The 144,179-nt window shown below is 40.0% G+C and overlaps 2 protein-coding genes across 2 annotated transcripts; both read left to right on the forward strand.

Annotated features, from left to right (window-relative positions):
* The first annotated feature begins 16,483 nt into the window (after positions 1–16,483).
* GPR78 (G protein-coupled receptor 78) lies at positions 16,484–28,884 on the forward strand. Its single transcript, XM_043969664.1, has 3 exons — positions 16,484–17,540; positions 18,869–18,982; positions 25,495–28,884. Exons 1-3 carry the CDS (start codon positions 16,873–16,875, stop codon positions 25,730–25,732), a joined length of 1,020 nt encoding a protein of 339 aa, XP_043825599.1. The 5' UTR covers positions 16,484–16,872; the 3' UTR covers positions 25,733–28,884.
* An 18,393-nt stretch (positions 28,885–47,277) lies between these two features.
* Positions 47,278–106,751, forward strand: CPZ (carboxypeptidase Z). The gene is made up of 11 exons (XM_043971943.1): positions 47,278–47,392; positions 57,580–57,612; positions 62,114–62,488; positions 63,138–63,350; positions 70,719–70,915; positions 76,543–76,710; positions 83,325–83,483; positions 97,981–98,116; positions 100,486–100,625; positions 104,101–104,200; positions 106,260–106,751. Exons 1-11 carry the CDS (start codon positions 47,296–47,298, stop codon positions 106,619–106,621), a joined length of 1,980 nt encoding a protein of 659 aa, XP_043827878.1. The 5' UTR covers positions 47,278–47,295; the 3' UTR covers positions 106,622–106,751.
* Positions 106,752–144,179: the final 37,428 nt, after the last annotated feature.

The following is a 144,179-nucleotide window of genomic DNA, read 5'->3' on the forward strand; positions in this document are numbered from 1 at the left end:
GGGAGTATTCCAATGAAGCCTGGATGATTACTCCTCAGGGATGTTGTAGATAGAGGGAATTCCTGATCAGGTGGGAGATCAGTGGAATTCAACTTATATTAAACGACTACTGTATGCAAGATCCTATCCTAAGAACTGGGAACACAGTAACAGAAATAGTCCCTGTTCTTGAGCAACTTTCCTTTACTTGAATGGGGGTGGGGATAAAATACGTGCACCAAGAAGAAAATAAAAAGAATGCGAAATAATTTTAAGAAGAGATAAAATCAACGACCAGACATAGGCTGGAACAAAGAATCAGGAAAAGCTCTGTATAGGTAGGAGGTGGCACCTTACATAGGCTTTGAAAGAAGCAAGGGAGTTGAAGAAGTGGAGGTGAGGAAGATCTATATTTCAGTCACTGACCATGACCTTTTACAGAAAAATGAAGGCAAAATATGGAATGTCCAATATGGGGAACAGCTACTTGGACAGTTTCACAGGGAAGAGGAGAGCATGTAGGAGAATACGATGAAACAAGACTGGAAAGTGGGATGTGAACCATATTGTAGAAGGATTTAAATGTTAACTTGAATATTTTAAATTTTATTTTAGAGAAGATGAGAGCCACTGAAGATGTTTGAGGAGGAAAGTAACATGGTAATATTAATGTTTTAGAAACATCTGTTTGGCAGCTGTGTGGAGGATGAATTGGGAAGGGAAAAGACAGGAACCATAAGGCTAATTAAGTAGTTATTTCAGGAGTCTAAGTGAAAGGTGAACCTATTGGGTTGGGTTCCCATTAAAGACCTTAACCAGTTCTGAGATTCTATTAATTAATAATATTAAGTATTAATCATCAAATTTTATAAATTGGATGTTCCCATTGGTTGTAAGAGAAAAGACATTTTCCTCAGACTCTATGCCCCACTACTTCTACTTCTTTTTCCTTGCAGACACATGACTGAAGTTTGTGTCGGACACCCTTATAATACATTATGCATATGCATACACATATAGTACACGTGTGGTATACATATGAGCATGCATACACACAATTGCACGCACATGCATTATGTAAAAATAATAACTATATCTATCTGAAAAAATGATGTGTGGGCCATATGAAAAATTATATCTTTAGAAAAATTATAATTGGGCCATAAGTCCCATCTGGGTCACCATTCAAATATGGAAATATTTTAACTGATTTGGCTAATTTGGGGGGAATAATCTGTCTGCAGGGGCTAACGTGGGGACTTTTGACTGGCTGTAACTATCTGACTGCTATTAATTTAATATGGGCCGTTGCCGCCTCTTGCCTTAGGGTATGCTCCAGCTTTCTCCAACTTTCACTCCTTCGCTCCAACTCCACTTTCACTGCTCTCTGCTCCTTTCTTCTAACTGCAAGCCCCTTTCACTTTGTCGACCCTCCTGACAAAGCCCCTTAGCGTCCTCACCTCTGTTGCCAACCCCTGGTGTCTCTGTATCGTAGCCCTTTCTCGCTTTCTTCCTCTCTCGATTTCTCCAACTTCTTTGTACCGTTTCCTCCCTCACTGTCTCGCTAGCTCTCCCTCCGTCTCTGTCAGCCCCCTTTTTATTGACCTGCTCTCAGGTGAAATTCGGGGCTGGCCGCCCCGGGTTGTGCAAGCCAGCAGCTGGGGCTGGCAAACCCTGGCGACCCTGAGGGTTTTCATGCGCCTCTCCACAGTCTGCAGGGACTTGCCTGGGGCCTGAGGTTTTTAGGTTTTTCGTCAACACAGCTTAGCCCAGCTCAGAGGTGCCACCCCCCCCCCCCCCCCCCGCCCCCAAGCGGAGGGGGAGGGGAAGCTCCACTTGTGGAGCCTGAGGCTAATTTCAACGCCTACAATATACATACACACATGCATCATATGTGCATATACAATATATATATATACATGTGTATATTTACTAAATTGTGTACATAATATATATGTATATGTATATGTATATGTATATGTATATGTATATGTGTATGTGTATGTGTATGTGTATGTGTATGTGTATATGTATGTGTATGTATATGTATATGTATATGTATATGTATATGTATATGTATATGTATATGTATATGTATATGTATATGTGTGTATGGGGCTAATTAACTTGCCTTAGGGTCTCACAGTTAGTAAGTAAGTGTAAGTGTTTGAGGCAAGATTTGAATTCAGGTCCTTCTGACTCCAGGGCTAGCAGTCTATCCGTTGTGCCACCTAGCTGCTCCAGGAGCCCTGTATTTCTAATCTTAGTTTGCTGTGTGACATTAAGCAGCTATTTCCCCTCCTTGACTTTCAGTTTCTTCATCTGTCAAATGGAGAGCCTAATCATTTTCCTGCCTTTTTCATAGATTTATAAGAAGTGTTAATGCCAAGTGAGTGGTATGGGGGGGGGGGAACCTACTGCATCTGGAGATAGAGAAAGGTTCAGGGTCCTACTTTGATCAATACTTACTGTGTGACCTGAGGCACACAGTACCTCTGGGTCTCAGTTTTCTCATTTGTAAAATGAGCGATTAGATTAGACAATCTCTACAGTCACTTCCAACTTTTAAGTCCAATGAAGGTGTGTGTGTGTGTGTGTGTGTGTGTGTGTGTGTGATTTGGAAAATTAAAAGTGTTATAGGAAGGTTTAGAGTCACATTGTTCTCTGGGCAATTTATTTCCCCCCTTGGGAAAAAAATCTGTTTGGCTTCTTTCTTCATTGGCCTAACACTTACCATATGGCCAGAAAGAGTAAGATCAAGCAACTCAAATGCCCTCTTCTTCAGGAAGTCTTCCCTCATCCCTCTGAGGCCTTGAATGACCTCTTCCTCCCCTGAACTCAATTGTACTTGGTCTGTCTCCTGCTTGGAAAGAGTTTAGTGTAGAAGAGTAAGATGTGAATGAGCCAATGGGAACCCGCACAGTACTGCGGGCCCTGTCATTGCCAAAGGGGAGTCAGCCAATACAGACTGGCCTGGCTGCAAAGAAGAGGTAAGGATCCAGGGAATTTTTTTTCTGCTTTATTTTCCCAAATGCAGCATTGTATGGCTATTAGCAGGAAAATGTTAGGAGCAAGCTTTGCAATGAATATAGTCTCAGAGGATTTGGACTTAAATTCAAGCTCCATCATATGCTAACTGTGCAGCTGAATGATTGTTGACAAGAAGCTTCTGTTTCCCATCCTGTTAAAATAGCTATCATCCTACTTGAACCTTTGTGCGATAGTGGTGGGGAAGGAACTTTGTAATTCAGGGAGTTCTCCAGATAGGTGCACCATTACTATTGTTGAAAACAACAAAAAATGATATCAATAATTTTATTTGCTGATGCAAAAATCTTTGTGCCTCTCCTTCTTGGGCAGCTGAAAAGCTGAGTGTAGGTCATATTTCTATAGCATTTAGAAGCTTGTAATACATCTTTCCCCCAATAACCCTGTGTGGTAGCTATTAAACTTAAAACTGAACCAAGACTTTTAGCACACCTTGTATGATGATCCCCATTTTACAGATGAGGAAACTGAGGGCCATAAAGAATAAAACTAGCTCAGGGTCAGAACACCAATAAAGGGGAGAAATCTGTGATATTATAATAGTATGAATATATCATCTTATAGTTTGCAAAGTGCTGTACATATATTATTTCATTTGATCTTCACAACAACCTTGTGAGGTAAGTTATGTTTATTTCCTTTTTACAGATGAGGAAACTGATGCAGACAGCGATTAAGTGACTTGCCCAGGGTCTCTCACCTAATCCAAGTCAGGATTCAAACTCATGTATTCCTGAATCAAATATAATAACTTTATATTCACCATATTCAAGTTTCCTCAGAGTGTTGGACTTGGAGTCAGAAGACCTGAGCTGAGCTAAATCCTGGCTCTGGCATTTATCATCTTTGGCCTCAGGACAAGAAATAATAGGACATAGAGCTGGATGGGATTTTAGTGGTCAACTAGTCCAATGCCCTTATTTTACAAATGAAATTGAGACCCAGAGGAGGGAAATGCCTTGCCCAATATCACACAGATAGTAAGTGGCAAAGCCTGGTTATTAACCTAAATTCTCGGACTTCAAATGCTGCTTCCATTTAACCTGTTGGACCCTCAGTTTTCTCATCTGTAAAATGGAAATCATAGAATCTCACATCTAGAAGGGATATCCATACCATATTTTAAGAAAAATCCCTTTTAAACATATCTAATAAGTTGCTATCCACCCTTTGTTTGAAGGTCACTGGCATGGGTCACCTTCTGAGGCAGCTCATTCAAATGCTTGATAGTTGTCATAGGTTTGTCTCACCACAAGGCTAAATCTACCTCTCTGCAATTCCCACATATCATTCCCAGTTGTTCCCTCTAGGTCCCAGCAGAGCAAATCTAATCCCTCCTCCATATGACATTCTTCCCAAGTGCTTGCAGGTAACTAGCATGTTGCTCCTAAATCTTTTTTTCCACATTTCTCAGCATCTGCATTTCCTTCAACCAGTATTCACATGACAGACTCGCCATCCTGGTTCCATTCCTCTGGATGCTCTGAAACTTATTGATATTCTTCCCAAAATGGAGTGTCCAGAACTAAGCACAATATTTCAGATGTGGTTTGACCAACACAGAATATATATGAACAATCAGTTTCCTAGTCCTAGATGATCTGCCTCTCTTAATGCAAGCTAAGACTTCATAGCTTCTTGGGCTATGATATAGAAAAGTAGAAACTTATCTGTGTACTACTGACCAATGAAGTAGGATTTCTGTATGGTTACAAATGGGAAAGTGTATCTAAAGGTCTTCAAAAATTGTAAAGCACTATTGAAGTACCAGCTATCATTACTGAAGTCAAGAAGACCTGAGTTCAAATCCACTCCACTTTCTTTCTGCTGCCCTCCATGTTTTCAACTCCACCCAACAAGATGCCCCTTCCAAGAAAAACTTATCACTTCTAAACTAACAACCATATTGCTAATTCAAGCCTTGATTGACACCATCACCCTCGGCCTCCTCTCTTGTCAGATTGAAGGACTGTAGGGTAGAGTACCAAACTCCTCCTGATGCCTTATTTTATGGAAGTCAGAATCTGGACTCTCAGCTCATTCCACTTTGTACCTGCTGCTCTGCTTGGTTTCAACTCCACAGAAAAAGAAGCCCCCTCTTTTAGTACCCCCACATATCCCTTTCCAACCACCTTTCCTACCTCCTTTACATTATAAGCTCCCTGAGGGCAATGACTGTCTTTCTTTTTATTAATTGTATCCCCTGTGCTTAGCACAATACCTGGCACGTAGTCAGCACTTAATAATTGTTTATTGGAGTTTTCAGACAGAGAAAGCAAAGCTATCTATAATCATATGAAAAAATGTTCTAGATCATTATTGATCAGAGAAATGCAAATTAAAACAACTCTGAGGTATCACCTCATACCTATCAGAGTGGCAAAAAAAAAATGGAAAATATTGCATGCTGAAGGGGATGTGGGAAAGCAGCGATGCTAATCCACTGTTGGTAGAGTTGTGAAATGATCCAACAATTCTGAAGAGCAATTGGAACTATGCCCAAAGGGCTATAGAACTGTGCATACCTTTTGATCCAGCAATAGTACTAATAGGTTTATATCCCAAAGACAGTCCCCAAAAGAGAAAAAATACCTATTTATACAAAAAATATTTATAGCAGCTCTTTTTGTGGTGGCTAAGAATCGGAAATCAAAGGAATACCCATCAATCGGAGAATGGCTAAACAAACTGTGGTATATGATGGTGATAGAATATTATTGTGCTATTAGAAATGACAAGCAGGATGACTTCAGAAAGGCCTGGAAAGACATATATGAAATGATGTATTGTGAAGTGAGCAGAACCAGGAGAACATTGTACACAGAGACAGAAATAATGTTTGATGAAGACTGCAAATGACTTGACTATTCTCAACAATACAACGATCCAAGACAATCCCAAAGTACAATTGATGAAACATACTCTCCACCTCCAAAGAAAGAACTGATATTGATGGAACAGACTGAAGTGTTCTCTTTTTCACTTTCTTTCATTTTTTTCTTTTAATCAGTCAAGTTTTCTTGTACAAAATGACAAATATGGTCATGTTTTACATAATCATACGTGTATAACCCATATCTGATTGTTTACCCAGGGAGGGAAAAGGAGAGGGGAGGGAAAGAGGGATAAAAATTGGAACCCCAAACTATAAATAAAAATGTTTGTCATTAAAAATAAATAAACATACATACATAAGCAAATGAATGAATGAAAAATAAACACATACATACATAAGTAGGTAAGTAAATAAATGTTTGTTGGATATTGGAAATCCTGTCTCAAATGCTTATCTGGGCGATTCTGGGCAAGTCACTTAACCACTGCCTGCCTCAGTTTCCTCATTTGCAAAATGGGAATAATAATAGCATCTACCTCTCAGGGTTATTGTGAGTAGAAATGGAAATATTTATAAAGCACTCTGCAAAATCTTACAGTGTCACACACACACAAATATATCCTAGATTACTGTTGTTACTGCTTTTACTGTTGTTGTCAGAGTCGACTTGATCTCAGGTCTTCTAGCTCCAAATCTGGTTCTCTTTCTTCTTCACCATGGTTTTTCAGGGTCATAAGAGTCCTGAAGAGTTGATTGGTTGTACTGAGCATATGACGTTAGAATCAGAGGGGTTTTATAAGGCTCTGCCTGAATAAATATTTTATTCATTCCTCCAGCAGCCTGCTCAGGCCTGCTTGGTGCCTGAAATTCTACCCTTAATTATTTCTTCAAGGCAGTGTGTACCATATCATATAGAGATCTGGCCTCCAATACAGGAAGACCTGGGTTCAAGTCCCATCTCTGACATATTCTGGTGTTATTTATGCTTAAAGTGCTTTGCAACTCTTTGAGACTTTAAATTGCAGAGAAAGTGCCAATCTGCATACATGCCAAGGAGAGTTCCCTGTACTATTCTCTTTTTTCCTATTTCTTTATTTCTTTATTTTTGTGGGGCAATGAGGTTTAAGTGACTTGCCCAGGGTCACACAGCTAGTAAGTGTCAAGTGTCTGAGGCTAGATTTGAACTTGGGTCCTCCTGAATCCAGGACTGGTGCTTTATCCACTGCGCCATCTAGCTGCCCCCAAGTTCCCTGTCCTATTGAATTCCCAGGTCAGATCCCTATTCCTTTCCTGGTTACTTCTCTGGGTAAAGGCAAAGCAAGTTGTTTGTTCAAATTTATGCTGATAACTCCCTCAAATACTTCGAGTGGCTCCAGATCCCACAACTCATTCTTCCATTCCTCCTCAGCTATTCAAATAAATGTTCAGACCTTAAATTTCACCATTACCCTCAAGCATTTAATTTCCTTGTTCAAAAACTCTGACATTCTTCTGTCTGAGCAGAACATCCTATCCTATATGCCTCACTGCTCTTCAAACCATATATTTTTTGACCTCCAAGTCCTCCACCTTTTAGGATTTTCCAGGTCATTATTCTGGTTCGGAGTCTTTTATCTTCTTTCCTAATCTTGACCCTACAGCAGGGGTTCTGTATATGAAGTCACTGAATTTATGAAAAGGAATTGGAAAGCTGAATGTTATTATAATTGGCTTCCTTTGTAATTCTATACATTTTGTGTAGATTTGGAGGAGTTTATTGGCCTCAACAAACTGCCATGGAGCTTAATACAAAACAATGTTAGGGATCCCAATCTAAACCACAAGGGTAGTCTTGAATAAGGAGAATATGCTCCTAACATAAAGATGAGCTAGAATCAGCAGCAAGGTGGCCTAGAACATCATTGTCCCGCATTGTAGAAATCTGTTCTACCACTGCATTACTCCACACTGCAAGTCTACCACCACTAGAAATCACCATCCCCTATCTTTCCATCTAAGGGTCAGATTATTTCTCTCTTAGGGTCTTCCAGTCTACCTGATGAGCAAAACAAAACCCCTCATGCTCATAAACACTGTTACTTCTTTATTGCATCAGGGGACGTGGCTATGATATTTATTATAGAGCTCATGAGTCATCTATCTCTGAGTTACAGAGCTCACTTAATTTGACTCATTCATTTAAGTCCTAGGCTTTAAATAATCCTCTCATTTTCTATCTGTCTTGCTGTTCACAGGTCACCTAAGGCAATTCCCATTAAATCCCCTTTCTTGAGGAGTGATCCTTTTTGGCATTCCAGAAGAAATGATCAGAACTGTTCCTTCATCAATTTGATTTTGAAAGAACAATGGAAGGATCAACTGAGACTGATGATAATGAAATATGGGACAGTCAATGTCCATATAAAAATATAAGGAAATCAGAGTAATTCTATCGGCATTCCTACTCGATACAATTAACCAAATGAATGGCAATTCATCCACATTTTGTGCACTTTACAGTTTACCATTTATTTCTTCAATACTACTTATTCATAAAGACCTTTGGGTTTCATTGCTAAGTTTTAGTGGGATTTCATAGCGGGACCAGAAGAGTCTGAGAGCAGTAGGTCCTTTTATTTGTCAAGTTTAAAGGAAATCTATACAGTTTGACTAAAGGTACCACTGGAGGGGAGGTAAAAGCAATAAGAGAAGGGCATTAAATCAGCATCTACCCCCTCCATTAAAGTGGGGCAGCCTATAAAACCTACACACTAGGGATAGGACCAACACCTCCAAAAGAAAGAAGATATTCATCCAGAGACATTGTCAGAGAACCATGAGTATGATGGACTTCATGAGAAAAAATTAGTTGATGGTCTTAAGAGAGTCTTCTCCCAAAAATTGATGAATCATTAAACCAAACTTTCACTCAGTTTTCTGGGTCCATCTTCAGCTGATGCATAAGGGCAACTCGGGCATTAAGGCAGCTCAGCTCTTTTATAGGAAGGAATAGGGTTTTACTCAGAAAGGTCTTATTGGTTCCCAGCTATGAGGTCACAGGTAAGAAGATATTAATCATCTAGGAAACTTGAGAGATTCTGAAGTATGAAAAATTCCAGAAATGGGAGTGGGGAAAATGGATGGTTCCAGAGAAGACATTATTTCTTGTCTAGACTTGATGTCTTCTCTAGCAGTAAGCACTGTATTCTGCACACGGTTGGATCAAGGATTTTAGACCTAGAGTTGGAAGGGCCATCAGAGTTCATCTGGTCCATGGTTCTTATTTTCTAAATGAGGAAACTGAAGTTCAAGGATCTTACATAACTTTCATAAGATCACACAACTACTAAGTGATAGAAACAGTATTTGGACCCAGTTCTTTTGATTCCAAACCATCCCCCTTTCCAGTATAATATTGCTACTGGACCCTAAACAAAACCTCAGTATTAACTAAACCATGAACCAAAGTTTTTCTAGGGAAAACAAAAAAGGAGAATCTATCAAAATGAAGTGGTAAGGCCATTAACAATCACAGGACATTTTCCCAAGGACTAAAACAGAGAAAAACAAGGATGTTCCAATATTCTCTGAATCTCTCTGAAATTATAGGACATGCAATTCCATCCCATGGTTTTCATACAATCTTGTATCCATTTATTGAAATCTGCTCAGCTACAATAGCTGAGGCTATAGAGAGCTGTTTGGGGGTGTTTTATAATGTCCTGACCTTTGCAGAAGCAATTACATCTTGAATTTGTTTCCTTTGCAGCATGAGGTGACTCACATATGCAGCTCTCTGGTTAAGCTTGAGGAAGCAGAAAAGTCAACACATTTATACCTTTTCAGCTCCTTTTCCATATCTAGTGGACACTGTGGTTCTTATGGGGATGCTTAGTAGAGAGTTAGCAGGGGGTACTGAGAAGAACAATGGGCTAAGAAAAGAATTGGGTGACCTAGGTTGACAGCCCAGTTCTGTCTAATCTCACATTATTCATTTTAGCAGAATCTGCTTTGGACTCAAATTCAACTGTTAGCTATTCCCTGAACTCAGTATTCTATACCTCACCTCTGCACATTTGTATGAGCTACCCCTCCAGCCCTATGCCTTAAATGCATTACCTCCTCATCTCTGCCTCATATAATCCTGACTTTATTTCAAGGTCCAGCCCAGATGCCAAATCCACTATGAAACTTTCCCTAATCTCTCTAGTTGTTAGTACTGATCAGTTAACTAATTCAATTTGACCAACCTTTACTGTGAACTTACAGTATTCAAGGCACTGAATTGGAAGAAGGAAATAGAAGGATAAAAGCTCCAGTCTCCCCCATCCCCTTAAAGAGCTTACATTCTTTTGAGGGATACAAACATATAAAAATGAGATAATTTCTAAAGCCCCTGCCAACTTTAATATTCCACACTCTGTTTCCTTCCTATTCTCACATTCTATGTTCCTTTTAATTCTAACATCCTGATCCTATTTAACAGGAAAAACAACAACACAACACATCAAAAAACTCAAATTTTCCACTAAATGGAATGCAAGGTCAGGTCTATGTATTTTCCAATCTTTGAGCACACAACACTCTCATCTCATATTATTATCCGAAGCAGGAAGGAATACTTAAAATATTAAGATACTTTTATCCAAGATTTAAATAGGTGTTCTTTTTGTAAATTTTTTTTAGTGAGGCAGTTGGGGTTAAGTGACTTGCCCAGGGTCACACAGCTAGTAACTGTTAAGTGTCTGAGGCCAGATTTGAACTCAGGTACTCCTGACTCCAGGGCTGGTGCTCTATCCACTGCGCCATCCAGCTGCCCCTTAAATAGGTTTTCATCAATTTTTCTAAAAGCACTCAATAATTCTACCATTGGAGCCCTGAAAAAGAAACCCGTGTCAATAGTATGGCCATGGTACAAATAAACATAATTGGTATACCGTGTTCTTGGGGGTGAATGTCAGAGAATGATGCAGGCCCCGGCTGGGTGACTTGCAAATGAAAGTAATTTATGATGATAGTACCCTGGAAAGTTGTCTTTAAATATGATCTATGCATTTCTAGTTAATCTCAACACTTAGCACAGTGATTTGCCCATAACTAGGTGGCACAGTGGTTAAAGTGCTGAGCCTGAAGTCAGGAAGATTCATATTCCTGAGTTCAAATCTGGCCTCAGACACTTCCTAGCTGTGTGAGCCTGGGCAAGTCACTTAACAATGTTTATCTATTTCCTCATCTGGAGAAGGAAATGGCAAACTACTTCAGTATTTTTGCCAAGAAAACCACAAATGGTGTCACAGAGAGTTGGACACAACTGGAACGACTGGACAACAATAATAAAGTACTTGACAAATGAATTTTCATTCACTCAATCATTTTTCATTCTTTTAGTAAAAAACTCTGTGGAGGTGGGGAGCAGCTAGATGGAACAATGGATAAAGCACCAGTTCTGGATTCAGGAGGATCTGAATTCAAATCCAGCCTTAGACACTTGACACTTACTAGCTATGTGACCCTTGGCAAGTCACTTAACCCCCATTGCCCCACAAAAAAGTACTTAAAATGTAATTGGGAACTATTTAACAAAATAATTAAAAATACAATAGATCACTGACAATATTAACTTGTTTATCTAAGTCAATTTGCAGCCTGTAGGAATCCTCATGTCTGGTTTAGTGGCCCCTATTTCTATTTGAGTTTGACATCACCATTTTATAATACTTTTCTCAGAATGTTTCATTGATAATATCTTGTTGCAAGCTCATACCTACTACCTACCCTTTGCCCTAGAGATGACCCTAAACTTGACTTCTTTAGACCTTAGGTCTTCCTATGAAGGAAGCTGCATACTCCATACCCTGCTTTCTCTAGGGTTGAGTCACCTCCATCTCCAAGATTCTATTCATTTTTATAATACACAGAGGCTTCCAGAGTGGAATTGCTATGATGGGCTAGGATGAAACCATAAATGCTCTCCTTAAAGACCGCTTGGAAGTTACTGCCAATTTAGAAGATGTCAGCTAGCTATGAGTCACAGGATGCACATCACACACTCTACTATTGAATTGGCTAACAACTTGTTCACAGGCTATTAACTATATGGAGAAAAGATTGGCTAATCTAGTTACAAAGAATGGTATGTTTTATAAGTGGACTTTATTTGGAGTAAGAATTCTGAATCCTGCCTCTGTCACTAAGAGCTGTTTAATTTTTTGTTATTTCATAGAATCAAAGTTTTATAGCTGGAAGTGACCATCCAGTTCAGCCCACTCATTTGATTTATGAAAAACTGAAGCCCGAAGGGGTTAACCAACCTTTCAAAGGTTACAAAGGTAATAAGTATCAGAGCCAGGATTTGAAGAAAATTACTCTGAATTCAAAGTCAGCATGTTTTTCTGTTCTATTATGATAGCTTCAGCAAACTGAGCCTTGGGTACATCATACGTCTATGATCCTAATCTTTAATAAGATATTTATTTTATTTTCTCTTTTTAAAAAAATTAGGGGGGCAGCTAGATGGCACGGTGGATAGAGCACTGGCCCTGGATTCAGGAGTACCTGAGTTCAAATCCGACTACAGACACTTAATACTTACTAGCTGTGTGGCCCTGGGCAAGTTACTTAACCCCAATTGCCTCACTTAAAAAAAAAAGAGCTGTTATAAATTAAAAAAAATTAGGAATATATACATATAATATAAAAATAATATGTCTCAAAAAGATATGCAATATATATACACATCTGTAATATATGTGTGACATTTACACACACATATACTCTCGATATATGTAATGTGTACCTCCATTGTATCTATATAATATAAATATAAAATAAATGTGTATCTATGTATATATTGCATATATTTTGCACGTGTAGCCTGTGGATTAGGAGTGGAAGAATGTTTATTGGATGATGACCAATTGGACTGAGTTTATTACAGCAGTCAAAAAAGATGTGATCACAAGCTGTGTTTAGAGTGATATGGTTTCCAGGAACATGGAAGTGATGGTACTGTTGTACTTTACCTGGTCACGCCTCATTCAGAAAATTTTATTCAGTTTACATTTTACAATGAAAATTGATAAATAGGCATGTCCAGAGAAGGACAGACAGGATGGTGAAGGGCTTTGAGTCCATGCCAAATGTGAACTGGTTTGAGAAATCGGGGGTATTTAGCTCAGAGAAAAGGGGTACATTATAGCTTCCTTTCATTTTTCCTAAAATCTGAGGATAACTGAATCTAAGTAAGATGAGCATTTCCATATACAAAACAAATGAGAAAAAAAGAGTAACGTGAAACTGAAAGTCTGTATCTTTGAACAGTTTGCCTTTGTTTTAAAGTATAAATTAATTTCAACATGTTACTGTTAATTGAATTTTGTTCAGTTCGGGATTCTTTCCCTTCCTCCCCCAGTCCTCTCCCACCCAGTGAGAAGGGAAAAAATACACCATTACAAATGTAAAGTAATGCAAAACAAATTTTCCACTGGGCATATTCTGGGGCAGGGGGACTAGAAAAAGGGGCAGGGAACTATGCTTCAATCTGCAATCTGAGTCCATCAGTTATATATTATGAGATTTGGGGATTATAGTAGGTCACTGTGTTAAACAGAGCTACTAAATCTTTCACAGTCGATTATCTTTACAATATTGCAATTACTTTGTATATTTTCTCCTGGTTCTAATAATTTCATTTGGCACCAGTTTATATGTCTAATCAGGTTTTTCTATAACCATCCCCTTAATAATTTCTTACAGCATGATATTCATATACCATAACTTGTTTAGCTATTCCCCAATTGATGGGCATCTCCTCAGTTTCCAATTCTTTGCCACCACAAAAAAGAGTTGCTATAAATATTTTGAACATATGAGTCCTTTTCCTTTTCCTTTGATTTCTTTTGGGGTGTAGACCTAGTAGCAATAATGCTGGGTTGAAGGGTACCCATAATCTAATAGCTTTCGGGGCATATTTCCAAATTGGTTTCCAGAATGTTGGGACTCATTCACAGCTCCAACAACAGTGCCCTGGTGTACCTTTCCCCCATATCCTTTGTTTGTTTGTTTCTTTTCTTTTCTTTTTCTTTTTTTTTGTGGGGCAATGAGAGTTAAGTAACTTGCCAAAGGCCACACAGATAGTAAGTGTAAAGTGTCTGGGGTCGGATTTGAACTCAGGTCCTACTGAATCCAGGGCCAGTGCTTTATCCACTAATCCACCTAGTTTCCACCTTCCCCCATATCCTTTCTAGAAGTTGTCATTTTCATTTTCTCTCATTTTAGTCAATCTGAGATGTATGAGGTGGTACTTCAGAATTGTTTAATTTCCAGTTCTCTAATCATGAGTGATTTAGAGTATTTTTATATGAATATTGATAGCTTTGATTTCTTCCTCCGAAAATTGTCTATTCATATACTTTGATCACTTGTCAATTAGGGAATAGCTCTTATTCTTATGAATTTTGATCAGTTCTCTATATATTAATATGCTAATTTCAAAACTGTCCTGCCTATCTGTGTTTCCTATTGACCCTTGTTCTGTTTTCTTCTAGGTATTTAAAATATGCTCCAATGAGCCTCTTTTCTTACTTATGTTTTAAGGTGGTAACCTCATTGCTAGCCCCCCAAAATGGAAAAAAGAAAACTTTTTATAAATCAAATATCTATTGTCAAACAAAACAAAGCCCTTCACCATCCTGCTTGTCCTTCTCTGGAAATAAAACTGTTTTTCTCATTCTATACATTGATTTCATCACCTTTTTGCCAGTGGGTAAATAATATGTTATTACCAATCCTTTGGAATTATGGTTGGTCATTGCAGCCATGTCTTTCTTTTTCCTTTACAATGTTGTTTTTATTGTATTCATTGTTCTTTAGATTCCGCTTGCTTCACTTTTCTGTCTTTGAGTATTTGAAAGGTAATAACTTGAAAGGATTAAATGTTCCCTCTTTAGCCTCAGCTTGCAATTAGTGGAATTTTCACAAAGGCACATTTAGGTTTGGTAAAAGGATAAAAATCAACTTTATAATAAAGATTCCTTAAAATGGGATATATTGTCTCCAAGGGGAGTGGAATCCTTTTCTTTGCATGTCTTCAAGCAAAGATTGGATGATCAATGGTTAGCTATGTTGCAATGGGAATGATTTTTCAGGTTGGAATAGATGACCACTGAGTTCCCTTCCAACTCTGAAATTCTCTCTCTCTCTCTCTCTCTCTCTCTCTCTCTCTCTCTCTCCCTGCTTCTTGTCCTTCCTCCTTTCCCCCACTTTCCTTCTCTTTATCCTTCTGCCCCTCCCTCTCCCTGTCCTAGACGCAACCATAAAAATCATAGAGTTTAATGTTTTGATTTTACAGAGGAGTAAGTGAATTGAATTAGAAGCAGAGCCCATGCTAGATTCAGGTCTTGTGCTTCCAGAAAAGTGCTCTTTCCAATATCCCACAATATGTGTCTTCCCTATATCTATACAGAACAATGTGTTTGGTGGAGAGTGGTATTAATGACTAAGATTTAACTGAGCTGTTAAAGACACAGACCTTGCCTTCAAAGAACTTGCAGTCTGGCTTCCATAAAAAGGCAGGATCACAAATAATTTTTAGTCAGAATGTGCTACATACCCTAAGAGAGGTATGAACAAATAACTATAGAGGTTCAGAAGTGGGAAAAGCCACTTTGGGGGGCATGCTGTGGGCTAGAGCTGGAGGGAAGAAGGCATAGATGACACTCTTGTTTATTTTATCTATTTTTGTCCAATTAAAACATGTAAATAAAATATTTTCCCAGAAAGACAAGTTTAATCCTTTGACAATTTTCTTTTGGTTTGTCTTGCAAACTGGAAGTTTGAAAGATTTAATACTTTTAGCCAAACAGGAGAAAGACCAAATTTTGTGTGCATTCAATAGGTATTCCCTCCTCCATTTTTAAATCCCTTAACAGATAGCTGATATCTTTGTTTCTCTGTTTCTTCTACCTATCTGAGGAATGTAGTGGTAGTACTGTTTATATAAAAGAAACAAAATATGAAGGAAAAATACTATAAACCCAAAGGAAATCATTATAGTAAAGTCCCGTTTTAACTAATTTGAAAGAACCCACCAATGCACTGTTTCATCTTGTATAGCGTTTGAGTTGGTAGTGCCCTACCCCACCCTCCTTTTTCTCTCCTCAGTCTTTCTTTCTGAATTAGACAAATAGAGAATTTTAGATATGTAAGAGACTTTAGAGATCAACTCTTTTTTTCACCATTTCTCTCTATTTCTCTCTCCCTCATTCTTTTCTTCTCTCTTTTTTCTCCCTCTCTTCAATTCATTATTTCTCTTTCATGTCTTATCATTCCCTTCTCCTTTCTTGCTCTCTCCCTATCTCCTTTTTCTCTATCTTCCACTTTCTTTACCTGTCTTTCTGTTTGTCTTTTTCTGTCTCTAGCTCTGTCTCTGTCCCTGTTTGTCTGTTGGCGTCTACCTTCCTGTATCCTTCCTCGCCTGTATTCTCCTTCCCATCCTCCTCCTCCTTCCTTGCCCTCCTCCCCCTCCCTCTTTTTCTTCTTGAATGTTGCCCCAACTGGGGAAGTGGGTTCTTTGCTATGCTTGGACTAGATTTCTCTCCCAATCTCTTCTGCGCATGAGTCACCGCTGACCGCCTCAGTGAAGGTGTGACAATTTCTGGAGACCCAACTGGCTGAGAAAGATGCGCTCAGCACCCTCAGGCGAGTGAGCAGAGGTACGACTCCCTATTTCAGTTGTTCCCTGAGACGTAGAGAGAAGAAAAGGGGATTCGGCTTCAGAGACTAGGAGGTGATTTGGATACGTGGAGGCAGTCGGAGTTTGAGTGGGTTCTGCTGAAGAAGATGTTTTGGCTAGTGGGCTCCAGTACCCAGCTGTAGAAAGGCACCTTTCAGCACCCTGGACAGCGTGCGCATTGCCTCCTCTCCTTGCTCTTAGAGCCTAAAGCGAGCTTGAGCTCTGCTCGCTCAGACTCAAACAGCTTGCAGCCATATCTCCTTCCTGGCCATGGGGCCCAGGGTAAATTCGTAGAGCAATGGACTTGGCTGAAGCCCTCCTGGCGCTCCTTCTCGGCTCAGTCCTAATCGTCTCGCTTCTGTCCAACCTGCTGGTGCTATTATGTTTCCTCTCCAGCTCCGAGCTCCGCCAGCAAGTGCCTGGACTCTTCCTGGTCAACCTGTCTCTGTGCAACCTTCTGCTGACCCTCCTGAACATGCCCTTTACCCTTCTGGGTCTCCTGTGGCGCCAGCAGCCCGTGGGGGACTGCGCGTGCCAGGCGGCGGGCTTCTTGGAAACTTTGCTGGCGTCCAACGCCATGCTGAGCATGGCCGCGCTCAGCCTGGACAAGTGGGTGGCCGTGGTGTTCCCGCTGAGCTATGCGAGCAAGGTGCGTGGCCGGGATGCTGCGCTGCTGCTGGCCTACGCGTGGCTGCACTCGCTCGCCTTCCCGCTGGCCGCTCTCGCCTGTTCTTGGCTCGGCTACAGTGGTACCTACGCCTCCTGCACGCTGCACCTGCGGGCCGAGGCGGAGAGGAGGCGCTTTGCCGCCTTCACGGTGGCTTTCCACGCCGCCAGCTTCGCGCTCTCGCTCGTGGTCCTCTGCTTCACCTACCTGAAGGTGCTGCGCGTGGCCCGCTTCCACTGCCGGAGGATAGACGTCATCACCATGCAGACCCTCGTTCTGCTAGTCGATATTCATCCTAGGTAACCGGCGGGCCTGAGGGGAGGAAGGGGGACACTACACCACCCGTGAGTCGCCTTGCTCAAATCACTTCCCTTCACCGGACCTCGACATTGTCTTTTGGAAAATGAGAGGACGGAACAAATTTGGGATCTCTAAGATCTCGTGTGTGTCTGACACTTCTATATTAAGGTCATTCACTCAGACAGGAATGCTGTCTGTGGTCAGCAGCCGATGATGAGAAAGATCTCAGGGTCTAGAGTCAGAGGCACTAGGTTTGTACAGACACCTGATCTTTTATACGGGACAGTGACCTCTGAGCAAGTTATTTCCATTGTATAGTTCTCAGTTTTCTCATTTGTAAAATAGAGATAATAATCCCTGCCTACTCTAACTCCTAGGGGTGGGAAATGACTTAAACTCTACTTTCTTTTGTCTTTGTAAATTTTTCCTGGAGAGAGCAAGAAGGAGGACTTCCAGTGGGTGTTCTGGAAGGGCCAGATTCAACGTTGTTACTTACAGCCTTGTTGCATTCACACACATGCACGCACAGTCCAATACTCCCCTTTCAGCTCACATTTTTGTGAACAGAGAAATGGTTGCCAGAAAATAAGTGGGTACTAGCCCAAGCTCATGGGTTTGTATAGTGGTGGGGTGTGTGAGTGCGTGAATGTGTTTCTGATAGTGAATTTGTGGGTTTGAATATGTACGGTGCATTTATGGGTAAATGTGAATTGTATCTGTGTGCTTTTTTCGGCGTTTCTGCATTTCCAAGAATCTGTATATCTTCGTGTATGAGTGTATCTGTGTTCATAAGTGTGTGAGCGAGACTTTTTGTACATAAGAGAGCGTTTGTGTATGCTTGGGCATGAGTTTTTGTCTTTGCGTATGTAAATGTGTGTATTTGGGCAGCAGTGGTCTATGCTGGAAGGGACCAATACGAGGAGTGTCCTCTCTATCTAGTCCCTCCTCTCTGGTTTCTATGATTTCAGCACTTTGGGGCAGGTTGCAAGCGCCACCCTTAGGGACCTGGTTGACTCAGTTGGTAATGCCAGGACCCCTAGCGTGGGGCTCACTGGGGACCCCAGAGCTTGACTTTGGGGCGGATAACCTGGGCTTATCTCTCCCGCAGTCACATCCCCCTTCCCTTGCCTTTATCCCTAGAGGGCTCCAGGAGAGTGATTGAATGAAGTTAGTGGAGAGCAAAGAAGAGGAGAGAATTCCAAGTTTTGCTCTGGCTTACTTCCTGCCTTTTTACTCTCAGGCCAAGTCCGACTGTCCCCGGCTCTCTACATCCCCGGCCCCCACCCCGCTTTCTGAACTTAAAGGTATTTTTGCCCTTTGCTTGCAGTGTGAGACAGCGCTGCCTTAACGAGCAGAAGAGGCGGCGGCAGAGGGCCACTAAGAAGATTAGCATCTTTATAGGCTCCTTCGTTCTCTGCTTCGCTCCTTACGTCATTACCAGGTAAGGTTTTCATTTCTGCTTGCTGGACTGGGAGTATGGACTAGGGCAGCTCCCCTCCTGAGTTATGAAACCTGGACGTAGTCCTGTCAGGAATGGCTGCCAGTCACACAATGTTACAGCTTCCTCTGAGTGAACAAACTTGTAAGATAGCAGGCACTGATTCCCAGAATGGGAGAAATGGAAGGGAACTAAGAACACAGAATGTTAGTCTGGGAGGCACTTCAGGACACAGAGCATAGAATCTCAGCTTTAACGGGCTTCCATTGCTTCTCCAACATTTATTATTTAGAAGAGATTTTTGAATAAAGATTATTAGAGGCTAGAGGTCATTTAGTCTAATCCTCTCATTAGCTAGTTGAGAAGACTACCTTCCAGAGAGGAGAAGTATATTGTCTATGATCAATGTCCCCTTTTTAGAAAGGGGGAAATTAAGGCTCAAAGATGATTTGTGATGACAGTGAATGAAATGATTGAGTGTGGTCAACTTAGAACTGATAGGCTTAATCAAACCTGAGTAAGAATCACCTCAATATTATCTTCATTGAAGGCTTGTCCATCTTCTGCTTGAAGACCAGAGATAGAGTATGTAACATTCATTCCACTTTGGGATAGCTCTAATTGTTTAGACAATTTCCCCAATATCAAATGGAGAGCTGTCAATACAATTTCCATCCATCATTTCTAGTTATAGAACAGGGATTCTTACCCAGAGATTGTTGGAGAGATTTCAGGGAGTCCATTAATTTGGCTGGAAAAATATATCTTTATTTCAATATATCTGATTCCTTTGTGATCCCATATATTTTTAATGTATTTAAAACATCAGTCAGAGAATGGATCTACAGACTTCAACAAAAAGGGTCTGTGACACAAAATAATGAAGAATTCCTTGTTATGGAGCAAATATAATTTGTATTCTACTTGACAGCTATCCTTCAAATATTTGAAAAGCAGGAATCATTACCCCTCCCTTAGTTTTTTTTTTTCTTCTCCAGATTTATTCAACACCTTTAGTTGGGTCAATACATCCTTCAATGACAGTTTTCCAAATGCCCTCACTATCCTTTGGATACTTTCTGCTTTATCAAAGTCCTTCTTAAAATGTGGCACTTAGAGCTAAACAAAATCCCCCAGCTGTGGTCTGACCAGAGCAGAGGATGTAAGGACTAGAACCTTTATCATTGATTTCTTGTACTCTGCCTTGTGCTTTATTCCCTTGGAGACTGCAGGGAAATGAAATAGGGGGAAAGTTTTCATAATTTCCTTATTGAGTAAGTGAGTCCATTCCCCTTCCTCTTCTAAAGTAAGTTCTTATATGAGGATGCATAAAATCAAACTGTTAACTAATCAATATTCTGCACATGAAGGGCCTGTGAGTCACTTTGGGGCATCTGTTAATTACCATATGCCACCAAGATACAGATCTGTGTTTCCCCTCATAGTGTGAGTCTGTAGCCTTTTTCACATGCATCAGGAATACAAAAAATAAAATCCTCCCTTTTTGACTAATAGGAACAAAGCAAACTCTAATGTCCTTTTGTTATGGATACTTGGACTGAATCATATTATCTCTGTGTTCTGGACATAATGGAAATAATAAATAAATAATTAATGAGGCTTCTTATTGTTTTAATCTTTATGTTAAGTCCTTTTACAGTATGCTTATATTCAAATATAGGAAAATATGATGAATATATAAAACATACATATATGGTGTGACTATGATATTGTTTAAAAACACACTCCTAATGACTGTTATCCCCTTCAAAGTAGTCATCTCAAAACTTTTTGTACTTAATTCCAGCATTGCCGTCACTGCTCAAAAGAACAATAATAATAATTCACACATGCATAGCACCTTTCCAGCTTATAAAACACTTAATTCGAGCAAATAGTTTATTAACTTCAAAATCCATTAAATAAGTGGTACAATGATTATCATATACCCCCCTTCCCAAAATGAAAGCCCTAGAGGGGTGATATTATTTGCCCCATTTAGCTGAGCAAGGCTTCAAATCTAGGGCTTCCATGAGTTCAATTCATGTCTCAAGTTAGAAGAAAATGATTAATTTTTTATTTTACTTTTCTTTGTAGGAATAAATGGACTTATATATAGTCTCCTTATAGTCTTCTGTGCATATACCCCCTTCTGCTTCAACACACACCCACAATGAGATTGTTCAATGACCAGAAAAGATTTGTCCAAAAAAACATCCTGCAAGGTTAGCATAGTGCCAGCTGGGAGGGAATTTAGGGAAGCTGCTCAGTGTTGCTTTAAATTGAGTGATTTATTTTTCTTTGGGGATTTCTCTATATTTGAGGAATGCTACTTTGCGCATTAAAATTTCAACAGCAACATCAGCTAATATGATGTAGTGAGAAAAACACTGGTTATGAAGTCAGAGTACCTAGCTATGCTACTTAGAAGCTGAGTGACCTTGGACCAGTCATTTCCTGTTTCTCAGGCTCAGTTTCCTTATCTGTTATAATATTAATAATTTGACATTTATATAGAAACTTAGGGTGTGAAAAGTGCTTTATATGCCTTAGAGGGTCAGCTATGTGGTGTAGTGGATAGAGTGCTGGACCTGGAGTCAGGAAAACCCAAATTAAAATCCATCTTCAGATACCTCTCAGCTATGTGATCCTGGGCAAGTCACTTAACACCTATTTGTCTCAGTTCCTCATCTGTAAAATGGAGACACACTAGAGAAGGAAATAGCAAACCACTCTGGTATCTTTGCCAAGAAAACCATTTGGACGAGTCTATGGGATCACAAAGTCACATGGGGACAATACATACATTAACTCATTTAGTCTTCACAACTCTGTGATGTAGACAGAAGGAGAATTATTTCTTGCTTCAATTTACAAGTGAGGAATTTGAACCTTAGAGAAGTTAAGTTTCTTCTGATTACAGGCCTAGGTTTCTTCCTAATATTGTACACTTAGATAGACTAAATGATTTCTAAGATCCCTTACAGATTTATAACTTTCAACTATGACATCATCATTGCCTTCATAATAGTAATAATAATGACTAGCATTTATACAGCATTTTTTGGGCAGGGCGATGAGAATTAAGTGACTTGCCCAGGGTCACACAGCTAGTAAGCGTCAAGTGTCTGAGGCCAGATATGAACTCAGGTCCTCCTGACTCCAGGGCCACTGCTTTATCCACTGCACCACCTAGCTGTCTCCTATATAGCACTTTAAGGTTGGCAAAGCATTTTACAAATATTATCTGATGTGATGCTCACAGCCATCCTGGGATGCTATGATTGTCTCTGTTTTGCTGATGAGCAAACTAAAGCAGATGGAGGTTAAGTGACTTGTCCAATTTCACATAGCTATTAAGTGTCTCAGGCAGGATTTGAACTCAGATCTTCTTGATTCCACTGTCTAATCTAAGAATACACAAATATTTCTTCTTTTTTCCTGGGTTAACAAACCATTCAGAGAGAAACAGAGTAGTAGAAAGAACATTGACTAGAAGTCAGAAGTGGCTCCATGATTAGAGCACTGAGCCTCGGGTCAGGAAGACCTGAGATCAAATCCAGCCTCAGATACCTCTTAGTTGAGTGACCAGAGGCAAGTGACATAACTCTTATTTGCCTCAGTTTCATCATCATTTGCAAAATAGGGATAATAGTAGCACCTACTCCTCAGGGTTGTGGTGAGGATCAAATTAAATACTATTTGTAATCTGCTTAGCAAAGAGCCTGGCACATGTAAATATTAGCTATTTCTGCGCCCTCCAAGTTCTGCCACATACTAGCCTTGGGATTTTGGACGACTCACTTCCTCTCTCTGGCCTTCACTTTTCCTATCTCTAAAATATAGGTAATTGCCGAACATCTTTTATAGCTTTAAAATTCTGTATTTTATGTTTGGAGTTCTCTTCCATGCCTAATAACCTGTGTTCTGTATCCTTAAATTCAATGTTCTTTTTTAAATTTATTTTTTAATTCAATGTTCTAAGGTCCCTTCCTGCAAGAGCATTCCATGTTCTATATGCTAATCTTCTATGTCCTAAGTATCTACTCTTCTTTCTATAAAATTCTGGTGGAATCATTCTAGGCATTTTCTTTTTCTTTTGTTTTGTTTTTTTTGCAGGGCAATGAGGGCTAAGTGACTTGCCCAGGGTCATACAGCTAGTGTCAAGTGTCTGAGGCTAGATTTGAACTCATGTCCTCCTGAATCCAAGGCCAGTGCTTATCCACTGCACCACCTAGCTGCCCCTAGGCATTTTCTGTTGATTAAATGAGTGAAATGTACATTTTCAGTGTTATTTAATCTTCTTTCTTTAATGAGACTTTGATTTTCATTAAAATCCTATCCCTTGATGCCCTCTCCATTCCCTACGACAAGCCATAGTTCAACAAAATATCCTTATCAGCTCAAACTTATCAGTGCTCAACATTTTGAAAATGTCATGGATTTACAAATAATTATGCCCTTAAGACTTAAAAGGAGGACTTGGCAGTATTAAGTTATGGAAATTGCCAGTTGGTTTCTCTGCGTGTAAAATGAGGATAATGATACTTGCTTCCTACCTTTGCAAGGGGATGTTGTGTCTGCAAGGGCTTCATTAAGCTCCTTGGAGGGATGAATTTTTACCACAATTATTATCATGCCTGATTTCTCTTTGCTTCAAGCTGAGGAAGTCTTTTAGAAGTCAATTCCCATAGCTGTCTGTGTACGTAGAACACAGAATGTCAGAGCTGGGAGGGATCTTAGTGATGACTAAATTCAACCCCTTCATTTTACAGATGAAGAAACTGAGGCACAGTGAGAGGAAGACATCTCTTCAGAGTCATACAGTGCTTTAGTAAGGTGATTGGGACTATAAGCTTGGTCTTCCAATTCTAATACTTATGAACATATGTAACCTTTACTTTTGTACTCTTCAGATACTTACTAGCTGTGTGACCCTGGGCAAGTCTCTTAACCCCAATTACCTTAAACATCTGGTGCCGTATCCTATCATCCTGATATATGTCTTGCCAGATGGCTCTGGAGGAGAGAATGAGGTTGACCAGCCTTCCTACATTTAAATCCAATTTACTGCAAGTCTCTTTGAGACCTGAAGGACAAACAGCAACTTTGGTGCTCTACTGAATTATGCCTATCTTGAGCAATTACCATTCCTCTAAAATGCCACCTATTTCAGCAAAACTCCCATTTCCTCAGCTCCCTGAGCAAAGAATCTTGATGGAGGAAAGAAATGTGATAAACCAGTCGATGCCAAGAAATGATTTGGGCATATTTTGGATCAAGGAGATCTGGCTGACCCTGTAGCTCAAGTGAGGCTGGCCTGTCTCTTCTCAGAATCTTAGTTACCAGTAATTTCTTAATATTTAAAATTCCCAACCACCCCGGTGGAAAACTATGGGTATTGGGTCCTAAAACCTTAATTTTTTAGGGGGATGTGATAAAATTTTGATGAGATCATAAATGGAACCTATTTAGAAATAATGCTTGGGACGGGAGAAGGAGAGGGCAGGGGAGGGGACAGTGGTGAAGCACTAGGTGAAAATATGAGGTAACATAAAGAGGAGTAGACAGCTAGACAGAGTCACAAGGGCAGAAGATGGAGGTTTGAGTCTTGGCTCTGCTATTTTCTGCCTCTGTGACCTTGCCTAAATCTCTAATGCCACCTCAGAGCTTCATTAACCTCAGCTATAAAATAGGGGTAATAATTCCTGCCTACTTTACAGGGTCATGGTGGGGAATCAAACAGGATGAGTGTTTTGGAAGCTATGAAACCCTCTATCTATGTAGGGGATTTTTAGTGTTATTATGGTTTGTACATTAATTATACACCCACACTCCACATGCTTCCACTGACACAACTCTGTTCACTCTCATACCCAAAGCATTGACCCTATTGAGAAGGGATTGGTGAGAGTTGGGGGAGAGCATGGTGGGGAGGAAGAAATCAAAAGGTGGGAAGGGAGTGGGTTACATCATCTCCTGGGAACAATGATGAATTACTGAATAGTCTCATGATAAATTTAGGACCCCAAGAAGGATGACAGGAACCTTGTATTTTAATGAGAAGAGCAGTGTGGGATAAGCTTCACTTCTGCCACTGTATGACCTTGTGGGGGGGGGATCATTTCACCTCCTCAAAATTCAGTTTCCTTATCTATAAAATGGATGCTTAGGAGATACTAATGCATAGACCGCCTACCTCATTGGATTTGTTCTGAGAAGCAAATGAGATCATGGATGTGAAAGCACTTTAATAACAAAAGCTCACATTAAAATTAATAACCTGCTTTCACTACAACCCTGCAAGGCAGACAGAGAATTGTATCCATTTTACAGATGAGTAAACCAAGGCTCTGACTTGTCTTCTATCACACAAATACTAAGTGGCAGATCCAAAGTTTGAATGGAGTTCTCCCAGTGACTCAAGGTTTACTACCCTTGATCTAAGATTTTTGGAGAGTGAGCACATTCAATGAGTTTTATTATCACATTAAACTTCAATTTCTTTACAACAGGCTGGTGGAACTCTTTCCATTCATTACAATCAACATCTACTGGGGAGTAATAAGCAAGTGCCTCACCTACAGTAAGGCTGCCTTGGACCCTTTTGTGTATTCACTGCTGCGTCAACAATACAAGAAAGCTGTGATCAACATTGTCAACCGGCTGCTGAGACGAGATCTATACCCATCATCTGGCTACAATAGCTCTCTGGACACAGAGAATGATTACTGCCTCCATCGACCAAACTGAACTCTACTACTAAGGCTTGGGGACTGAGAATGGGCAGGTTTTTAAGCACCCCAGCAGATTTTCCACAAGCTCCCTATATGTTGGGTTGAAAGCTGTGATGGGATCCTGGGTCACCTCAGAGTCAGAGAGAAGATCCCACTCTCTTTGGGGGCAGCATTGGGCTCAGTAGCAGGACTTCAATCAAACCCAAGAGAGGGGGAAGAGCAAAAAGGGGTGGAGTTATTTTCCCATTTTCCCTTGCTGCTAAACTGGAATTTGGGGGGTTCTCACCAAGCTCTAAGGGGTCAGGACTGACTTTTCTTATGTGCTGTATTGAGGCATCTTAGAGGAGCTAGAAAAGCATTGGTTTTGGAGTCAGGAGACATAAAGCAGAACCACTGCTCTGCTACGCTCTGATACATGTAGCCTGTGTGAGCTTGCGCTTCACTCCTTTGGGCTTCAACTTTTTCATCTGTAAATGGAGAGAATTAGACTAGATGATTTCTGTGATGCCTTCTAGCTCCAGATCTTATAAAGAATTAAAGGAAGGCTGGGGCTTTGGGAAAGAAAGCCTGGGAGGAAGACATGGAAAACCTTCAGAATCCTTGTGTGTCCCTTCTCTAGGGCTGCCTCTGCCCTTTCATCATCTGAAGAATTCCAAAGCATTGTCATACTTAAGAGGCCCCATTATGAAGCAGGAAAAGACTTGGATTTGTAGTCAAAGTCTAGTTACAAATCCCACCTCTGCTGCTTACCACCTATGTGACCTTGGGCAACTCACTTTCCCTCTCTTTGTCTCAGTTTCCTCATCTGTAAAATGAGAGGGGTTGGACTTTATGACCTCTAAGTTCCTTTTAGTTCTATATATGTGATTCAACTCAATATTCCTTCTTATCTCCATCCCACCCCCCACCCCCAAAGAGTTTGACTTGCTCTGTTGGTAAATTAATAAATTTTAGATTTGTCTATTTACTTTTACTTTGATATCATGCCAGTCCAACAATTCCATTTGAAAGGTTAGCCTAGAATGGTCAAGGAAACCAGCAACTCTATTGCTTAAATCTTCGTCATGTTTTACTTATGGATGGGATGCATTAATGAATGATTCCATTTAGGACAGGGGAAAGCTTTTCACTGCATATCATGAGAGCTAAGAGTCTAGTGTGTGCAGTAAGACGAAATGATAATAGGAGCAGCCAGGTGGTGCAGTGGATAAATCACCATCTCTGGATTCAGGAGGACCTGAGTTCAAATCCGGCCTCAGACACTTGACACTTACTAGCTGTGTGACCCTGGGCAAGTCACTTAGCCATCACTGCCCCACAAAAAAAATTAAAATTAAATTAAAAGTGATTATTAACTAGAATTTAGCTACTTTCCCCCATGTCATGAATAGGGCATTTTAATTTTACTTAGGCAAGCTTTGCACTAATGTCTCAGTGCCTGATACTTGAATTTCCACTATCAACCCACTCCCTCCACAATACCCCATTTGCCAAAGTATCAATAGATTGAGAGTCTGATTTGTCTTCAAACTTCTAACATACAATAGGGGAAGAAGACTTGGAGTGCCATGTTTGCAGAATCAGATAACATTCAGGTGTTGAAAGATTATCTATAGCTCAATACAAAGATTACTAGGCAAGTTTAAGATGTTCTGGGGATGCTTCCATCTTCTCTCCTCTGTAAATTACATGTCTAAAACAAGGACTGGAAAATCCAAGTCCGGATTTTTGCTTATTCCCAAAGACTTGGCTCTTCAAAAGAGCTCAAAGATAATGCCCATCACTACATACCAACTCAACTCTATGAAATTTGAGTTGCTAACAGATGACTCCCTGCTGATCACCTAATTCACCATCATTTGATTGAATTTACCATGATTTGTTTTCATATCCACTTGCATGTGTGGGTCCATCTCCAAGTCAGTCAAATATCTGGTTGGTAGCAGTATGATGGTATGGATAAAGAAATGCCCTAAGAGTCAGAAAAACTGGATTCTGGGTCCAGCTCTGTTTCTGGTTAACTGTGTAACCTTGAGCAAGTCTCTTTACCCAAATGAGCTTCAGTTTCCTGGTTTGTCATAACAAAGGTGTTGAACTAGACTCTAAAATTCATCCTAGTTCTGACATTTTGTGGCACAGGATAACACTCAATAAATGACACTGATTTTGATTGTTATTATAAATCCAAAATATGTAGATTGTGTTCCTACTGGATGTAAAAACAAAAATCCCCCCTCAAAAAGCCCAAGCTTCAAACTAAATGTATGAAGCTAAATGGACCACATTTGCAAAATGGATTTTCACAAAAGAAATTACAAGAACACAAGTTAGTGAATAAAATGTGACTGTTAGAGAAGACCTTTGATATATATTTTTTTTCATTTTACAGATATGGAAACTGAGGTCATTGAAAGGGAAGTGATTCATTCTAGGCCACTAGCAGAGTGAGGGTTCCTGCCCAGGTCTCATCATTCCAGTTTCAGTGTCTTTCTACCACATAATGATGCCTCCTTCGTGAATGAAACCAGAACTCAGTCTGGGGCTTAGAGTAGAATTTAATTTCCTCAGTGATCCTTCCCCAACCCCTAATGGTTAAAACTTCTCTAAAAAGCCCTCCTACTGTTTTAGCATGTGAGTCATGTAGGCCTCAAAGCAGTAAAAATAATTCTGCTTATGTTAAATTGGAATGTGCTTTCCTGTTTTGTTCCTCCAGTAAGGTGTTTGTCCCTTGTACATCTGTGTAAATACAATATTTGGGGGGGGAAGGGATTTGTGAAAAAAAGATGTTGCCTATTTGTCACAGATTTCCCACCTATTCCACTGATACCTTAGGAGAAAAGTTTCCCGAGGAAGTCTGTCACCCCTGTGAAACAGTCAGGAATCTTTCCTTGTGGAGGAATCCAAAAGATTTGTATTTGTTTCAGGTGAAATTGTTTTTGGTTTTTTAACAATAAGAACTTTGTTATAGACTAGATTTTCTCATGGTCACTGGATGTCCAACTGAGTGGACAGAATGCTTGTGCTGAATGTACTGTCTCTTTAGCCTTTCTTGGCCTTGATTTTGTGCTTTTAGTACTGTGGATAACAAGGCAAATACTTTACATGTCCTTCTGTGTATCATGAAGCTGTGTGGTTTCCCAAGTGATTTCTAAGACAATAAAAGTTTCATTTGAGTGTTTGCCATTTCTTTGGTTGAAAATTAATCTACCCATCCATTGTGTCTGGAGAGACAGTTATTGACCCAACAGAGAGCAAGCATGTATGTTGAACATCTTTGGATAAAGAGAATGACAGCTCCCATCTCTGTAGGGTTTTATAGCTTGGAAAGTAAGTTTCCTCACAATGGTCAGTTGAGATAGATACTACTAGGTCCTGATTAGTGCAAATAATAAATCCTGAGACATATTTGCATTATTTGAATTTGCACTGCATGTTTCCATTGGGTTAAGTCGTATAAGTTTTCCATTTGTCTAAGACTACTCGGTTAATAATTGGCAGAGATTTTAGATCACACCTTTCATGTCTAGCTACCAAGTCAAATGTCCTTTTTGATATTCCATATGCCTTGGAATGGACAAGAACTTGAACTAAGTCATCAACCAAGGTCTTTCCATTTGCAAAGTCATACAGACTATGTCACTAATCCCAACTAATAAATTTTCAAACACATCAGTGACAACCATCAAAGTGCCTGTCATATAGTAAATCCCTTCCCTTCCCTTCCCTTCCCTGTCCTACCTGACATATTTTAATTTATTGGACTGCATAGCACTAATTCATCAGGTAGTTCTTCAAATTTCTGATTTACCCAAATGGATATAGTTTACAACAACAACATACTTTGTGTTTATGCAAATAAACAGGTTCTAGATCGTGTCTTCATGGACTTATGGGAAATGTAGTTCTGACTTGGAGCTAAAAAATTGCAATACCCAAACAGGAAAACACTGAGCTGAAGCGGCTAAGCACCAAGTTCATTTTAGTTTGAGAAAGGTGCAAGCTGATATTTTTTAATAGAGAATGACACTACTGGGAAGGGGGAAAGGTCATCGATATTGATAAAGCCCTGCTTACCAATCAATCCAGTCAAAATTCAGAGAATGGGTTCGAGAGGATGAAATGGATCAAGGCTGCTGGCTGTTATTACTTGAGATCAGCAAAAAGATAGTAAGAAAGGTTGAACACTTCTCTCCCTACCCTTTCCTCTATTTTTTTGTTTTGTTTTGTTTTGTGGGGCAATGAGGGTTAAGTGACTTGCCCAGGGTCACACAGCCAGTGTCAAGTGTCTGAGGCTGGATTTGAACTCAGGTCCTCCTGAATCCAAGGCCAGTGCTTTATCCACTGCGCCACCTAGCTGCCCCTTCCTCTATGTTTTCAGTTAGCATTCCTTTCTTTTTGTTTGTTTGTTTTTAAATTTATTTCAATTAAAAAAATTTGTTTTATCTTCCTCTCATTCCCTTCTGGAAAAAAGATCTTAAAATAGATAGTGTTTCATTTAGGATTTGGGAGTTCTGAGAAGTATATGAAATTTTTATGAGCTTCATCTTTTAACTCTTATACATTTATTAATTTTATTCACTCTTATTCATTCTTTTAAAATAACTTATAACCTTCAAAATAACAGAAATACGTGAACCACATGATATGGAACCGATTACCCCTAGGATATTGAGTAGTAAGTATCAATTTGCATGGAGTGGTAGACATCTCAGGGAAGCTTTTGACTGTCCATATAGAATAAAGGCATGGATCAAGACATGGACACCCCTGGGCCACCTAGTGAATTAATAAAGCTGTGATTTGGTAGAAGTGGCTAAACCCAGGGGGCAGCTAGGTGGTGCAGTGGATAAAGCACCAGCCCTGGATTCAGGAGGACCTGAGTTCAAATCCGGCTTCAGATACTTGACATTTACTAGCCGTGTGACCCTGGGCAAGTCCCTTAACCCTCATTGCCCCGTGTTAAAAAAAAAAGTGGCTAAACCCCAAATATCAAAGTGAGAGTTATACTTTTATCTATATAGCTAATCTTACCTGTCAGTACCACCTGCTGGTTTCATGTATTTTAGTTATATAATATTATGATGGTTATATAACATAGCTATGTAATATCTGTATGGATTCCAATGAGTCAATAGACATTTATTAATCAGTTACTGTACAGAATTAATTGTTATTTGAGGTTTTTATGCCTCAGCGCTGCACTGGCCTGGGGCTCCGCAAACCACACGGTGCTCCACCCACTGGTTGGAGCCATTGCCAGGGCTCTGGCACCTCACGTCATCAACACTCACCAACGCCTACATGGGCCTGGCAAAATTATAATGATTGGAAGCCTAGTGAGGGCAGTCATGTGACTGTAAGAGTGGCCATCCCATTGACTGGGACTGTGTGCGGTGTTTCTAGGTTTGGGGGAGGAGAATTGGGCATTCTAGGTGGAAGCTGGAAAGTGACAGGCATTCTGCTGTGTATTTTCAGCTGATTCCTGGGTGGTGGTATTTTTTCAGGTATTATAATTTCCCTTTCCCCATTTTATTGCCTTTCCCTTGATCCTACTGATCCTGTTTGTTTGTTTTTTTTTAAGTTCGTTCTTGCTAAAATAAATCTTGTTCTGTTTTGAGGGAGGCTGCCGGTCTCCTTCCTTGCCCCAATATTGTGGTGAGCCGCTTAGCTAGCATTCCCCAATTAAAAATTGGTCCCCACATTACTATATGCCAGGTATCATGCTAACTGTGGAAAGATACAAATAAGGAAAAGATATTTCCTGCCCTCTAACAGGGGAAGAAAATGCACAAAGGAAGCTGAAAAGGAAGGAGTGGTGGGGAAGCATGTACCTCACAAGGGGGCATGATAGGGTTTGGTCAAAGAAATGCAACTGATGGTAAATGAAGAGTTGGCTGGTCTGGGAGCCCACATTAAATGTAGGCTTCGGGAGTTCTTTGATTGCCTCTCCAATCAGAGTGGGTACTGAGGGTACTGAGAGTACTAATGAGGTATGAGTACCAAAATTTATACTGTCTCATAGGATGATGAGTTTTCCGGGGATGAGTTTTTCTGGTGGCATGATCATGGTGGAGCCCAGTTCCAGGAATGCAGCTCAAGCATTGCAGGGCCAGGATGTCTTTTCTCTTCTCATTGTGCACTTATGTTGCTCTTCCTGGGTGTAGTGGCTATGCTGGGCAGGTTGATCAGCCTATCTAGTAAGTTCTTTTTTTTTTTTTTTTAGTGAGGCAATTGGGGTTAAGTGACTTGCCCAGGGTCACACAGCTAGTAAGTGTTAAGTGTCCGAGGCCAGATTTGAACTCAGGTACTCCTGACTCCAGGGCCGGTGCTCTATCCACTGCGCCACCTAGTTGCCCCAGTAAGTTCTTAATAGATGCTTTATCTATCCCATCCCATCCATCCATCCATCCATCCATCCATCTATTTATCTATCCATCCATCCTTCCATCCATCCGTCTGTCTGTCTATCTATTAATGAGAGATATAGTTTGTATTGGTACATGGGTATAATATGTTCTAGATTGTTTAGAGCAAGCCTAAGTCTCAGTCCTAATTCTGCCATTAACTAGCTGTCATCTCTGGTTCTCAGTTTTCTTATCTGTCAAACAAAAATAGTGTCCATTACTCTTCTATATATCTTATGACTTCAAAGAGAAGATGAAGGTAGAGGTTATGCAATCACTTGGAAAATTATAATGGCCTAGAAGCTGGATGTTATTAGAAGAGTGCTGGTCTAGGAGTTAGGAAATCTGAGTCCTGGTCCTGTTCTTTCTTATTTCTAAAATTATAGAATCTCAGACTCAGAAGGATTTTCTACTTCAACTCACAGTTCAACAACAATGACCCCTGACAACATCCAGGACAAATAGGCTTTTGTTCAATGCTTCTAGAATGCAGGCTATTCCATTTTGGGACAGGGATATTAAGAAGTTTTCATCATACTTAGTCAAAATCTATCTCTGTCACTTTCCTTGACTGCTTCTAGGTCTGCCTTCTGAGGTTAAGCAGAAGTCTTCCTTTTCCATATGTTGTTTTTCAGTCATGTCTGACTCTTTGTGATTCCATTTGGGATTTTCTTGGTGGAGATACTGGAGTGGTTTGTCATTCCCTTCTTCAGCTCATTTTCCAGATGAGGAAACTGAGGCAAACAGGGTTAAGTCACTTGCCAAGGTCACACAACTAGTAAGTGTGTAAGGCCAGATTTGAACTCAGGAAGATGAGTCTTCCTGACTGGAGGCCCAGCATTATGTCCAGTCCACCACCTGGCTACCCTTCTTCCATATGAGACACCTTCAAATATTTAAAGACAGCTAACTTGTCCCTCCTCATCTTTTCTGCAGGCCAAACATTCCCACTTCCTTCAATTGACATTCATAGATCATGAATATTAGCCCTTCTTACCATCTTAGTTGTCCTGCTTTCAACAGTCTCTTGTTGATGGACGTCTTTTCTAAAATTTGCTTTTCAGTATGGAATGTGAGATCTGATGAGAGCAGAGTACAATGGGACTATTTCTTCTTGGGTATTAGACACAAAGCCTCTCTTAAATGTGGCCTAAGATCATAATATTTCCCTCCAGTTGTCACCTTACACTGGTGACTTATTTTGAACTTGTAGCCCATTAAGACCCCTCTAAAATCTTTTTTTTCAGCTAAATTGCTATGTAGTTATGCCTCTTACATCTTATATTTGTGAAGCTGAATTTTGAACACAAATTTAAGAATCATATCAGTTTACTCACCTGTAAAATGAGGAGTCTGTCCTCCATTGTCTCTCTTTCATTTCTGATGATTCAGGGTTCTACAGGAGTCACCCTAAGTGTAGTTTCCCTCAAGGCTTTGTCTTTAGATTCTTTCTTTTGTCTCTTTACATTATTCTCTTCCCTAATGATCCTATCATTTACTTTAGTTAAAACTGTTATACAGATAGCTCATAAACATAAATATGTATATATGCATGTATTTATAAGCATTTATCATCATGCTATCCATCCATCCATCCACCCATCCATCCACCCACCCATCTACCCATCCATCCATTCATCTGTCTATCTATCTATCTATCTATCTATCTATCTATCTATCTATCTATCTATCTATCTATCTATCTATCTATCTATCTATCTATCTATCTCTCTCCCCAGTCACTGCCTTGATGTCCTCTTATAGCTGCCTACTAGTAAATGTCACCTGATTGTCCCTTCAGTACTTTAAAATAAGCATTTATAAAATTCAACATGATTTTCCAAGCTAAAGTTGTCCCTCTTCCCAACTTTTCCATTTTGTATGATGATTCTCCTTCTAGTCACCCAGGCTTGGAACTTAGAAGTCATCTTGGACTCATCCCTCTAGCTCACCTTCTATATCTAATCAGTTGCCAAATTCTGTCAATTCCACCTCTGTGATATCTCTGACATCCCTCCTCTCTTAAACACTTACATGATCAATACACCCTTGTTAAAGCCTAGTAGATATTGTGCTGAACTTGGATCAGGAAAAACTGAATTTAAATCCTATTTCACTAACTAGATGTGTGATTCTGGGTAAGTTGTATAACCTTCTTCAGTCTCAGTTTCCTCTTTTGTAAACTGAAGATAATAATTAGCTTCCAATTATCAGAGTTGTTGTAAGGAGCAAAAATGTTATATGCTACATATCTATATGTCATATAAATTTGTATCTATATGTGAATATAAATGTATATATAAATGAATATAAATATAAATTGAAACTTTAAGACACTCTATCAGTACTAGGTATTATTACCTGGGTTATTATAATAGCCTCTTTATCGCTAGCTCTACTTCCGGCCTTGCTCCCCTCTAGTCCTCTTTCACAAACATGCCCAAGTTATATTCCATCTTCAATGGAATTACCTACATAATAAAATGCAGTCTTCTGATCCTGGCATTTAAGACACTCATTAATCTGGCACTAATGTACACCTCTCCAGCCTATTTCACTTTATCAACCCAATATTCAAGCCAAGTTTGATTACTCTTTATTTTCCAATTCTCATCCCTTCTCTGTTCTCCATGCCTTTGTTCTGCATACTGTTACATTTCTAGGATTCACTTATCCATATCTCTACTCTCCTTAAAACATTTTCCTTCCATCGAGGCCCAATTTATATGCCAATTTATCCATGACATTCCAATTTCCTTCTCTCTTTGATCTCCTCTGTATTTTTCTCATCCTTACTTTTCTTATTAATTTCTTGAGATATTTCTTGCCCCCTACTAGACTGTAAACTCTTTGAGAGCAGGAATTGGCTTATTTTTTGGTTTTGTATCCTTAGATCCAAGTCCAAGGTTATTCAGTCAAACAATAAATATTTGTTAAATGCCTATTGTGTGCCAAGCATTGTGCTAAATACCAGAGATACAAGGTTAAAATAGCCCCTGATTTCAGGAAGCTCAGTGTAATGGGGAAGAAAATATGCTAGCACCTTTGGAAAAATAAGCCAATGTAGGGATAAATGGGGAATAATCAATAGAGGAAAGGCTCTAGAATTAAGGGGATTATACATAGTAGTTACTTAATGAATGGTTCTGGAATTGAATGGAAATAACTAAACATTTACTGAGCACATACTATGTGTCCACACTGTGCTAGTCTCTGTGGATACAAAGAAATATGATAGGGGCAGCTAGGTGGCGCAGTGGATAGAGCACCGGCCCTGGATTCAGGAGGACCTGAGTTCAAATCTGGCCTCAGACACTTGACACTTACTATCTGTGTGACCCTGGGCAAGTCACTTAATCCCAATTGTCTCATCAAAAACACCCCCAGAAATGAAATATAAGAAATGATCCCTGCTTTAGAGACTTTAAAACCTAGATGGCTGTATAGAATGCAGTATATAAGCATAAAGGGTATCCCAAAAGTTTTAGTACAGGACACCCTGTATTAAGAGAGGCAGCATGTAATAATTGGTAGAGAGTCAGCTTCAAAGCCAAGAAGATCTAGGTTCAAGTCCTAATTCTGACACATTGGCCATGTGACCCTGGGCAAGTCAGTGTCCCAGGAACCTCTCTAAGACTCTAAGTTTCAGAGAAGGTGCCTTCTTGCCTACATTGGTGGAGGGAGTTTTCTCACGTGGATTTGCCTTCCCGATATCAATGAAGAAGTCACAGTAAAGTCCCTGTCCTTGTAAAATATATGAAACAATCTATCACAAATGCCAAATGAGTGATGTAGACATGGATTATCAAATCCAGAAGTACCTTAGATACATCTAATATCAGATCTGGTAGGGACTTTAGGTGCCATTCATTCTAACCCTGTCAATTCACAGAGAAGGAAACTAAGACCAAAGGAAAGAAGGTCTTCTTCAAGGCCAGGTAACAGAATAGATATCGATAAAGTCTTTTTCAGCTCAGAATTGTATGATTCTTTAAGTAGTTCTTAGTAGTAACTAATCTCTTTTCTTTTTTTCTTCTTTCAAAAAGAAAAAAAAAATCAACTCTCTCTATCCCTTCCCCCCAGCTGCCCTGGAATTGACTTCATTTTACTCCTTTAGGTATTTATTTGAGGACAAGAGCTGTGATTAAGGATGTTCCCGTGGAATTCTAAATAATCCCGAGGAGAGCCTTCCAGGCCAGACTCATTATTGGCTTTGCCATATAATTAAGTTCCTAGCTCAGACAATAGTCTACCACTGCTTATTACAGGCAAAAGCTTGAGGGGAGAGTTTGAAGAGGGAAGGGAAGCATCACACAATTCCTTGCTGGCTGCTTGGGGACCACCAGCAACCAGGCAGGGGATATGTGATCAAGTGCCCTATCTGTTGGCTTCTGTCAAGTGGAGAGATAAATGTTAATCACCATCATAAAAGTATCTTTGGACATAGCTAATTGAAGGGTATGTTCATATGACAAATAGAACATTTTGCACTCAAAGAGGTTTAAAAAATATGTTTTAGTCCACCCAAAGCTGAGAGATGACCCATTGAGTTGAGGAGACAACCTGGTAAGGCTAACTTACACTTATATAATCCTTTTAGGATTATAAAGGGTTTTGCTTCAACTGTTGAGATCATAGGTAATTCAGGAAATTTCATTCCCATTTTAAGGATGACTAAACATAGAGCCAGAAAGTGGAGGCACCTGGTCTGTAGTCACACATCTAGTATGTGTCAAATCTTGGATCAGAAATGAGGCCAGTCTTTAAACAGATCTTTTCCTTGCAAGAGATATTTTTTTTTGCACAAGCTAAGGTAGAGAAGAGGCTGGATTTGAATTTAGGAAGATTAATCTTCCTGACTCCAAGCCTGGTGCTCTATCTACTTCACCACCTAGGTAAGCAAGACCATAACTAGAGACCACCTAATTCAAGTCTCTTATTTTATAGAGGAGCAATTTGTGGCCCAAAGATGTTAATACAAATGTCAAGACCACACAGTGAGGGAGTAATAGAATTGGGTCAGCAGGGCAGGGGACATATTACATAACCATGAGGGACAGTTAGAGCCTCTGGCTCTCTCTGTGGAGAATCCAGCACAGATGTTGGGTCTCTCTGCCAAATCCACTTGAGGGAACAAGCAACTGCTTTTGTCTCAAACCTTTTAATAGTGGCTTTTAAAGACCCCCTTTCTCCTTCCATAGGTATAACACTACATGAATTTCAGTGTTTATAGTCCTGGATGCAGTGGAAGTTTTCATTTGCCTATCATCCAACAACAAATCAAAGAAAAGTAATAATTACATTTACATACTTTCTCTTATTTGAGTTTCATAGTAATCCTATAGGTTACTCATCTCCTTTGTATAGGTGAGGAAACTCAGGATCTCAGGGGAAATGTTATATGGAAGAGGAGCTCTCTCTACTATATTACATGATTAAAGAGTGTCAAAGATTGTATGGCATAGTGTCAGAGTTGAAAATGTCTATAGGACCCAGGAGGGACCATACTGTATGAAGTTTAGCATGTCTTGACTGGAAAGTGCCTTAGAACATAAAATGTCAAAGTTAAAAGGGATCTCATTACATGGAATGAAGGAGTTGGAAGGGATATCAGTATAAAAACATAAGAGTAAAGGTGGAAAGTACCTAGGTGAACATGTAATACAATCCCCTCATTTTCTAGATCTGGAAACAGACCAGTATCTTTAAAGACTAGTGAACAAATAGACACATTACCTGCTGTAATTTTAACATATACTCTAATTCTATACTAAGTCACTATAATATTCAAAAGATACTTGTTTGTAAGGCAAATGTACCATTTTCAATGTCCTTCTTTTTATTATTAATAAAGTATTTTATTTTTTTTACCCGTTACATGTAAAGATAGTTCTCAACTTTTGTTTATACAAGCTTTCCGATTTCAGATTTTTCTCCCTCCCTCCCCCCTCCCCTAGACACCAGATAATCTGATATAGGTTTTATATAAATATACACATAATAACATTATTCCTACTTTTGCATTAGTCATATTATAAGAGAAAAATCAGAGCAATGATGAAAAACCTCAAAATAGAAAAAACAACAGCACCAAAAACAAAAGAAGTAGTATGGTTCATTCAGCATCTATACTCCACAGTTCTTTTTTTTTCTTGGATTTGGAGATCCTCTTCTATCATGAGTTCCCTGGAACTCTTCTGTATCATTGCATTGGTGAGAAGAATATAGTCCATCACAGTAGATCAACACTCAATGTTGATGATACTGTGTATAATGTTCTTCTGGTTCTGCTCATCTCATTCATCATCAGTTCACGTAAGACCCTCCAGGTTTCTCTGAACTCCTCCTGCTCATCGTTGCTTACAGCACAATAGTATTCCATTGTATTCATATACCACAACTTGTCCAGACATTCCCCAATTGATGGGTATCCCCTCAACTTCCAATTCCTTGCCACCACATAAAGAGCAGCTATAAATATTTTTGTACATTTGGGTCCCTTTCCCCTTTCCATGATTTCTTTGGGCAAAAGACCCAAAAGTAGTATTTCTGGGTCAAAGGTTATGGACAGCTTTATCGCCCTTTGGGCATGATTCCAAATTGCTCTCCAGAATGGTTAGATCGGTTCACAGCTCCACCAACTATGCATTAGTGTTCCAATTTTCCCACAGCTTCTCCAACATTTATTATTTTCCTCTTTTGTCGTTTTAGCCAATCTGATAGGTGTCAGGTGGTACCTCAGAGTTGTTTTAATTTGCATCTCTCTAATCATTAGAGATTTAGAGCATTTTTTAATATGGGAATAGATAGCTTTGGTTTCATCAGAAAACTGCCTGTTCATATCCTTTGACCATTTCTCAATTGGGGAATGACTTGGATTCTTATAAATTTGATTTAGTTCCCTATATATTTTAGAGATGAGGCCTTTATCAGAAGTACTGGCCACAAAAATTGTTTCCCAGCTTTCTGCCTCCCTTCTAATTTTGGATGCATTGCTTCTGTTTGTACAATTTTTTTTAATTTAATGTAATCAAAATCATCTATTTTGCATTTTATAATATACTCTATCTCTTGTTTGGTCATAAACTGTTTTCCTTTCCAAAGATCTGATAGGTAGACTATTCCTTTCTCTCCTAATTTACCTATGGTATCACCTCTTATGTCTAAATCGTGTATCCATTTTGACCTTATTTTAGTATAAGGTGTCAGATGTTGGTCTATGCCTAATTTCTGCCATACTATCTTCCAGTTTTCCAAGCAGTTTTTGTCAAATACTGAGTTCCTATCCCAGAAGCTGGAGTCTTTGGGTTTATCAAATACTACATTACAAGTGTCATTTACTACTGCATTTCCTGAGCCTAGCCTATTCCATTGATCTACCACTCTATTTTTTAGCCAGTACCAGATAGTTTTGATGACTGCCGCTTTATAGTAAAGCTCCAGGTTTGGTACCGCTAACCCACCTTCCTGTGAATTTTTTTCATTATTTCCCTGGATATTCTTGATTTTTTGTTTTTCCAGATGAATTTTGTTATTATTTTTTCTAGCTGTATAAAATAATTTTTAGGTAGTCTGATTGGTATGGCACTGAATAAGTAAATTAATTTAGGCAGTGTTGTCATATTTACTATATTAGCTCTGCCTATCCATGAACAATTGATATCTTTCCAATTATTTAGATCTGATTTGATTTGTGTGAAGAGTGTTTGGTAGTTGTGTTCATAGAGTTCCTGGGTTTTTCTTGGCAAGTAGACTCCCAAGTATTTTATATTATCTCCTGTTACTTTAAAAGGAATTTCTCTTTCTATTTCTTGCTGCTGGACTTTGTTGGTCATGTATAGAAATGCTGATGATTTTTGTGGATTTATTTTATATCCTGCTACTTTGCTAAAGTTGTTAATTGTTTCAAGTAATTTTTGAGTTGATTCTCTAGGATTCTTTAAGTATACCATCATATCATCTGCAAAGAGTGATAGTTTTGTTTCCTCCTTGCCTATTCTAATTCCTTTAATTCCTTTCTCTTCTCTGATTGCTAAAGCTATCATTTCTAGGACAATATTAAATAATAGGGGTGATAATGGACATCCCTGTTTCACCCCTGATCTTATTGGGAAGGCCTCTAATTTATCTCCATTGCATATAATACTTGCTGATGGTTTTAGGTAGATACTGTTTATTATTTTAAAGAAAGCTCCACCTATTCCTAAACTCTCTAGTGTTTTTATTAGGAATGGGTGTTGTACTTTGTCAAAAGCTTTCTCTGCATCTATTGAGATAATCATATGATTTTGGTTAGTTTTCTTATTGATGTGGTTGATTATGTTGTTAGTTTTCCTAATGTTGAACCAGCCCTGCATTCCTAGTATAAATCCCACCTGGTCATAGTGTATTATCCTGGTGATCACTTGCTGTAATCTCCTTGCTAATATCTTATTTAAGATTTTAGCATCAATATTCATTAGGGAAATTGGTCTATAATTTTCTTTCTCTGTTTTTGCTTTGCCTGGTTTTGGTATCACCACCATATTTGTGTCATAAAACGAATTTGGTAGAACTCCTTCTTCACCTATTTTTCCAAATAATTTGTATAATATTGGAATTAATTGTTCTTTAAATGTTTGGTAAAATTCACCTGTGAACCCATCTGGCCCTGGGGATTTTTTCTTAGGGAGTTCATTAATGGCTTGTTCAATTTCTTTTTCTAATATGGGCTTATTTAAGGATTTTATTTCCTCTTCAGTTAACCTGGTTAGTTTGTATTTTTGTAAATATTCATCCATTTCATTTAGATTGTCAAATTTATTGGCATACAGTTGGGCAAAATAATTCCTAATTATTGATTTAATTTCTACTTCGTTGGTGGTAACATCCCCTTTTTCATTTTTGATACTGGTAATTTGGTTTTCTTCTTTCTTGTTTTTAATCAAATTAACCAATATTTTATCTATTTTATTGGTTTTTTCATAAAATGAGCTCTTAGTTTTATTAATTCTATAGTTTTTTTGCTTTCAATCTTATTAATTTTTCCTTTAGTTTTCAGGATCTCTAGTTTAGTATCCAATTGGGGATTTCTAATTTGTTCTTTTTCTAGCTTTTTAAATTGCATGCCCAATTCATTAATCTCCTCTTTCTCTTTTTTATTCATGTAAGCATTTAGAGCTATAAATTTTCCCCTAAGTACTGCTTTGGCTGAATCCCATAGATTTTGGTATGTTGTCTCATTATTGTCATTCTCTTGGATATAGTTATTGCCTGTTTCTATGATTTGTTGTTTGGCCCATTCATTCTTTAGAATGAAATTATTTAGTTTCCAATTGATTTTCATTCTACTTTTCCCTGGCTCTTTCTTACATGTAATTTTTATTGCATCATGATCTGAGAAGGATGCATTTACTATTTCTGCCTTTCTACATTTGACTATGATGTTTTTGTGCCCTAATACATGGTCAATTTTTGAAAATGTGCCATGTACTGCTGAGAAAAAGGTATATTCCTTTCTATCCCCATTCAATTTTCTCCAGAAATCTATCATGTCTAACTTTTCTAGTAATCTATTCACCTCTTTCACTTATTTCTTATTTATTTTTTGGCTAGATTTATCTAATTCTGAGAGGGGGAGATTCAGATCCCCCACTAGTATAGTATTACTGTCTAATTCCTCTTGTAACTCATTTAACTTCTCCTCTAAGAACTTGGATGCTATACCACTTGGTGCATACATATTTAATATTGACATTACTTCATTATCTATAGTACCTTTTAGCAAGATGTAATTTCCTTCCTTATCTCTTTAAATGAGATCTATTTTTGCCTGCGCTTTGTCTGAGATAAGGATTGCTACTCCTGCTTTTTTTCCTTTAGCTGCAGCATAATATATTCTGCTCCAGCCTTTTACCTTTACTCTGTGTGTATCTCTCTGCTTCAAATGTGTTTCTTGTAAACAGCATATTTTAGGATTCTGGTTTTTAATCCACTCTGCAATTCGCTTGCGTTTTATAGCAGAGTTCATCCCATTCACATTCACAGTTATTATTACTGACTGTCTATTCTCCTCCATTCTATTTGCCCCCTTTGTACTTTTCCCCCCTTCTTTCACCCTATTCCTCCTCACCGATGTTTTACTTCTAACCCCTGCCTCCCCCAATCTGCCCTCCCTTTTTATCACACCCTCTCTTTTCTTTCCTCTTTCCTCCCTTGCTTTTGTCCTGCCTTCTATCAGTCCCCCCCTCTCCCTTCCCCTTTTGCTTCCCTAAAGAATGAGCTAAGTTTCTTTATCCCAATGAACGTATATGTTATTCCCTCTTTGAATCAAATCTAATGAGAGTAGGGTTGAAACAATGTTCACCCCTCCTTTCTTTCCCTCTATTGTAATAGGTTTTTTTTCACCTCTTCATATGATATAATTCACCCCATTCCACTTCCCCTTTCCTCTCCTCCCCATAGACTCCCTTTTTAACCCCTTAGTTTTCTTTGTATCATCACATCAAAGACAATTTATATTTATACCCTCTGTGTAAAGTCCTTCTCTCTGCCCAAATACATTTACAGTTCTTAAGAGTTATGAGTATTATCTTCCCGTGTAGGGATATAAACAGTTTAACCTAATTGAGTAACCTTTTTTCCCCCTCTGTTTACCTTTTTAAACTTCTCTTGAGTCTTGTATGTTAAGATCAAATTTTCTATTCAGTTCTGGTCTTTTCGTCAGGAATGACTGAAAGTTCCCAATGTCATTAAATGTCCATCTTTTCCCCTGAAAGAGAATGCACATTTTTGCTGGGTAATAGATTTTTGACTGCAATCCAAGCTCCTTTGCCTTCTGGAATATCCTATTCCAAGCCTTGCGGTCCTTTAATGTTGAAGCTGCCAGGTACTGAGCAATCCTGACTGTGGCTCCATGATATTTAAATTGCTTCTTTCTGGCTGCCTGGAGTATTTTCTCCTTCACCTGATAATTCTGGAATTTGGCTACAATATTCCTTGGAGTTTTCCTTTTGGGGTCTCTTTCAGGAGGTGATCGGTGGATTCTTCCAATGATTATTTTATCCTCTGATTCTATGATATCAGGGCAGTTCTCCTTAATAATTTCCTGGAATATGGTGTCTAGATTCTTTTTCTGGTCATGGCTTTCAGGCAGTCCAGTGATTCTCAAATTGTCTCTCCTGGATCTGTTTTCCAGATCAGTTGTCTTTCCAATGAGGTATTTCACATTTTCTTCTATTTTTTCATTCTTTTGATTCTGCTTGACTGATTCCCGGTGTCTCATGGATTCCTTATCTTCCAACTGTCCAATTTTAATTTTTAAGGCATTGTTTTCTTCAGTGAGATTATGCACCTATTTTTTCCATTTGGCCAGATGAATTTTTTAAGGCATTGTTTTCTTTAATGAGATTATGCACCTTTTTTTTCCATTTGGCCAAATGAATTTTTTAAGGCATTGTTTTCTTCAGTGAAATTGTGCACTTTTTTTTCCATTTGGCCAGATGAATTTTTTAAGGCATTGTTTTCTTCAGTGAAATTGTGCACTTTTTTTTCCATTTGGCCAGATGAATTTTTTAAGGAATTGTTTTCTGCAGTCAATCTTTGTGCTTCCTTTTCCAAGCTGCTGATTCTTTTTTCATGGTTTTCTTGTTTTGCTTTCATTTCTCTCCCCATTTTTTCTTTTACCTCTCTCAATTGATTTTTTTTTTTTAAGTGAGGCAATTGGGGTTAAGTGACTTGCCCAGGGTCACACAGCTAGTAAGTTTTAAGTGTCTGAGGCCGGATTTGAACTCAGGTACTCCTGACTCCAGGGCCAGTACTCTATCCACTGCACTATCTAGCTGCCCCTCAATTGATTTTTGAAATCCTGTTTGAGCTCTTCCAGGAAGGCTTTTTGTTCTTGAGACCAATTCACCTTCCCTCATGAGGCTTCACATGTAGGCAATTTGAGGGTATTGTCCTCATCTGAGTTTGCGTTGGCTTCTTCCCTATTGATACAGAAGCTCTCAATGGAGAGGGCTCTTTTTTTGCTTCTTACTCATTATTGCAGCTTATTTATTTATTTATTTTTTAAGTTGAGGTCTGCTCTAGGGTCACCAGGGTCCCTGTTTTGGGCTTCTTGTGCAGGGGTATAGGTGCTGTGTGACCGGCTTTTTACTCTGAGGCCTTTATAGTATATGCATTTCGCCCCCCTGCACTTCCTGTCTAAGCACGCTGCGTGTTTGTGCCTGGTCGCGCCTATCCTGTTCGTGGCCCTACCGCTGGCAACTTGCCCTCTCCACTGGTGCAGGTAGGTTTTTCCACTGATCTTCTTGGCCACCAGATTTTTTGAGCCAGGTTCCAGGGGCCTCAGTTGTTCGGCTGTGGCCTGCAGCTCCTGGTGACTTGCCCCGACCCCCTCGTCGCTGGGCTGCTGCCCTGCACTGGGCCTCCCTTTTGCCCGAGTCAGACCGACCTTTTCCTGAAGTCTTCTAAATTATCTCTGGTTGGAAGACTGTGTCTCTCTGTCTCTTTGAAGGTTCTGTAGGTTCAGAATCCGTCCAGAGGCTTGATTTAATGTCCTTTTTGAGGGAACAGAAGGAGAGCTCAGGCAGCTTGCTGTTTCCTCTCCGCCATCTTGGCTCCACCCCCCTCAATGTCCTTCTTAACTAGAGGACACCAGCTTACATGACAGCACATTGTAGGTGCTTATAAACAAGCGCTTACAGAATTGAAGAAGAAATTGCACATTTGCTGGGTCTGTGACTGAAAGAAGGAGAAGTTTTTTCTGCTGCAGGAGAAAGAATATTAATTTGAGAGGAAAGAGATCTATGCTCAAGTCTTGGCTTTGCCAAGGTCTTGTGACCTCAGACAAGTCACTTTCTTTTTTTTCTGGGTCTCTGTTTTAACATTTGTAAAATGATGGGTTGGATCAGTTGATCTCAAAGTTCCCTTCCAAGTCTTACATTTTATGCTCTGAGACTTCTTCTAGATCTAACACTCTGTGACCTAAGTTCCACCTCTTCCATTCTGTTCATTCCATTCCATGTGTCTGGCACTAGACTTGGCATTGAGGATAGAAGGATGAAAAATGACGGCTTTGGCTTTCAAGAAACACATAATGTAACTCTAGTGGGTGGTAGTGAAATAAGTTTGGTTCTTAGTAGAACATGATAGGAACAAAGAAGAAAATGACAGGAATGAGAGAATACTTTCATTTGGGGAGGGGTAAGTCAGAGTAGGACATGTGGAGAAGGTGGCACTTGGGATGAGTCTCCAAAGGAAGAAAATCATTTCAAGAGGTAGAAATAAGGAGGGAGTACAATTCAGGCATGGTGGAGGTGCTGATGGTCTGCCCGAATGCAGCAAGCAGGATAGTGAGTACAAAACAAGAGTAGGGGACAGCTAATAGTCCGTTTTGGCTGACAAGTAGAGTGAAGTACCAATGGAAAGCTAGATTGGAGCCAGTTTGTGAAGGGCTCTGAATGCCATACTTAGAAGTTTGTGTTTTATCCTGGAAGAAATAGGGAGGCACTGAAGTAGGGGAATGGTTATTTCCTCCCTGTGCATTAGAGAAATCGTTCAGGCAGCTAGCTAGCTGGATGAGGGACAGAGTAGAGAGGGAGGAGACAGAAGAACAAATTAGGAAGTGATTAAAAGAACCCAGCCAAGAAGAAAGGAGGGTCTGGACTAGAGTAGTTAGAGTTGGAAATTAGCAAGTTATTGAAAGCAGAAGGTGAGACAGAAAGAAGTCAAAGCTCACCAGATCATAAAATTAGAGCTGGAAGGTCATGTAATCCAAAATTCTCATTTTGCAAAAGAGGAAAATGAAGCCCAGAGAAATTCAATGCCTTTCCCCAGGGCACACAGGTAGTAAATTATTGGCAAAGGCAGAATTCAAACTCAGGTACAGTGACTTCAAATTCCACATTCTTTCCACTGAATCTGGCTGCCTCTGAGGCTTCCATTCTAAGTTATTGGGAGGAAGGAATTGCTATCAACCTGGAGGCTAAGTTGAAGCAAGAACACGTTTAGAAGGATTTAGAAGGTTATAATGCTATGGAGGCTAGGAGTCTCAAATGTCGATGGAAAAGGAAAGTAGGCTGTGCAGCCAGCAACTGGAAATATAGGAATAGTTGAGGGGAGAGAGGGAGAGGTTGGAGCTGGCTTTATGGGTATGGACTCATCTCCGTAGAAGCTTTAACAGAAGCCATGAGAATGGATGAGGTTGTCAAGGAAAAGAATTTAGAGGCAGGGGAAAAAAGGATCTAGACTTTGAAGAAGGCACCTACTCAGGTGGTGGGAAGAGGATGATGAACCGGAAAAAGGAGCTCAAACAATTCCAGAGAGACCAGCATAGATGAGAGCAGCTAAGACAAAGGAGGAGAACGATTGGCAAGAGATGAACTGTGTCAAATGCTGTAGAGTGGTCAAGGAGGAAAGGCTGTGGATCTGACAGCGGAGATGTCAGTAGTAGGCCATTGACAGAAGAAATTCACAAGTGTGGTGGCTTTCTGTATTTGAATGAGTCCTGAATTTGGAGTCAGAGGAGTTGAATTCAAATTCCTCTTAGTGACTCCGGTTCAATCAGTGAACCTCTTGGGGTCTGAGTTGTCTCCTCTGTAAAACAAGGCATTTGGACCCAGCGATCTCCAAGCTCACGTTCAGTTGTAAATCCCTGTTCCTTCCTCTTTAAAGGTTTCTAATTCTCTCCTCCAGATCCCTTCCACTCAAGACCTTTCAACATCTGTCTCAGGGATATTCTCAGAGGCTCTCCCTCACGGCCCAAGTTTCTAACTCACTTAAAAGACTGAAGACAATGAAAGGAATGGGAGCAATGTTTATCTGTTTTCTCTTCTCTTCCAGACCCATTTTTTTTTTCATACTACCCCCACCCCCCACCCTTTTCCTTTCTAAGAAGCAGGGGCGGCCGAGTTGCCAACTGTAATCTGATTCTCAGCGCTAAGATCCCATAAAGTGAGAGCATCCGTCCTCCCTCTCTGGGCTTCTGGCCCCTGGCGCAGCGCGGTGCGGGGAGGGAAGGAGGGCAGGCAGGAGGAGGTGGGGGGTGGGGGGAGCTGAGGGGAGGGAGCAGAGGGGAGGGGAGGACGGGCTGGGCCAGGCTGCGGGGCTCCAAGAATCTGCGAGGGGAGCGCACAACAGCCAGTGCCACATCACAGCTTTCTGTTGAGGCCGCAGCGGACAAAGGGCGCCCCCCATGTGGCCATCCTTCCCGTTCCCGCTCCTGTTACTCGGCTCTCTGACCCGGCTAACGGCGGCTGGCCCCCGCTGTAAGCCCGATCAGGACACCATCGGTAAGAGAGGGGGCACTGCCACGTCCTTTGGCCCCTAAGGGAGATAGAAGCCCTCTGGGGAGAAGGGGGCCACACATCAAGGGACAGGAAAATAAGTTACCTTAGCCCCTCTAAGGATTCTGCAGGGCGCAGTCCGGGGAAGGGGGGGGGGGTGTCTTTGGAATGTCTTTTAAAAAGAGACTGGACAGAGCGCCCTACTGAGCTGAGAACTTAATTGGGGGTGGGAGGCAAAGTTGAGGCTGCACAGAACGTTCCTTCCTTAGCTCTGGGGAGTTAGGTAGAGGTCATTTAATTGGGGTACCACTTCTGCTGGTTATATCAGGGCCATTTGTGTAGCCACGTGGTGGATTGGGGGTGGGCTACGAACCGTGAAGGGGTGGCTTCTAGCCACGTATGGCTGGGAGGCCGCCTCTGTTGGCTAGGTCAGGACCATATGTCTTGTCTATGTGTTTGTAAGGAGGGGGATGGGTGTTGGGAAATCGCTCCTCCTTGCCTTTCCAGGAACACTGGTCAGCCTGGTATTGAGTCTGGTAACTTTTGATCCACCAGAAAGAATGAAGTTACCTAAGGTCTCCAGATAACACTGCTGTATATATAGGGGGATGATTGGGGGGAGGGTACAGATTGAGATTGGCTTTGGGATTGGGGGGAGATTTAGCCTGAGGTGGGCATTAGCGGGAGAATAGTCTTTTGTTGGTGGTTGTGGGGTCCTATAGGACTTTCCAGGGACTGGATATGAAACTGACAACCATTTTGGGGTTTGAGAAGGGCAGAAAACATGGGAAGGAGTTGCCTTTCTAGGCAAATGCTGAAGATTTATGTTACCTAGAATTAAACAAAGAAAGGTACAATGTAATAAAAGAAAATGCACTTAGTTGGGATCCAGAAGATCTAGGTTTTACCTTGTCTACCACAAACTCTAACCTGTCTGTGGACTTCAGCTTCCTCCCAATAAATTCAGGAATTCAAGTTCTTTCTGTAGAAAATAGAATATAAGGAAGAATGAGGTGACTGAACAAGATAATATCTAGTTAGGTACCCTGGCACCACTAATAGACTGTTCTCTTAAATTCCTTCCCAGGTCTAAGATTTTAGGTTCTAATTTCCCTACTATCTCTAATTTTCTAGGGTCTCTTCCAGCCATGTTATTTGAAATTCTACTGCCTCTTGCAGTCTTGACATTTTAGGTTCTAACACCCTTCCCAATTCCTACATTCTATGTTCTAACTCTGACTTTCAATTTCCAAAGTTCTTTTCCTGTTGTTATTCCTTCAGTGATTCCATTGAACTGTGATTTTATCCAGTTGGCTAATGAACTCATTGGTGCAGAATGTCACCCTCCAATGCAGTCATCCTATGGCTTTCTTTTTCATGTACCTCACTAAATTATCCATAATGGGGGCCAAAAAGTATGCTTGTGTGTGGGAAACTTCTAATTCTTTTGAAATTGTGTGGAGAACAGCATTGTATGGAGACCAATGGAGGTTAGGGACTATTCATCAGCTGTAACTTTTTCTTTCCCCAAAAGACTACTTTCTTTTGGTCCAAGATATCCCTGGTGAAATTCTTTACTTAATTTCTTTGTTTCATGTAAGAACATAGAAGCATAAAGATTCTACATCCTAACATTATATACTCTGTGTTTTAATGTCCTTCTCAACTCTAGTATTCCATGATTATGAATAATAAGTATAAAAACTCTTTAGATTGTCATGGAAATTACATAGTTTGATGTCTTTTTAGTGATCATATGGTCTAAGGCTTCTTGAGATCCATTCTTCACAGAGATGCTATCATTAAAAGGTCCTCAAATGAACACACGTTGAATGATCTACACATTGCCACTGATCATGAATTCTTTCAGGAGACTTGTCTTATTTGGTCCAGTGGATTATGCTTTCTAGGGATCATTTATTAGCAAGATAATCTGCTTTCAGGCTGAAAAGTGTTAACTTCCCAATACGGAGTGACCAACTCTGGGAAATCTTGTCTCTCTGCCTAATAACTGTTTATGCTAAGAAAGCCTGAAGAATAATTTTTTCAATTAATATAAAATTCAGCATATAACCTAAAAATAGGGATTTGGATTATATTGTTACAAAGGTTCCTTTCAGCTCTGAAAACTATAATTCTATGACAATCTATTTGGCCATCTGAGGGGAGACCTAGGATTGATAAGTAAACATAAGGAGACAAATTTTAACAAAATATTACTATCTCATTAGAGCTGCCCAACAATATATGAGGTAGTGATTTTTCCACTATGGGAGATTTTCAATAGGAGACAAGATTTTAACAGTTCCAGTTCCAATATTTTGGTTTTTAAAAAGAAATAATGTAACTATGAACGAGCTGGAGTGTGTCCAGAAGAGGGTGTACAGGATGGGGAGAGGAAAGAAACCATATCATATCCAAGACTGAGTAAAAGCACTGGGTACATTTCACCTATAAAAGAGAAGAGTTGGGGGTGGGGGCAGAGGAAATTATGAAAAACTAGAAGAAAAAAATCAGACACAAAGGCTAATTAAGGGGCTGGGGGCAGCTAGGTGGCACAGTGGATAGAGCACTGGCTCTGGATTCAGGAGGACCTGAGTTCAAATCCAGTCTCAGACACTTGACACTTACTAGCTGTGTGACCCTGGGCAAGTAAGTTAACCCCAATTGCCTCACACACAAAAAAGGAAAAAAAAAGTGAAGGGAAAAGAACCAGCAATAGGGAAGTATAGATTCTAGCTCCAGGTCTGTCTCTTGCTAGCTATGCAATCCTAGGCAAGTCCTGTTACTTCTCAGGGTTTTAGTTTCCCCATACATAAAATTATTGCGTTGAACTATATTACCTCTAAGCCTTAGGTGGGGAAATCTATAATTTAATGACATTCTATTTGGTCAGAAAGGAGAGAACTAGGGCCAATGAATGCATGTTAAGAGACGGAATGATACAAAAGAAGGAATATTGCTCTGGGGGGGGGGGCGAATCTTAGCTCAGCCTCATTGTATGACCTTGGGCTAGTCACCTGAATTTCAGTTTCCTCATCTGTAAAATGAAGGTATTAGGCAAGATGATCTCTAAGGTTCCCTCCAGCTCTCGATGCATGATTCAATGGTGCAGGCACGTTTCAGTTTTATATAAGTAATCCGATTAGAGCTGTCCAACAAGGCAATGACTGTCCCTAAACTCCTTGTGACTGGAGTTGCTCAAGAGTAGACTAGATAAACAATTGTTAGGAATGCTTTAGACAGAATTCCAGCAATTTGGAAGAGATGACCCATGGTTCTTTCCAACTCTGAAAGTTTCAGAGCTTCTATAATTTTCAATATTTCAGATGAAATAGGGCCCTTAACTGCTAACAGCAACGCCACCTGGTGTTCAGAGTGAAACACTTCAAAAAGTTAAAGAATTATAATGCCAGAGCTAAACGTCATAGATTATCTACATCAGAAGAACTTTGGAGGGGGGGCAGCTAGCTGGCACAGGGCACTGTCCCTGGATTCAGGAGGACCTGAATTCAAATCCAGCCTCAGACACTTCACACTTACTAGCTGTATGACACTGGGCAAGTCACTTATCCCTCTTTGCCCCACAAAACCCCCCAAAACCCAAATGAACAAAACCCTTTTTTCCTCAACCAAGTTTATGGACATCCTTCAATTTATCCAAATACCCCTTGGGGTCCAGGGAACCCAGATTAGAAGCCATTTGCCTAATGTAACTCTCTTATTAACACAACATAAAATCATAGATTTCCAGAGGTATAAGACTTCTCAAAGGGCTTCTAGTCCAACCCCAACTCAGTGCATGATTCTCCTCTACCAGATTCCCAAGACAGCCTATTGCACCCTGGAGAACTTTCATCAGTAGGTAGTTATTTCATGTAACAGGTAACTCTCTGTAGCCTGTACCTCTCCTTATTCTAGATTTGTCCTTTGGAACCAAGCAAAACAATGTGATGGCTTTTCAGATATTTGTGTCCTTAAATTATCCTCTCTAGGGGCAGCTAGGTTGCGCAGTGGATAGAGCACTGGCCCTGGAGTCAGGAGTACCTGAGTTCAAATCCGGCCTCAGACACTTAACACTTACTAGCTATGTGACCCGGGGCAAGTCACTTAATCCCAATTGCCTCACTAAAATAAAAAAAAATTGTCCTCTCCAGCCTAATAATCCCCAATTCTTTTAACCATTCCTCAAATGACTTGTTTTCATATCACTTTACTGGCTACTTTCCTTCAGATGGTATTCACTTGTCAATGATCTTCTTAAAGTTAAATATGGCATCCAGAGCTGAATACAGTTGTCTATCTAGATTTGTCTGACCAGGATGGAGGAAAGCAGGACTGGCTAACTCCATGTTTTTGACCCAGTATCTACATTAGTAAAACCTTAGTTAAAGAGGCAGCTAGGTGGGCAGCTAGGAGGTGCAGTGGATAGAGCACTGGTCTTGGATTCAGGAGGACCTGAGTTCAAATCTGTCCTCAGACACGACACTTACTAGCTGTGTGACCCTGGGCAAGTCACTTAACTCTCATTGCCCTGCAAAAAAGAAAAAAAGAAGCAGCTAGATCAACAATGGGTATAGCACTGGACCTGGAGTGAGGAAGACTCATTGTCCTGAGTTCAAATCTGCCCTTAAATGTGTGACCCTGGACAATTCACTTAACCCTATTTGCCTCAGTTTCCTCATATGTAAAATAAACTAGATAATGAAATGGCAAACCACTGCCAAGAAAAACCCATGTGGGGTTATGAAGAGTTGGACACAACTGACTTAAATGACGTAATAACAATAGATGTTAGCTAACTCTTTTTGAGCTCTGAATTTCATGATCCTAAGCCTATTTCTTTTTTGCATAATCCATATTTTTAATGTAATAAACATTTTTATTTATAGTTTTGGGTTCCAATTTTACCCCCCCTTCTCTCCCTCTCTTCCTTCCTCCCTGAGGCAGCAAGCAATAAAATATGGGTTATACATGTACAATTATGTAAAACATTACTATATTTGACATTTTGTACAAGAAAATTTGTTTAAAAGAAAAAAATGAAAGAAAGTGAAAAATAGCATGCTTCAGTCTGTTTTCCATCAACATCAGTTCTTTCTTTGGAGGTGGAGAGTATGTTTCATCAATAGTCTTTTGGGATTGTCTTGGATCATTACGTTATTGAGAATTGTCAAGTCATTCACACTTCTTCATTAAACAATATTGCTGTCTCTGTGTACAATGTTCTCTTGGTTCTGCTCATTTCACTATACATAATTTCATATGTGTCTTTCCAGGCCTTTCTAAAGTCATCCTGCTTTGTCATTTCTTATAACACAATAATGTCCCATCACCATCATATATCACAGTTTAGCCATTCCCCAATTGATGCTCATTCCTTTGATTTCCAATTCCTAGCCACCAGAAAAAGAGCTGCTAGAAAACTTTTTGTACAATTAGGTCTTTTTCTCCTTTTGGAGACATCTTTGAGATATAAGCCTGGAAGTGGTATTTCTGGATCTTAGATACTTTGTACTAATGAAATGGATTGCTTTAATGCTTATGGTCCAACTCATGGTAAAAGATCATCAAAAAGTAAAAGACCCATCATCTGGGTCTTGAGACCCAGAGACTAAACTGAAGAAGAGCACAAGGCTTTGTCCTTGATAAATAGTTTAAGTTCCGTTCAGAGGATCATTTTACAGTCTAGAAAACTGGCTCAGAAGAAGGTCCCCTGACTCTAAATTCAGGGCTCATTCACTGCCCTCTATTCAGAGAGGGGATGTGACTTACCTGAACCACACAAGCAATGAGCCTATAGGATTTAGAATTGGAAGAGTCCTTGGAGACCCTATAGACATGTGGGAATTTAAACCTAGTTTTTCTGACTTTAAATTCATGTAATTCTAGAATGTTTTAGCTAGATTTAACATTAGAACACAGACTCTCCGAACTGAAAAGGACTCACAGGCCCATCTTGACCAATTCTGGGAGTCCAGAACACAGGAAGTGCTGGTTCTGCTGCCCTCTGGCCTGGTCAGCCAAGGCTCCAGATGTGGCATGTTATGGTCATTTCTGGATGCCATATTTTAGGAAGGGTATTGACAAGCAGAAGCATATCTAGAGGTGAATGACCATCACAATGAAAGGACTTGAGAACAGACCATATAAAATGGTTGAAAGATGTTGGAATATTTTGCTTCAAGAAGAGAATATTTGGATAATTTCTGACCTAGAATCCCTTCTACAACATCTTCAATAGGTGGTCATCCAGCTTCTGCTTGTAGACCTTCAGTGAGAGGGAACCCACCTTGAAGCCTACTTCTTCCACCTTCAGACACCTCCAATTGCTAGGCAATTTTCCTTTGTGTTAGACCCAGATCTTCCTCTTTGAAGCTACTAGAGCTGGAGGAGGTCCAAGGGCACAGCATTGAAAATGTTAGACCTGGAAGGAACCTCACTCAGAATACCAGATGGAATACCAGATTCTTTAGAACATTAGATCTGGAAGGGACCTTAGACCATGACCAGGTTCCACAGAACATCAAAGCTAGAGAATTCCTCAGAACATGGAGTGTCTGAAAGGGACCTCAGAACACGGAATATTGGATTCCATAGAATACCAGTGCTTGCAGGGACCTCAGAACATGGAATGTAAGATTCTTTAGAACATCAGAACTGGAAGGGACCTTAGAGCATGGAAAATCAGATTCCTTAGAACATCAAATCTGGAAGTAATCTTAAAAGACGTAATGCCATATTCCTTAGAACACTAGAACTGGAAGGGACCTCAGAACATGAAATGTCAGATTCATTAGAACACAAAAGCTAGAGGGGATCCTCAGAACATAGAAATGTGAGATTCCTTAGAACATTAGGGAACTTGGCGCTCATGTGGTCTAAGCAAGCCCCTTGTTTGACAGATGCTAATTGTTCTTCCCATTTTGCTCCCATGAGAGTGTTAAAGTTGGAAGCAAGAGTGCCACACACAGCATTGCTGCCCTTGTCTATTCTGTTTTTGGTTCTTCCAAAGTATTGATTTTTGTCATAGTTTGTTCAAGTTCCAAATTAGACCATTGTTAGCATATGTCTGGCACTGTTTAATGTCCTAAGTGTCGGTGACTCATAGACTAAAATAAGCTGATTTACCCAATAAATTCACACTTAACATATGCCCATGAGAATGTTTATGCCTAATGGGTGGGAAGAGAGGAAATTGTCACCTCTCATTTGATTCACTAGATAATAACATGACAACAACTGCAGCCATAACAATTATACCTGACCTTTACATTCCACTTTAGTGGTCTGAGGGCGTTTTATATGCATTAGCTCACTCAAGCCTCACATTACATAATGGTGAGATCGGACTTTATCCTTTTCAGAATGATGTCTTAATTAAAAGAGACTCCTGGGGGAGGAACAGAGAGAGAGAAATGACTTGACCACAGACATGCTGCTAGTAGGATTTCTACAACTTGAACACCGGTCTCCTGACTATAAGTATAGTTTGTTTTTCATTTCACAAGTATGTCTTCCTCCCTCCTCATCAATGTATTATTAATGCATTCAACTGAATTGAATTAGAAAATGTGGAAAATGAAGTTCTTCAGTAATTCTGAGGTTCTTCATGTTTAGGTAAGAAAATGAAATAATTTAATAATTCTGAGGTTATTCATATTTGGACATATTGTCAATTTTTAAAAGTTGCATTTATAATAATGTCAAGTAAGTAACTTGAGATCTTTCAAACTACAAGGTGCTAACCTTAATTCCATTTAACAACCTGTTAAGTGCCCACTATGTGCAAGGCACTGTGCTAGTGGCTGAGGACAATGGGGAAAATAAAGACTTGCCATCAAGGAGCCTACATTCTAATGGGGATATAGCTCAGACACAAACAAGTAAATACAAAATTTATACAAAGTAGTTTCACAGAGAAAGTAGTAAGAGCTGGGAGACAAAGAAAAGCCTCATATTAGGAGATGGGCTTGAGCTGGGCTTTGAAAGAAATTAGGGATTCTACTAAGCAGAAGAGGGAGTGCATTCTGGACACTGGGGACCATGTGTGCAAAGGTGTGAAGGTGGGAGATTGAATGTCATGTATGGAGAACAGCTGTTTGGACAATGTGACAAAAATGAAGATTTTAGGAAGGGGAATAGAATGAAATAACACTAAAAAAGGGACTCATGTTGACTATTCTCATCACTGTATTGCTTGTCCCTAGTTCAATCATGTACTGAGTTTGAATTCTGGATTCTCTATGTACTCTATCTACTATTGAGTAAGTCCTATCTCCTCTCTGGGCCTCAGTTTTTTTATTTCTAAAATGAAGGGCCTTGACTAAAGAATCTAAGGTCTCATATAGCCCTAAGACATGGTTATTTTTTAAACTGATTTTTCAAAAAGGTTAATATCATTGTTTTTTACAGTATCTCCATTTTCTATTATACCCCTCCCACTCTGAGAGAGCTGACACTTATAACATATAATGAGCATTAGAAAAAATAAAACAGTTCAGGGAAATTAACCAATACATCAAACAAGTCTTATATTATATGCAAGTGTTCCCTATCCGAAGTACACTATCCTTTACGAAGAAGTGCACCTCTTTTGGTAGGCCAGTCTTGGTCCTTTGACTTAATAGCATTTGGTTCTAATTGTTCTGTTGTTCTTTGCATTTACACTATAGTAATCATTGTTTATGCTTTTCTTGTTCTGCTTACTTCTCTCTGTCTCATTTTGTATAGGTCTTCACATGCTTCTCTGTATTTTAATCATCATCTTTTACCATGGAGCAAGTCATCAACTAGCAAGTATTTTTAAGAACTTTCTATACGCCAAAACAGGAAACTTGGTGATGCAGCGGATAGAGTGCTAGGCCTAGGGTTAGGAAGACTTGTTATCCTGAGTTCAAATCGGGCCTTAGATACTTCCCAGCTGTGTGACTCTGGTGAAGTTACTTAAACCTTTTTGGGTAATCTCCTCATTTGTAAAATGAGCTAGAAAGGAAATGGAAAACCACTCCAAAATCTTTGCCAAGAAAATCCCAAATGGGATCATGAAGACCCGAACTGAAACTGAAAACTACTGAATAACATGGTAAACATAGTACTAAGACACTGGGGATTCAAATACAACCCATGAATAATCCATGCTCTCTTCCATTGCATTTACATACTATAATTTGTTCAGACATTTTCCCAGTTAATGGGTATCTGCCTTGTTTATAGTTTTTTACTTCAAAAAAAGTAGTGTTATAAATATTTTGGTATATATGGAAACTCCTGGTAATATTACCATTTCTGGGTCCAAGGATATGGATATTTATTTCAGCATATTTTTTAACATAATTCTAAATTGATTCCCAGAATGGCTGGACCACTTTATAGTTCCACCAAGAGTGTATATGAATACCTGCAACACTTTAGTATTTCATGGATCCCTGATTTCACCTCCAAGGGGGCTCCCTCTTCTAGTGCTGATCAAAGCTACTCTGCACATTAGCAGACATCGTTCTTGAGGTCCTGTTGTTAGAGAAAGGCATCCCTCGGTGGCCAGTTCCTTAATGATAAGTGTCTTTGTGCTGATCTTGGCTGGTCCATTGAAAACAAATGTAAAGTGCTCCAGTGGCCCCTACATGGAGCCTTTTCAATTTAGTCTAATCTATCAGAGTTTGTGATCCACTGATAGTCTTTGAGAGGTGGAGTCATCTCCATGTCACAAGGAGGCATCCAAAGAGCATCAATCTATCTTCTAGAGTATTAGAATTTGGAGAAAAGAGATACTAAACATCAAATAGCAATGCAGTGTGCTCAGCACCTTCTAACTAGAAGGACTTAGCAGATCAGAGATTTAAAAGCAAGGGGACCTGAGGGGACAGTTAGTCCAACCCTTCTTATTTTACAGATGACGCACTGAAGTGCCTCAGAAAGGTTGAGTAACTTTATAAGTCTCAGGCAGCTAATAAGAGTCTGAGGAGGAAGTTGAATCCAGGTCTTATTCACTTCAAATCCAGTGCTCTACTCACTTCTTGGTAATTGATTGATTGATTGATTCCCATGGTTTGTTTCACAGAGTTAAGAGCAGGACTAGAATCCAAGTCCCCATTCCAGTTCTTTTCCTTTGTGTGTTCATTAATATTTGTTGAATGCATGAATTTTAAAAAATGATGAATGAATCATTAATTTCCCTTTTCCTTTATTTTCAGGAGAATGCCACAGTTCCCCAACTGCAGAAAATGGTACAGTATCCATACATTCATATGTGTGAATGTGTGTGTGTGTGTGTGTGTAGATCTTTGGTTTTTAGAGCATTGAAAGACCTAGAGATCTAGAACAACATGCTAGTATTATGGAGTTGGAACTGGATCGTAGAAAAGTGAAGGGACTTGACCATGGCCACATGGGTAGTTCTATAAATAGCAAAGACAGGATCTGAACTCCAGCCTCCAAATGCTTTTTGTGAATAGATTGTTTGATGTGGTGGAGATTATGATGTAAAGCAAGAAAGACAGGGAAGCATCATGTTGTGGAGGCCTCAAATGCCAGGAATGACATGACTGCAGATCTATGCGTAAGAAAATGTATCCTGACAGCAACATGAAAGTAGATTGGAGGTGGATGTCAGGGTGAATAGAGATGGGAAAATCTTTTGGAGGAAACTTGCAATGGTCCAGATGGAGATCATTGTGGGCATAGAGAGAATAATAGTTGGACCAGAGAGGAAAGGATAAACATGAGATGTATGGTCATAATTCCCAGAATTTGATAACTGATGGCCAGGATAGGTAAGGGAAAAGGAGATCTTCCCCTCATAATTCTACAGTTCTGAACTTGAGAGACTGGGTGAATGGAAGTATCCCAGACTGAAGTGTTGCCAGAGATCTGTAAGCCCTTCTCCCTGATCTCAGAATGAATTTATTTAGCTCAGTCCCCCAATTTCACCCTTCCTGCTTTATTGATGGGGTCAGTAGCAGGATATGGCTATTTCCAGTTCCACTATATTAATTTTGTCTGTCTATATAGTTTCCTTCCTTCCTTCCTCCCTCCCTTCTTCCTTCCTTCCTTCCTTCCTTCCTTCCTTCCTTCCTTCCTTCCTTCCTTCCTTCCTTCCTTTTTTCCTTTTCCTCCTCTCTCCCTCCCTCCCCTGCCAGCACCCCCCTTTCCCTGTCTCTCTCTGTGTTTCTAATAAGAGGCAGTGTAGTACGGTAGATTTTTACATAGTCTCAGATCCAGGAAGACCAGGGTTCAAGCCCCACCTCTGACACATAATGACTATGCGACCCTGGGCAGGATGCTTAATATCTCAGTGTTCTAGGCAATACTGTTAAGACTATAAGCTTCAAAGAAGGTACCAACCTGATTTGGTAGAGTTTTCTCAAGGGGGATTTTCCTATAGCATTGAAATCCCAAGTCTTTTCCCTGTTCAATATCATTAATAGCATCTCTATCCCTCTCAATCTCCAGCTACATCTGTCTGTTTCTTCCTCTCTCCCCCACTTCAGGATTTATTTAGATATTTAGAGCCTCCAGACCTTAGGAGAATTGGAGGTTGCAGGATGTACTGAGTCAGACATTCAAACATCCTTAGCCTGCTTATTCTGTTTACCACACAATCCTGTTATTTTCTAAAGAGAGATAATTAGTAGCTATGCCCAGTAATCAAATCTAATTCTCTTCTTAGTCTGGAGAGAAAACAAGCAAACAAACCATTGCTTTTTTTTTTCTGATGTTAATCTTGTAACTATATAAACGAGGCTCTTGCTTTTTCCTAATTTAGAATGCCAGAGAAGGTGATGGGATCTAGGCAATTTATCACAATATTTGATCGGAGCCTTTGTAAGAATTCAAAGCAAATGGGCTATGAAATGAAGAAAGTTGTTTGTTCCTGTGTCATTGCTTGGCAAAAGACAGCTCGGGTTTAATGAGTTTACAAGAAATGTATTGGAGGTTATTGGACACATAGTGTTTGTGGGTATGGATGTGCTGTTTGGATGATCTGCCAGAAAGAGCTTGCTCAATGGAGACTGAGGATCATTTGGTCCAACATTCATCTTACATATGAAGAGACTGTGGTCCAGAGAGGGCAACTTACCATCATAGATTCTCATTAGCTCCTGTCTTCATTATTCACAACAGCCTCCTAACAAATGCTCCTCCCTTACCTCCCCTCCCCCATCTCTATTATAAACCATCTCTCATGCCACTACTGGAATGAGCTTCCTTATGAATAGATCTGTCATTGCTATATTTCAAATCCTTCATTGGATTCCCTATTATTTTCAGTGATTCAAACATTTTTGCCCGGGATTCAAGGTTGTCTGACCACCTCAATCTGGCATTAGCTTCCCTTTTCAACTCAATCTAATAGTATTCCCCACCACTCACTTTGGGTTTCAGTGAACATGAACCATTATCTGTTCCCTCAACCTGTCCCACATTTTTTTTTCTGGCTAGATGTCCTCACTTGGGCTCTTTCTATCTAGGGAATGTCTTTTTTCCATTACTCTGTGGAAATCCTACCAGTCTTTTAAAGATCTTTGCAATATCTTTCAAGAAATCTTCCCTGATTCTACCAGACATTAAAAACCCTTCCTTCTCCAACTTCACATAAAACTTGTTCCCAGACCTCTTATAAACTTATATAATCCAAGATGTATTTGTTTGTATATGACATATATAGGCATATATTTGTATCTGATACCCTTAGGCAGTATAAGGTATAGTTGTCTGTGTTTGTGTGTTGCCTCCCTATTAAACTGTAAACTCCACAAGAGCAGAGACCATGTGCTGTCTAAATGTTGCAATTCTCCCAGCCCCTACCACAGTACTCTCTATATTTTGGGGTTGTTGCTATTCAGTCATATCTGCCTCTTCATGATACCATTTGGGTTTTTTTTTTTTTTGGCAATGATACTGGAGTAGTTTGCCATTTTTTTCCAAAGCTTCTTTTACAGATAAGGAAACTGAGGCAAACGGGGTTAAGTGGCTTGTCCAAGTTCACAAAGCTAGTAAATGTATGAGGCCAGATTTGAGCTCAGGAAGATGAGTATCCACTGTTTCATCTAGCTGTGCTCTGTATATTTGTTGAATTTAATTGAATTACCTGACATTAATGAGCAAGATAGTAACAGAACAAAGGGTGAATTTCCACTTTAATTTAGTGTTCTATAATATTTGCTAATTAAATAAAATTCAATTAAAATAAATTTCAGCCAGATCAATCCAACCATTAATTCATGCTTTCATTCTTTCATGTATTCAGTTCTTCAGTCCTTTATACATGTATAGTACAATTTAAGATGATGGGCAAAATAAACATTTTTGATTAAAGGGAGTCTCTGCTCTCAAAGAGTTTACAGTCATAGTAATGCACATTCCTCAGGTTTAGCCTCTGCTACTTGTTACCCGTGTGACCTTCAGAAAAATCACTCCACCTCCCTGAACCACACTATTTTCCCTTGTAAAACAAGGGGATTGAATCAAAAAGGCCTCTGGGGTCCCTTCTGACATTTGTAAGAATTGATTGGGATTTGGGGACCCCATCTTTGGCTAAAATTAGAAAGCCTCAGGTGCACCCTGCACGGGTCCCTCTGCCCTGGGCATGCCCCGGCTCCCTCTGCCAAGCAGGGGGTATACAAGGAAACCCCATGCCCAAGCCAGGCTCAGGCGCTGCCCCTAGGGGTACCAACAAATTAGCTTGGGGTGTGTGGGTGGTCGGCCCAGGTTTCCTGTGAGAAAAAGGTTTCTTATTCTGGGCAGGGGGTAGAGGAAAGAGAGGAGGAGATGGGGGGGGGAGAGAGAGAGAGAGAGAGAGAGAGAGAGAGAGAGAGAGAGAGAGAGAGAGAGAGAGAGAGAGAGAGAGAGAGAGAGAGAGAGAGAGAGAGAGCGCTGCAGGTGAGAGAGTTAAATGAGGACATGCAGGGGGATAGAGAGAGTGAAACTGGAAGCAGCTGAGTTTGGTGGGCAAGTTTAGAGGTCATATTTCCTGCTTTTTTCTTTGTCCTTATTTTTTCCCATCAATAAACCCTGTGGTGTTCTTTTGTTTGTTTGTTTGTTTGAAAAGAAGCTTTTTAATCTTGTTTCTTATCAGTCTGGGAGAAACAGTTGAAGAGGGGGCAGTATGGAAGAGAGGAGGCTCGGGACCTAGAGGTACCCCATTATTTTCTGAGTAATAATATTGCATCTAGCCTCCCAATTAACTCTTACTATATTAAATTTGGCCCTTACAGATTGGTGGCCTTTACGGGGCTTAATTAACCTGGGGGATCTTTCAAAACCCCCCTTACACATTCTAGGGCTCAAAGTTCTTTCCTAGTCTCTGTTTCAGGTTCTAAAGTCCCTCTCATCTCTGAAATTCTACATACAAATATTAAAGTCCATTTCATCCAAGGGCATACTGGAGATAGCACATAGTTTGTTGCTTTCTAGAACTGGTTGTTAAATGTTCCTTGTAAGCATTTATACCTTGGAAATCAGCAAATGCTACAAATCAGGACTTGATTTTGTTGTTGTTGACTGTCCAGACCTAAGAAAGTGATGGAGAAAATTTAATAATGCAGATTAAACTTAAAAATATGTTGTATATACTTTTTTTCAGACACCTGGTTGTTAAACATTTACTGACATACCACTGCTTCCTCCCTGACATTCCTTATGCTATGGCTCTTTCTAGCTCTAGCATCCTGGGATGTTATAATGATTATTCTTCCCCTCATTGATCACTTCTTCTTGTTTCTGCAGCCAAATGCGTGAATCTTGATCTTCTGTACTGCAATGATGTATTCTACAACAAGACTTCCTATCCCAACCTGCTAGATCAGAAGTCCCGGGAGGTGGTTGAGTTCAGCTCTGAGTACATACTCTTGAGTGTTATTCACAACTTGCTCCAAGGAGAATGTAACCCAGACCTCAGGTTCCTGGGCTGCTCCATCCTTGCTCCTCGATGTGATGGAGGCAGAGTTCTGAGGCCCTGTCGGCACATCTGTGAGAGCCTGAGGAAAAGTTGCCAACCTGCCTTTGACGGGATTGACATGGCCTGGCCCTACTTTCTGGACTGTGATCGCTTCTTTGTCAGTGAAGAGGAAGGGTGTTATAACCCCTTAGAAAAATTGAGAGGTGAATATGCGGGTCTACAGTCATGAAGCTACTTTAATTCATTCTGTTTTTCTAGGAAGCTGAAATATGTCAAATGGGAAAAGTAGACCCAGGACTTTCTTCTGCCTCTCTCTTAATGGGTGGCCAAGAGAAAGTAATTTCTGTAAAATGAGTTCATTAGATGAGATCAGAGGTTTTGTAACCTGGGGTCCAGGGCCTGCTAGATCTATGCAGAGGGTCCCTGAAATTGGATGGTCTTCCTGAAGCCAGGCCTATCCACTGTATCACTTAGTTGCCTCTAAAAGCAAAGGACACACACACGTCAGAGGTGGAAAGGGATCTCAGGAAATAGAATGTGACAGCTGGAAGGGACCTTAGAACAGAGAATGTTAGAGATGGAAGCGAGCTGAGAATAGAGAATATTAGAAATGGAAGGGAGTTTACAACAGAGAATATTAGAGATGGGAAGGGACATGAGAATAGAGAATGTTAGAGATGGAAGTTACCTTAGATCAGAGAATTTTGGGTAGCTGTAGAACATAGAGCACTGACAAGGATTTTCTATGCTGACCCCCTCATTTTGCAGAAGAGAGCACCGACCGAGGCTCAGAAAGCTGAAGTTGACCTGCCCCACCTCACACAGGATGTCCCATTCCTTCTATTTTCACAGGAAGCATAGATGAGAATGAAGAGCTGCCCTCCAACATGTCTTCCACATTCATCCAGTTTGCTCACCACTCCTACCCACAGATGGTGAGAGTGCTGAAGAAGACAGCTTCCCGATGCTCTCATATTGCCAAGACCTACAGCATTGGCCGCAGCTTTGAAGGGAAGGATCTTCTTGTGATTGAGTTTTCAAGTCGACCTGGACAACATGAATTACGTAAGCCTGAGAACATTTCTCATGGATAAGCGAGCTCCATTATAGCAGGGGTCTGAGAATGCTGCTTGTCTTAATGGAAAATAATAAGAGTGGTGGCTCACATTCCTGTAGCTTTGTGAGATATTCATTCTCCATCAAAGCAACTTCACATGGCGGTAGAGATTAATACCTTATTACTCCCATTTTACAGATGAGGATATTTAGTTCCTATGAGTTAAGGAACTATCTTAAGATCTTCCAATCCACTGCTCTTTCCAAACGTCATCTCTTAGAGAGTCATAGGATCAAAGATATAGAGTTCAAAGGGACCTCAAAGGTCATTTAGCCCAACCACTAGATGTTATAAAAGAAATGCTCAGCCCTAAGTTAAATGACTTCACCAAGATCGTCCACTTAATAAATGCCAAAGCCAGGACTTGAATCCCATGCTCTGACTCAGATTCTCATGACCTTTCTATGAGACCATACTATCTATGCCAAAACTCGGGACTTTTTATTCTTATAATGCGTTTACAGGGCTACTGCCTCAACTTAAAATGTTTCTGAATTGAAGAACCTTATTAAGACCTCTAAAGTACAAAGTAAAATGAAGGTTTGATTTCTTGTGCCTGATGTGATCATTATTGCTTTCTGAAACAGTCAGTTTGGTATGGTGTGATGGAAAGAGCCCAAACTCAGCATTGGGAGACCTGTGTTTGAGTCCTGTTTTCACTATGTACTAGCTGGTAATGGATGGATCAGCACTTGCTATCATAGAGGGGTTTATTTTTTTAATTTAGTTTTATTTTCTTAAATCAGTTAAAATCTGATTCCTGGGGCAGCTAGGCGGCGCACTAGATAGAACACCAGACCTGGATTCAGGAGGACCTGAGTTCAAATCCAGACTCAGATACTTAGCACTTACTAGCTGTGTGACCCTGGACAAGTCACTTAACCCCAATTGCCTCACTCAAAAAAATAAAATAAAATCTGATTCCTTTCCCTCTTCCCATCCACTGAGAAAAGAAGAGAAATAAAACCCCTATTATAAAATAGAGAACCAGGTAAAACAGATGGCCTCATTGGCCCTGCCCCCAAAATAGAGATATAAACGTCTTAAAATTCACTTTGAATCAATCACCTGTTGGTTAGGAAGTAAGCAATAGGCTTAATCATGAGCCCTCTGGAATTGCAGTTGGTCATTTTACTGATGACAGTTCCTAAGGCTTTCAAAGTTGGGGGGAGTTTTCTTTATCATTATTGTATAACTTGATCTTCTGATTTTGCTCATTTCACTGTCAATTGGTTCATAGAAATCTTCCCAGGTCTTTCTGAAACCATCCTCTTCATCATTTCTTACAGCAAAATAGTATTCCATCCCATTCATCTACCAGTCTTTCTTGACTAATGGGCACCCCCTCAGTTTCTCATTCTTTATCAACACAAAAAGAGCTGTTATAAATATTTCTGTACAAATCAATGCTTTTCCTTTTTCTTTGATCTCTTTTGGAGCATAGACTCACAGGGTCAAAGGGTACACATAGTTTCATAACTTTTGGGGCATGGTTCCAAATTGCTTTCCAGAATGACTGAGCCAGTTTACAGCTCTAAACAATAGTATATTGATGTATCTCTTTTACTGAAGCCCTGGGGAGGGGGTGGAGATCCTTTTTCAGGTAGGAGTTGACCTGGGTCATCTCTGAGATCTCTTATAACTGAGATTCTGTGAAGTATTTTGTAAGCAGTATATGCACATAAGGGGGTTATTGTAACCAATATAAAGTATTGGTACATATTGTCATTTTATTTGAGCCTGAGTTATTCAGTCTGGATATACTGATTTCATTAACTGGATAACTGTCAAAACCATACTTCATGTTAAGTAGACACTGTTTTAAAAACCCAACTGTAATCAGTTAGTAATAATTGTTCTATATGCTTAATCATGGTATAGTAGATAAGTCACTAGACCAGAAGTCATGATAGCCTATTTTTGAATCTATTCTCACATGCTTCCTGTGTGTTTCTAGGCAAGTTACATAACACCTCCATGCCTCAGTTTCTTCATATGTAAAATAGAAATACCAAGAGCACTTCTTCATAGGTTATTAAGATGAAACAGGGTAATATATGTACAATTATTCAAAGTGCTATAAAATTTGAGCTGGTATGATGAGCAATTATTTCTACCTAGTTTCAATGAGTTTTTCAAGAATAATTGACATGGAAAGTAGGAGAATTGAGTAAACCACCATTACATAAACAATCATTCACTGATCTATTAAGTAGATCTGAGTTTCCAAGGTTTGACATAGGCATCTCTTAACAGAATATAGAAAGCTATATTCTCCCATTTTGTATGAACTACCTTTTGAAGTAGTGAGTGTCACATCATCAGAAGTGGGCTAATTGCTCTCCAAAGTCTTTTCTGGCCCTGAGATTCTGTGAGTTTAAAAAGAGATAAGGTTAAAAGCAGGTATCAATAGATATTTCTTAAGCACTGTGCTATACAGGCAGCACTTTCCTAGGTACTTTGAGTCATACAAAGACCTGGGAAAAACAGTTGCTGTCTTATAGGTACTCAGTCTAGTTGAGGAGGAAAGACATCCACATTTGGAAAGGTAATTAATAGCACCAGGCTAAATGTGCTATGTGCCAGATGGATACAGACAGCAGGTGTTATAATATTTTATAGAAAAGGGAGAACTCACATCCAGTGGGAGGTGATCAAGGAAAAACTCATGGGGCTAGGTTTAGGGAATTTTATTTGTGATGGTTGAATATTTCTGAGAGACAGAGTTTCTGGATAAATGAAAATCAATTTTATTGACTACATCTAAAAAGCAGTCAAGTAAACAGGCTCATTGTCCCCTTGGGAAGCAAAGAGAGTGAGCCTGTCAAACCTTTGATATTTATAAAGTCTTTTGAAAAGGGGGTGCACCTGAGGGTGAAAATCAAATCTGATTGGTTAACAAGTAATGAGAGAATGAATATTATAATGAGAAGTGGGCTTATTCCAATGAGGGGCTTGAGATACTTGACACTGAGCACCCAAATCTTGGTCTAAGAGATTTATGAATTTCCATATCACCCATGTGACAAAAGGGAGAATCTCCATTTTCCCAGGCCTGTTTGAATAGACACAATGACAAAGAATCCACCCATGCACCTAAACTGAGAATTTCCTTACTGCCTTTGATTATATCTTAGTCTTACTGGCTGGGTAAATTATGATGAAAATTTCCCATACTGGTTGATTTCTGGATGAGGAAGTAGAAAAGGGGTAAAACCTTGGTCCTAAATCAAAAGCTAGTTATTACACACAATACAGAAATGGTCATTTTTCTCATATTTTAACCCCTCAGCAAAAGCGAACCTGTGAAGGTTAGCAGTAGTGGAATAATGCTATTGGAAGTGTGCATTAGGAAGTCATCCAATATTAGAGCTGGTCCTAGTATCATAGATTCTGATCTGGAAGAGACCTTGAAGGCCTATGTAATCCAACCTTATCATTTGACAGTTGAGGAATTAAAGTTCAGAGAGGCTATGACTTGTCCAAGGTCACAAAGTTTAGAAGTAGCAAAACCTGGATTCAAACCTACCTCCATTGATTTCAAATCCAACCCTCTTTCCACTATTCCATTTTGCCTCCTAAAGATCATTTAGTACAACTCCATAATTGAGAAACAGAGATTGGTGATTTGTCAAAGGTCACAAAGCTGGTTAGTGACAGAGCCAGAATTAGAACCCAGATCTCCTGACTCCTAGTCTCATGCTGTTTCTGCATTCTCTATTCTTTTTTGGGGGGGGGGGGCAATGAGAGTTAAGTCACTTGCCCAAGCTCACAAAGGTAGTGTCAAGTGTCTGAGGGGAGATTTGAACTCAGGTCCTCCTGAATCCAGGGACAATGCCTTATCCACTGCACCACCTAGCTGCCCCCCTGCATCCTCTATTCTTGAAGCTTGTTCAGAATGGATCAGAGCAGGGCAGCTAGGTGGCACAGTGGATAGAGCACCGGCCCTGGATTCAGGAGGACCTGAGTTCAAATCTGCCCTCAGACACTTAACAATTACTAACTGTATGACCCTGGGCAAGTCACTTAACCCCAATTGCCTCACCAAAAAAAAAAAAAAGAATGGATCAGAGAGAGAGAGAGAGAGAGAGAGAGAGAGAGAGAGAGAGAGAGAGAGAGAGAGAGAGAGAGAGAGAGAGAAGGTTTGGAGACAGTTGGAGACAGGAGGGCCAATAAGGAGTCTATCAAAGTTGTTCATTAAAGAGGTGATGAAGGTCTGAACTACTACGGTAGAACCAGCCTTCTGGAGGGAGGGAGAGGCATGAGAGACTTTCTGGCAGTAGAAACAATACAAATATAGAGCTGAAAGGGACACCAGAAGCTGTCTAGTCTAACTCCTTTGTTTTTTAGATGATGAAATGAAGCTTTTTTTCAAGAGATTTGTCCAAGGGTATAAAAGCAAACTAAGTATTTAATAGAAGTACTTTGACTCCAGAAACCATGTGCTTTCCACTGCCCATTCTTCACAACTAATTAGCTATGCGAAAGAATAGAGGATGAATCTGAGGTTACAAGTCTGGGTAATTGAGAGAATCTGGGTGCCATCAACAGAAATATGGAAATGAAGAAAGGGAAACAGTTTGGATGGAGAAATGATCATTTCAATAGCATTCGTTCCCAGTTGATGGATATCTAGGTGGGGTGTCCAAAAAGCAGCCAAAAATGCAGAACCAAAAAGGTCAGAAGAAAAATCAGGGGTGAATAGACAGATTTCAGAATCACCTGTATGGATGTGTTCATTGAAATCATGGGAACTGACATCTCCAGAGGAGAAAGTGTGAAGAACAAAGAAAGATAACTGAGCTCAGAGTCATGGAGAATTCTCATGGTTAGAGGGCAAGAGCAGGAACAGGAGCTAAAGAAGGAGATGGAGAAGGATCAGAGTATTTTTTTAGTTATGTAGTTTAGTTGTTCTCATGGATATTGTTAGAGTACTGAGGTATTATAGGAAAAAATGGGAAATTATGCTCTGAATGTCTAAACTTCCTTTGTTCTTTACTCCTTTGCCTTTTGCTCAGCATGGATTCTCAGATAGGTGAGTTTCTTGTTTCGTTCAAATGCTTTTGCTTTATCAGATCTCTTTAGGTTTCCCTGGCTGGGTCTTGTTCCTTATACAGCAGGGTAAGAAATTGGGGATAAATGTTTTTGCGTATTGTTTTTAAAGCTTCCAACCCATCTCAAGTCATCTTCTTAAATTGTAAATATATTGCAGAAATCATTTTTTATTCCTTTCCCCTTCTAAGATATTTCTGTTTATAGTGGCTTATGGAATTTTCAGCAGATGTTCTCCAGATGCAAACTTGATTTCCATGCATGTCAAATAGCCCTTGAGTCAGTTTCCCTGAGTTCAAGTAGTTGCCCTAGTCTTGATCTTAGGCAAGTTCTTTAGATACCCTGAGTCTTTGATGTTCACATTTGCCAAGTGGGGATAATTTGAGGCATTTGGTTGCTTCCCATTTCATTGTTCTCCTTTGTGGGATCATGGATTTAGGGCTAGAAGAAACGTTAGAGGCCATCAGATATGATCCCCCTCATTTTACAAATGAGGAAGCTGAGGCACAGGGAAGTTAAATGACTTACCCTTGGTCAGCTAGCTAGCAAATCTCACTCCTTCGTTTCTCAGCACCTGCCCTGCCCATTCCTGACTCCATAAATTAGACCTCAGTGTGGCACAGGAATGATTTATTGGTGCAAATTACTTATCCTATTCATGTGGACTTCTTCCAACAGTCCACATAATAACTCTTCTCTGCCTTCCCATGCAGGGGCAGGGTGACCAGGATGGAGAGGTGACTGGATCCTACAAGGGTTTACTAAAGAAACTAATGATGCTTAGCCTGAAGAATAAAAGACTTTAGGAGAAGCGTGAGAGCTATTGAGGTATTTGGAGAGTTGTCATACAGAAAGACTAAACTGTGTTTGGCCTCAGAGGGCTGAATTAAGAGCAAAGTGGAAGCCAATGCTGGCTCCATTTAAGGAAGAGCAACCCCAGTGACACAGTGATTCAATCCAGATGTTTCAGCATCTGAGTCATAAGGCTTTGGGGATCATGGGGGGCTTTGCTGAATAATCAAACAATGCTGAAAGTAGAAAACCTTTATTTGGCATATTAAGGGAAGACTACCTAGCTTAACTGGAGACATCCAAAGCTGGAAACACAAAGAGTGAAGCAGGGACAACAAGTATGGGCATGTGGTTACTCCAAGCTCTTGCCATGCCTCCTAGCTTGGTGAGTGAATCCACGGTCACTGCATGTATTGGGCCAGCATGAAAATGCTGAAGAATACTAAGGATTTTATGTGGAGGGACGTGGTTTCCAGAAAGTGGTCCAGTTGGCATCTCATCTCCAATGTCACAAACAAGAAGCCCTTGGGAAGGTCGAGTTTGGTAATTTTCAGCTAGGAAGATTTTTAGATATGGGCTGTTCCCAAGTAGGAAGAAGAAAACGATGAGACTCAATGGACAGGCTATTAGATTAAGTCACAAAGATGTCAGTTCTAATCCTCCTTCAGACATTTAGTGGCTTTTTACCTCTGGCCAAGCCACTTAACTTCTGGCCCTCAGTTTCCTCATCTGCAAAATAGTGGGGGGGAGGGTTGGACTCATTGGCCTCTGAGGTCTCTTCTACCTTTAAATCTAGGATTCCAAAATTCGGTGAGGGGGCATATCTAGAGCAGAGCTGGCCTTTAGGGAAAAAGACTAGTCACAGAAAAGAGGAAATATAGGGAGGGATAACCTCACATATACTGCCTTTGCTGGGTGATAAACCTGGGACCTCATCTCTGTCAATATCCTTTCCAACAATGCAGATCACAGCCTACTTAGGCATTCATCCATGACTGGCAGGATGGATTTATGAATTGAGCATTGGGATTGGAGTCAGGGAGACTAGATGTAAATCCTCCCTCAGATACTAGCTAACTGTTTGACCTGGAGGAAATCCCTGAACTTCCTGGGGACTGAGTTTGTCATTTGTAAAAGGAGGAGGCTGGACTTGAAGACCTCACAGTCTCTTTCCATCATGAAATCTACCATCCTATGCAATGCCCATCACTGAAGGTATTCAAGTAGACACTGAAAGGGCTTTTCTACACAAGTTTCTTACAGTGGGCAGGAAAGGGGGATGAAATTACTTTTAAACTCCTTTCTAAGTCTTTTATGATTCTGCAATTCCTATGTCTCTGATAGATATCTCAGCAGACATATTTGTGTCAACCACATTTGGTGCCTCAGTAGCCATCCAACTGTATTTCTGGCTTGCAAAAGACTGCTGTCATTTGTAAATGATGCCCCCTTCTCGATACCTCTTTCCACAGTTGAACCAGAATTTAAGTACATTGGCAACATACATGGAAATGAAGTGACTGGGAGGGAGATGCTTATCTACCTTGCTCAGTACCTGTGCTCAGAGTACCTGCTGGGCAATCCACGAATACAGACCCTGATTAACACCACCCGGATCCACCTGCTACCTTCCATGAACCCTGATGGCTATGAAGTGGCGGCAGCAGAGGTGAAAGCTTGTCCTATAATTCCTTGGGAAATAGGGGTAGAATGGAGCCTTAAGCCTACTTTGGTTCAGTAGAAATAGAATTAGATCAGGGGTTGGAGGTCCTGAGTTCAAAGTAGGTCCTGTCATTTATTAGCTGAGTGTCCTTAGACAAGTCACACAGTTTTTCTGGGCCTCTAAGTTTTCTCTCAGCTAGGTGGTACAGTGGATAGAGAACTGGGCTCGGAATAAGGAAAACTCATCTTCAGAAGTTCAAATATGGCCTTAGACACAGTGAGTATCTGTGTGATCCTGGGCAAGTCAATTAACCCTGTTTGCCCCAATTCCTCATTTGTAAAATGAGCTGGAGAAGGAAATGACAAACCTCTCTAGTATCTTTGCCAAGAAAACTTCAAATGGGGTCATGAAGAGTGGGAAATGACTCAAAAGTGACTCAACAACAAGCACAAAGTTTCTTCATCTATGAGTGGTGGAATTGGATAGTAAGTCAAACCATAAACATTTGTTAACCCTTTACTGTAGGCCTGGTACTGTGCTACACTTGGATTAATTACAAATAACAAACATAAAGAAAAAGAAAGCCAGCTTCTGCCCTCAGGGAGTTTACACTCTAATGGGGGAAAACAACACTTATCAAAGGAACTAGATGAACTTCACTTTGTGAATTTTTAAATGGTCACATGTGAGGGAGTCTTATTATAATTACATAAGACAGTAGGTTTTAGACCTGGGTGGGACTGTAGAGATTGGTCCAAAACTATCATTTGATAGATGAGAAAACTGAGACCTGTATAGTTGAAATGACTCAGTCAAGGTCAGACAGGTAGTAAACAGCAGAGCTGGGCTGTCCTTTGGATATGTACATATATAATACTCTTTTTTCCTCCCTGAGATTCTGTAATTCTGACACAGTGATTTGGGAGGCTAATAATGAGATGACTGCATTCATGTTTTCTTTAATTCTCTTCATCATTTTTGGCTCTATGTAGGAATTTGCTTATGAGAGCTATGAAGCACAGGGTCATGAAGGAACAGGAAGGAAGCTTAAGCCCAACCTTCTCACTTTACAGGAGCTAGATGGAACCAATAGTTCAGAGAACACTAGACCTGGAATCATGAAGTCCTGAGTTCAAATCCTTTCTCAGACACTTACTAATCATGTGGCCCTAGGGAAGTCACTTAACCTCTGTCTGCCTCACTTTCCTGATCTATAAAATAAGGATAATAATAGCACCTATTTCTCAGAATTCTTGTGACAATATAAGATGATTTTTTAAGGTGTTTTGCCAACCTCAAGCCATTGTATAAATGTTCATTGTATTATTATTATCATTATTATAAATGAGGAAATGTGGCACTGAGAAGTCTCAGGTTCTCATAGCCAGTGGTTTCTGAGGCAAGATTCAAACTCAGGTTTTTCTGACTCCAAGTTTTGCATTCTGTCCACTATGAGTAAGCCAACCTCTTTGATAGGTTGGGAAGTCCACAGGATACAGGAGGATCTTTTCTGTTGGATTTTGAAACATCATTTAGTAAGGCTCATCTCTAGGAGAGAGAAGAAAGGATGGTCAATCTCTTTTACATAGAACAAACCAAGAATTTTTGGATCAGAGCTGTAAATGCTTTCTATCTTGAAGAGGTCAGCTTTCTTCATGGAGAAGGTTGATTTATGATCTGGCCTTGAAGGATAGATAGGAAGACATCAACTGGGAGTGCTGGGGTGGAGCAAGTAGGGCAGTGAAGATTTCCAAGAATAAGGCATGATGTGAATAAAGGCATGGAGAGTGGAAATTCTAGGCATATTTGGGGGGATACATCCATTTGGGTTAGAGTTTGACCGAAGACTTGAGTTTGTGACATGGAACAGTGAAAGATAAGTTTAGGAGGGTCAGAACAGAAGGGGACGTTAATGCCTCAGGCTAAGGAGTAAGAACTTTATCCTATGGGTAATAGGGAGCTTTTGAAGGGCTATAAATAAGAGTGACATATACAGAGAAGTGTATTAAAAAAGATTATCTTGTAGTTTAGCTCTTCTCAGCAATACAATGATGGAAAACAATTCTGAAGGACTTAGGATGAAAGGAGCTGTGAATTTACAGAGAAAGAATTGATGGATCCCGAATGCAGATTGAAGATATTTTTCCTTCACTTTACCTTTTATTGTTTTTTTTTTGTCTGTGTTTTCTCTTACTGCATGACTCACATGGAAATGTATTTTTCATGACTATACATATATGACCCATGTCAAATTGCTTGTCTTCTCAATAAGGGGTGGGGAGGGGAATGAGGGAGAGAATTTGGAACCCCAGACTTGAAAAAAAGAATGTTAAAATTGTTTTCACATATATTTGGGGGGAAAATTAAATTAAAAAAAGATTAATTATGATGGATTGGAGTGCAAATGGCTCATAAATTCATAGGTTTAGAAGTGAAAAGGACTTCATAATAGAATCTGATCTCATCATTTTATAGATGAAATAAATGAAGCCAGGAGTAGTCAATGACACATGGATTTATAGCTAGTTAGAACATAAGGCTTGAATCAGACCTGTTCTAACTCCAAGTCTAGAGCTCTATCCACTAGGCCATATAGTCTCTCATGGAGGCCTGTAGACCATTCTAGAGCCTATTGGAACTGTTTGGGCAAGAGTTGGTAATGTCTGGGCTTGGATGGTGGCAGTAGAAATAGAGAGCAAGGGACAGATGGGAGAAATGTTGTTGAGACTGAGGTAGAAGTAACCAATTTAAGTAGATTACATCCTTGGAACAGCCTGGGGATAAGAGCTATCCAAAGATGGAGGCTTCCTGCAGGGCTGGACTGAAAAGGATAAACTTGGAAATGGAAGGGATGATTCAGTCCTGAGTTGCTGCCCTGGTCTGGCCTCAAGGAGCCAGTCTTGTACACAGCAAGATACAGAGTCTGCCTTCACTTATTCCCTGTGGTGATTTAGAAGACCAGTATGTTTTTCTCAAGAGTAGACCCATGGGTTCACCCGTTGAGCTCTGGCCGAATCCTGCTGAAAGTAATTATGCCCGTCCAGTGCTCTATCCCTCCGTTTGTGAGTTTTTGAAGCTTTTATCCTCTTATGTCCCACTGGGTGGGTAAGCTTTCAGTAGCTCCCGCCAGGACACATTAGAGAGGGCAGCACATCAGGAGGGAGAGGCCCCTGTCTGATGTAGACTCTGCATCCTTGAGAATAGCTTCATTATATACTCTATGAAACAAAGGGACAAAGAGCCAGTTCATTGGTGCTTGCCAACGAGCCTTAGAATCACAGCATATTAGAACTGGACGGGGCTTGGCACGTAGGTCATAGACTGTCAGAAGTGGAAGGGACCTTAGAATAAAGAATGCAGAGTATTAGAAATGGAAAATCATTAGAACATGGAATGTAACAACAATAACTAGCACTTTAGGGTTTGCAAGACATTTCACATGTGTTAGGCAAATATAGGCAGCTAGGTGGTTTGTTTAGTAGATAGAGAGATGGGCATGAAGTCAGGAAGACCTGAGTTCTCATTCTGCCTCACACATTTACTAACTATGTGACCTTGGACAAGCCACTTCACTTCTGTTTGCCTCAGTTTCCTCAACTATAAAATGAGGATAACAGTGGCACATACTTCCCAAGGTCGTTGTGAAGATAAGGTGAAATACCTACCATCTGTAAAGTGCCTAGCACAGTGCCTGGCACATGGTAGGTGCTATATAAGATTGCTAGCTGTTATATTATTGCCTTTGATCCTTATAACAACCCTGTGAAGTAGGTGCTGTTGTTCTCTCCATTTTACAGATGAGGAAACTGAGGCTGAGAGAGTTTAAGTCACTTGTCTACAGTCACATAGGTAGCAAGAGTCTATGACACACCATGGTGGGAGGGTCTTCCTGATTCCAGGTCTAGAGCTCCATCTATGATGCCACTTCACTGCCTAGAATAGAACATTAAAGGCAGAAGGACACTTAGAACACAGAACCTTAGAACAAAGAGAGTAGAATGGAAGAAATGGAAGAAACTTGAAAATATGGAATGATAAAGATGGAAGGGCTTTTAGAACATGGAACCCCAAATTATGGAGATGAAAGCCACCTTTGAACACTATACATAGGATGCTGAACCTGGGAAGAATCCTACTGTCAGAGATGGAAGAAGCCTTGAGAGGTTCTCAGGTAAAACCCCTGCCAGAACAGAAATGCCCTCGCTGACACCTCTGATGGGGGGATATTGATTTAATAGCCTTTGATTTAATATCCCTCCTCTCCTGATAGATGTAGAGATCTCCACCTAATGAAGTAGTCACTGCCAATATTGGACAATGCTAGTAGTGAGGTTATATTATGATGAAATCTTCCTTTCTTTCAGAAGTGGAAGGGACTTTGGGATACAGAACATGGGCTGTTAGAAATGGAAGACTTTACGAGCTGTATGACCCTGGGCAAGTCACTTAACCCTCATTGCTCTGCAAAAAAAATAAAATAAAATAAAATAAATAAAAGAAGGAAGAAAAGAAAAGAAATGGAAAATTACTAGAACATGGGATAAAATAACAACATATTTGAAGCACTTTATGCCCATTGCTCCTAATTCTGCACTTTGGAGTTCAGCAGAACATGTACAATCCATCTTTACATAATAATACTAATTTTGAATATTTGAAGACAACTCTCATCCTCACTCCCTTAAGTCTTTTGTTCTCCAGCTGAATATAAGAAACTCCTTCAACTTTTCATGTCATAAAATGATTTCCAGTCTTATCATCCTGAGTGTCCCACTCTGAACAGACCCCAATTTGTAATGCCCTTCATAAAATGAGATGCCCAATACTAAATACAGTATTTACTCTAGATTTGGTCTGATTGGGGCAAGACAATCAACATCTGGACTTTTTTTCTTTAAAAATTTATTTATCAGGGCAGCTAGGTGGCACAGTGTATTTCTTGGTTCTGCTCATTTTGCCTTGCATTTGTTCATAGGGGTCTTTCCAGTTTTCACCAGAACTCTCCATTTCATTATCTCTGATAGCACAACAATATGATAGTATATTCATATACTGCAATTAGTTTAGCAACATTCAGACTTCATGCATCTATCCAAACAAAAATGAATGAAGTATATATAACCTATATTGGATTGCTTTCTGTCTTGGGGAGGGGAGAGGGAAGGGAGGGAGGGAGAAACATTTGGAACTAGAAATCTTACAAAAACAAATATTGAAAACTATCTTTACATATAACTGAAAAATAATAAAATACTTTTATGATAAAAAAATGTAGCAACATCAGCAAAAAAAATGAATGAGATAACTAGTACAATAGAGACAACTTAGAGAGGATCTAGTTAAAATTCCTTGATTTATACAAGAAAAATAAGATGTAAAGAAAAGAAGAAGCTTGTCTGAGGTCAGACAAGGATTTGGTGAGAGGAGCTAAGACTAGAATCAAGCACCTAGGATAGTGTTTGGTGCATAATAGGAAGTCCTTTTTAAGTGTTGATTGATTGATAGACCCAGGTTTTCTGATTCCCAGTCTTCTGCTCTTACCCTTTCACCATACTGCCTCATCTTCTCCATACTTGACTTGTCTGGGAGTTGGGAAGTAACTGATGTATTGAACTGACTTAACCACCATCCAGTTTCAGGGTGCAGGATATAATGGATGGACAAATGGCCGGCAAAATGCTCAGCATCTGGACCTCAACCGTGACTTCCCTGACCTGACTTCAGAATATTACAGGCTAGCAAATACCCGAGGAGTTCGAACTGACCATATTCCCATTTCACAGTACTACTGGTGGGGTAAGGTATGAATTACACATCTTTTACCAATTCCATCTCAATCAGTTGTTTTCTTTTCATTTTCTTTTCATCTGTCTATCTATCTATCTATCTATTTATTTTTTGTGGGGGAAATGAAGGTTAAGTGACTTGCTCAGGGTCACACAGATAGTAAGTGTCAAGAGTCTGAAGCCAGATTTGAACTCAGGTCCTCCTGAATCCAGGGTCAGTGCTTTATCCACTATGTCACCTTGCTGCTCCCCAGTTGTTTTCTTTTAACCCCAAAGTGGGACATAGGCATACGTGCTCAGAGGATTTCAGACAGTACAATCCAATACAATCACGACAACATTTACTAAGTGTCTGCTGTGTACAGAGCCTTATGCTTAGCTCTGGGAAAGGTATATAAGACTTTGGAGTTCAAAGCCTGGAAGAGGAATAAGATATAAACATATAAAACTATAATACACAATGCTCCCTATGTGTATATTAGGAGTGTGACACAAAGTACTAGGTGAAGCCAAGGAGGGAAAAAAATTACTATAGACTCAGCCTCAAAGATGTTATTCTCAAGTTTATTTTAACAAACAGGCATTTATCAGATATATACTGTATACCCAGGCCAGCCCTGTGCTAGGTGCTATGGGATTGTGAAAGATATATGTCATATTTTGTACATTTCTTTCAGAGGTTCTGGTACCAGCATGATTGTTGTACAAGCCATCTAACACTGTTTCCCACTCATCTGAATGGATTGTCTTCCCCTATTAGAATATAAGCTCCTTGAGGGCAGGAACTGTCTTGCTTGGTTGCATTTGTATCTCCAAACTCCTAACACAGTGCCTGGCACAAAGCAATTAGTGATCCTCCCTCCCTCCCTCCCTTCCTTCCTTCCTTCTTCCCTCCCTCCCTTCCCTCCCTCCTTCCTTCCTTCCTTCCTTCCTTCCTTCCTTCCTTCCTTCCTTCCTTCCTTCCTTCCTTCCTTCATTCCTTCCTTCTTTCCTTCCCCAGCACTGTTAGTAGAAAAAATTAACAAAGTGATTCTTTCTTACCATCAAAACATGTATAATTTCAATTCATGTTGTTCTTCATGAAACATTGAAGGTGAAAGTAAAAGTGAAAAGACCAAGACTTAGTATCAGTTATAGACCCAGATACTTGTGTGGCCTTGGGCAAGTTGTATAATCTCTCTCTGAGTTTCAGTTCCCATATATGTAAAATGGGAATAATAATTCTCACACACACTCCCCCCGCCCCGACACAACCACACAATGGTACAGGATGAAATGGGATAGCCATGTGCTTTGTAACCATAAAGTGATGAGTTGGTGGAAATAGCACTGGATTGCAATCAGAGAACCTGGTTCCCAGTTCCTGGCTCGGGTGTGGCCTTGAGCCAATGGCTTCACCTCTGGGGCCTCAGTTTCCTCATGTGGGAAGTTAGAAGCTTGGATTGGATGGTCTCTGAGGTACTTTCCAGATCTAAGTCAGCAACATTATAAAGGGTCCAATGAGTCCATCTTTTTCCTCACTCCCAGTGCAGATCCATGGATTCATCTGATGAGATAATGTATGAAAAAAGTATTTTTCAACCTTAAAGTCCCATGCACATTTCAGCTAATAAACATCAAGAATTACTGTGATGGGGCAGCTAGGTGGCGCAGTGGATAGAGTACCAGCCCTGGATTCAGGAGGACCTGAGTTCAAATCTGGCCTCAGACACTTAACAATTACTAGATGTGTGACCCTGGGCAAGTCAATTAACCCCAATTGCCTCACCAAAAAATAATATTTAAAAAAAAAAAAGAATTACTGTGATTATTCTGTAGAATGTTCTTGGACCAAGCCAGTGGGAACATGAGGGACTCTTCTAAAATCCTAGAGCAACTACAATCTCATTTTCTACTCTGACATCTCTCACTCAAAACAAGTTGTCATTGGGCTGACTTTTGGTAGTCACGGTACACAGCACCAAGGTCATGTGATCCCCACCTTTTGAGGCTGGAAAGAGTTCTGGAGATAGTGTCAAATCTGGCTTTCATCCCCAGCTGTCTATTTACTAGAGACATTTGGCCACCAAGTTCTCCTCTGCAAAAAGAGATGGTTGAGGGGGCAGTTAGGTGGTGCAGTGAATAAAGCACCGGCCCTGGATTCAGGAGGACCAGAGCTCAAATCTGGCCCCAGACACTTGACACTTACTTGTTGTGTGACCCTGGGCAAGTCATTTAACCCTCATTGCCCTGGAGAGAGAGAGAGAGAGAGAGAGAGAGAGAGAGAGAGAGAGAGAGAGAGAGAGAGAGAGAGAGAGAGAGAGAGTTGAAGTAGTTCCTTTTTCTAACTTTCTGAGGACATGTATAGGTCATGGGAAGGTTGGGGCCGAAAGGAAGCTTAGAGCATAGAAAATTGTGGGAGGATGAAACCTTGGTGCTCATCTAATCCAACCTTATCATTTCATAATGGGAGAAACTAAGGCTTAAGGAGTAATTTGCCTAAGGTCTCACAGAGAGTGAGTGCAGATTCAGACATTGAACCCAGGCTTTCTGATCCCATGTCCAAGGTGCTTTCCCCTACAACTTAGGTATGGTTACTGAGAGTTAGAGGCATGAAATGAAAGTGGAAGAGCCCACAGTGAGTTAGTTGGTGGCCAGGACTGGACCATCTGGGGGATAGAGGTAGGGGTTGGAATGTGTCTGGAGACTTCCCAGGGAGTGTCCTTTGCACCCATCCTTCCCATCAATCCTCACTGTACAGGACTATAGAGATAAAAAGGCCTTAGAAATTGGACTAGATCTATACCAATCCCAGAACATCACTTAGAATTTGTTTTACTAAATAAACCCCTGATGTCAACACATTGTCTCATCATTTGCCTCCTTCTCCCTAAAGGAAGATGGGTGATACCTTGGGAGTTGCAGCTAGTCCCTTTTTCTGCTACCATTCCCCAGGACTCTGCATCCAAGCCTCAAAATCCTTCGTTAAAATCTGCCCTGCTGAGTGTGCATTTTAAAATCTGCTCAGCCAGCAGCATGTCTGAAATGCCCATGCAGAGGAAAGTCAAGTAAAACACTGTTTTGAAAGTCTTTATGAGAAATCAAAAACTTTGGGACAGTTTTAGGAAAAAAATTGTTTGAGAATATTTTGTGTGTGTCTATTTTTCTTTTCTTCCAGAAAAATCGATCCTATAACTATAGAGATACTCTCTTAGAGTGGAAAGAGAGATTAGAGGTCCCATAGTCCAATCCTTTTATCTTAACAGATGAAGAAACCTATGTCCATAGATGGTAAATAACTTACCTAAGATCACAGTGAGTTAGTTAGTGGATGAGCCAGGAGTAGAATCATGAGACCAGACTTTTTACAACAGCTGTTAGGGACCGAATCTGAAGCATGAACTTGGAGTCAGGGAGACCCAAATTCAAATCTGGCCTCAGAGACTTACTAGCTGTGTGACCCTGGGCAAGTCACTTAACCCTGTTTTCCTCAGTTCCTTATCTGTAAAATGATCTGGAGAAGGAAATGGCAAACCATTCCAGTATCTCTGCCAAGAAAACCCTAAGTGGGGTCACAAAGAGTCAGACTCAACTGAAACAAATCAACAACAATTTTATTTTTGATTTTTGATTCAGTTAGGTGGCTCAGTGGGTTGAATCCTGGGCCACGAGTCAGGGATACTTGAATTCAAATCCAACTTCAGACCCTTAAGTAACCTTAGGCAAGTCACTTAAACCTTTGTTTGCCTCAGTTTCTTCAACGTTAAAATTGGGATAACAATAGCATCTACCTCTCCAAATTGTTGTGAAGATCAAATGACATAATATTTGTTTAAAAAAAAGTGTTCAGCACGGTGTCTAGCACATAATAGACCTTAATAAATACTTAATCCTTTCTCCTTCCAATCCTCCTTTATATTCCTAGTGCTTAGTATAATGCCTAGCTCACAATAAATACCTTTTAAAACATTCATATTTTTTATTTTGAGTTCCAAATTCTTCCCCTCCCTTACCACATTGATAAAGCAAGCAATAGGATACCCGTATAATAAGCACTTAATAAATGTGTGTTGATTGGTTAATTGATGGGCAGACCTCCCAGGAAATCCAGAAATCACAGGAGGCAATTAACAAATGTAAAAGGGATCGGTAACATAGATGGCCATCTTCAATGCTGTCTTGACATAAAGGGTTACAAAGGCTGTTCTGCTTGTTCCCAGTGGGCAAAACGAGGAGTAGTGAGTGGAGACCACAGGGAGGTAGATTTCAGCTCAATGTAAGGCAGTGTGCTTGCATCACCAATGCTGGTCACCATAGTGACCCATCACATAGGAGTTTCCCATCATTCTCTGGCTCCTTACACTTAGGACCAGGCCCTGTGCTGGGCCTGGGGGCAGTTGGAGGATGAATAAGACAATGGCTGTGGCTTCACAGAGTGAAGCTATTAAGGATAGGGAGGATGGGAAACAGAGTGAGATGGGGGAAAGATGGGAAGAAAATGGGGACACCCATCCCTATGATATAGTTGCATGTTGTTGCAATAGCTAAAAATGGTTATTAGCAGTACAATGAGCCCAGGTGGTCATGGGAATACTTGGGCATGATCAGATCCAATTATGATCCATAGATTCCAAAGCAGAAAGGGCTTTAGATATCGTTCAGCCCAATACCTTCTCTTTACAGATGTGGCAACTGAGGCCCAGACACATTCAAACCTTGGCCACTGCCATCCAATAGTAGGTAGCAGAACTGGGATTTGAACCTAGGTCTTCTGAAGCCAGGTCTAGTGCCCTATTCAGGTCACTGTGCTGACATATCTCTAGAGGGAAGCATGGAGGACTATATACCAAGAAAACAAAAGCAAAACTAAAGAACCCTTAACCATTTTCAAGGCTATTTTCCCATCTTCCAACAAAGGTCTTGTACAACGTATTTGGACTTGAAGATAATAATCTTTCCTTTATCTGTAGAACGCTTCTCGCAATAGTCCTATGAATTTGGAAGTGCCAGAATTATGCCTACTTTATAGATGAAGTACCCAAAGTTTAGAAAGGGGCAAGGGACAACTTGGCCTTATAGCCAAGAAGTATTAGTAATTTCCAAGATTAGCCAGTGTCCTCACTACACCAAACTGATGACATCATCAAAACACCAGCATAGAGACTGGTCAAGCCAGCTGCTTTCCCTAGATGTCAGTGAGTAAGGAATAACTTATTTTTCCCATATGTTAGTCCTTGTATGGCTTAAACCCAAAGTCCTAGACTCATTAATATTAACTGCTAACAAATTGGGGTCCCAGGTTCCATCAGGGTGTTCATGCTACACTTCTTTGTGACACCCTGGAAATTACTGAGAGGCCAGCTGGTATGTCTCTAGCTACTTACCTTACCCTTCCCAAGTCCATAATGACCTTTTCCCAACATCTCATTTAACACTTTGCTTCTCTTCTTATAAAAGGCAATAGAGCTTAATGGATAGAGATATGTACTAGAAAACAGAAAGATCTAGGTTCAACTCTCTGCCTCTGACATACTGTCAAATGACCCTGGGCAAGTCACTTAATTTTTCTGGGCTTTTTGTTGTTCAGTTGTTTCTGACTTTTTGTGACCCAATTTGGTGTTTTCTTGACAAAAGATACTGGAGTGGTTTGCCATTTTCTCCTCCAACTAGTTTTACAGATGAAAAAACTGAGGCAAACAGAGTGAAGTGACTTTTCAAGGCTTACACAGTTAGTGTCTATGGCTGGATTTGAACTCAGGCCTTCCTTAAGTCAGGCCTTGTGTTTTGTCCATTGCATTCTTTCGGGGTTATGCTGTATCAATAGAGGAAATTCCTCTCTATTTCAATGAAATACAACTCTAGTACTTCTTTTTTTTAACACTCTCTTATTGTGCATTCGCATTATACCTTTATGTGTGCCCTGCCTGGTATAGGCTGTAAGCTACTTGGTGGCAGGAACTAAATGGCCTAAAGTGAGAATCTCTAGTTCCCAGCATAGTGCTATGTACACAGTAGGCACCAACTTGAATTATTTTTTGCTTAAAGATCACAGACACTTTCATCCCAGGTTGTTATTCTTTGATATCACAGCCTTTCTTGATGAATAAATGACTATTGAGTTGGTTTTAGCCTTTTACTTTTACTGAATAGGAAATTTGAATCTGATGGGGATAATGTGTGGAATAAATGTCAACATTCTAATCCAGTAAGCATTTAGTAAGTGCCTACTGTGTGTAAAGTACTATTCTAGATGCTAAGGATGCAAAGACAAAATGAAATTAAAACACATTCTCTACGATTCTGTTCTATGGGATGGGGTGAGGTGGGTAAAGAATAGCCCATGTAAATAGATTATTATATACATCATCATTTGAGGAGGAAAAAAAAACACTGATACCTCAGGGAGTCATGAAAGATTTCTTGTAGATGGTGAACTAAGCCTTGAAAGAAGCATGATAATGTGGTATGGTAGGAAAAGGGCTAGATTTGGAATAAAAAAATCTTTAAATCTCATTTCTTTTACTGACTAGCTTTGTGACCTTAGACAAGTCACTCTTTCCTTTTTGGTCTTCAGTTTCCCCATTTGTAAGACAAACCGTTGAACTCAGTGATCCCTAAGGTCCTTTCCAGTTCTTGTTCTCTTTGTTCAGGTGGCTCCAGAGACCAAGGCCATCATGAAGTGGATGAGGACCATCCCATTTGTGCTGTCGGCCAGTCTCCATGGGGGTGACTTGGTGGTTTCATATCCTTTTGATTTCTCGAAGCATCCCTTGGAAGAAAAAATGTTCTCCCCCACACCTGATGAGAAGGTAATATGATTTTTTCATGGTAAATCAAAATATTTTCCTTATGGAAACTTCATGGTTTTCCTGTGGGCTGGCAGTGTTGTCTTGAGGAAGGAAGCTCTTGAGAGGAGAAATACCATGAGATCTGGAATTAAAAGACTTGAATTCAGATGTTATCTGCTCTTTACCACTTGTGCCATACGAAGGATGTCTCTCAACCTCTCTTGATCTTAGCCTTGGATCTGACTTAGATGATCTCTGAGGTCTATTTCAAAGCTGTATCTCATGATCCTATGAAAGAAGAGTCAAGAGACCTGGACTCTGTTCCTGTGTGAACATTGGGCAAAGGACTTCACTCCTCTGAGACTCAATTTCCTTCTTTGTTAAATGGGATGGAAAGATAGTTTCATGGAAACAAAGGAGCATAAGCTTTGGGAGATAGTGGAGGATAAAAGGGCCAGGAGTGCTATGGCCCATGGGGTCATGAAGAGTCAGACACTACTGAAAAAACACCACTGGAGCAGCTACAGCTAGGTGGAGAAGTGGATGAAGCACCGTCCCTGGATTCAGGAGGACCTGAGTTCAAATCTGGCTTCAGACACTTGACACTTACTGGCTGCGTGACCTTGGGCAGGCAAGTCACTTAACCCTTAACCCTCATTGCCCTGCTGAGAGAGAGAGAGAGAGAGAGAGAGAGAGAGAGAGAGAGAGAGAGAGAGAAAGGAAGGAAGGAAGGAAGGAAGGAAGGAAGGAAGGAAGGAAGGAAGGAAGGAAGGAAGGAAGGAAGGAAGGAAGGAAGGAAGGGAGAGAGAGAGAGAGAGAGAGAGAGAGAGAGAGAGAGAGAGAGAGAGAGAGAGAGAAAGAAAGAAAGAAAGAAAGAAAGAAAGAAAGAAAGAAAGAAAGAAAGAAAGAAAGAAAGAAAGAAAGAAAGAAAGAAAGAAAAAAACACCACCTACCTCATAGGATTGTTTTGAAGATCAAGTGAGATAATATCTGCATAGAGATCTATAGAAATGTAATCAGTTAAATTGTCTAATGTAAACAAATATATTTATTGTGTTTACTTCTGAATAGAGACTAGATCTGTGATTTCATTTGTACAGGGAATTCCCAGGTGAGGAAACCCTACCAATGTATGTCAGAGTTTCAGAGAATAGCCTAAAATATTGATAAGCACTTACCCAGGGTCATGCAAGTATATTTTAGAGGCCAGACTTCTTCCCAAATCTTCTTGGCATTAAGGCAATTTTTCTACTATACTAAGAGAAAACTTTATCTTTCAGTTGGTAAAACTTAAAATGTGACTCTGTGTGTGTGTGTGTGTGTGTGTGTGCAATCACAATCATAAATACTCCTAGGAAAAAATACAGCTTAGTTTGAATGGGGGTGATTTTGATAGTTGCTGGAGAGGAGTTAAACTACTCAACTTTTATTCCACTTCTGCTTTCTCTGCTTTCTACTTTAATAAGAAAATAGAAATGTTTTGGCCTTAGACTTCTCCCCTCCTCATCTCCATACTTCTATCATCCTCCATTCCCTACTCTTTGTCTCCATTCTCTGAGGAAGAGGTGACTTTTCTTCTGGAGAAGTCCAATCCCTCTCCTAGATCTTGATCTCATCACTTCTCATATCATCCAGGAGCTTGGACCTGTGATAATTCAATTCAATTTAACAAGCCATTATTAAGCACCTGCTGTATACAAGTCACTGTGCTAGGAGATACAAAGATACAGGGAATGTCAACAAAAACAAAACATTAGCTGCTCTCAGGGAGATTTACAGCATAGATTCCATTCTCTCATTGTCATTCTTGCCTTATCCACTGGTTCCTTCTCTGCTGCTTCCAAGTGTTCCTAGGTATCCTCTATCTCAAAAAAAATATTTACTTGACCCAGGTATCCCCTCAAGTTATTATAATATATCTATTCTCTCAACCTCCGTCAAGTAGTTAGTATACACTTTTTTTCAATTGTTTTTCATTTTTTTTTCTTTTTGTGGGACAATGAGGGTGAAGTGATTTGCCCAGGGTCACACAGCTAGTAAGTGTCAAGTGTCTGAGGCTGGATTTGAACTCAGGTCCTCCTGAATCCAGGGTCAGTGCTTTATCTACTGTGCCACCTAGCTGCGCAGTAGTAGTATACACTTTTTTTTCTTTTTTTTTTTTTTTTTACGGGGCAATGGGGTTAAGTGACTTGCCCAGGGTCACACAGCTAGTAAGTGTTAAGTGTCTGAGGCCAGATTTGAACTCAGGAACTCCTGAATCAGGGACCGGTGCTTTATCCACTGCGCCACCTAGCCGCCCCAGTAGTATACACTTTTGACTTATATTTCCTATATTTCTATTCTCTCACACCCAGAACAAGTAGTGTACACTTTTGACCTATGTTTCCTTACCTCCCACATGTTCCTCAGCTCCTTGGAATCTTGTTTTTATCCCCATCATTGACTGAAACTGCTGTCTCCAAGATTATAATGATTTCTTAAGCCTTTTATCAGTGTTCATCCTACTTACTCCCTGTGAAGCTTTTCACACTGTTGACTTGTTAACCACCTCTTCTCATGGGTAATATCTACTCCTCCTGGGTAGTCTTCCATGATTCTACCATCTTCAGATTTTCTTCCTATTTCTTTAACCACTCTTTCTCAGGCTCCTTTGCTGAGTCATCATCAATCTCCCACCACTAAGTAGAGATGTCCCTCAAGTTCTTGGGTTCTCTCTAGTCTCTATACCCTTTCCCTTTCTTGATGGTCTTATTAGACACCATGGGTTCAATTATCTATTCTCAGATGACTCTCACATCTATATTTGTTCAGTCATCCAGTTATGTCTGATTTTTTGTGACTCCATGGACCATAGCATTCCAATGTTGTCCTTGGAGTTTTCTTTTCCAAGAAGTAGTTTGCCATTGGAGTAGTTTGCCATTCCCTTCTCCAATAGATTAAGACAAACAGAGGTTAAATGACACAAGTCATGAAAATAGAGTTTGTTAGCCATAGGACAAGGAACTGGAGTTTGATTCCTGGGAGAAGTCTATTATAAATTATTAAAGGGATGGTAAGTAAGCATTAAGAAAAGGAAGCAGTGCTCATAAGGAACCAACATGTCCAGGAAGGACATAAAATGCCAGGATAACCTCATTTCCTTTTTTGAAAGGGTTACTAAACTGGGAAATCAGGGGAATGATTCATATAGTTTCTCCAGATTTCAACATAGCATTTGATTAAATATTTCATGTTCTTCTCATGCATGAATTGGAGAGACATGGCCTATATCCTAGCTTCTTAAACTGTGGATCACAACCCCATATGGGATTGTGTAACAATGTGAAGATTGTGAAAAATTTTGTAATGGTAAAAGTTTATGTATACCTATTTTATATATTTATGTATCTGGGGTCATGTAAAAATTTCTTGGATGAAAAGGGGTAATGGTTGGAAAAATTTAGGAAGCTCAGGCCTAGATGATAGTACAATGAGATAGCATAGGAAGTGGTTGAGTGGCCCTACTCTGAGTAGTCATTAATGACTTAATGTTAACTTGGCAGGATTGTTCCAGGGATCTGTGTTATTTAATTTTTTTTCAATGGCTTGGATAAAAGCATAGATAATATTTTCTACCAACTATGCAAATGACACAAAGCTGGGAGAGTTGTGAGTCAGGCTCTAAAAAAACCCCCAAAAAACCCAAACCAAAAAAAAACACCCCAAAACAAAACCCAAACCTTGAAAGCAGCCTGGAACATTGGGTTCAGACTAATCAGATGAAATTCAATAAGGATAAAGGTCAAGTTTTATGCTTGGCCCCAAGTAAAAGACTTCCCAAGATGGAGGAGGTACGGTTAGACAATGGTTTCTTTGAAAAAGATATGAGGGGTGCTGAGATCATTTTCCAAACAAGAACAGCTTGGAAAGTTGGAAGGAGGGAGCTGCTGTGCTGAGACAGGAGTGGATCCCAACCCCACGGTCACCCTGACACAAATCCAGTCCCAGGGAGCCCTTGCCAGGAAAGGAGACCCCCCCTCCCCAGACCCTCTGAATCAGCTGCAGCACCAGTGTCTTCTGGAACTAATCTCACAGTCTGCTGAGATGGCTGAGCCCTTGGCAGGGTGGAGATTACAGGGGTCTATGATGGTGCTGAGGCAGAACTTGGGTTTTTCACTCCTGCTGGAAACCAGAAGGTAGGCTGCAGTAGCATTGTCCCTGGTGGGGGAGGGGCACAGGCTCATTGGAGCTAACAACCACAGCACAGAAAGCTGGTTGATTAGAAAGTTGGTCGGGGATTATCTATAGACCAAGGAACAGTCCAGGTGAGTGAAGAACCTGCCCTTCCTTAAATCATACCACCTGGGACCTCCTAAAGGTTGGGACAGTGCAGCCTGGAAACAGTGCCCCACTTTAAGGAGCTAAAAGTCAAGTAAAAGAAAGGCAAGATGAGCAGACAGAGAAAGGTGAGGACCATAGAAAGTTTCCTTAGTGACAAGGAAGATCGAGGTGCACCCTCAGAAGAGGATAACAATGTCAGGGCCCCTATATCTAAAACTTCCAAGAAAAATACGAATTGGTGTCAGTCCATATAGGTGCTTCAAAAAGGACTTTGAAGATAAAGTTAGAGAGGCAGAGGAAAAAAATGTAAAAAGAAATGAGGGTGATGTAGGAAAGACATAAGAAAAAAGGCAACAGCTTGAAAAGCCAAATGGAAAAGAAGACACAAAAGCTCTCTGATGAAAATAATTGCCTAAGAATTAGGATTGAGCAAATGTAAGCTAGTGACTTTATGAGAAACCAAGACACAATAAAGCAAATCCAAATGAATAAAAAATTGAGGGCAATGTGAAATATCTTCTTGGGAAAACTGCTGACCTGGAAAATAGATCCAGGAGAGATTATTTGAAAATTATTGGTCTACCTGAAAACTATGAGCAAGGGGGAAAGAAAGAAAAAGATATGAGGGTTTTAGTGTAAAGCAATCTAAATATAAGTTGGCAGTATGATATGTGGGTGAATAACAATAATAACAACAACAATGAACTGATGACATCTTGGGCTGCATCAAGAGAGGCACAGCTAATAGGAATAAACAGGTGACAATCCCTCTGCATTCTACCCAATCAAATCCAGTCTGGAGAATTTGTTCAGTCCTGGATATCACAGCCTAGGAAGGACATTGATAAACAGGGGCCTGTCCACAGGAAGATAATAAGGATGCTGAAGGGCCTTGAGCACATGCCATATGAACAACTATGAAGGAACCTGAGGTGTTTAGCCTGGAAAGGAGATCTTAGGGAGATGAGATAGCTATCTCAAAGGAATAGAACTGTTCAGTTTATCCCAGAAGTCAGAAGCAGGAGCAGTGGATGGAAATTACTAAGAGGCAAATTTATACTTAACAGTTTGGAAAACTCCCTAATAGAATTATACTAAAATGAAAAAGGACAACTAGATGGTGCAATGGATAGAGTGCCAAGCCTAGGCTTAGGAAGACCTGAGTTCAAATCTGGCCTCAAAGTTAGTAGCTGTATGACCTTGGGCAAGTCATTTAACCTTGTTTGCCTCAGTTTTCTCATCTCTAAAAACAAACTGAGAAGGAAATGTCAAACTACTCCAGTATCTTTGCCAAGAAATTCCCAAATGGGGTCATGAAGAATTGGACTCGACTGAGTGAATGAGCAACAACAAAATGAAAGGAGCTGCCTGGGGAAAGAATGTGTTACATCTCCTTGGAGCCTTCACACAGGGGCTAGACAATCTCTGGTTGAACATGTAGTAGAAAGAATTCATTTCGGGATGTGTGTTGAGCTAGATAATAGGTTCTTACCCTGAAAAAGATGTCAGAGAGTCTGTAAGTTTGTAGGAGAAACAAAGTTACACTTTTATTTTCATTACCCTCAAACTGAAATTTAATGTTTCCTTCAGTTATGGATACAGGCAAAAGACATTATTCTGAGAAGGCTTCTACAAGCTTTGCCATGGCGCCAAGGAAAAGGTTAACACAGGAAAAGTTTAACAATCCTTGGGCCAAATATGAAATATTATGTGAATCTGACATACAGAGCATGGCCACTAGAGGGTAGTGTTGCAGCACGAATCACTCACCTAGCTGTGTTTCTAGAGGCTATGGTGGTACCTTCCTTCTCCAGTGTTGGTACAGGCCTCAATTTGCTTTTATATATCCAGCCTATTTTCCATACTTGAACTGGGCTTTATTAATGCTTGGTCACTGCCACCACGATTCCAGAGGACTCATTATGTAATATACTATCCACCTACAGATAGAAGATAAACTCAGAGTGCAAACTGAAGCAGATAGAGGATAGATGGATGGATGGATGGATGGATGGATGGATGGATGGATGGATGGATGGATGGATGGATGGATGGATTGACAGACAAGTGGGTGGATAGATATAAATATATAGTTCAAAGTTAGAGATAAAGATAGAGATAAAGTTAGTGATAGACGGATGATATAAATAAATGATAGATGTAGGTATAGATATAATGATAGTGATAGCTAGATAAGATAGGAATAGCTAATGTAAGAATTTTTTTCTTGACTACATACTTGTAACAGGTTTTGTTTTTCTTGCTTTCTCAATGAGTAGGGGGAGTAGAGGTGGAAGAGAGAGAATGTGGAATTAGAAATAAAATAAAATTGAACTTAAAAAAAAATCTTTGGTCATTGCCTGAGACCATCCAGCTCCCTCAGTGGTTTGTAGGTTGCTCATCCCTGGCACTCTTCAACTAGAGGCTAGGTGATCACTGATCAGGGATTGGGCATAGGGTCCTCCTGATTCAATGATGATTTAGATGGTATGACCTTTAAGTTCTTTTCCAACTCTGAGTATCATTAAATGTAGGTCAGAACCGGAATGGATCTTAGAACATAGAACACAGGCCACTAAAGTTGTTTCAAGGTAGAACTTGGAACATTGTTGGAACCAGAAGGGTTTTAGAACACAGGATTTTATAGTTGAAAAGGAGCTTAGAACATAGACTACTAAAGCTGGAATGGACCTTGGATCCCAGAATATAAACTTTTAGAACTAGAAAAGATACCAGAACTAGAACATGCACTATCAGATTTGGAAGGGTCTTTATTGATCATCTAGTTCAAACCCTAATTTTTAAAATGAGGAAACTGAGGTGCAAAGGAGGGAGTCCCCTTTTTTGAGATCACAAGTTGGTAACAAAACTGGGGCTAAAACCCCACTGTCTTAAATCCAATCCATCATGGCTTCAAGTTTTGCTTTCAACTAGATCACCTGCTACTTTCCTTTCCCAGCCTTTCCCCACCTCTAGGAACTTGTTGTTTGTTGTTCAATCATTTTCAGTCATGTCTGTCTCTTCATGGTCCCATTTGGAGTTTTCTTGGCAGATACTGGAGTGCTTTGCCATTTCCTTTTCCCACTTATTTTACAGATGAGGAAACTGAGGCAAACAGGGTGAAGTGACTTGCTGGAGAGCCTGAGGCTGGATTTGAACTTAGAAAGATAAGCCTTCCTGACTCCAGGCCCAGCATTCTGTTCTCAAAATGTTGTCAGTACATAGATAAGGTGACGCCTTGGTGACTCTTGAAGATTCTTCCCTTTTAGATATTGAAGGCCCTGAGACCCATTCATTCCCTCATTGTATCTGCTCTCTCCATGTGTGATTTTTAACAGTGCTGAGTACAGAGAAATTCTGCAGTGCTCCTGTTATGCATTGCATCACCAATTTGCGATGATGCAAAATTTATTATTTCTGGCCAAAATTTATCATAGTTTTCTGGGAACAGACTCTTGGGACCAACTTGTGCTATGGTATTCATGGTGGAATTGTAGACTCATCCCATTCTAAAGGTGTCTGGAACTCAGAAATCACAATTGTCAAAGATCTGAGAGCTGGAAGGCATGTCAGAGGCCAGGTTTCCTTATTTTACAGATAAGGAAATGGAAGTAAGGTCATTTAGCCCAACACTTCTCCCACCTTTTGCCTCAGCTCCTCACTTTTACAATGAGAGAGGCGGAGGAGGTAATGTCTGAGAAATATTCCAGCTGAATGTTCTCTATTCTGTTTCAAAGTCCCTTCCTTATGGTTGACTAGAGATTCCTAGAAGTCTTGGATTCAAATCTAGGCTTTGACAAAACTTTAGTTTTTCATTGTATACGTTCTGAATTAGTTTTTAGCTGTTACATTCTTTATATCTTAACGTCCTTTCTATCTTTAACATACTATATTCTGTCTTCAGAGGATCCTTCCAATTCTAACTTTCTAAGGTTGATGTTCTTACTGGGGCAGCTAGGTGGTACCATAGTGAATGGATCACTAGGTCTGGAGTCAGGAAGACATATTTCTGTTTTCAAATCTGTCCTCAAAATTTACTAGCTGTGTGACCCTGGGAAAGTCACTTAACCCTGTTTGCCTCAGTTTCCTCATGTATAAGATGCGCTGGAGAAGGGAATGGCAAACAACTCCAGTATCTCTTCCCCAAATGGGGCCATGAAGAGTTGGACACAACTGAACAACAGTAACAATGTTGAGTCTTTTCCAACTTGACACCCTTTCCACTTGTAACATTATGTGTTCTCTAGTCTAAGGTCTTCTTCCAGCTCTGGTACTGAATGATTCTGTGTCTCTAGGACTGCTCATTTTATAGATGAGAAAACTGTGGCTTGGAGAGGGGATTTGCCCAAGGCCACACAGTGAATCTGTGGCAGAGCTCGGCCTAAAGTCCAAGTCTTGTCAATTTCAGTACCTTAGACAAAATGAGTGCAGAGCTCACTTGCACAGTAGGCCAGTGGAGGAAGATATTAGGCAACATCAATATAGAAGTGAATTCATAGGTCTGAAAATGAGTTTTAGTGTGGGTTTGGTAAAAATGTATTTGCTTTCTTCAAAGACTGTCTGACATAAGCCATCTGGTGGTTTTTCCTTATTCAGCCACTGAGTGTCACCCTTCTCTGAAATTCAGTGGTGGCGATGATTACAAATATGTGTGTGTGTGTGTGTGTGTGTGTGTGTATGTATGTCTCTCTCTCTATATATATATATACACACACATACTATATATGCATATATATGCTATATATACTTATACATAATATATGCATATATAAATATATGGTAATAATCAATTTGTAAATGGCTCCTTAAGTGTTTGCAGTTTCTCAGCTCTCATGTGAAGTTACATCTCCAGGGAGAAAAGCATTAGTTCCCATAACCCAAGATGCTGGTTAAATCACTCTTTTGGTGCCTTATTCTACTCCTCAAACTCTGAGAAGTTGCTTCTTGAATTTGGGTGGGGGGTGGCAGGGCAAGGCTAGTGGCCACGCCCAGGGCTTCAGAAAAGAGGGAGGACTCATAACTGACCCGGCAGGAAGAAGATCCAGCTGTTTGAAATAAATGGCTATTTTTCTCTGTGCCTCACCTCCCTTACCTCTAAAATGAAGGGATTGAATTGGATGAGCCTCTCGTAGTGCTGTAATTCTGATTTTGGTGTAGTTGGAGCAGCAAGCTCTATCAAGAAGGGAAGAAAGGGATCCTAAAATTTGAGAAGGAGGAGAAGGAGAAACAGGAGAAGGGGGAAAAGATGGAGAATGAGGAGGAGAAAGATAAGAAGAAGAAGGAGAAGGAAGAGAAAAAACTCACATTCCCATAGATCCTTATAATTTATAATGCCCCTTCCTTATAACGACTGAATAAAATCAATAGGGCAAGTAGTTTTCTTTCTTTTTTTTTTGTGGGGCAGTGGGGGTTAAGTGACTTGCCCAGGGTCACACAGCTAGTAAGTGTCAAGTGTCTGAGGCTGGATTTGAACTCAGGTACTCCTGAATCCAGGACTGGTGCTTTATCCACTGCACCACCTAGCTGTCCCCATAGTTTTCTTTTTACAGGTAGGAAAACTGCAGTTAAATGAGGGTAATGCCATTTGTTTAAGGTTACATGGCTAGTAAGTGTCAGAGCAAAGATTTGAATCCAAGACTTCTAGTCAATTATAAAAACTATTCTTCAAGAAGGTGATTTTTTCCCCCTGAATAATCAAGCATTCATAAGATCAGAGAATTAAAGCTGGAAGGGACTTTAGAGGAAAAAGTATTTTAATTCTCATTCACTTAAAAATTGAATACAAAATTAAATTCAAGAAATGTTAATCAAAGGCATATTATGCACAGTGGATTATGGAGAGAAGCAAATCTTAGATAAGAGATGATATCAGCCCTGATGGAGTTCATAGTCTAATAGGGGTATGAAACAAGCCATTACATGGGGAATATGTAAGAGATGTGCAAAATGCTGTGTGATAGATCTGAGGAGGGAAGGTGATTAAGTCTATGTTCATAAAATTCTTCCTGAAGAAATGGTATTTAAGATGGATTCCGAAAAATGTGTAGCTGTTCAGTAATGGTAGAGGGGGAATGGAATTTTAGGTATGGAAAACAAACCAGATAAAAGACATGGATGTAAGAAGTAGTGGGATACTTACAGGAAATAGGCAGCTAGGTGGCATAGTCAATAGAGTGACCCCTGGTCAAGTCACTTTATTTCTCTTCTAATAAGGCCCTCTTCTTGACCCCAAGATTGATGATCCACTGAGCCTCCTAGCTGCCCAAGATTGCATAGTTAGTTAGTGATTGAACTGGAACTTAGTCTCCTGACCTTCAGTTCAATGTACTATCCATAGTACCCCACTGTTTTTTTAAGTATACGATAATGAAACCAGTGAGCTTTTTGAGAGATATATTGCACCAGAAAGAACAGTTTGTGACCTTGGGAGAGTGACTTTCCTTAGTTCCCTTGTCCTTGTAACAAAGTTGTTGGCAGAGTAAGGATACCACCCACCATTCAAGGCTTATTTCATATACTCCCCTTCAAACCTTTTCATCCCAAACTGGTCCTCTGGGTGTTCCCTGTTAGCTGACTTTCCTTCTCACCCTCCCTCTTCCCCTGTGCTGTTTGGAATTTCCAGCTGTCTTCAAAGGTCTTCTCAAGTGCTACGTTCTGTAGGAGGCTTCACCTGTTCTCCCTCCTCACCTAGTCATTAGTGCAGTCTACCTCTTTAAATGACTGTGCATATTTTTTTTTACTTATATAGATATGTGCTAACCCCCTCCCCCCCCCAAAGAATATAAGTTACTTAAGGACACAGAGTCTTCCTTCCTTCCTTCCTCCCTCCCTCCCTCCCTCCCTCTCTTCCTTCCTTCCTTCCTTCCTTCCTTCCTTCCTTCCTTCCTTCCTTCCTTCCTCTCTCTCGCTCTTTCTCCCTTTCTTTTTCTCTCTTCCCTTTTCTCCCTCCCTTCTTGTCTTTTCTCCTTCCTTCCTTCTTCTTCTTCTTTCTTTCATTCTTTCTCTCTCTTTCTCTCTTTCTTTCTCTCTCTCTATTTCTTTCTCTCTCTCTCTATTTCTCTCTCTCTTTCTTTCTCTCTCTCTCTCTCTTTCTCTCTCTCTCTCTCTCTTTCTCTCTCTCTCTTTCTTTCTTTCTCTCTTTCTTTCTTTCTTTCTTTCTTTCTCTCTCTCTCTCTCTCTCTCTCTTTCTTCCTTTCTTTCTTTCTTTCTTTCTTTCTTTCTTTCTTTCTTTCTTTCTTTCTTTCTTTCTTTCTTTCTTTCTTTCTTTCTTTCTTTCTTTCTTTCTTTCCTCTAAGCACAGTGTCCTGCACACAGTTAAATTGAATCTGATTGAAAAACTGGGATGGTCTCCTAGATCCCTTCCAAATATGACATTTTATGACTTAAAGCACAATTGATTGGGCGCCTCTCCCCTGTAGACAGGACCCTTTTTAAAGTGCAAAGGTGTCTAGGAGGAAAAATACTGGGCCAGGAATTAAGATTCTCTTTGTCTCTTGCCCTTGTGGCCTTATTAGCTTTTGTGACAATAGGCAATTTACTCCCCATCTCTAGGCCTCAGTTGTCTCTCATGTAAAAGGAAACCATAGCAAAATAATTCATCTTATGATACATAAGTGATTTAGCATTCCTTTCTCTGAAGTAGAATTCTGGCCGTATAAGAGTTTGGGAGAAGTAGAAGGTCAAGGAAAGAAGTTTCTTTATGTCTGGGACATCGTTTGATCATTACAACCACTTTGAGGCTTGGAGAGGTATCATTGGTCCCATTTTCCATGTGAGGAAACAAACTGACTTGGCCATGGATTTCAAGTCCAGCATTATCCCACTGCATTGCACTATCCCAATCCCCAGGCTAAAGCATTTGCTGCTAAGAAGTTAATGAGTTATTACGATAAGTAGGAGGAAATTGGAGAGCACTGAATCCAACTCCTTCATTTGACAGAGAACACGCCTGAGTTCTGGAGGAGTTAAGTGGCCCAGGCAGGAAGACAGCAAGTTGGGATTGGGTCAGGGCCTGCCAGGACTCCACTATGGCTTGAGTTCCCCATGGTGCCCTGGGTCCATTTCCCTCTTCTTGGAAGGGAGTTGGCTGGGCACAATCTTGGACACCAGGGAGCTGCTAGAGGAAGTGCATTAATGAGCAGGGCTATTTATTCAATGCACTAATAAGTAATAAGCCTGACTCTTTTGGGTACCATCTCCTACCAAGCATAAACAAGAATGAGTAAAAGAGTCTCCGTGGGCGGGCGGTTTGCCTAAGTGAGTCCCAGAAGACAAGTTGGAAAGGAAAAAAAAATAAAACACCAACTCACCCCGGCAATAAATCAGCGATTGATATTGGCCCCTCAACAAACAGAGGTCTCCCTGGAAACCCAGAGTCTCTGGGGAGATGGATGCTGTGGGTGAGCTTATGGCAGCAGTGAGGGGAAAGGTGTTGTTATTACCGAGAAACGCTGTGATGGAGAGCAATAGCTTTGGGGCCAGGAGACCTGGGCTCCATTCTCAACTCTAGCACCCACTAACCTTATAACCCCAGGCAAAGTCATTTAGTCTTTCTAAACCTCAGTTTCTACACCTGTAAAAATGCAGATTTTGTTTTTGTTCAAAGATGCTGGAGGGTTTCCCATTTCCTTCTCTGCCTATTTTACAGATGAGGAAACCGAAGCAAACAGGGTGAAGTGACTTGCCCAAGGTCACACAGCTAGTTAAGTGTTTGAGGTCAGATTTGAACTGAGGAAGATGAGCCTTCTTGACTCTGGACCTGAAGCTCTATCCACCATATCACCCTAGCTGCCCTGAAATGCAGATAGTCATGTTTAAACTACTCAGCTCAGAGGGTTGTAATGAAGTAAGCACTTTACAAAACTTAAGAATTATGTAAAGATTAGTTATTAGCATTTTTTCAATAAAACATTTATTAAGCAACTACTCTATAAAAAGCATTGTGCTAGACCATGGTGGGAGATGCTAAGTTTAGCTAAGACAGGTCCCAACTGTGATGGAACTTAAGGTCTGGTATTATTAGATATAATACCAATATTACCAATAATACATAATTATTAGATAGTATTAGTATTATATAATACATAGTGCTAATATTAACTTGAATTTAAGTAGCACTTTATAATTTGTGCAGTGACCCCTGTGAGATAGGGATGGTGAACATTATTATCCCCATTCTATGGATGAACTACCTGAAGCTCAGAAAGGCTGTGTATCCTGCCCAGGTTATGTAGTTGGTTACTTGGCAGAGTTAGAACCCAGCATGACATAATAGAAAGTTTGGATTTGTATTTTAAGGTACCTGGGTTTAAATTCTGTCTGTGCCACTTACTCCCCATGTGACTCTGGGTAAATTCATCTACCTTTTCCATTTATGAAAAAGAGACTTCTAAGTAAGTCAGCACAGTATGGCAGAAAGATCATTGGACCTGGAGTCAGAGACACTGAGATCATGTCCCTACTCTGGTCCTTACCAGCTGTGCCCTTGGACAAGTCAAGAATATATTAACTGTTTACTACAGTGTGCTAAGTGCTGTGGATACAAAGAAAGGCAAAGCCAACCCCTGCCCTCAAGGAGTTTATACTTTAATAGGAAACATGACATATAAGGGGTAGATAGATACAAGATACATTCAGAGTAGATGGAAGAGATGGAGAGAGGGAGGCATTAGGGGCTGAGCATACAGGGCAAGGCCTCTTGGTGGGGGGGATTTATTTGAACTGAGTCTTGAAGGAAGTCTGGGAACCAAAGAGGTTATGAAGGCGGGGAGTATTCCAGGTAGGACAGGCCCTTGACTGCTCTGGGCTTTAGTGTCCTCATTTATAAAATTAAGGGATGATACCTAAGGTTGTTGTTCAAATCATAAAATATTAGCATTGGAATGGACATCAAGAGAGACCAGGCCTAATACCTTTCATTTTGAAAACAGGGAAACTGAGGCCCAGAGAAGTAAGCCGTCTTATCCAAAGTCACAGTGGTGCTAATTAAGTAACATGGCTGGAATTGGAATCCAAATTGGTTTGTTTGTTTGTTTCCATTCTGAATCTCTTTTTCTTTGGTTTCTGCTTAATTCTGAATGAATGGGGAACTACAGTCCTAACTCTGACCTTCTACATTCTGCCACGGTTTGGCTTCCCTATGTCCTGAGCATTCTGGTCTTTGTTGGAAAAATATATCCATTCCACATTTTCTTTTCAGATGTTCAGGTTACTGTCCAGGGCCTATGCCAATGTTCATCCCATGATGATGGACAAATCAGAGAACAGATGTGGCGGCAACTTTCTGAACAGGGGCAGCATTATCAATGGTGCTGACTGGTATAGCTTTACTGGAGGTAAGTCTTCTTAAGGCAGGGTTAGTAGAGGGGTGTCAGGGGATATTTAAGTGGGATTACAGGATGTAAGCAGCCATACCACTCTGCCCATTCAGAAATGCCTCCCGGGGCAGCTAGATGGCACAGTGGATAAGGCACCGGACCTGCATTCAGGAGGACCTGAGTTCAAATTTTACCTCAGACACTTGACATTTACTAGCTGTGTGACCCTGGGCAAGTCACTTAATCCTCATTGCCCCCCCTCCAAAGCCTCCTGAATGCTTCCTTAATAAGAATATTCAGTACCAAAAAGTCACACAGAGTGTTTTCTCTATTACTGCCCACTGTATAAGTATTCATATATCCATTTTACAGATGAGGAAACTGGGGCTCAGAGGGAGTCTTTTCTTTTTAATGGTATAAGTACTTGAAGGAATCCATGATCTTATTACATATATCAGGGGCTCCCTCCCTAGTGTGTGTCACAGCTCATATAGTTATTTTATGCATGTCTTTAGAAAAAAAAATCTCCCTAAGCAGTGTGATGCAGTTGGAAAGCATGCAGGAGAGACCTCAGTTTGAATCTCACCTCTAATACTGTGTTACCTTGAGCAAGTTGCTTAATTTCTGAGCTTTGCTTTCTTCTAGCAGCTAGGTGGCACAGCAGATAGAATGCTGGGCCTGGAGTCAGGAAGACTCTTCTTCCTGAGTTGGAATCTGGCCTCAGATACTTGCTAGCTGGGTGACCCTGGGCAAGTCACTTTACTCTATTTGCCTCAGTTTCCTCATCTGTAAAATAAGCTGGAGAAGAAAATGGCAAACCACTCCAGGATCTTTGCCAAGAAAACTCCAAATGGGGTCATACAGAGGTGAAAAAAATTGAAAAACACCAAACATTGAAATAATAATACCTGAAGAACCTACCTCACAGAGGTTTTGAGAGAATCATATGATATGAATGTAAAGTACATTGTAAAGTGTTCTGTCACATTTGGCTATTTAGAGGACTTACCAAAAATTCCTGAGGCATCCCTTTGGATCTTTTTTCATATTCCAGACAAACTTATGGAACCTGGCTTGAAATGTTTGCAGCAGCAAAGAGCTGTGGACTTGACCTCCATTCCTTCTTTCATACCTGATGGATGTCCCTTTGAATTCGATGGCACATGAATCTATATGACTGTGAGCTCTCTGAGGATGGAGAAAACACAGACACACATATATGTTTACCCATACCTTATTTATCTATATAGCACATGTATACCATATATCTATACCATATATATGCATACACACATATATATTTACATAGCCTTATTTCTCCTTCTGGTTTCCTCCATATATAAAAAAATATATCTTATATACATGCCACATATATGCATAATACATGCATATGTGTATATGTGTGTGTATATGTATACATACACATATACAAATACAGAGAGAGAGAGAGAGAGAACCTTATTTCTCTTTCTGGTTCCCTCTAGTACTGGAAGCCCTTTAACATAGTAAGCACTATTCTAATAAGCACTTTGACTTTTGTTTTTGTTTTTGTTTTGTTTTGTTTTGTTTTTTGCAGGACAGTGAGGGTCAAGTGACTTGCCCAGGGTCATACAGCTAGTGTCTGAGGCTGGATTTGAACTCAGGTCCGCCTGAACCGAGGGCTGGTGCTTTATCCACTTTATCCCACTTTGACTTTTATAAAGACTGATTTCCTCACAAGATCCCAGTGAGGCTGACTGGTGGTAGACTGACTAGCAGATGATCACCAGATTTGCATGTCCCGCCGTCATCTGCTTTCTGAGCTCATATTGCAGCACTAGCTCCTTGTTGGACATGCTGGCCTGGATGTTCTATAAGCATTACAAGCTCCACATAGGGTCATAGACAGAAGGGACTTTGGAGGTTGTCTGGTCCTTCCTGTTCGGATAGGAAAGCTCGGACTCAAGGTCACACTTGGCCCCTCACTTAACTGGTCCCTCAGTAAGGGGTAGTCGAGGGAGTTTAGCTCAGGTCCTCTACCTTCACCCATAAAACTTCTTCCATTGCTCAACTCTCTTTGCCCCCAAATGTTTATTTAGCACCTGCTATGTTCCAGGCACTGTCTTAAGTGCTGAGGATACCAAAAAAAGGCAAAAAGGAAAATAAATAAATAAACAAACAAATAAGTAAATGAATGGATGGATAGATAGATAGATAGATAGATAGATAGATAGATAGATAGATAGATAGATAGATAGATAGATAGATAGATAGATAGATAGATAAAAGAATCCCACCCACCCTGTAGGCTCTTGGCCTCAAACTTGCTAATCTTTGTGCTTCCTGCTCCTGTGCTGGGGAAATAGATCATTTCTAAGTCTCTTTCTTCCCCTCTTGTCTTCATTTAGGTATGTCAGATTTCAATTATCTTCATACCAACTGCTTTGAAATCACTGTGGAGTTGGGCTGCGTGAAGTTTCCCCCTGAAGAAGCCCTGTATACACTCTGGCAACACAACAAAGAATCGCTGCTGAATTTTATGGAAATGGTATTGTACTCTTGGCGCTGCTGGATTTGTTTTCTGATTTCCTTCACTGAAATTCTGCCCCCAAATATTAGAGTTTCAGGGTCAGGCTATCTGTGTGGTCTTAGGATCTCAGATTGCCAGGGATGAGAGGGCCCTTAGAACAAAGGATACCCAAGCTGAGGGGGCCCTTAGAGCCTAGAATATGTCAGAGCTCCAAGGGACCCTAGACAGGGGCAACTAGGTGGCACAATGGATAAAGCACCAGCCCTGGACTCAGGAGGACCTGAGTTCAAATTTGACCTTAGACACTTGACATTTACTTGCTGTGTGACCCTGGGCAAGTCACTTAACCCTTATTACCCTGGGGGGAAGAAAAGGACCTTAGAACACAAAATGTCAGAGCTGGAAAGAACTTTGGAGGTCAACTCACCTCATCTCTAAGAAGAAGAACATGAGACTTAGAGAGGGCAGATGAATTGTCTTGGGTCACAGAGCTAGCCACTGGCAACGACAGGCCTAGGACCCAGCCAATGCTCTTCTTGGCACTTATGGGGAAGATTTGACCATATTTTTCTCTCCACGTTTTATACAAGATTTTCTAGACCAGGTCTCCTGTAATCTTAAAGAAGGATAGGGATAAACAAAGAAGCTCGAGTGCACCCAAATGATCTCCAGAGAATGAAAAGAAGCCTTTCTTGGCCCTGCCTCATGTCAGACCTCACTGGCCACAGCAGCAGAAAGCCTGATAATATAAAGTTATTGGCATTGTTTTACTTTCCTTGTTGATGGGCTTTGCCAGTGACCTCCTGCATCTCTCAGCAAAGCAGTGTCATAAAATAATGACAGGTCATCCAGACTGCCAAGCTCATTTCATTTTACGGCCGTCTAGTGAAAATGAGTTTTACAGAACCCAAATGGGACTGGGCTTGCTCCGTACCTATTGTGCCTGAAGGTTGGGGATAAAAAGATACTAATGGGCAGATACTGTAAAAATCTATGCTGTAGCATCTTTGGAAGAAACACAGACCCAGGCCCCAAACCACCCCCTCATCCCCCCCCCCCAGATAAGACTGAGTAAATTATTTCTGATAAGGAATAAGTCTGCCATAGTCAATTGAAGCCCCTTGCCCGTTGACGTTGGCCAGATTTTCATACTGGGCTCGTAAATATCCCCTGGCTAGTCCATGGAAACACATCTTCAGGTCCATGCTGAAAGGCCCTAATTGTCTTTTCTTTTTGAAGATTTCATTTTGTCCTGAGATGAGGAAGGAAAAACCAAGCTCAGTTGGATACGTTCCACCTAGTTCTCACAGAAGGCACTGTAGTACAATGGGAAGGGTAGGAGTTCTGGGGCCCATAGATCTGGATTCAGGACCCAGCTCTGATCCTCTGTGTCTTTGACCAAGACACTGAGCTTCAGTTTCTTCATCTGTAAAAGAGTGACGTAAAAATTTATACTATATCCCTCTTAGGATTGTGGTGGGGAAAATACTGTATGAACCTTAAAGTATTATGGAAATACATTAAGTTGTAACTATTAGAAACCAATCTGTCCAGTAGGTGAAATTCTATTTTTAAAGAAAAGCTTATTCATTCATTCAAACCCTTTAAGAAGTCCTACAGGGAGGGGGGCAGCTAGGTGGCCCAACGGATAAAGCACCGGCCCAGGATTCAGGAGGTCCTGAGTTCAAATCCAGCCTCATACACTTGACACTTACTAGCTGTGTGACCCTGGGCAAGTCACTTAACCCTCATTGCCCTGCAAAAAAAAGAAAAAAGAAAAAAAAGAATAAAGAAAAGAAGTCCTACAAATGAATTATTTATAAAATTAAATGATTAGCAAAAAAAAAAAATGTGTTTCCTACACATACTATGCACTCTTGCTCATACTTCCCAGTCATTTTTCAATTGTGTCCTACTCTCCATGACCCCATTTGGGGTTTTCTTGGCATAGATATTGGAGTGTTTGTTTGCCATTTCCTTCTCCAGTTCATTTTACAGATGAGAAAACTGAATCAAACAGGTTAAGTGACTTGCCCAGGGTCACATAACTAGTAAATGTCTGAGGCCTGATTTGAGCTCAGGATGAGTCTTCCTGACTCCAGGTCTGGTGCTTTATCCACTGTGTCACCTAGCTGCCCTTCTCCCATATGAAATACCTTCAGACACTTAAAGATAGCCAACATTTCCCTCCTCATCTTTTCTGTAGGCTATACATTCCCACTAAACATGAGCCCTTTTACAATCCTACTTGTCCTGCCTTCAACAGTTTCTTGCTTATCAATATCTGCTCTATCTCTCTGCCCAAAGCAGAGACCTATCAGTAGTAGGATACACTCACTCAGTAAATATTTAGTTGAATTGAGTGTAACAGAGACTAAGGCAACATTAACTTGAATGGAAGTCTCTAGACCAGTGCCCCATGTTTCTGTCCTTCATCGTGTTTGCTCGATAGTTTTATCAAGCTATTGAATGAAAGCCTTCAGGCTTTTAGCATTTAGCACAGTGTGTGGACAAAGTGGGTGCTTAATAAATGCTTATTGAGTTGAATATTGAATTGAATTTTAAAATTTCAGATAACATGAAGCTTTGAAACATTTAACAAAGGAGGTAAAAATATCTCAGTAGACTAGAATAAAGGGCTAAAATAAAACTAACTAGTATAAATTCCTATACTTGGGTTGAAAAAAAACCCCAAAGCTACATTAGTGCCAGGTTGAATGCATGATGTTAGGGTTTTTCCCCCCTCAAATTTCTAATAGCATTTTGTGTGGACCTCTTCACTGTCCTCATCCCAGTCTACCTTGTACATTATTATTGGTATACATGTCTTGTTTCTCTCTTCTTCTCCTGTTAGATTATAAGCTTAGGAAGTGTATCTTTTTCCACCTTTCACCTAGCACTGAGCACTGTGAATTTCACCACTATAGGAACTGCATAGATTACAGAGGACTGGGGTGTGAATGCTGACTCTGCTCCTGACTGCCTGTGAGAGCATGGGCTGATCATTCAACCTCTCTGGGTCACAGATTCCCTTTTGGTAAAGATGAAGATGTGTTTTAGTATCTCTCTAGCTCTCTCAACTCTAAATACAATTAATCTAATTGCTCCTTATTATGAGGGAATATCAATTAGGATTAGATTTTTTCATAGCATATTCTTCTATATACCTCCATATGGACATGTGGCAAAATAATATGGCATAGTGGACAGGGCACTGGACTTAGAATAAGGAAGACCTGAATTCAAATCCTTCCTCAAAAAGGTTGTTGTTGTATGACCCTGAGTGAGTCATTAAGTTCTCTGGGACTCAGTTTCCTCATCTGTAAAATGAAGGGTTTGAACTTGCTGACCTCTGAGGTCCCATCTGGGTCTATGATCCTGTGCTATTTCCATATGTGGGAAGGGGAACAGATACATAGAGGGATGAAGGCTTCCATAGAGCTTGGTTGTAAATGCCACCTAAAGATCATTCTTTTACTTTATGTCCCCTCAGGTGCACCGAGGAATTAAAGGTACAGTAACAGACAAATTTGGAAAACCTATCAAAAATGCACGCATCCTGGTCAGAGGAATCCGCCATGATGTTACCACAGGTATGTTTCTTTAACCCAAGTTCTAAATCAAATTGATATGTTTCGACTTCATTATTATTATAAATAATAATAATATTGGATTCTGAATCTAATCAGTGTTAACTGCTCCTTCCATGGACACCTCACAGCCCCACACCACCTCTCTAGGAGGTTGTGACCCTGTAACACTATGTATACATGCCCATCTAGTGATGGTACAGGTAAGTGGGCATTTATGCTGAGCTTCCTTGGGCATTCTGAAGGCATGGCTTCAGTTGTGTCTCCCAAAGTTTGATCATGAGGTTCAATGAAGAGTTCTCAATTTGGATTTAGGAGACCTGCTGTGTGACCTTGAACAAGTCCCCCTCCCACCCAAGTTTGTCTGGGTCTCCTTAGTTTCCTCTTTGGTAAAATGAGGATACTGAATGAAGGAACTGCCAAAGTTCTTTTCTGGTCTAAAATCTACAATTCAAAGAATTTTGGGAAGGAGAGGTAAGATAATTATTATACCCATTTTTTGATGTGATTTTTTTCAATTTTAGGTTGTTAAATGACTTGTTCAAAATCTCACAGGTAACACTGTTTAGTGGCAGGACTAGCATTTCCTAAATTCCAGGCTTATAGTTCTTTTTAAATTTTTTTTACTGTATCACACTGTCCCTCCATTATCCCAAGAAGGAAATAAACATTTATATAGTGCCTGCTCTGTTCCAGGCACTGGGCCAAGCATTTTTCAAATATTATCTCATTTGATCTCCACAACAACTGTGGGAAGTAGGTGCTATTATGATCCTCATTTTACAGTTGAGGAAATTGAGACAGAGGTTCAATGACTTGCTCAGGGTCATAGAGCTAGGAAATGTCTGAGGCTGAATCTGAACTCGTCTTCCTGGCTCCTGGCCCAGTGCTCTGTCCACAGAGCCACCTAGCTTCTCCTTCTTACTGCCAAGTTTCCTCATCATCATTCTGGGGTTCCAGGAAAATGTTTAAGTTCCCAAAATAATAATATTAATCATAGATCCTATTTCCATTGTCCTTAATAGTTTATAAAGCCCTTTCTTCACAGAAACCTGTGAGGAAATCATTGTAAATGTGGTCATCGTGATTTTACAAGTTGAGAAATATGCTCAAAACGGGGCAGTGATTTGCCAGTGATCATTTAGGTCCTGTGATAAAATAACGGAATTTGGCAGATGCCCAGGGGTCCCACCTGATTGATTTAGTATTGTTTGAATTGGGTGAGAATGAGAAACTGATTAAGTACCTACTTGGAAATTATTAGATATAGGCCACACCTGGTATGCCCTGAGTGATGTATACTGCTCACTTTAGCAGGGGGACTACTCTCAGCCATGCACCTTGAAGGACCTCCCTTTTGGGGGAGGGAGAGAAAGAGTAGAAAAGGGAACGCTTGCTCAGGGGATCAGGGGAGCTCTCTTTCCTGTTGGTGAGCCTCCGAGAGCGGACTGGAGAGGGGCTGCACAGCTGACTCCCATAGAAACTACAGACCCCAGGTGATAACTTAATAGAAATGAGTCCAGCTCTTCAAATTAGCTGAGCTGGAAGCAAGTTTGGGGACTGAGTCAGTCTTTGCTAGAGACAGGGACCTTATCCATTTTTGTCTTCCCCTATTCCCTTGTCCCTAGCTTTATTAATTTCACCTTTGTTGTATATTTTGTCCCCATTAATAAAACCTGGTTTGTTGGTGGAAAAGAGGCTGTTAATCTCCTTTCTTATTAGCCTGGGAGAAATAACTAAAAAAGGAAGTTTGGAAGAGAGGAAACTTTGGACCTAGAGGTCCCTCATTATTTTCTGAACCCCAATATTATGGTGAGCCACCCAATTAACTCTCCCATAATAAATTTGGCCCTGAGAATACTTAGTGTTGGAATAAAGATTTGAACTCATGTCTTCTGATTCCCCAAATCAATACCTTTTCTAATATACCATGATGCCTGTGGCCAGTTTGTTGTTGTTGCTGCTGTATACTTCCTCCTAAAAATCTCCATTTTGTCCATCTGCCAAGTGTGTGTCATTTGGCCTATGACCTCACAATGTCTCTCATTTTCTGTTTCCTCAGCTGCTGATGGTGACTACTGGAGGCTACTGCCCCCAGGTACTCATATTGTCATCGCCCAAGCCCCAGGTTACACCAAGATGATCAAGAAAGTTACCATCCCCCTTAGGATGAAGAGGGCTGGCAGGGTAGACTTCATCCTTCATCCTTTAGATCTGCATCCCAAGAAGTTCATGAAAGGGCCAAGGAGAAATGGCTACAAGCGCCATGACCCGCTAGAGGATTTTGATCCCCATGCAGAAAACAATGGAGACTTTGTAGGTGAAAGACAGAAACCTTTGCAAGATGGAAGCAAGCCATGGTGGTGGTCATACTTCACCTCTCTAAATCATCACAAGCCTACCTGGCTCCTCAAATATCACTAGACTTGTCACCTCCCTTCTCTTGTTATGCTTGTCGAACAAAATGATCCTTTTACCAGCCTGCATGGTGGGGGCATCATCTCAACGATCATCTCAAGAATTAAACAATTGCAAATAGGAAAACCCAAATGCAAATTTCTCCATTTTTTTCTGTATTATATTTTTGGTAATTTTTGTTCCTCATTGGATTGACTTTCATTAAAAATGGTTGTATCTTCCACCAACTATGATGAAGTTCTCCTTGACTCTGCTATGATGCATTTAGTGATGATGATACTTCAAAGTATCTGTGACTTTACAGGTGAGTCTTTTGGGTTTGTCATCCACCCAACCTCCTTCATATGGTTGATGTAAGAATTGCATTAGGTAAGAATTATTGAGTTCTGGAGTTGGATGGGACCCAAGAGGACACCAGGGTTAGTAAAATGGAACATTTTATAACCAGAGATTCTATATGAAAATAAGTGACCACAATGCTTATCATCGTCTGGGAACCACTAAGGTTCTTATGTGTAAGTGTGGATGAAGCCTTGGGTTCTCAGTGGATCTACCAGGGGCGTGCAAGCTCTGACCAGATCTTTGAACTTACAAAGACTTCTAGCGTAGGCCCAACAATGGCCTATGTATTTATAATTCAATGGCCAGCCTACCTATGTTTATAGAAGCTTGTTTTTTTTTTAATCAGTCACAGGTGCTGATATGAAGGGCCAGGTACTAAAGTATAGAGATGTCATAATCTATGTGAGTTAAGTGAATATAAAGGCCTGCAAAATCACAGATATTTTGAAGAACTTAAGTATCATCATCATTGAATGTATTAGTAGTAGCAGTTTTACTAATGTGGGATCCATCATGACAATAACCCTTTCATGACTTTGAGTCTTAGGTGTCTCAAAGGCTAAGAGATTAAGTGACTTGTCCCTGATAACACAGCTAGTAAATGTCAGAGGTGGGTTGCGAACTCATTTGAGCCTCAAAATAACCCTGTGCGGTAAGTAACCTAGAACATAAAAAGTCATTGCTAGAAAAGACTATGTATACCAAGTTTTAGAGCATAGACACTGGAATCTTAGACAAAATGCAGAATATTAGAGCTGGAAGGATATTAAGAGAGCATTGCCATTTTAGTCCAACCTTCCACCTGAATCAAGAATCCCTTTTGTTACTTCCCTAGCAAGTGATCATTCAGCTTCTTATCAATCATCAGTAAATGGGAGCTCATTATTTAAGGAGTTAACCATTCCATTATTGTACAGTTCTTCTCCAGTTGCTCTTTTATTTGTTTTTGTTTTTTGTTTTTTGGTGAGGCAATTAGGGCTAAGTGACTTGCCCAGGGTCACACAGCTAGTAAGTGTCAAGGGTCTGAGGTCGGATTTGAACTCAGGTCCTCCTGAATCCAGGGCCATTGCTCTATCCACTGTGCCACCTAGCTGCCCCTATTGTACAGTTCTAATGATCTGTCTCCCCATTGGGCCAAGTAGAAAAGCCTAATCCTCTTTCCTCTTAGTAGTGTTCAGTTGTTTTTCAGTTGTGTCTGACTCTCTATGGCCCTGTTTGGTGTTTTTTTATTTTGTTTTGTTTTGTTTGTTTATTTATTTAGAATTTTCCCCACCTTACATGCAAAAACCAATCGTTAACATTGATTTTGAAAACTTTGTGTTCCAAATTCTCATTCTTCTTCCCTATTCCCCTCTTAAGTACTCAAGCAATTCAATATAAGTTATACATGTGCAGTCCTGCAAAACATAGCAGACAAAAAATTTAGAAAAAGGAACTAACAACAACAACAAAATATACTTCCATCCGTATTCAGATACCATCAGTTCTTTCTCTGTGGATGGATTTCATTTTTCATAAGTCCTTCAGAGTTGTCTTGGATCATTTCATTGCTGAAAATGACTAAGTCATTAGCATCTTACAATATTGCTGTGATTTTGTATACAGTACATTTCACTCTGCATCAGTTCATGTAAGTCTTTCCAGGTTTTTCTGATAGCATCCTGCTCATCTTTTTTTAATAGTAAACTACATTTCTATAGTACTTTAAAGGGATATTTCCTTACAAAACACCCATGAGGTTGATTATTGCAACAACAATAATAGCTAATAATATAATATAGTACCTTATACCTGACAAAGAATTTTCTTCACAATAGCCCAGCAAAGTAAGCACCATCCTCCTCCTCCTCCTCCTCTTCCTCATCTAAAAATTCTCTTCCCTCTGCTTCAATTTTTCCCAGTTACTATTGCTGTTTCCCTCTATCCTATTCACTCCCCATGATATTTACTTTATTTTCTATCTTCTTTTACCCTTTCCCTCCTCCATAGGGTTTTGCTTCTGACAGCCCCTCCCCCAATCTGCTCTCCCATTTGGGGTTTTCTTGGCAATGATACTGGAGTATTTTGCCACTTCCTTCTCCAGATCATTTTACAGATGAGGAAACTGAGGTAAATGGGCTTAAGTGTCTTGCCAATCAATGGTCACACAACCAGTGAGTGTCTGAGGCCAGATTTGAACTTATGAAGATGAGTTCCTGATTCCAAGCCCCGTGCTCTAGCCACCGTACCACCTTTCATAAGCCATTAGGTATTTAAAGACTGATGTCATAGGCTGTTCCCTAAACATCCCCTTCCAACCAAATATTTTCTTTTCGCAGCTAAATATCCCTGAATCCTTTTCTTTCTACAGGCACTCCCAGATAGAGGATACTAGAGTAGCAGAGTGCCTTTTGTACATAGATACTGCTTTAAAATTATAAAAAAAAAAATCCCTGGCATTTTTTATGAGGACCAATTCTCCCCACCTCCCCTTAGCTGCAAATCTAATACTTTGAGAGCTTGTTCCCTTCTAACTCACGCATTATGGGCTTTCACCAATAATACTATACAATCAATTACTCAAATGTAATTGATTAGTTGACAGCCCCATATTTTCTGTTCTGCTTAACCATCTAATTCCACTTGAAGAGAAGCAATTGCTCTTCGAGATGGGTCCTCAGCTGCCTACTGCACTTTTTATCTATAGACTTTAATTTAAATTAAATTTTGATCCAATTTATCATCCCCCTTTCTAATGTGGTTCTTGGATGATTTTTAAAGGATGTTTTACAGGTTAGCCCCTCCTGTGATCCATTGCAGATGATATATGTCAAGGAAATGATAAGCTGGAAACCAGTTTGATTAAGGACATGAATTGCCTTCAGACCTCCACGTTAGATTTATTTGCCTTTAATTGGGGATGAAGATAATTTTTTTTGTCATCAGAAGGGAGTTTCCATAAATCCCCAACCACCCTTTTAAGAATTAGAATGATTTGTTCTTTCCCCATCCCTCCCCCCATCCCTCTCTCATTCTCCCTTTCCCCTAGAACCCACATCTCAATTTAAGACCCCCCCCCAAAAGGAAGGATGCTTTAGAAAATAAAACACGCAAATAAGCAAAATCCAAGGTTACATAAGTTGGCAATAGCTCTAGAACAGAATCCATAATTTTTCCTCCTCCCATTAGATGGGAAGGACTGGCAAAGGGACATATTTTAGTTTAATACAAGGAAGAACTTGCTGATAGTTTGAGCTGTCCCAAAGTGGAATGAGTTGTTCTACAAGGCAAGATCACTGTTCAGGTGAATGTTGGATGAGATGAATTCTTTCTTTCTTTCTTTCTTTCTTTCTTTCTTTCTTTCTTTCTTTCTTTCTTTCTTTCTTTCTTTTTAGTGAGGCAATTGGCATTAAGTGACTTGCTGAGGGTCACACAGCTAGTAAGTGTTAAGTGTCTGAGGCCGGATTTGAACTCAGGTACTCCTGACTCCAGGGCCGGTGCTCTATCCACTGCACGACCTAGCTGCCCTTGTAGTTCTTTCAAATACTGAGATTCTGTAATTGTTTTTCTTCTCTTTATGTCGATCAACAGAAGTACTCCCTGCCTCATCACCCAAGCTTGGAAACTTAGAGGCATATCTTGACTCCCCCCCTCTCTGTTGATTTCCACATTCATTCAGTTTCCAAGTCCTATTGGTTCAACCATGACAACATTTCTCACATCTGTTCTCTGCTCTCCATTTTCACTTCCAGTAAACTAATCTAAATGAAAAGATCTTATTACCTCAACTCCTAACATCCCATATTTCACCTTGCACACACACTTCCAAATACTAGGCTAAGGGGGCAGCTAGGTAGCACAATGGATAAAGCACTGGCCCTGGATTCAGGAGGACCTGAGTTCAAATTTGACCTCAGACACTTGACACTAGCTGTGTGACCCTGGACAAGTCACTTAACTCATTGCCCCACCAAAAAGAAAAGAAAAAAAAAGAAATGCCAAATACTAGGCTAAGTTAGAAGAGAAATCCAACTTTTTTGATCCAATAATACCTTATATTCCAATACCTTAAAAACAGTTTCAGGGGGCAGCTAGGTGGCGAAGTGGATAGAGCACCGGTCCTGGAGTCAGGAGTACCTGGGTTCAAATCCGGCCTCAGACACTTAACACTTACTAGCTGTGTGACCCTGGGCAAGTCACTTAACCCCAATTGCCTCACTAGAAAAAAAAAAAAACTATTTCAGGGGCAGCTAGGTGGCGCAGTGGATAAAACACTGGTCCTGGATTCATCAGGACCTGCATTCAAATCTAGCCTCAGACACTTGACACTAGCTGTGTGACCTTGGGCAAGTCACTTAACCCTCATTGCCCCGCTAAAAACAAACAAACAAACAAAAAAAACATTTCAAAGTATTTTATCTTTCCCTTTATCCTACCTTAGTAAGTCCTTTGCCTTGACATGAACCTCAGTTTCATCATCCATAAAATAAGGAGATTAGATAATCCCTGAGGATCAACTTTCTTAATTCTGACCACATACTTTCTAAAGTTTGTTTCCGTTCATCTCTGAAATTCGTTAATCTATGTTTTAAAGTCCTTTTCACCCCTCATTTTCTGTATTCAGATTCCTTCCATTCTTCACCTTTTTCAGCTTGATCTCAGATTTATGGGTAGATCATGTGGTTTATAACTCATTATTTATGCTCTAGCACCCCCCCACACCCATGTGAGGATTTTTCCTGATGCCCCTTAATTCCAGTGTCTTTCCCTCTACCTCCTAATCACCTTGTAGCAATGTTTGATATGCTTGGCTCCTGAGGCTAGAGTATGAGCTCTTTGAGGACAGATCCGGTTTTAACTTTTCTTTGCACTTCTATCCCTTAGCACACTCCTAGGCACATTGTTGGTATTTAATAATTATTGCAAGGCTTGTTGGCCACATCCTGGTCTTCCTATCTTTGGGCCTTGGGTTTTTCCTCTCCTTTTTTTTTGCGGGCCAGTGAGGGTTAAGTGACTTGCCCAGGGTCACACAGCTAGTAAGTGTCAAGTGTCTGAGGCTGGATTTGAACTTAGGTCCTCCTGAATCCAGAGACCTAGCTTCCTCTCCTCCTTTTATGGCATCCCCTGCCTGATGTGCTTAGCACTTTGCTGTTTTCACCTACCTCCTTCCTCAAAGCATGCTCTCAAAAAGGGATCTGAAGTATTCATGTGGTTGAGTCAATGACCAAGGAACACTTAAAGCATGACTTGTACCAAGGGATTGGACATTTCAGAAGGATCTTAAGATTTTAGGATTAGGCACTAGAAAAGACCTGAGATCACTAGTCCAACCCTCACATTTTACAGATTAGAAAATTGAGGTCTATAGAGGGGGAAATGATTAGCCCAAAGTGACACAGATACGGTCAAAAGCAGACCTGAGATTCAAACCCAGATCTGTACTCCAGATCCAGTAATCAACGCCACTATACCAGTTGCAAGCTATTGCTTTAAAGGGGTAGGTAGAGTTCTCGACATAGACTTTCAGAAATCATCCAATCAGTGAGTGTGTTTTTGAAGGAAGGCCCAACCAAAGCCTTTCTGGTGGCAGTATTATTAGAGCCAGGTAGCTGGTGGCCTGGATTAGACACATCTCAAAGCCAACTCGTTGTGAATGGCTACTGCCTCCTGAGGCTGGAATCATCTATGGGCCATTCTCTCAGTGTCTGCCCTCTAGGTGACAACTTCATTGTCTTTAGAAGACTATTTCTTAGGAGGACAATTCCATTGGCTCCTATGAAGATGATTTCCCATTCAGCCACTCTGTGATAAAGTTAACTGGTTAAAATCTATCCAGGGTCCCAATGATGAGTGACTATGGGTTTTTTTGAAAATGGGGAGCCAAAAGACCAGGGTTTAAAGAAATAGTTACAAATGTTGATGACATAAATCCTATTAATGGACTACAAAAAGGCCAAATTTCAGTGCTAGTCTGTGCATTTACTATGTTACAGTAAGGAAATCACTTCTCCTGAAGACTTCTTTTTTTCATATGGAAAATAGAGGTAATCCTGGCAGGGTTATGGAGATGAGAAGCACCTCATAAACCATACAGTTTATCAGAATTTGGGCATTGTATTTGTTCAGAAATTCTCACAGCAGGTTTCTGGGTAGTTGCAAAAAGGGAAATAACTTGTGTTCACTTATAAGGGAATGGTTAAAAACATTGGACGGGAGGGTGCATTTGTATTTTGTAAGAAGTACAAAGAAACCTGGAAAGAGCTCTGAAATAATGCAAAGTGACAAACCCAGAGAAGAATGGATTATCTATGGTTGTAAGGGAGGAAAAGTGAATGAGAATGAATGGGTAAAGAATTCCAAGGATTTTGAATAAGAGCTGCAAAAATTATGATACTTTATACATTGAAATTAATTAAAGTGTGAGTAGCTACCAGGCAAGTTTAGATGGGCTTATTGAGTTGAAATGTTAGGCAAAGGGAATGCTGTAAGGGATCTGGGGCCACCAAGACTGGAGAGTGAAACAATATATTATTTACATCTACAAGCACTAATAAGACCTAATAGGAGCCTCTTAATCAGGTTGTGATAAATGGTTAGACTGATTCCCTGGGACAGTTGCCTGGTGTAAAATCCAGTACAGGGTAATTGAAGACTAATGGATTAAGTCATTCCACAGCCCTCTGACTTATGGGAAAGGCAGTGTGGAGTGGAAAGGAAGGAGATCTAGTTTTGGAGTCAGGAGATCAGAGCATGAGTCCTGGCCCTTCCACTTTGTGGCTGAGTGACCTTGGGGCCGGTCACATGATCATTTCTGAGCTTCATTTTCCCCCCATATGCAAAATGAATTTGTTTTGGAGGCACCGAGTTACAGGAGAAGGAATACTGGACTTGGACTCAGAAGACATGGGGTTTTGAGTCGCATTTCCACTGTACATCTCTAGCTTTCTTCCTTTGAAAAAAATAAACTAGCTGTGTGACCTTGGGCAAGTTACTCAACCCTTATTGCCTTCCCCCCAAAAAAATTATTACCGGCAGTAGCTACCTAGAAAAATGCTGCCTCCAACCCACCTTCCCAGTTGTATTTTTCCCAGTAGAATGTAAACTACTTGCAAAGAGGGCTGTTCGTTTTTAGTTTCTATGTCCCCAGAACCTAGCAGAGAGTGGGTACTTATTAATGTTTGTTGAATGAATGAATAACTTCCATTAAGATCTCAGATGGCAAGTTGCTTCTCTGATGACTCTTTCATTGTATATTATAGCTACCTTTGTTACTATATTATTGATTTCTCATCTTCTAATAGACTGTCAGCTCCACGTAAACCTTGTACCTTATCTAGAGCCTGCTACAGGACTCTGTTCATGATACACAATGAATTAATGAATGCATCCTGTGTTGTCTAGATTTGAATGAAATACAGGGTGTCCCCACATTTTATTAAATTCATTTAGAATGTGTGGACCCAAATCTATTAAATTTTAATAGCTTTGAAGGAAAAGCTGTTAAAGCTTTAAACTGCACCACAACATTTGGGACACCATGTCTAGCTGAAGGTCACATAGAGAGTGGAGAGGTCACTGGGCTTGGAGTAGAAAGTACATCAAGAGACCAGTTCTAAGGAGCAGCAAGCTGGATCCTAATGATTCTATTAGAGTCTAGTTTTGGAGAAAATGAACTTGGAAGTTATCTTTCACTACCTTAACAGTAATGTCTTTTCTCTGCCTCCAGCCCTGAGGGGTCATTTTTTAAAAAGACATGTGGGGGAAAAATGACCCAACAACTTCTAATGCTTTAAGCTCAGCATCCCTGGAGTGACTTGAGCTCAATGGTGCATGGATAATTTGTTTGCTTTGCAATTCTTTTCCATCAGTGGAGACAAATTGATTTGTACATGAAAATGGGCTGTCGCTGGTAGCAACTGGCTCTTTCAACTGCCAGAAGATTTTTTTTTCCTGGGTTGGAGGGGTATGCTGGATTTCAAAACTTCCTACATTGGGATTTTTGCTTCTAAAAAAGTGAGATAAGAAGCTATAGGCAACCCTAGGACATTGCTCAACTTCTTGTCTCTACAATGTGGCAATGCTGTCAATAAAAAAACAGCGGGGTAGCCCCGTGCTCCTGCATTTGTGCATATCCCAAACATCCGCCTGGGACATGCCCACCCCTAGCTGGGGGGAGGCTGCCTCTGATTGCATTTCTGAGAATAATCAGGTCTTGTGTAGCCAAGGTAACACTGGGAATCCTTGGGCTGTGGTTTGAGACCAGCCACCACCATGCATCTCAAGCATGCGCATAGCAAAACACCCTTCTGGTGATCCTTGGGAAAGGTGACAGGGACCTGGATTTAGGGAGAATTTCTGTGGCTGTGGCCTATGATGAATCTTATTTCAATCATGTGATTTGGGAGAGTTCCTGACTCTGTATAAACTCTAGGGCCCCCACGTTCCCTGCTGTCATTTGAGCTGTTCATCAGTATCAGGACCATCAGCTGCAATATTTTTCTTATGTTCATGGATCTGTGATCTCCTTAGTGTGGGCAATCCCTCCAACAATGCAGGTTGAAGCCCATTCTAGTCTTCTCCTATTTGATTTTTGCTTCTCATTTTGATGAAAATTTTGCAAGAATGATTTACACAGCATACAGGGTATGTCTTCTCATTAATCCTCCATAGAGGATCTGCCCAATGCATTGACAAGCTACCTCTGGACATTGTAATATTTTGCAGTACTTTTCCAACAATTTTCCCTTACTGTTGCTTCATGATAAACCCCTGAGTGCCTTTAAAGCTATACATGCAGCCTCCAGAACTTCCCCCTACCCCAATCAATCCTAGCTGGAGGCCTTCAAGGAAAGGCTGGATACCCACTTGTTTTATCATAGAGGACTTTCTCGTTCATGTGGAGAACCAACTAGGCAGCCTTTTTGGTTCCTTCCAACTCTGAACTTCTGCTATCTGAAAAAAATATAGGCAGAATTACCACTATAAAAAGTCAAGGTGGGGGACAGCTAGGTGGCACAGTGGATAGAGCACCGGCCCTGGAGTCAGGAGTACCTGAGTTCAAATCCGGCCTCAGACACTTAACACTTACTAGCTGTGTGACCCTGGGCAAGTCACTTAACCCCAATTGCCTCACTAAAAAAAAAAAAAAAGTCAAGGGGCAGCTAGGTGGTACAGTGGATAAAACACTGGCCCTGGAGTCAGGAGGACCTGAGTTCAAATCCGGCCTCAGACACTTAACACTTACTAGCTGTGTGACCCTGGGCAAGTCACTTAACCCCAATTGCCTCACTAAAAAAAAAAAAAAAGTCAAGGGGCAGCTAGGTGGTACAGTGGATAAAACACTGGCCCTGGAGTCAGGAGGACCTGAGTTCAAATCCGGCCTTAGACACTCAACACTTACTAGCTGTGTGACCCTGGGCAAGTCACTTAACCCCAATTGCCTCACTGAAAAAAAAGTCAACCAGCAGGACATTAGTAAGTACTGATCCAAATATCTATTTATCACCTTTACAAAATGAGCACAATCTACGCAGTATATAGGGCATCGTTGATGAAAACATAAGGATGCAGGTAAGAGTTTGCAAGTGTTCTATATCGAACCCCACTTTTGTGATCATACAATTGACTAAAAATACAGAGAATACCAGATTATCCTGTTTTGATTATTGCTTGACTATATTATTTTAAAAATAATAATTGATGCCTTTGAGCATTGAAGGCTCTCTCTAATAGTCTATCTCATCAGGAAGATTAGGATCACATATGATTCCTGGATGAATGCCAACAACCGATGTCATTCGGTTCAACCTTTCTCTGATGACCTCTGTCAAGCAATGACTTGACAGGGAGACAGACGTGCTTGCCTGCCAGAGGCATTTGCCACTATCATGGAGGTTTCCCAAGCAAAGTCCAAATAGAGGAGGAATTCCCTGTAGATGAGGAGGTCTTTTAGCTGCTCCTATTTGTGGAGGACATTGTGCTGATTGCATCAGGCCCCAGATCTCTGCACAGCCTCCTAAATGAAATCCATAACTATTCAAAAGAGCTTAGCCTAACAACCCATGCAGGAAAAGCAAACACAAAAACCAAGAATGCCTATTGTCCACACAATGACATGTAGCTCGTTGGACAGTCCATTGAACTAGACCATCAGCATAATATATCTTGGTCAGACACTACAGATTGAAAATGTGCTGGGCCCAGAATTAAGTAGGATGAAAACAGTGGGCCAGATTACATTTGGAATACTCTGTAGCACTTTCAATGAACCCTGAAACAAAACCCCATCTTTCTAATGCCCTTATGCTCCTGGTGCCAATAATAGCTGGAGCTAACATAGCATGTAAAGGTTTGTAAAGCACTTTATGTGCCTGGTTTTATTTGTTCCTCCCAACGACCTCTAAGACAGGCTCTGGGAGGCATCACTGTCCTCATGTTAGAGATCAGAGAACTAAGGAAGAGAGTCCCTGACTTGTCCGTGGTCACTCAGTGAGGAATCTCATACCGATGAGACTGTGGATGCCTTCACTTACTTAAGAGTGACTTAAGAGTGACTGCTTTTCACCATTCCTACACATCACTATGTGGTGCAATGGAATGAGCACAACCCTGGGTCAGCTCCAACATCATTTGTTTTAAGGGCTCCTCAACCTCTAACATCCTGTATTCTAAGGTCAGTTTCGGCTCTGATAATTTATGAATCAATTGTATTTATTCAAAGTCCGAAGCAGCAACATTATGAAAGTCATACTCTGCCGCCCCCATCAAATCCCCAACAAGGGCTAAGTGGCCAGAAGTTGAAAGACTCAGAGGTAGCTGCTCTTTTCCCAAATGAAAGGATGGGGGAAGGGAAAAAAAAACAACCCTCCCCAAATTGATATTCTACAGTTCAAGCCCATCTGCCTGAGCTAATATGCAAGATAAACACATCACTCCATGTCCTGATGAAAGTATCGTCTCTGGGGTCAAAGGCCTGATCTTTAGGTGTGAGAAAGAGTTGAGAGAGGAAGAGGGTCAACTGTTTGAAGTGCAGACAATCCAACTCTGAACTGACCCCAGGGCTTCCCTGGAGTAGGTCTCCCTGGCCACTCCTGGGACACTGTGTGGAGGGGGGGAGGGTCAAAGGCCGAGATTTACTTAGGGAGGCTGAGAAAGTCATGGGCAGTCTCTTTGAGCTGCCAGACCGCATCAGCGTCAGGCACCTCGAGGGCTGCTCCAATGCCAAGGCTTTGTTGTGACTCACTGGCTGACGCCTGGCTCCTACACTAGAGGCACTGAAGCACTGCTTAGCCGCCCTGTGCAGCTGCTTACATCATTTCCAAGGTACATTCAAGAGCACGCCGAGCATGTGTGCTCTACCCTGCATAGAAATGCTCCTACAACATCCCTGGAAGAGGAGGTCATCCGGACTCTGCTGGAACATCTCTCATGACAGGGACCTCGCTATCTATCACTGGCAGCCTGGTCCACTTTGGGCATCTCTAATTGTTAGGAATCCCCCCTCCCCTCCCCCACCCCCACAGATTACATTGAAATCTACCTCTCTCACTCATCTGCTATTCATCTCTCATTGTGTGGTGCATGCCTCAAATATCAGATGGCATTTATATTGTTCTCCAAGGTTGGCAAGGGATTTGAAAAGTATTCTCTCATTTCCCTCACAACAATCCTGGGAGGTAGGTCCTATTATTATCCCCAATGTACAAAAGAGGAAACTGAAGGAGACAGAAGTTAAGTGACTTACCCAGGGTCCCGCAGCTAGGGAGTGTCTGAGGTAGGATTTGAACTTAGTTTTTGTTGAATCCAAGTCCAGGAAACTCTCTACTACTTTACCAGATGTCTCTTTAAGAAATAAAAATAAAGATCATTCTTATTATATTATGTCACTGATAGTGTCGTATAGTGAAGAGAACACCCACACACACACCATGTCATTGGTTCTTTTCAAGAACAAAGGGCAAGCAACTACAAACCTAGAATCAGAAGACTTGAGTGCAAATTCCTTACCACTTGTGTGACATTGGGCAAGTCTTATAAACCTTGGCGGGACTCAGTTTCTCCTTTTGCAAAATGAGAGGATTAAGGCAAATATGATCTTCAAACTTTAAATCCTAGGATCGGTCCCACTTTTGTTTTTTGGACAGAAACAGAACAAATTGAATCTTTCTTCTGTGCGATTACCCTTATGGAATTTAAAGACAGCAAACACTAAAAGAGCCCTGGACTTTGTTTCAGGAGACATGAGTTCTAATTGTATTTCTTAGACTTAGGATCATAGCATTAGATATCTAGAATTAGAAGGATCCTGTTGGTGGTGGTGCTGGTGGTGGTGGCGGTGGTTGTTTTTCAGTTATGTCTGACTCATTGTGACCCCATTTGCGGTTTTCTTGGCAAAGATACTGGAATGGTCTATTTCCTTTTCTAGCTCATTTTACAGATGAGGAAATTGAGGCAAACAGGGTTAAGTGACTTGCCCAGGGTCACACAGCTAGTAAGTGTCTGAGGCCATATTTTAATTCAGGAAGATGAACTTTCCTGCCTCCAGGCCTAGCACTCTATCCATTGTATCATGGATAGCTGCATCCTTATAGTCCATGGGCAGTCCTCCAAATCAGCAATTTTGGTAAGGGTACATTCAATAGCCCTCCACCAACTTGTAACTATGGTATTCACTCACCCCCAAAGTATGCTCCCTAGACTCAGGGCTGCCTCGGTGCTTGTAGGGTTCTCTCTTCTGCCTCATCATGCATTACTAATGCAGGGATCTTAGCCTCCTCACCTTTATAAAAATCGATAATCATGAATGATATAGATTTACAATGATCCCTTTCTCAAACTGTTCTTTGTGCAGTTCTCTGAAAACTATGGGGGCTTCCCATAGTGCCTGGTGCATAGTGGTTACTTAATAAATGTTTATTGATTGTTTGATAGAAGCATTATTTCTACCCCCAAACATGATTCCACTTCATGACTCCTCCTGGAAACCTTAGAATTTTGCTTGTGGGAAAAAAAGAATAAAGAATACAGCTTGTGTGCCTCAAAGTGTTCTTTAATCCCCTGAAAGCATTTGAGGCTAACAAAAACATTAACTGTATAACAGATGGGTTTGTTAAAGGCAACCTTCATTAAAAAGGAGAATGAAATCCTGCATTCCAGAGGTAGCTACTCCCTAAAAGTCCATTTCATAATGGTTAGTCACCTTTGTTCAGGTAAAGAAATATAATGCAAAAAAAAGCAGCCAGGGACTTGAGATCCTGTCTCAAGATCACATAGTCATCTCATGTTCCCAATGCCATTTGTGAGCAGCTCTATCCTCACTCCTAGTATGGGTAAGGGGGGAAATCCTAGCTTCATATTCAGGACAGAGTAAAAAGAGAATGAGAGCAAAGTTATCTCTCCTTTTACTTTTTTAAAAATAAAAGTATTTTATTATTTTCTAGTTATATGTAAGGATAGTTTTCAACATTTGTTTTCATAGAATTTTTAATTCCAAATTTTTCTCCCATCCTCCCTTCCCTCCCTCCTCCCCAAGATGGAAAGCAATCTGATGTGTTATATGTGTACAATCACATTAAACATATTTCTTCATTAGTCATATTGTGAAAGAAGAATCAGAGCACAAGGGAAAACCTTAAAAAAGAAAGAAAGAAAACACAGCCCAAAAGTAGAAACAGTATGGTTCAACCTGTATTTATAATCCACAGTTCTTTTTTCTGGATGTTGAGAACATTTTCTATCATGAGTTCTTTAAAATTGTTTTAGATCGTTGCACTGATGAACAGAGCCAAGTCTATCACCACTGTTCATCACACAATGTTTCTGTTACTGTGTACATCCCTTTACTTTTAAAGTCTACCCTTCCTGAATGGTGCCAAATCCTCTGATACAGGTGCTACTTGGTGCCACCATGGGATCAATGAAGATATGCTTCACCATTTCAAACTGCAAGAAGGCTAATAGCACCCATTCCTAAAGTACATTGCTTTACAGAACCATTTCCTTGGAATATCCCTGCGAGGGTGTTAATTCAAGGATTATTATTTCTATTTTACATATGCTTCATCCTCAAGAGAGGTAAAAAGAATTGTCCAGGGTCACAGAGCTAGTCAATGCTAATGCTGGCATTCAGGTCATTGTCTCTTGCCTCCAAGCCCAGTGCTATTTTCACTAGGTTCTGTTGCCCTTCAACAGAAGTCCATTAGGTAATATGGCCACCCAAAAAGTTAATGTGGTTTCACCCTGAAGGTCTTCGAGGATTATCTGTTGTGTTGTAGAGGAGATGGAACACCATGGACTAATGGCCTCTATGATTCCTTTTCAACTCTGAGATTCTCTGGTTACACTGTGGTCTCCATTCACAAAGCACCCATCGAAGAAGTGTCAGAAACTGTACAACATTAAAAAGGTCCCTTCCCTCAGGGGATTTACTTTCTACTAGAAGATGGAGAGAGAGGGGGCATGATATGTACACAAATAAGTGAATGCAAGGTCATATGAAGTAATTTCAAGAGGGAGAGAGGGCTAAGAACTGGAGCGGTTAGGAAGGGCAATCCTCATGTAGGGGACAGTACCTGAGCTGTGTTTTGAAGGGAGCTAGGTATGCAACAAGGTGAATTGAGTGAGTGTATTCCAGACATGGGTTTGAGTATGGGGGAGGGTGGGGAGGGAATTGTACAAAAGTTTAGAGGAAAGAGATGGAATGTTTTATATGGAAGAACAGCTAGAAGGCTAGTTTGAGGAAGGAAAGATTATTGGCTTGGGGGTGAGAACACTTTGGTTTTAGTTCTGGTTCTATTATTAATTTTAACTGGATGAACTCAGGCAAGCCATTGCCCTTTCTGGATATCAGATGATGATGAGTGGATTGTTCACATTTGCTATTGTCTATCCCTTCTTGCTTAAGCATTCTATGATTTTACACAGTCCCCTCTTGACTTTGAAGAGGAGAAAAATTTAGCCCATGTACCTGTCTGCTAAGGAGAGTGTCAATTTGACATTCTTTCCTGTATGACTAGCATGAAAAAATGATTTTCTACACCTGTATTCTTTCTATCTATTTGACTAGCACATACATCAAAGCTTTCTATTGTCAATCTCTAAATTCACCACATGTGAAATACTCTCTGAATACTGACCAGAAATGCTCTTTGGACTACTGACACCATCCCATTGCTGGTAAAATAAGAAGCAGACTTTCTGTGCTGATGAAGATGCCTTAGACAAAACTGCAGAGGGTGGCATTCAGTGAAATGTTGAAATAAAACCCAGGCAGCAGGAGAGAATTTGCCAAAGATTGAATGAAGTGCCTCGGTAGCCTAACATTCTACAGGAACTTATGGTAACCATGGGAAAAGTCTGAAATGAATACTTCTAATGTGGGAAGGAGGGAAGACTATATATTAAGAACAGAAAGGATAAATTGTTTCTCCTTCACAATCAATCAACTTATTTATGAGAGACCATGGTATCTACTAGTGGTGGAAATGGGCATGGCATGCAAAGTCAGAACAGAAAATGGTGGTTGTATCTCTTGCTTCCACATCAGCTGATTGTGTGGTCAGCAGTACTTCATTTCTGAGCCTTCTTTTCCTCTATAGAAAGTGATGGAATATTTGGATCTCACCTTTGCCCTGTGAAATTTTAGTCTGAGCAATATTTAATTGTGTTTTCCCCTCCTCACCATTCAATATTAAGTGGGAAGATTTTTGTTGGACAAGGACTGTATCATTTTTTCATTTTGATTTACTCTTTTTGTCAGAGGAATCAACATCACCACCACTATTGTTGTCATCGTTGTCACTATCATTGATATACCGCTTATGATGTGCCAGGCATTATGCTAAGCATTTTGCCATGATTCTTGATTTTTTCAACAGCCCAGAGAGATAGGTCCTATTTTTATTCCTACTTTACTGATGAGAAAACTGAGGCAGATAGAAATTAAAGTGATTTACCCAGGGCAACACAGTCATTTCTGAGGCCAGATTTGAACCCAGGAAGATGAGTCTTCCTGACTCCAAGCTGGGCACTCTACTCACTACGCCACCTAGCTGCCTTTGTGTTTTCTGACACAAAGGAATTTGGTATCACTTAACAGGCTGATTTGCTTCAATCTCCAGGTATTCTGCTCCTTTGTATGTATTAGTATAGTCTATGGATTCACATGCATTATTCACATTGGATTCATATGTATTATTTGTGTCTAACCTGTGGTAGAGCATTCAGGGGCTCATATTGGTCTGTTCAGCCACAGTCAGACACACTGTAACTTGATTCTAACATAGAGATGTCATTTTGGTCCTATTCAAGAACAAAGGACAACAACCAAACAACCAATCAACCGATAGGCTACACTCAGAAGCATTCAAGCTCACAAGTCATTAAACGGAGAATACATTTTATTTCTACAGTAAAAGAAACAGAAAGTACTTCTGCTGGATCCCAGTCTGGTCCTTATTCCATATGACAGCCTTGTAAATACTTAAGATCATAGATTTAAATCTGAGAAAGACCTCAAAGGTACTTACAAAAATTAACAGGGTTATTTTTTGTTTGTTTTTTAATTTTTCCAGGGTTATTAGCTGAGTATAAATTTACCTATTAGAGAATAAATTAAAAATCATTAATGAAAAAATCAAATTTAAATTTAAAATTTAAACTCATGACAATGAGAATTCATACTTCTGTTTTGGCTTACTGTTCATAAAGCACTTCCCTTTCATCATTCTCTTTAAGTCTCAACAACTCTATTGATATAGTCATGGCCATCATATAGACAAGGAATGAGAATCAGAGAGATAAAGAGACTTGACCAAAATCACACTGCCAATAAATGGTAATTCTAGAATTCAAACTTAGATCTTCTAACACTAGGTTCAGGGACTTTTCCACTATACTGTATTGAATGAAATAAGATGATCCCTATGCTCAGTTGATATTTCTTGTAGATTTTTGATCAACCAAAAGAGCCTAAAGGCATATATTAACTGAATATATCTAAAATATTTATCTAAATAAATTATGCTTACTTGCTTTTAGCAAAGAAATCAATGCCTTCCCCTTTAAAAAATGATTCTGTATGTGGAGTTTGAAAGAAATTGGTCACTAAAGACAAGAGAATCACATGAATAATTTGCAAGTTGCACTCCTCGCCCTAACCTCTGTTTCCTCCCCCCAAAAACAGATATTTGCTTTTTTTCTGGCAAGTATGCTGAGTTTTTTAGTGGCAAGTGATACTGTGAGGAAGAAAGTATTTGTGTAATATACATTTTCTTTTTAAATTCCATGGTGTGGAGTAGTGGTGAGAATGCACAAGAGACCTGTATTCAAAACCAGTTTCTGTCTTAAACTTTCTGCATAAACATCTAAATGTGACCTTGGGCAAATCACTTCTATCTGAGTCTCATCTTCTATAACATAAGGGGGTTGCACTAGGTGCTTCCTGAGGTCTTTTATAACGCTTAGGTTCTATGTTCTTCATTATTAGTTCCCCTGAAAATAATCATGTGTCTCAATGAAAAAACTGAATTGGACCTCATTCAATCCACACAGGACCATCTATCTGGAAGCTCTCACTTCCATTTAAGCTTATGTGGGATTTAATCCATGTTTTTTTTCCATTATTACTCAAAAGAGATTAGCCCAATAACACACACACACACACACACAGACACGAATTTTAAATGGAGATAAACGATGTCCATTTTCCAATCTAGAACATTTAGTTTTATGACTAACCCATTGAGTTACAGTATTAACTATGTAGATCTATATCAGGAATGCCTGATGCACAATGAGTTGGGCGCAAAATGAAATAGAATTACATTTGAGAAATTTACTGAGAATTTCAGCTTGGAAGTTTTTCAGTGTTTCCAATGATTCCAAACTATTCCTTATTACAAAAAACCCCATGTTTGAACTCAAGAAGAGAAGTTTTAACTCCAAGACAGGCACTCTATCCACTCTGTCACCTAGCTGCCCAAGGCAGAATTATATTAATTCTATAATTTACAATGACCCTCGTGAGGTCATTGGTCTCTTTGGGAACAAAGGATGAATAACAACAACAAACAATGGCCTAGGGTACAGAAGTTAAGTGACTTACCCAGTGTCACACAACCAGTTTGTGTCAGAGACAGGACTTGAGCCCAAGTCTAGGTGGCTTCAAGACCACCTGTTTCTTATTCACTCAACCATGCAGTTTACCTTGAAAGGGGGAAAAAGGCAGAATCTAATTTCCAATGAATGGTGCATCACAAAATGACCATTGCATTAGATCTGTGTATCCAATAAAGAGATTAGTGAGCTGGAAATATTGTCTGCCTTGAAATGAATATGAGTTGGGTGACTCCTGCTCCCCAACTGACCCAGGCAAGCTTTGCCAGACAGTAATAATGCCAATGATAATAATGCCTTGTATTTATTTCTATGGATCCATTCATCAGGATGGGATATTAACAAACACCAGAATCACTCAGCAGACAGGGACATGCAGAGAGGCCCAGGGGAGAAGCAAGAAGTGCTTATCTCACCTTTTGTATTACTTCTGGGAAACCACACTATATGGATATGTTTCCTATCTTTGCTTCCTGGATGATGCTGTCACCCTCTCTGTTTCAGAATCACAGATTTTGACAGCTAGAAGAGATTTCAGCATCCATCCATGCTACATATAGTTAGTATAGTACACATTTCCATTACATTTGGCAAATGTAGACTGCTTGGAAACCTGCATGGAGAAAGAACCCATCACTTCTCAGAGCAATCATTATACTTTTGGACAAATTTCAGTATGAAAGACAAGACTTAGAATCACCAGTTTATGAAAAGTTAGATTTTGAAGGAACCTGAAAGGTCACTTAGGTTAATCCCTATTCAAAGCATGAATCCCCTCAATGGTATCTGATAGAGCTGGCTTATAGTACCTGTCTGCGAATATCTACAAATGAGGATATTTCCTGTCTCCTGAAGTGGGTCATTTTGTTGCTGATTATCTCTGTTCAGAATATTTCAACTATTGAGTCAAGGTTTTATTCTCTGTACTATAATAATAATAATAACAGCAATAACAACAACAACAATAATAGGAGCTCTCATTTATATAAAACATTTTCCTTAGGGCAATCTCGTGCAATAGCTAGTAAAATTTTTTTTTAAAATAGAAAAATTTCTTCTCCTGACTTCGGTTTATTCATCTGTAAATTTGAGTGAGCTAGATTGGTTGATATATCTCTTTTCCCTGTAATATTCTATGTTCCATTTTCTAAGGTCTCTTCCAGCTCTAACATTCAATGCTCTAACATGCCTTCTTGATATTCTATGCTTCGGGTCCCTTCCATCAGCAACAACTTTGTATGCTCAAAGGTCCCTCCCACGCCTAACATTACATCTTCTATACCTCAACGATCCATGATTCAGGCACCATGAATAATCTTTCCCCAGACACAGTTCACCACAATTCTGTGATTTCATGGATGACTTTTGAGCATTACTATTGCTGAAAAAAAATTATTATCCTGCTGCTTATGAATCTTTCCACTTTAATGAGGCTGCTACTAAAAGCACAGAAATACCTCTTATCACCAGGCCCATGCTCAAAGTATTTTTAGCTTCAAAGGAACCTCCAGAGCTTGGGTTTCATTGGCATTGCCTAAGGGAACCCCGGGTCACTTTTATTCCATGATGAGGCACTAAGACAAGCTTCAGTGAAGAAAATTTGCCCATATACAGATCTGACTGATAATTTTAGTTGAAAATGCCCCCTCCTTTCGTTAGATGTGCTAATATTAATTAGTTCATTCATTCCTCAATCACTTTCTCATTCAAAAAACATTTAATCATTGCCTGAAACAAATTAGGTCCTGTACTTAGGGGTGTGGGAATTCCACTCAGGGAACTTGTAGCTTAATAGAGCATAGACCACACATACAAAAATCAGTATAAGATCTGATGTGGCTAGCACACAAGAATGGTCTACACCAAGTGTTACAAGTGTTCAGAAGAAGAACTTATTGTTATATGGTGTCACTGGTGAAGACTGCATGGAGGTGGTAGCTTCTGTGTTAGACCTTGAAGGATGGGTAGGTTATCAATATGGAGACAAGTAGGTTTGAAGAAGAGGCAGTGTAGATGAAGGGGAAAAGATGACAGATTGTGAAATTGGTCATTTTCAAAAAGATGGTGAATGGTTCCATTTGGTTGGAGCTGAAGTAGAGGAGTGTGGCGTAAGTTTGCAAAGGTCAATTAGATACAGGAGTTTGGACTTTCATCAGTATGCCATACAGAGTCATTGAAGAATTTTCATTCATTTAACATGTATTAATTGCCTGCTGTATACAGACTATTGTCATGAGTTCTGAGGAAGATGGAAAGCTTAGATAAGGAAAAAATCCTTGCCTTTATGGAGCTCACAGACAAGCAGGAGGCAAATGCACTAAGACAATTAAGTATAACATACAACCCTGATGACAAGGAGGTAGTCCCCAAACTGGGAGGCAATTGTGTGGTAGAACAGTACTTGAGTCAGAAAAGACACAGCTTCAAGTCTCACCTTCCGCATTTATTCCACGCACGATCATAGACAAATTGTTTAATTTCCCTGAGTTTCATTTCTTTCATCTATAAAATGAGATAGTATAAATAATGCAATAATCAGGAGCCAGCATGGATTGGTGCACAAGTTGATTATTAAAATTTTAATATGAGAATTTGAACCTCAGAAATAGACAAATGCAACAAATAAGGATTTAATTTATTGTTTTGTTGATTATCTAAGCTTGAAGTGATGTAGAAAATGTTAATATATAGATTAAAATTAAAAGCATGTCATGCACATGCTTCTTTTTCTTCTGGAGAGCCAGTTGTTAAGCATTTACCAGCATACCCTTCATGGTAATAATAGCATAATTCTGAGGATTGGATGACATAATGTATGTAAAACCCAAGAGAAAGCATCCATGGACATCAAGTAAAGCTGCATAGAGAATAAGCATTTGAGTTCGGCTTCTCTTAGGAGAAACTTAAGAACTCAATATATGGAGAAGGCAGATGCCAGCCCAAGTGTAGGGAATGGCATGAAGAAAACATGACAGGTAGATGGGGGACATAGCATGGAAGAATCCAGGGAAAGAATGCAGACTGATTTGGCTGGAATATAATGATAAGGCTGGAAAGGAAGGGTGATATCAAATTGTGTATGACTTGGAATAACATGCAAAGCAATCAACTTTGGTCAAGTAATAGGTAGCCAATGAGATTTTGGAGAAGAGTGACATGGAATTATGTTTTATATGATGGATGGCTTTAAACTGAGAGAGAGAGAGAGAGAGAGAGAGAGAGAGAGAGAGAGAGAGAAAGAGAAAGAGAAAGAGAGAGAGAGAATATAAGAAAACCTGAATGGACTTTTGGAACAGTTGAGCCAGGTTGTAATGAAAGCCTATGCCAGGTAGTAAAAGGAAGGAGTGGCTTTGGAGATGTTATTGGGATGAAGTTAGCATAAAAATGATTGGGTCTGTATATTATAGGGAGTTTAATCCATCAGTGCCTGTAGGATGGATTGGTGTGGAACAATAATTGGACTGTTTCTGGTTTCCATGTCCAGCTAGAATACTTCAGGTCTGTGCTGCATCAGCCATTTTAATTCTCTCTTCCCCAGGTGATGTAGCAACACAAGAAGTATTTGTTAAGGGAGAGGGGCCATCAGTGCCCCTTGTTTCAGACCCCCATATGGCTCATTTTTGTTTGGGCTTCCAATCCGGGAAACAAAAACGGTTCCCGGGAGAGAGATGGCGGCGGCGGTGGCGGCGGCCTATGACAGCAAGAATAATGTTGCCACTGTACTCCATTATCCTTCTTCACCAAATCAATATTGAAACAGCCCAAGTCTAGACGCATAAATGTCAAACTATTTAACAAGAAGCAGTTAGTGCAGAAAAAACACTTAAGTATCAATTGAGGGAGTCTGATGGGTCTTAAAGTAGCTTACTAGGATTTATGGAAGATAAAAACAGTTTAACTAAGCATGGACAACCAGGCCTGAGGCAGAGGGTGGAGAACAGCATTGAAGGAGTATCTCAGCTTTTCATCTTACCTGTCATATTGTAGCATTGACCTGTTTCATCAAAGGCAGGGGCCTTTGTATCTCACTGGCTAATTTCTTTCTTAGTGGTTTTGATTTACTTTTTAGTTTTGTGATCTTAAGTGAATGGTTTTCTTTTTTGTTGCTCAGTTTCCCTTTGTGTAAATCAGGAACGATAGCAGTGATTCACTTAGTAACTTAAGGTTTACAAGGCACTTTCCACAAAAAATACAAACAAACAAAAAAACTTGCAAGGTGGGATATATGTGTATCATTACTTCTATTGGGTGGGTGGGTGTGGGTGACTGGGTAGGAACTCAGGGTAGAAATTCTTCATAGATCTAGGCTGGCAATTTCTCTCTACCACTGGTACTTGGGGGTACCCAGAGGTTAAGATCATCAAGCTAGTATATATCAGACACAAGACTTGAACTCAGGTCATTATGACAAAGCAAGAAAGCTTGCTATCTCTCAACTGTGCTGCTTGCCATTTCAAACTTATTGATGAGGAAACTGAGGTTCAGAGAATTTTAGTGATTATCCTGTGGTCACATGGGTAGTTTATGTTAGAGGTGTGACTTCCCCTGACTCCAGGATGACTGTTCTTTCCACCACAACCCTGCTCCCTTCACAGAGCTAGGAGGAGGGTCAAATGAAAGAATGTATGGAAGCCCGTTGTTACCATCTAAGCAGTAATTATTCATGTGGATGTGTAATGTTGTTCATTCATAACACTATACTTTGTTTAATGATAACTTTTGTTTCACTTCAAACATCTGTAATTTCATTTGTGTGTGTGTTTCTGTGTGTGTGAGGATACTTCATCTATAACCCCCCCTCTGACTTTACACTCTTCAAACATATGGACTATTTGTGCCCAACCTGTGGTAGAGACTTCTGAGCTTGTATCTGTCTGATCAGCTGCAGTTGGTTACACTGTAATTTGACTCTAACATAGGAATGGCATTTCATGTCTCTTCGAGAATGAAGTACAACAACCAATATCTGGAAAAACAAATAAACAAACACACAACCTTGTTTCCTGGTTAAGTGTTGACAAAACTTGGCTTTGCTTCTAAACTTTGGATCCAAAGCGACTGGTAGAAGATATAGCTGACCTTTGAAGCTTTCCACAGTCTGGCATGGGCCTGTGTCTCCGTTCTTATGTCAGATCATTCTCCTTTGTTCCTACTCTGCCCCCATCAGACTGTCCACTTGGGCATCCTCTGTTCTCAGCCTCCTGTCTCCTGCTTCCATGCATTTGTGCCACCATCTTGTGTTTCTAGAACACATCCTTCACACTGATGTTGATTGAAGGTTTTCTTCCATCAAATCCCAACTCAGGTGCCACTGTCCTCCATGAAGTCTTTCCTGAAACCAGGTGCTAAAAGTGATATCTTCCTTCTCCCAACATAAACAAATAAAAAACCCAATAATTAAATAAGTAAGTAAATAAATAAATAAATGGATGAATGAATGAATAAATAAATAAATATATAAATAAATTAGCACATAAATGAGTGAATTAATAAATAAATAATTGAACAATGAATAAACAAATGAAGAGTAAATGGATTCTGTAGCCCTTTGCCCAGATTTCTCCCTTCTTTGCTCTTACCATGATCTACAGTGTATTAATATGTTTCTCTTAATACATTCTAAACCATTAGAGGAGAGACACTATGGTGTTTTTCATCCTTGGGAATTATTCTTCCCTTTCCTTGAACAAGCTTTAGTCAATCCCTAAAGAGACTGTGGAATGCCTGGACTTTGGGAATGGGAGTTGAAAGCCTCAGCCTTATACTGATGATTACAGGATTCTCTAGTTGTGTGGAACAATTTAACCCCTTCCACTATGACTATCTAATGGCTTATTATTAGCAAATGACTTAAAAAATGGAGAGTGAATAGTGTAACAGAATAATGGGCAGAAGTGAACTTTAGAATCATCTAGCCCCCCTTCTTTCCTTTGCAGATAAGGAAACTGAGGGCCTACAAGGTGAAATAATTAATGCCAGGTGTGATTACTTCAAATGTAGGTATCTTTGTGATAATAAAGGACACTATTTGGGGCAGCTAGGTGGTGCAATAGATAGAGTGCTGGATCTGGAGTCAAGAAGACTTATCTCCCTGAGTTCAAATCCAGTCTCAGACATTTACTAGCTGTGTGACTCTGGGCAAGTCACTTAACCCTGTTTGCCTCAGTTTCCATATCTGTAAACTGAACTGGAAAAGGAAATGGTAGTATCTTTACCAAGAAAATCTCAAATGGTATCACAAAGAGTTGGACATGACTGAAAAATGATTGAAGAACAACAAAAGCCTAACAGAAGTCAATTCACTATTTTCGGAGGTAGTCAATTAAATTTCTAACTATGAGGAAATATTTCCTAATATCAAGCCTAAATTTGCCTCTCTGTAACTCTCCCCCTTCATTCTTCCCTCTGTTCTTCAAGGCCAAAGAGAACAAGATTGGTTTTATTTACAGTAGAATCTTCTATAGAATTCCTGCCAAGTGGTCATCCAGCCTTCGTTTGAACAAAAAATTTAGAAGAACATTTGTTCTACCTAAGGACGGCTATTTGGGGAGTTGTTTCCCTATATTATGTATAAATCTTCCTCCATGTAACTGCTACCAACTAATCCCTTTAAATGTGGGATCTAATATTTTACCATGTGAATTGTCTAATAGAATGAATCTGCTCGGGCCTCAGATTCTTTGTCTATAAAATGTTAGGATGGTATGAATTCATAGGATTACAGAATGGTAAATTTAGAGCTGGAATGAATTTGGGACATCATCTAGTTCAGCACTGTCACTTTTCAGGTGAAGAAACAACCTTCTCTCAAGTGCTGATTCTACCACTTCCTACTTAGGGGTAGCTGGGTGACTGATTAGATAGAGCACTGAACCTGAAAAATCAAGAAGACCTGAGTTCAAATTGAGCCTCAGACACTTATTGCTGTATGACCCTGGACAGGACACTTAAGCTCTGTTTACCTAAGTCTCCTCAACTGTAATGTAAAGAACTAATTGTTATTTGAGGTTTTTATGACCCCATCTTTTGGCTAGAATTTTTAAAAACTCCAGTGTGCACACTACCCTGTGTCTCAGGTGCCACGCCTCTGCAACAGCACAGTGCTCCACCCACTGGTTGTAGACATCTCACCTCACGTCATCACCACTCACCGATGCCTACATGGGCCTGGCAAAATTATAATGACTGGAAGACCAGTGAGGGCAAGTCATGTGACTGTCACTCACGGCTGCCAGCCAATTGGCTTGGGACTGTGTGTGGTCAGCCTGGAGTCTGCTGGGAAGGAGAAGTGAAGAGTTTCATCATTCTAGCTTGAAGCTGGAAAGAGGCAGGATGCAGCCATGTGTTCTCAGCTGATCCCTGGACGGTGGTGTTATTCAGGCTGTGTCATTTCCCTTCCCCCATTTCTTTTCCTTTCCCTTAATTTTACTGAACTTGCTTGTGTTTTTAAGTTCATTCTTGTTAATAAACCCTGTTCTGTTTTTGAGGGAGGCTGTTGGTCTCCTTCCTTGCCCCAATATTATGGTGAGCCACCTAACTAACACTCCCCAATTAAAATTTTGCCCCTACAGTAAGATGGGGATAATAATAGTATCTACTTCCCTGGGTTGTTGTGAGAACCAAATAAAATAATAACTATAAAGGGCTTAGCACAGTGCCTGGTATATATGTTATATGCACTATATAAATGTTACCTATTATTATTAACCACCTGAGACAAAACATAACCTCTTTGGATTGCATTTTCTTCAACTGCAAAATGAGAGGGTTGAAATAGACTACCTTAACAATCCCTTCTAGGTCTAAATCTATGATTCTATGGTCTGATAAAGCCTGATGAGGTTGAATGACATGTCCAAGACCACCCAGGTAGAGAGCAGCAGAGCCAGAATAGTCCCTAAGATCCTTTCTAGTGATGATATTCTATTCTCTATGTTCAGGTCTCAGGGACCTTCAGTTACAGTACTGGAGCCGGTATATCTGGAGACCTGAGTTCACATTCTGTCTCTGAAACATAGTTGCTGTGTGATTGTGGGAAAAACCTGATCTTCTTTGAAGCTCAGTTTTCTCATCTGGAGATTAGAGATAATGGCATTTGCAATACAATCTTTTGCTGGGAGATGAGTGCTGTACAAATCTATAGAAATAGAAGGTTTGAAGGTCCCTTGCAAACACATACTGCATAAAGGAAGGTCCACCTGTGGAGGAAATATCGATCACGGGAACAAACTAATTGGAGATGCTTGAGATACTTTCAAATTTCAGTCTGAGCCTGATTTCTCCTTAGGTTCATTTGAGTTAATTTACTGAGCCCTGTTAAGCAATAGAACAATTAGAAGGGACTGGAGTCATTATGAACGATTAAGGACCACCATTGATCCTCTGTAAACTGCAAATGGGCAGTTTACAGGCATTTGAGAAGGCCTCTCTTTGGCTATAAATCACCCTGGACTGGAGGAAACTTGGTGATTTAAGGGCCCAATGGGCAAATGTTATTGACAGTAGGAAACCGGAAATATGTGAGTGGCCAGCCACTGAAGGGATTGAGAGGCCAAGTGGTGCTTACTGAAAAAATAGGAATTTTCTGCCAAATCCAGTCCAAGGGAATGTATAACCACCAGAGCTATCAGAGGCCCTAAGATTGGGTCTGCCTCTGAGTTGATTAAAAGCTTCAGAAGATGATTAAAATGGCCTTTGTAGGCCAAGCAAGAATTGGTTAAAGATTTTACTTACCTATATCAATATAATTGGATATTGTTTTGAAGTATAATTACAGACCCTAGAATGCTAGCATTGGGTGTGCCCTTAGCACACAACATATGGGATATTGGAATTGGAAGTGATTTTAGAATATAGGACATAGTATATTAGAGGTGGAAGGAACCTTAGTACATAGAACATAGAATATGAGATCTGATAGGACATAAGAACCTGGTTGGTGTTGTTAGGAACCTTAGAGCATAGAACACAGAATGTCAGAGCTAGAAAGAGCCAGCTACTCAGTGTAATCCTTTCTTTCTTTCACATTAAATTGTATTTATTTTTGATTATCAAGCATTTGTTTCTCCTTTCTCCCACATACCCCACTATCTGAAAAAATAAAAAACAAGAAAGGAAAATGTTTGTAACAAATATGCAGAGTCAAGTAAAACAAGTCCCCATATCATCTGTGCCCAAAAATGTATGTCTCATTCTGCCTATTTAGCCCTTCACCTCTCTGTCAGAAAGTAGGTAACTTTCTTCATGGTTGATCCTTTGACCACTGTATTGATCAGATTTCTTAAGTCTTCCAAAATTGTTACGACATTCTTGTTATTGTATAAATCGTTTCCTTGGTTATGCTCACTTAATTTTGCATTAGTTCATATAAGTCTTCTGAGGTTTATCTGAAATCACCCCTTTCCTCATTTCCTATAGTCTGATAACATTCCATTGTGTTCATATTACATAACTTGTTTAACCATTCCATTCCCCACTTGATGGGTAATCCTTACCCTTTGCTACTAAAAAATAGAAAAAGAACTGATATCAATGTTTTTTGTACATATAGGGTCTTGTCCTCTATGATCACTGGAGTATAGATCTATTAGTGATATCATTGGGTTAAAGGGTAGGCATTGTTCAAAGACTTTTTATGCATAGTTCTAAATTGCTTTGCAAAGTAGCAGGATTACTTCCCAGCTGTCCCAACAGCAGTATATCAGTGTACTTGTTTTTCCATAACTCCTCCAAGATTTTTCATTTTCCTTTCTTTTTTGACTCTGCCAATTTTATGGGTATTTGGCAGAGCCTCAGAACTGCTTTAATTTGCATTTCTCTAATTATTGGTGAATTGGAGCATTTTTTTTTCATATCACTATATAGAGAGCCTGAATTTTTTCTCTTGAGAAATTCCTGGTCATATCTATTGATCATTGATCAATGGTTCTTATTCTTATTCATTAGAATAAATTCCTTAGTTATATGAGAAATGAGATGATTATAAGAGAAATTTAATGCAAAGACACTCCTCCCTCAATGGCTTTCTTTCTGACCTTATCTGTATTAGTCAATTCCCTCCTGGGGACTGAAACCTAGAGATGGGAATTTACTTACCCTGGTGACAATATTAGTTCCATCAAAATCAAGTAAGGATATGTGAAGACCAGAAAGGACAGAGAAGGAGTCCTTTTGCTCTTCTCAAAAGTTTGAATAGGCAAATTGGCAATTGGGGAAGAGCTCTAGCCAGTTGATAGCCCATTTTGTCTATATATGAAGTGTCCAGTGGAACATTTCTGTTTCTCTGACTGTCAGATTGCAGACCCCCATTACACTATAAGTTCCCTGCTCAATCACTTTCAACTGGCACCAAATCTTCCACCAAGTTGCCTTACTTAGTGTTCTCCCCACAAGTTCATGGTGCTTATGCTCTCAATTGCAATATAAGAGCTTCCATTCCGGCCCTCTGAACTTCTTGTTATGTATTTCCTCATATCCCAGAGGCACTTCAGTTATATATTCTCTCCCTCCATTTCCTTCTCCCCACTCTTTCAGGGTTGTTGTGAAGAATCAGATGAGATTGTATGTGAGACCATTTTTTTTTTTTGGTGAGGCAATTGGGGTTAAGTTACATGCCCAGGGTCACACAGCTAGTAAGTGTCAAGTGTCTGAGGTCAGAGTTGAGCTCAGGTACTCCTGAATCCAGGGCCGGTGTTTTATCCACTGTGCCATCTAGCTGCACCCCCCCCCATTATTTTTTAAACAATATTTTTATTCCAATTATATCAAAAGACAATTATTGACATTTTTTTAAAATTTTGAGTTCCAAATTTTGTCTCTTCCTTCCTCATCTCCCCCCTCCCTGAGATGATAATACATTTTATATAGGTTATACATGTTCAATCATGCAAAACACATAACCATATTGGACATGTTGCACAAAAAGAAGCAAACTCAAAGGGAAAAAACCCAAATAAATACAGAAAGTGAAAAATAGTATGTTTCTTTCTGCATTCAGAGTCCAATTCTTTCTTTGGAGATGGATAGCATTTTTCATCATGAGTCCTTGGGAATTGTCGTGGATCATTGCATTGCTGAGAACAGCTAAGTCATGTGAGACCATTATTAAAGGAGGTTCTCTCTTAACTTGACATTAGTCTCTCTTGGGCTTTGAAATGATTTGCTATTTTATAAAAAAGCCACAGAGTGTGAACTGCATTTTTCAGCCAATAAAAATACACTTTATGTGTAGCGTTATTTGACTTAGTCCAATGGCCTTCATTCTTTCCAAATTGATCAAGGAGCCAAGGAGCTTTTTTTCACCTAGTTAAAATACATTTGATTTATTGATTGCTTCAACAGTGATATCTAGGTCTTGTTCACATCTAGTTCATGCTTCTGATTGATTAATTCAATAGATTAGTTGATGCTCTCTGTAATCATTGCAATAGAAATTTAGGATAACCCTCATAGTACCATGCCCAGAGAGGTAGTTTGGTATAATGGAATGAGAAAGTATCTTGAAGTTTAGGGCTTAAGTTAAATCTCTTACACTTAGAACCTGCATGCCCTTGGCCAAGTCACATCTTTTCCATAGGGTTGAAATCGATACATTTACTATACCTGTTAAAGAGGGGTATTGTTAAGGAAACATTTGGTAAACCTTAAATTCTATTATTCTGAGAACTATAACTGTGAGCTCTTATCTGTTATGTCCATCACCAAAAAACCCCAGAGAATAGCTTTTTTAAAGTGACATTGATTTCACATGTTTAATAAAAAGAGATGAAAGAGATCTCAGAACCTAGAACATGAAAAGTTAGACCTTAGAACCAAGAACACAAAAACAAGGATAATTTATGGTTTTTCTATTCATATTTTCAAACAATTACAGGGCATTCAGTTTCCTTCTTTGTGAAATAAAAAGATTATGCCAAAGAACTTCTAGGTTTTACATTCAAACAACATTCAATGAATAAGTAATATATATGAAGCCCAAAGCAATGTGTACAAAGTGTTATGCACTTGAGGATGTAAAAAAAAAAGATAACTGTATACATCAAAAAAGCTTCCCAAGGATGACACAAAGAAAAGTAACTAATATCAGAGGGCCTCTGTGAAAACAGATACATTAATACAACATTGGTAGAGTGGGTCTCCTGAATTTGTCCAGCCATTCTGGAAATTATACGCAAAAAAATCCACTAAACTGTACATACACTTTGACCTAGAAATAATACTACTAGGCTTGTATTTCAAAGATGTACAAAAAAATGCCCCCATATGCAAAAAATAGTTTATAGTACTGGCCATAGTGTAATATTTATATTTTTATAGTAACAAAGAATCGGAAACTAAGGAGGTATCCCATCAATTGCCCCAAATCAATCAATGGCTGGACAAGTTATGGTATATGAATTTAATGGAATACCCTATTTCTGTAAGAAATGAGCAAGAACTTTTTGTGGTGGCAAGGAATTGGAAATTGAGGGGATGCCCATCAATTGGGGAATGGCTGAATAAGTCGTGGTATATTAATGTAATGGAATACTATTGTGCTATAAGAAACAATGAGGAGGTGGATTTCAGAGAAACCTGGAAGGACTTACATGAACTGATGCTGAGTAAGAGGAGCAGAATCAGGAGAACATTGTACACAGTATCAACAACATTGTGTGTTGATCAGCTGTGATAGACTTGACTCTTCTCAGTAATATAATGGTCCAATCTAGGTCCAGAGGACTCATGATGGAAAATACTCTCCAAATCCAGAAAAAAAAGAACTATGGAATTTAGATGCAGATTGAACCATACTATTTCTATTTTTTTTGTTTTTCTTTTTTGAGGCTTTTCATTTTTGCTCTGATTTTTCTTGCACAGCATGACTAATGTAGAAATATGTTTAATGTGATTGTACATATATAACCTATATCAGTTTTCTTGCTGTCTTGGGGAGGGGGGAGGGAGGGGAAGGAGGGAGGAAGAAAAAATTGAAACTAGAAATCTCATAAAAACAGGGGCAGCTAGATGGTGCAGTGGATAGAGCACCAGCCCTGGAGTCAGGTGTACCTGAGTTCAAATCCGGCCTCAGACTCTTAACACTTACTGGCTGTGTGACCCTGGGCAAGTCACTTGACCCCAATTGCCTCACAAAAAAAAAGGAAAAAAAGAAATCTTATAAAAACAAATGTTGAAAACTATATCTACATGTAACTGTAAAATAATAAAATATTTTTATGGAAAAAAAGAAATATCCTGGAAGTATTTATAATTTAATAAGAATCGATATCAACTGTCACTTCCTTTTTCTTGCTATAATTTGATCATTTTATTTTTGGTAGTTGTTAATTTTCAGATTGTGACTAGAACAATTCACTACATCTCAAACAAAAAAAGAGTACAAAGAATAAATTTTAAGATGAAAAAGTAAAGAAAAAAAAGAAAATGAGCAAGAGGTGATTTCAGAGGAACCCTGGAAGACTTGTATGAACTGATGCATGGTGAAGTGAGCAGAACTATGATATCAACATGTACAATAACAATATTTTAAAGCAAAAAGCTCTGAAAGACTAAAGGATTTTAATGAATATCATGACCAATTGTAATTCCAAAGAACTAATGATAGAGCATGTTGCCTACCTCATTACAGAGATCAACTCAAGCTACATAACAAATGATAACTACATTTCTTACGTACCCAATGATGAAATTTTATTTGCCTGATTATATATATTTGTTGTAAGCACTTTATTTTTCCTTTTTGTTTTTAAATGGGGGTGGGAAGGTATGAAGAACAGGAAATAAATGCTTGGTCATTAAAGCATAAAATACGAATCAAAAAACAAAAAGAAGAAAACTTACCCAGGCAACTGGCTCCTCCTCAAATGGAGCTCATAGTCTAATGGATGACATAGAGCATGGACAGAAATAACTATATTACAAATTGGAATGTCAATAAATGTCATTTTTTGTCAGTGACTTGGATGAAGGTATTGATGGCAGGCTAAGCAAATTTTTACATGACATGACACTAATAGGAAAAAAACCTAATAAACTGGAAGCTGGAATCAGGATCTAAAAAGACCTTAATTGATTATAACAATAGGACAAATCTAAAGCTATAAAATTTAAGAGGGATAAATGTCAAGACCTATACACATGGATTTTAAAAAGTGAATTTCACACCTACAAATATCATAGATGGAAAGACCTTGGCAATTGCCTAGTCCAACCCCCTGATTTTAGAAATGAGGAAACTGAGGCCCAGAGTTAAGTGACTTGCACAAAGTAACTTCAGTGACTTATGAAAGAGCCAGCAATTGATCAAGTCCTCTCACTGTAAATCCAATCAGTAATCTTTCCATTGTACCAAGCTGTTTTCCAATGAGGGAAATGTGATGAAAATATTCATGTGGGAAAGATTTGATTAAGTTTTTAGAGGCCTTTAAGAACAACAATAGTTAGCAATATAACATGGAAGAAAGAGATGAGAGACCTATTGTCCTTTGTCCTAGTCAGGCTACTTCTGGAGTGTTTGATTCAGTTTGGGGAGCTTCATAATAAAGAAAAGGCATTTTATCAACAGATGTATGTCCAGAGTTAATGACCTGGTTGATCAAGGGATTAAAAAACCATATCATAGAAGGGTTAATGGGTTTTTAGTCTGGCAAAGAGAAGACTTAGGGGGAGTGAGTGCAAGTGCCACAAAAAGATCATTATGATCATTATCTTTACATATGTTAAAGTCTGTTATGTGAGAAAGAGTTTAGCTTTGTTCTCTAAGAAGAGTCTCAGAAAGGCTAATTTTGGCTTGATATAAGGAAGAACTTCCCAATAATAAGAACTTTCCCCAGGTGAAAAGTTAGGAAATGGATTTCCCTTTATCAGAGAGAGAGAGAGAGAGAGAGAGAATAAATGAGTAGATTGCTAAATAAACGAATGAATAAGTAAATTAGTTAACAAATGAATAAATAAATGGATAGATAAATAATTGAAGACTAACATTTATTTGGTGCTTTAAGGTTTACAAAGTGCTTTACATTTGTTAACTGAATTGATTCTTACAATGACCTTGTGAAGCAAATACTATTTATCATTATCCCCATTTTATAGATGAGAAAATTGAGACAGAGGTTCAATGACTTGCCTAAGGTCACATAGCTAGTATCTGAGGCAGGATTCAAACTCAGGTCTTCCTGATTCTAAGGACTGTATTCTATCCACTGGGTGATCTAGCTAGGTGATCCCTTGCTGGAGTGAGTAGAGAGATTTCTGCTTCTCTCTGGAATCCTCTATCCAATCCTTTCCAACAAGTGATCACCCAGGTAGGTAATACATACTAGAGTAGGAATCCCATTTTCCACATTGCCTACAAGGGATCACCTATCTAGATCGTCCAGTGGATAGAGCACAGTTCTTGGGAGCAAGAACACCTGAGTTAGCCTAGAGGAGCCTTTGGGATTCCTTCTAACTCTGAAATTCTGAGACATTCAAAGTACAATCAAAGAATCAATGAAAAGGTATTGAGTTCAAGTTTACTTACTAGATGTGTGACTGTCAACAAACAACCAACTCTCTGAACCTCTGTAAAATGGTCATGATATTTGCAATAACTGATGCTTTAATATGTTATGAGAAAAGCTTTTTTTGGCAGGGCAACGAGTGTTAAGAGACTTGCCCAAGGTCACACAGCTAGTAAGTATCAAGTGTCTGAGGCTGGATTTGAACTCAGGTCCTCCTGAATCCAGGGCCAGTACTTTATTCACTGAGCCACCTATCTGCCACAGGAAAGCTTTTTGATCAATTTTTATTCCTAATAATAGATAATCTTTTTGTTTGTTTGTTTGGGTAAGAGTGCATTTTGGTTTCAGGAGTTGGAAGTTAAAAAAAATTGGTGTAGTTCCTCTCAAGGCAAATCTTCTCAATATGGTAATATTCTCACCCCCATTTAAATAACAACCCATTCTCATCTTGCCACTTTCCTTGACAATTTCCTCCCCTACTGTCAGCATCTGCAGGGGGAGACAATTTATCTCCATCACTGGGCAGATAGATCAGCTCTCAATCTTTGGCTCTCTCTCTTTAATCTATTCTTTTAGATCCATTGTTTTCCATTTACATTTGGTTTCTGTGTGGGCAAAGCTTGAGGATGAATCACTGAATTGTCCAACAGTCTTCTTTGCCAGGTCCAAGATGGCCTGGGAAGGAAGGAATTTGGTCTGTTGTCCAGATGTGCTGCTATTCTGACCGCAGACCCTGGGCCAGAGGCCACAGGCTGGGAAGGTACACAGGCTGGGAATGTGCATCTCTTTCATTGTTCTCTCTTGGAGCTTCTTCATGGATTCCTTGGGAGCTGTCAGAAGTTTTTCACTCACCTCATTGAAACCTTGGAAACAAGGCACCCTTTCAGGACCCCAGCCAAGTGAGATGATCTGGTGAAAAATAGAAATGGGATGGGGGAGGAGGGAAAGAATAAAATTATGGGAAGGAGGCCATGAACTGCTACCCATTTTGAACCTGATCTTTTTGGAACTCCTCAAATGTCACAAAGTTGGACTTCCTTTTATCTGGTTCTTAGTCAGGGTTAGGAGTCTAAACAAGGTTCAGTTAGTTGCACCCAGAAACATGCGGATATACATTGGAGATACTGCAGGTTCAGTTCTATACTACTGCAATAAAGTGAAGATTACAATGAGTCACATGATTTTTTGGCTTTCTAGTTCACATAAAGTTATGTTTACATGATATTGTAGTCTATTAATTGTGCAATAGTGTGCCTAAAAATGCATGACTTAATTTAAAAATAACTGTTGCTAAAAATGCTAACCATCATCTGAACCTTTAGTAAGTCATCATCTTTTTGCTTCATGTTGATGGCTGCTGACTGATCAGGGTGGTGGTTGCTAATGGCTGGGGTGACTGTAGCAATTTCTCAAGACAAAAATGAAATTTGCTTCATTGATTGACTCTTCCTTTCACTTGAACCCTTAGAGACCATCGCAGGGTTATTAACTGGCCTAATTTGGATATTGTTGTGTCTCAGGGAATAGGGAGGCCAGAAAGAGAGACAGGGGAATGGCTGGTTGGTGGAGCAGTCAGAACACACACAACATTTATCAGTTAAATTTGCCATCTTATATGGGCATGGTTTATAGTGCCCCAAAACAATGATAATAATAACGTCAAAGATCCTTGATCACAGATCACCATAACAGATAGGATGGTGATGATGATGATGACAATGACAATGACGATGTTTGAAATATTGCAAGAATTACCAAGTATGACACAGAGACACAATTGTGAGCACATGCTGTTGGAAAAAATGGTGCTGGTAGACTTGCTTGATGCAGGGTTGCCATAAATCTTTAATCTGTTAAAAAACGCAATATCTGTGAAGTGCAATAAAGGGAAGTGCAATGGAACAAGGTACATAAAACCATTTTCAGAGTGGATTCTTAGAATGTTGGAATGGTGAAATTAGTATATTTTTAATTAAAACTCCTAGATTTGAGTCTAGGTTCAGAGTTCATCTAACTAAATCCTTCCTTAATAGCAATCTCTTCTACAGCATCTATAAAAATGGTCATTCAGGCTCTACTCAAAGACTCTCTATGATGGAGAACTCAGTACCTACCAAAGAAGTACACTTCAATTTGTGGCAGCTCTAATTATTAGGAAGATTTCATTGCATTAACCTGAAATTTCCATCTCTGAGATTCACGCTCTGTTCTTGGTTCTTCCTTCCTGGGCCATACAGAACAAATCTTTGAAATATTTGAAGATACCCATTATCCTCCCTCCCTCCACCCCCAACTTCATAGTCCACCCTGGATCTTTTCCCCTTGTAGGCTGAGCATCTTCAATTCTAGCAAATGATTCCCTCACTATCCTGGACATTGTCTGCACCTGCTTCAACTTGTCAATGCTCCTCTTAAAATATGGTGCCTGTAACAGCACAGTATTACATATGCACCCTAATGATCAAAGAATACATCATGATCATGACCTCTCTGGAATCTCTGCCTCTGCAAAAGGTGGGAGTGTCAATTCAAGGACTACTTGGTCAATTTAATAAACTCTTTGTTCAATCTGATGGAGTTTTTAGGACATGTCAGTACCTATGGCTCCTATGGCTCATGATCTTCCTCCTGAAGCCTCATTACTGCCCTGGAATTTATACATTTGGAATTATCCTCTGCCCCTTTGGCATCACCTTCTCATTGGATGACTCCTACCAGAACTTTTATTTAAGGGTGTCAATGCCTTTCATGTCTCATTCTTCTTCAGATTGCACTGTGGATTTCCTCTGTCATACCCCCAAATTGGGGAATGGCACCCACCCACTGTCCACTTTCAGGTTCCCTTTGTTTACTGTATTATCTATAAGAATGTAACCTCTTTGGGTAGCTAGGTGGTGCAGTGGATGGAGCAATGGCCCTGGATTCAGGAGGACCTGAGTTCAAATCCAGCCTCGGACACTTGATACTTACTAGCTGCATAACCCTGGGCAAGTCACTTAACCCTCATTGCCCCACAAAAAAAGAAAGAAAACAAAAAGAATGTAACCTCTTTGAAGAGAGAGATTATCTTTCCTATTCCTTCTATTTGTGTTCCCAGTATTTAGCATAGTGATTAGCACATAGTAAGCATTTAATAAATGGTTATTGAGAGATTGACTGACTGACCTCCCCATGGAGAGTATGGTCATGTCCATTGGTATCTTACTTAGAGCATACCGATGAGTCCTAATTGGTTTTCAGCTATTGGGCCTGCCTCCAAGATGATTGTCTGGCTGCGACTCAAGACAATAGAGTTTTGTTGGAGGCCCTTTCCAAGGCCTCAAAAAAAGAATGATAACAAAGTGTTCTTGGCCTTTTAATTTTTCCTTTTGAAAAATCCTGGCCTTGTGGGTGTGCTATTGTGTATTTCCCCAGGAGTACAATGGATAGTGGGGGAAGAGGAAATCTAGACTTTAAGAAGTAGGTATGGGGGGCAGCTAGGTAGTGCAGTGGATAAAGCACTGCCCTTGGATTCAGGAGACATGAATTCAAATCTGGCCTCAGACACTTGACACTAACTACTTGCGTGATCCTGGGCAAGTCACTTAACCCTTATTGCCCAGCAAAAAAACAAAAACAAATAAAACAAC

The sequence above is a fragment of the Dromiciops gliroides genome, chromosome 6 (assembly GCF_019393635.1).
Source record: "Dromiciops gliroides isolate mDroGli1 chromosome 6, mDroGli1.pri, whole genome shotgun sequence".
Lineage (NCBI taxonomy): Eukaryota > Metazoa > Chordata > Mammalia > Microbiotheria > Microbiotheriidae > Dromiciops > Dromiciops gliroides.

Bases quoted from the DNA above. Each gene is read 5' to 3' on its own strand.
- GPR78 (XM_043969664.1), top strand. From the start codon at position 16,873: ATGGACTTGGCTGAAGCCCTCCTGGCGCTCCTTCTCGGCTCAGTCCTA. The intron at 17,541-18,868 runs GTAACCGGCGGG...CTTTGCTTGCAG, and splicing joins CTAGTCGATATTCATCCTAG to TGTGAGACAGCGCTGCCTTA. The intron at 18,983-25,494 runs GTAAGGTTTTCA...TCTTTACAACAG, and splicing joins GCTCCTTACGTCATTACCAG to GCTGGTGGAACTCTTTCCAT.
- CPZ (XM_043971943.1), top strand. From the start codon at position 47,296: ATGTGGCCATCCTTCCCGTTCCCGCTCCTGTTACTCGGCTCTCTGACC. The intron at 62,489-63,137 runs GTGAATATGCGG...CTATTTTCACAG, and splicing joins CCCCTTAGAAAAATTGAGAG to GAAGCATAGATGAGAATGAA. The intron at 104,201-106,259 runs GTATGTTTCTTT...CTGTTTCCTCAG, and splicing joins CCGCCATGATGTTACCACAG to CTGCTGATGGTGACTACTGG.